Source organism: Boleophthalmus pectinirostris, unplaced genomic scaffold (genome assembly GCF_026225935.1).
Source record: "Boleophthalmus pectinirostris isolate CB_2022bp ecotype Guang Dong unplaced genomic scaffold, ASM2622593v1 HiC_scaffold_5, whole genome shotgun sequence".
NCBI classification, from domain to species: Eukaryota; Metazoa; Chordata; class Actinopteri; order Gobiiformes; family Gobiidae; genus Boleophthalmus; species Boleophthalmus pectinirostris.
This window is the reverse complement of record NW_026571404.1, coordinates 21,227,193-21,368,000: the sequence shown is the minus strand read 5'-3', so window position 1 is coordinate 21,368,000 and position 140,808 is coordinate 21,227,193. Positions and strand designations below refer to the sequence as shown.

The window sequence follows — 140,808 nt, the reverse complement described above, 5'->3', positions numbered from 1 at the left end:
TGCCTATAACCTTCTGGTTGAGATAGGAAATGCATTTGTGCGTTTCTGTGGCAACCCAAAAGGTAATGAAATAAATATTCTGTAAAAGCAGTCATTTTGTGATAGAAGATTTAGTAGTAACAGTTCTTGTGCTTTTACTTCAGATGCCATGGACCAGTACTTGGTGTTAGTCTATGCTGGCCTCACTGGCTCAGTCACTATGATCACTTGTACAGTTTTAGCATTGACCCGACTGGTCTTTGAGTACAAAGGTAATAAGAAAATCTACAATAACTACATTTCAATAGGTTTGATTTTGTAACTGAATTGACTTGATTTTTAAAATCTTAAATATATTTGTATATTTGTTTATATGTTCAGATGCCATTGAAGTTTGTACTATGGAGGGGCTCCTGCACAACATCTGTCTGCTGCTGACTTCTCGAACAAGAGAGATTGTTAAAGCTGCTCTTGGTTTCATAAAAGTTATTCTCTTCGTCATGGATCCCAAAACATTAGCTTCCCACGTCACTGTCATGGTACGCACCATTCTGTTTTTTGCAAAGTTTACTTTTCTGTGATATAGCTAAACATGTGTGCATTACATGGTTAGATGGAGGGCATTGGGAACATTAAAGATGATGTAAGGAGGCACTTTAGGACCAAACTAAAGAACATTTTTACCAGATTCATTAGAAAGTTTGGGTGAGTGATTGTGTCTTTTTTGTATTATCTTTTTGAAGAGTACTCTTGACAGTGGCGTTCAAGATTTGTTTTTTTCTGCTGTTTTTAGGTTTGATTTAGTAAAGAGCATGCTGCCTACAGAGCACCACAAAGTTCTTGCTAATATCCGAAAAGCCGAAGCTCGCAATAAACGTAAAAAGCAGGCTGCAGAACAGCAGGACGACTCTGATGAAGAAGAAGAAACGACTAAAAACAAGGGTGAAAGGTACAGGGCTGCATTTTTTTCAGTAATCAGAATGTTGTTTAATGGAAAACAAGGCAGAGATTACAATAATACTTTTTTTTTATTAGTATTGAAGACATCCTGGCAGAGTCTGACAGTGACATGTCCGAGGATGAAGCAAAACCTAAAAAAGCACAGAAAAAAACAGGCAAACCTAAAGCTAAAGCCTGGCTCAAAGAAGGGGAGGAAGATGATCCACTTAACTTCCTGGATCCAAAGGTTTCCCAGAGAGTCCTAGGTGAGTAAACCAACCAATGTCTCTTTAAAATCATTGTTGCACTGCTACTGTATTTGTCTCATACTTGTTTCCATTGTTGTAGCCACGAATCCAGAGCTGAAAAAGAGCACCAAGAAAGAACATGGCTTCAAGGTGACTTCAGATGGGCGCCTTATCATTAGAGAGGAAGAGGAGGACAATGTTAAAGAGAAAGGTGTGTTTATTTTTTTAGAGTGCATGTGATGATTTTATACTATTTTCATCAAGTCTCCTTCATACATGTTTCAGATGGAGAAATGGATGATATTCTTGAAGAGGCGGGAGTTAAAAGTGTAAGAAGCTCAAGCTGCTTGTTTGTGGGTTTGACCATTTTATCTTGTCATAATTGCTGTGTCTTGGTTTCAGAAAAAGGCACAGCAAAAAAGGTTTAAAGATGATGACTTTGACGAGGAAATGGACATTGAGCCAGATTTAAAATATAAAGGTAAATTAAAAATAACAAAACCAAGGCTCAAGTTTTTGCCTTTGAAAAGATTGATTTAAAACAAAGTTTTTATTTCCCAGCTGGAGGTTCTGGTATTCACAGACCATTATCTAAAGACACTGGTGCCGAGTACAAGTCAAAGGTAGAGTATAAAATTTTATAGTATCTATAAATTACAAAAAAAATTAATAAATAAAATACAAATTTACTTGCATCTTGCTTTTTACAGAAAGGTAAAGGAGACATAAAACAGAAAGGAAAGCTTGATCCCTATGCTTATATCCCACTCAAAAAGGCTCAGCTCAATCGCAGGTATTACAGCTAATTTGGTATATCAAAACAATATTTTTTAAATTTAAGTCAATTATGTGGACAAATACATGTTATATTTTTATTTTAGGAAACGTGCTAAACTTCAAGGCCAATTTAAGGGTATGGTGCGAGGAGCCCAGAAGGGGGCACTATCCGGAAAGAAAATGCAGAAGAAAAAGCGGAAAGCCTGAGGAGTATGACGTGAACAGAATCTGGGTTTGCCCTGTTCTGAAAAGACTATTATTTCATTGTATTTGGTGTGAAACCAAATAACTGAAGATGTGCCTGGGATATTCAGTGACAGAAGAAACACCGTATTTCGTGGTGAAAACTTATCCAAGAAATGTCCTAATATTATTAACTGAAAATAATTGATGGTAACTATTTTACCTAAGATTATGCTAGTTCTGGCCGAAAAAAGTGTATTGATTAATAGTTACATGAACACATTAAATTAAATTTCCTTATTGATACCTCAGCCCTCTGGATCTTTATTAAGTGTTGGGATGTTATGAAGTAATGCAATGTACATATATATTACACAAGATTTATATATTTCAAAATGTACAAAATGAGTCGATCTTTATTTAGACCATTATACTGAAATTTAGAGGCTCCAAAAAAAAAGCATGTTCACTGTAAAGCATTAGAGACCTTTTATTAAAAAAAAAAGCTGTTAGTACAGAAACGATGCAAAGGACCATTTCAGTCTAAAAATGAAAACAGGAAACACAACATTAATACCACAGAGATACAATCATGGTGCAGTCTTTCACTTTACTGTGTTAGTAAGTTATACATTTGATGCAGTGTTGCCTTACATGCCAGACTATCACAATTCACAAGTAATGAAAATGAAAATCCACTGATGGTAGAGGACTTGTTTTCAAACTTGGAAATAAATAAATTGTGGAGATAACTGCCCTGCAGTTGCAATTAGAGGAAAGATGCAGTTGTATAAAACATTAATTTGATACAAAAAGTTGATTATTGGTTGAAAATATGCCATTAGATCCAAGCAACAAAACCCTTGGTGGCTTAGCCACCACAGACTCAGGTAAAGATGAGTGCCTTAAATTTTCAATTAAAACTTAACAAAAACTGAGCATTCACATCCCATAACGGCTTAACCACAAAAACATGCCAAGTTACAAAAAAAGCGCATGACATTTGCCAGGAAATAAGTCCTCAAGTGACTAAAGTGAATTCATTATGCCTCCAAAGAAGATACTACTCCACCTAAAAACTGCCAAGGGATAGATATTTGCTGTCCAGCAACAAAGCAAGGAGCACATTCAAACGTTTGAGGCTCCACGTCTGATCAGAGTCGAGGTGGGGGCCGGGATGGTGGTGGTCCTGGGGGTCCCGGAGGAACTCGTGCTGGAGGTGGGCCTGGAGGGGCTCTGGATACAGGAGGGGGCACACGGGATGGGGGGGTGGAGCGAGCTGGGACTGTGGTGTGAGAGGGGGGAGTGGTGCGAGGACCTCTGGATGGAGGCTTTGTACGAGGCACTGAGTTGGAGACCAAAGGCCGCTCTTCTGTGGAAGGAGCTGGCGAAGTGAGAGAGTGAGGAGAAGGACTGGAGGGCATCCGGTGGTTCAAACTGGGGTCTGGGTGTTTCACACGCTGAAAACTTATGCAGCGACCCTGTCAAAAACATTAAGAATGAAGATATTAACCAGGGATGCCTCAGCAGAGATCAGCAGTTTGGAATTATACAAACCAAAATCATAGTCTATTCAATGTTTAAAGGTCCATTACACAAAATTGATTAGAATGTTATTCCCATCTACCTTGTGATGTCCTTAAGTGGTAGTTTCCAAGTTAACAGCTACCTTTTACCTTCAGTTCAGTAGATTGGCAATTCCAAGACTAAAATCACCCAAATGATTCTGTTGAAGGTATATAAAATTTTAAAACACAGTGGAGCACTCCATGTATTACCACATGATATCACATGGTGTAACAGAGTGAAATTTATAGGGTATGTGTGTTAAACATGTATAAATGAAAGTAAAATGCAACTCCAGGTATGTTTGTGATGAAGAAGCAACATTTCAAAAATAGTGTAATATGGGCCCTTTAAAACAGAAAAAAACAGCCCTAGCATGTTTGTAATGAGTAAAGGCTATTTGCACTGATCCTCGTACAGTTGTATTCGTATCCAAATGCTCTGTGCAGCACCAATGAGTGCCTCAGATCCCTCAGCAAAAGTGTGTTGTGTGAAACATTGCCCACTGTGTCTGACAGAGGCAGTATGTGTTTCATCCTCTTTATACAAACAGAGCAGGCTCTATCTGCCTCCACACCTGCACTACAATCACTGTGATCGGAGCAAAGGCCTCCTCTGACTTCAAGAGGGTGTTTCTGTAGTCCTAACACATGTATGGCCTTTTTCCATCTCAGAACAGAAAGTGGTTTATGTCTTGTGTGGCTTCTAGGAATGTTTTGCATGGGGACTTTTCAATGGGATTACAATGGTTAACACAGGGCCCCTTGACGTTTAGCATAATTTACAAGTGGGGAAGAATAGGAATCTTCTCTTATTGTTCTCATTGATGGCTATCCTCACCACAACATCACTGGCACAACACACTGGCTCTGAGAGAATGTGGGATGGAAGCTGGTATAGACCCCTGTGCTGGAGCCCTTGGTGGTCTGATTATAACACCTTATTAAACAGAGAGGCCCTAAAGTCACCTCAGGGTCATTAAGGAGGGCCTCCGCAGCAGTTAGCTTTGTGACTGAGGGTCTATTGTTAGCGAGGGTATATGAGAGTGGTGTAATTGATTAGGGGTATGCACAGTTGGAGGGGCCGCCTGTTTCGATCTTGAAGTAAAAGAGCCAGTTTGTGAGCAGCAGAACAACACCAGAGACAGCATATGGACACAATGAGAAGACAAGCTCATGAATACTGGGAGTGTTTGTGTGAGATGACTGTAAGCATGCCTCCACCAGAACATATGGCCTGAATGAAGCTACGTGAATGACAGGAATGAGGAAAAAAGAAGGTATGGGGGAGGCTGCAATGCAAAACACAAATTTAAACCAGAGAAATTTTTAATTGTGATTCACCTGATGAATCAAAACTGTCCTACTGTTAAAGATAGGGTGACCAGATATCCCTATTTACCCGGGACAGTCCCAGTTTTGAGCCTGATGTCTCCTGAACCAGCAGATTTATTCAAAACCACTGAATTGTCCCAGTTTTATACAAGAAATGTCCCAGGTGTCCCAATTTTTGACAAATTTGATGCCTGCCAACAGAACAGTAAAAAGAGGCATAAACTGGCATTTATTTAAGTAAAATGCAGAGAAGGATATCTAAAAATGACCAAATCACAAAGAAAATGTGATTATACTGACTCATATGTTAAAAATGAAATGGCTGAGTGCCTAACAATTTTCCTTAATTACACACTCGTCTCTCAATTTTATTATTGCTAACCTCCAAAAACCGAGAGTGTCCCAGTTTTTTATTTTGATAATCTGGTCACCCTTTTTAAATCTTATGTATGTATATGTAAAACATAACATTTTTACTTTTCTCAAATATTATTCAAGACCAGTTTAAATGTTTCATGTCTAAACATAATGGTTTTATAGTATTTAATTATTATTCTGAAGCACATTAAAAGTGTATCTGATTATTTTAAATATATACAGCCATACATTACTTTTTAGACATCAGTTAGCCCATGTGTCATTTTAATGTAAATCAGATTATTTTTCCCCTGACTTCACTTTTTGGCAGTGGTTTACTACGAGCTCTGGATTCTTTTGAGAGAAAAACAGAACCTTAAAAACCCCCAAGCTACACTCCTTTGACCACACACTCTAATTTGTTGTCTTTGCCTTAAGACTTCACCCTTCTCAAGCAAAAATAAAAACACATCTAAAGTTACAATGTATGCACACCTTTTCAACAGAGTTTCATATAAGAGCAAGACGGTTAAATGGCCACATTGGATATGACAGCACAGCATATTATCTTTCATGACATTACAGTAATCCACATGAGAATAACACAGCCGAGGCAACAGTTAAACTCCCTGGATACAAGACAACAACATGCAGAGACTCAGGCAGAGGTCACCTTGGTCATGCTGTGATTATCTCAGCAGAAAATATACAAACTGACAGACATTATAAAAATAGCCAAAGCGTTTATGTCTTGAGAGGCAAAAATGGACACAAAACACAATTTGAGGAAATAAAAAAATACATTATATACTCTTCTGAGAGAAAATATTTGACATAATGTAAAATCTAGTTAAGCTGTGTAAATGAGAATTATTTACTTATCTATTTTGCTTGAAATGTAAATATAGTGTTATAATAACTAGTATGAAAGCTGCTGTCAATTGTAAGTACGTGGAAATGAAATTATGGTGCATTTTGAGGGTGTTAGTGGTAGTTATGAGATTTGTGCAGACAGACTAATTACACAGATGAGGAGCAGCTCTAGTCTATAGTGGTTTTGAGAAGCGTCTCCCTCTCTGTGCTAGTATCACTGCTGAGAGACAAAAGAAGGGAATCTCTTGTGTCACAGTTTGGCTCGTGGCTTTTACATGGCCCATCTGTTTGTGCAGAGCTGACAGACACAGTCAGAGTGACACATAGTAGCACAGTAAGTGAATGTAATGTAAGACACAGGGACAGAGGGAGTAGCAGTAACTGGCAGCACAATGATGACACGTCGTAGATCCAGAGGAGTGATGATAATAAAGGATGAATCGTCAGCTGATGTTTAACAACTCCATGTGACTTACAGATGTGCTTTTTGAGTCACGATTATTAAATGCTCAAAACATATTTGGGACACTATGTAAAATGCAAACTTAACATGCTATGGTTTGCAAATCCTAATGCATATATATAGTATTGTTTGATTGTTCATGATATGTATAGTATATAGCTTACAGTAGCCTATATTTTACAGAAATGTGCATATTTTATACTAGTGATTGGTCCAGACTTCTGCCACATGCCTGGATTTGAATATAGCCTTCGGGAAAAAATAAGCGCCCATCCCTACTTTACAAACAAACATATTTTAATTTGGAAAAAAAAAATAATAATAAAATATCACCAATATTTAGCTGATTAAAAACAATAGTGTCCCTTGAGTGTAGGTCCTAAGGCTAAATTGAGAATTTTTAGTTGTGTGAGATCCCAGCATTTATCCAAATATGGGGCGTATCCTAAAAGAATATGCTAACATACTACCATAACGGCAACATGCTTGGAAGCAGACTGTCTGCAAGAAAAAGCCAAAAGTTTATGTTTGTTAAATCTGTTTTGAATGTGGGTGTTTGAGATGCTTGATGTTTAAACAATCCAACAATTCAGTAATTGTGTGTAGTTATTACAATTTAGAGGCTTGTATGTCTTTTGTGGTGTATTTGACCTCCTGACATCTCTTTGCAAGTTTTTTTCTCCTTGTATCTTTTCATGTGTGCAATGGCATTTTATTTTTCTCGATTAATGGCGCGTGAAGCTATTTCTGTGGGTCATTGTTGCATAGAGTTAAGGACAGCGGCCATGCAAAAAAGACAGACAAAAGCCCTAGAAACTTCTGTACTAAGAAAGATGAATTGTCCAGTCCAGAAACGATGCCAAGATGGAAATAATGAATGAAACAGTAACTTTTATAGACTCCAAATACAGTAAATGCTCATAGTGTTATGCTCTACAGACGACTTGTGTCTTAAAGTGAACAAATGGGTCGAGATACGGCCTGAGTCATGAAAGGCGACATTGACACTGGGCCAGATGCTTCACTATGGCAACCAAAGCAGTGACAAAAACATGTGTGTGATTTTGGGGACATGACGAACAGGATCAAGGGTAACTACTATGGCTATCTTGTTGTTCTTGTTGTTATTTCATACCAAAATTCAAGAAAGCTGGAATGAAATGACCAAGTAACATATAATACTGTTCAGTGGAGCTCCAAATTCAAATTAAATTGCAATTGCTTTTTTGTATCAAGAGCAACACATATGCCTCTAGAAAAAGTTCTGCACATTAATAACTAGAGCTTCACAAATTTTGAAAAAAATGTAATTGTAATTGTGACTTCGAAGTTCTGTGATAGTGGTTAGATTTGCGATATGAGTTTAAATAGTAGGATTCTGTTCAGAGAGCACATTATAAACAACTCCAGTAAACCCAAGCATTTCATGTTTGTAGGGATGCTACATGTATAAGATTTTTATGTAAATTTTCTTTGCAGAGACCATTTTATTATCTAAGTAACTGCAGCCTTTGCAGCAACTCAAATAGCGATTTTGATTTGATTGTAATATACTGTGCAGCCTTAATAATAACAAATTCTTCTGACATGACAGACCTTTAATTTTATATTTGGGATCAAAACTGTACATTTGTTAATGTTAATGTGCATTATTTACAATTACAGCATGCTATTCATTTTTGGCCTGGTCTAACAAAGTACAGTTCACTATGTATGTGCACAAAGGAGGTCTTGATGCAGTCACAGCTGTCTCTTATTCACTTAATCTGTGTAGTGTGACTGTTTGAGAAATCAGTGTGGAGATACATAGCTCACATTTAATGATCTACCATGAGACATTTTTGGTAACTGGTCTTAATCTAGTTGGCTTTCTTCGGTAGCCATTTGCACAGCAACAACAAAAAGTAATTTTTGTGATTTAAAGTGTAACAGGCTGTAATCTACATCATTTTTCCAGGCTTGGAAATGACAAAAAGTTTTTATGTTGTATATATCAAAACGGATCTATTCAGACCATAGACCATACACAGTATATGAGCGGACATAGTTAGCACGCTACCCATCGCGTGCCAAATAGGAAGCGAGCCAGGAGGCTCTTTCGGCTCCTTTTGACCCTTGCTCCAATTGACTTACATTAGGATTTTGTTGCCTCCTTTCTCTGTAACTGTAGCAGTGAGCCTCGTCATTTTGGTCTTAAAATGTTTGGATTAACCCGCTCTACATTATCCTGATTTTTTTTTTTTTTTTTGCTATTTTGTCCCTCAAAAAAATCCTATTCAAAACACAGAGTCTGGCTCCAGATTCACCCGTTTGCATCATGAGCCTCATTTGAGCGGCGCTGAACGCTGTGAGTGATGTCACACTCGCTTAGTCCACTTCTTTTATACAGTCTATGATTCAGACTGGCTTTTAACACTCAGTAATGCAGTGCACAACTTGTTTCATTTAATTGATTAATGTTTGTGCACATTTTTATATTTGATATTTTTAATGTAAAGCACTTTGGTCACCTTGTTGTAAACTTATGTTTGTAAATTTATGAATAAAGTTTGACTGACGTAGAAATAAACATGTAATGTGTGTATGCAGCCTCACCTCATCTCCAGGCAGGGGTCTCATCAGTGAAACTTGGTCATATCCTCTTCTGAACAGAGCTAAAAGAGCATCCAACTTCCCCTGGAGAGAAAGAGACAGAAATATATATGGTAATTCTTGAGGACACTTCACATTTTCTTTATATTACGTCTTTATTATTTTTAAGAGACACACCTTAATGGGTGTGTACCATCTCCTCTGCTGTGGAGGAGGGCGGGAGGGCTTCCTTGGTTTAGGCTCATATGGTTCAAATTCTTGCTCTGGCATCTTTACTACAGCATTTTTGGGTTTGTCCAGTTTGGCGCCTTCTTCTGTGGACCCCTTCTCACCCCACCGCACCTTGTAAATAATAAAATATAAACAACTTACAAATCACAATGGGTCTAGTACAACTCTTTATGTTTTGTAATTACCTCCATCCGCTTTATCCCTCCTACGCCTCTTCCTCCGTAATAGGATGCATCCACTGTGGGCCACTTCTTCTTAGGCATTCCATCGTCCTCATCTGATTCCTTTTTTAAGAAAACTGGAAGTTACATTTATTGTCTACATAATGCATTGTGTAGAGTTATGTGAAAAGGTTTATACACCCATTGAATTTTATACATAATTATTAGACTAAATTAACTAACCCATGATTTAGCAAAAGGTGTATGTTTACTGAGAGTTTCTGAGAGGATTTTATTAATAAGACATTACTACATTTGAAAAGTCTTTGTTGTGATTGGCAACATTTTTGTGGGACAATTGAACAAAAGTGAAAGAATGAAAGAAATATACAAGGGTGTGCTAAATTGTGCATTATGAAAAGGTAATAACAGAAGAAGAATATCTGACTGGTTCTGGGGGAGGTGGAGGCGGAGGTTCTTTGATGACCTGAGGGTTTAAAAAACAACTTCATGAGCAAAATTATGTTGATAATGATGTAGATAAAACAGTTGCATCTCAGCATTACAACTCACCACAGTGCAACATAGAGGCCAGAACCACCACATCAGCAGCAGTGCCAACAGCAAAAACACCACCAGGAGAGAGATCAGCACAATTGTCCCATCAAACTAAGAATAATACAAATATGTTTAAACATGGAGCAAACCAGCTAGTAGTGGCAATTGATTTTGATAGGGTTAACGCAAAGTGAAAGTACTCACAGCCTCCTCTGATGAGAGACACAACAGAGGAGAGCTACGAGAGGAAGAACAAAGCAGGAAGACAAAAGAAAACAAACAAGATAGAAAGAAAAGTTTATTTTGAAAAGTAGCATGCCATTACACACCGCTCAGAATACTAGTATTTATGGTAGTATAAATGTAGAGATGTCCACTTACACATTCTGTGGTAGTGATATGTACAGAGCTGGTGATGTAGGTGAGGCCTTCATTCATGCTCACCTGTAAGTAAATAACCCTGAAAAACACACATAATTATGTAATAACAACTGGTTATGGACTGGACATGGTCTTGTCCTGGTTTGAACCCAAATAATAGTATACTAGGTTTGGTCTGATGTAGATGAAATTGCCAGCCCTGTACTCTACACTATTATAACATGCAGGGACTTGCACCAGTAATGAAGTAGATATAGCTAACTGCTGTAACCTTTGCATGAACAAAAATATGCTGACTATGAACCAGAGCATTAACAGGTCAAGTCGTTCCACACCCACAAGAGGAATTTCTTCATTTTTGGATCTAATCCCCCCAGACATATGAGACAAAAAACAAAACAAAACAGATAATAAATAAACACAAGTACCTTAATTTATCCAAGAGCAGAAGAAACAGAGATAAAATAAAGTCTTAAATTTAGAGGAGGGCATGGCTATTTTAACCCCTAGTATCTGTTTTCATTAGTTTAGAACACAAAATAAAAAAGACACATACTTCTTACAGTCATTCACTATTTCTTATGTTGTCTGTCTAATTATACATGGACCAGGCATGTACATTTTGACTTGGAAACAACTGCTTTCCTATTTTGGTTTGGGGTGGGAGGGCAAGGACAGGGGGGCTTTCACTTGAGTATTTAGGTCTGAGTTGGGGTGACAAGGGGGGATGGTGAGGAGGTCTTCCTGTTTTACATCTCATCAGAGCATCCCGCCCCTTAAGACCCCCTGAGACCCCCCCAGACCAGCCCTCAATGTTTCCCCTCATTTCCTCAGTGCTGACACTGGCTTGGTTTATAACATGTGTTGACATACACAAAGACATGCAGGTGTTTTTATCCCCTCCGATAATTTATCCCCTCTCCACCACAATATAGACAACCCACATTTCAGGCAGCTTCAGATATCAACCCATATCAATCAACAGTCTGCTCCCTGCATAAGTCTGTGCCCTGTGTGCATGTGAACAGGAAGGAAAATCAGCATCCGGGAGGTTCCCAGTCAAAATACATTTGGCCGATGACAGCATCAATGACTTCATTGTATGAGACAAAGCCTGAGAAAAACATATATGAAGAGAAAGAGTTCTGGTGATGCTGAGAGTCAGGCCAAAAATCACTCTGTGAGGCGTTCAAAGAAAAAGTGATGACAATGTCATGCATATTTAGGTGGTTTTATTTCTGGTAGAAATAAATGTGTGTGTTTTTTTTTCTTAAATACACAAGCTTTATAATTCAAATTAATTCTATTTAATTATGCATGTTTTTCTTATTATGTTTTGCTGCTCTGACATCACATCTTTTTAAATAGCTTGGAAAAACAAGACAGAATATCATCTCAATATCATGTCTATAAATAATATACATTTTGTTATGTTTATTATTAAACCATATCTTCCAATTGTTTATATTAATAATTATTTTTACTTAGTCACCCTGTGTGTATTTCTTGGTTGCTTTGTAAACATTGCTTATAGACATGATATGATCAAATTAGAGCACAAATCTGAGTGACAGCAACAAGACAGACAATGTCTAGGAGGTGTCCTGAGCTCGGGGCTCCCAGTGTATATTTATGCACTGCGCTCTAGGCAGTCTGGGGTCTGAGCAAGAATGAAGAAGGTCATCCAAAGAAGCCCAATGTCTGCTGAAAACGGTCTTTTATTTTTAACAGGAATCACAACAGTCTGTCTATGAGGAGCCACATTCAGTGATGTGCAAAGGTCCTCTCCAGGAGGTTCTCATTAAGTTGTGTTTCTGGGCTCTGCTGCTGTTGTCCCTGTGTGATTGGTGTCTGCCTTCGTTAGCAGTGACAAACTCTGATTGATCACAGACTCAATGACTTTGACACTAATTTGTTGAAGGGCAGCTGACTTTGGAGCCTACCAAACTATGGATGATATGACAATTAGACACAAAGAGAAATAAATCAGGGCTAAACACATGTGTCCAAATGTCTAATGAAAATGCTTCATGTCACAAGGATAGTCAATCTACTTACTTGCCAACCTCCTCTACCACAGGAGCAGGACAAAGAAGGAATGTGTCTTCTATTTCAGCTGGTCTTTCATCTGTGGCAAGACAAATTCTCATAAATAAAGTTTTTTTTCTCAAATGTATATATGCCAGTGATTTCAGGACTTTTAATCAGACATACCCACTGTATGTGTCTCATTAAGTTTAAAACTGCAGAGGACTTGGTTAATGTTTCTGGCATGGAGAAACCCATTTCCTCGCACCACAACCTGGAAATTCACTGAAACAGGTCCAAAGAGCAGGGAATTATTTTCAATTTAAATCTTAATCTTACAAATCTTGTCTGTACATGACAGTGTTTGGAAATGCTGTCTCCACTGAAACGACATAAATTCTTCTGGTCTAAAAGAGGGCAGATATCGGTTTAAAGTCGAAGTCTAAACAGTGAAAACACCGCATGCTTCATTGCTGCTTGTTTATATCAGTGTGCATTGGCTGCGTGTGTGGAAAGGCCATAATATGCTCCAATGGTGCTAGTGCTAAAGTGCTGCTATTCTGTGCTGCAGCCAGGAGGCCTGTGCATGTGTTTGTGTGCAGTGTTGACCTTTAGCTTCCCTGGGGCACTGTTAAAGCTCCTGAAAGAGACTTGCCAGCATATGTCCCTGTGTCTGTGTGGATGCTCAGCAGCATATGCTAGAGAGCAGAAAACACTATTGCTTAAAAACATGGCCGCAGGGCAGACTACAGTAGAACTGCACTCTCAAAGTTGTTCTGATTTATAGGCCGTGTGAACTGTTTGTCTTTTCAGATGTAACTGAAAATAACATTGCAATTTAGTTGCATGTTGCAGAATAAATTGTAATATCCTGAGAGTTTTATTAACCATCAGTAGAGGTTTATTAGCCATCAGTATGTGGCCCAACACCCAGAGGCATGAAACCTCAAGATATTGTTATAAAAAAGACTTGTCAGTGGGTCCCTCTACAACAGCATGTTTTAATACCTCATGTCCTTGTATTTATACACTGAGTGAGAGGCTTCATCTAGCTTGAGACACCTTTAACATTTTGGCTGCAGCGTGAAGATCACTGGATAAAAGCATCAGGGCGGGCATTATTTATATCTAAAGGTCAGAGGAGACAAAAACTTGCTTGTATAGCACTGATTACAACTAGTTGATGCTGCTCAGTTATAATATTTCATTGTTATTTATATGTCACATAAGTGAAGAGTTCTCAGGCTGTCCACTCTCCCTGACACACACACGGTTTGATGGGCTAAAAGGTCAGTACTGTCACATGCTGCTGGTACAGGCCTCTGCCACATGTCCATTTGCATCTACACCTGAACGTTTGACAAGGTCTCTGCCTGTATAAATGTGTGACATTAAACATGTAGAGGGCAGCGTGCTTGTGTGAGAAATTGGAATATGTCCGAACCTTGGCTCTTCAATCATGTTAGTGCAGTGAGACACTGAAGGACAGGGAGGGGCCAGGGAAACAGGGACAGCATGGAGGACAGGGTTAGACGTTAATGAAAGCAGCAATCTTCGCTGTCATGTCACATCTAAAGCGCCGCTGCATGAGTGTGTGTGTGTGTTTGTGTGTGCATGAGTGTATATTTAGAGGGTATTTATCACATTGTGGGGACTAAAATCTGTATACACACACACTCACATCATGGGCGCCTGCCTCAATAAATTCTTTATTATCAACAACATGATTAAAAGTCAAAATGCAAGTTAAAATAAGTAAAGGTTAGGGTTTAGGTTAAGGTTAAGGAAGTAATATTATACTTAGCCAAAGTAATGTCCCCTAAAAGCATGGGAACCTATTGTGTGTGTGTGCTGTCAGCTCCGATAGTGTGGCCTAATGCTCACTGTCCAGTCTGATGGCCTGTTTGCGGCAGCCCGGACCGGTCACTTCACATCAGTGTAAGGGGCTTATATGTGCCCGTCATACACATATGCACAGAAGATATGGTCAAAACAAGGAAATGTAGAGGAGACAGAAACACACTGTCACAATACCTATGTGCAATGTCATTTTGTATGAATACTTCAGTGCACAGATCAGAGGAGATGCTTCCTAATATCTGCATTAAATTCAAGTGCAGCAAAGAAGACTACACTGGACAGGTCTTTCACCCTGCATTTATTTTCAACCAGTTAAAAACCCTTTTTTGTGTTTCTGATTAAACAGGCACTTTTAAAATAACACACAAACTGTTGCCCTTTATTAATTAGGCCAGAAACAAGTCTCCTGCGTCTCTTAGTTCACTGACCATTACACTACTCATCAATCGAATAATAAATTAAGCTGTGGGGGGCAGTGGGCACATGTCGTCAGACTCACTAGCGTTTGGTGTTTCACAACACTAATATTTCTTTTTTATGTGTGCTTCATGGTCTTCTCAGCACACTGTTTTGTTTTTTCCCTGTATTTCATAATGGATGCTGATCTCTAGTGGTTGTCTGGGCAGCACAAATGCACTCTTTTAAGTGAGTCTTAATAAGGTCATGTCAAAGCTCATTCATCCTGGAGTCTGCAGATAAAGACCCTGCTGCAGAGTCTGGTCGCTCGTACCACATTTCCCACTCTAATAAATTGATGTCCAAAAGCACAACAGTACACACTGGCACACTGGAGCAGAGGTTATAGGGTGATACATCCACAAGGCTGTTTAGCATATAGGATGTGGCAAACTAGGCCAGAGGGGCAGTCACGCTTAAAGATTCATTGCAAATTTTTCTGACCACCCCTCCTCCTGTCCCCTTCACCTCCTTTATTTTGTTGCCCACATGCTGAGCTACAGCGGCTATGCTAATTTCCCCCGGCCGTGAATGACAATACGGTCTGTGTCACTGTGCGCTCATAAGCGTCCATGCAATTACTACAGTCCAGAGGCTCTAGATGACTGTCATCTGACACAATCGCACACTGGAGAAGCCCCTTTTTGGATTAGAGGGGGACTCTTACCTCCTGCACACACGCTGGATGGATCTGCAGCTAGAATTTCAATACAGGACTTCTTTATGATCTGGAAAGAAGATAAAAGTCTTAGAAATTGTTTTATTTTGACAGAAGTCATAAAACTTCATACCGAGTCTATGATTCCCCTGAGGGCCTGGAAGCCCCCCCACACAGGAAACACATGTTCCATGGTATCTGCTATAGTTGCAAGCTGCAAACATATAAACATCTTAACTTTCCCCCTCCAAAAAAAACAAACCAAAAAAAACTTTGAAAGTACGTAAGTATCTTACCTGGGTCTGGTTGAAGTCTTTCACACCAACACAGTAAACTATGGCTCCCATTTTTCTGGCCCTCTGAGCCTACAAATACAAAAACATCTCTGTAAAGTCTATTTTTGTTCCTAAAGATAAAAATTTAATACTTTCTTTTTTACCTCTCTCTGTGCAGTATCAAACTGCCACTCGTTCAACTCTCCATCTGTCAGAGCAATTATTACACTGGCCGTTCCTGTGAATACAAAATCATTCTAACAAATGTTTCTGGGTTTCTGATAATTTGCTGTTTTTTAAATTACAGATGACTACAGAACTATGACTACAAACAGACTACAGAAGAGTACCTTGCTTTTCTTGATGAATTTGTGCATTAGCCTGTAAAATTGAATATAATCAATACACAGTACAGTGACACATACATTTAAATGAGTCAGACAAAACATAAATTCCTTCCTATAAAAATAAAAATAAATAAATATGACAGTGAGTATAAAAAGCTTTACCATCTCCAGTCCGAGGTTCATGTATGTGTCTCCACCAGGGACCACTTTCTTCAGAGCCATTAAGCCTCCAGTGATAGCTTCCCTAAAAGCAAAACAAATAACTAGATCAATAACACAGGGCAGCTAATTCAGCATATACAATGTGCATCTGGTTTGTACATTTATAAAGGGTAGGCATAATAAGCTTAAGCTTCAGCCTACACCTTTTCTGTCTGTGTATGTTAAATATGACTGTCTGTGAATTAATGTGAAAATATATCTGTGACTGAAATAAATATATAATCAAATTAAATAAAGCAATGTACATAATAGGTGTTTTAGCACCTGTTCTCTGTGAGCTTCATGATGACCCTTCCTTGAGTGGAGAAGACAATGAAAGACATCCTGAGCATGGGACTGCAAACACAAATAATATTCAGACCAAAGAAATACAGAGATCGACCACCAACTCAGTGCACTCAATTCAAGTCAAGTGCTTACCTGATAAACTTTTCTGCAAGTTGCTCAACAAAAGAATAAATCTCTGTCCAGTGATGTTTCACACTGCCCGATCTGCAATGTAACAAAATCAGTTAGTTGAATGTATTTATATATCTGCTATCTGTAACTAAACTTACTGTAATTCAATATCTTTGTAGCAATATATTGTGCTTCCAAATGTGTTATTGTGACAGGGCTATTATTTACTGTTGATATAGTAATTAAAAATCATAGTGCATGCCTGTATTGTAGCCACAGTACAATTATATAAATGCAGCATCATTCCCACACACCAGCCAGTCACCTGTCAAATTGAGGTCTGACAATTAAGCTGCTGAGTATGAGTGTCCAAATGAAGACCTATCCCTGGGGAAAGCTAATGGTGGCTAATTGGTGGCAGGCCAGGGGGTTAGAGTCAGACAGTGACAGATGTAGGCCTGTGCCTCTAGCAGGGACAGAGTAGCAGGCAGCTGTGCCATGTTTTACCGTGTCCCTTTGCCTTATGTGAGACCATGAGGACCAACAGATGTCCCAAGGAGGGCAGCCAGTCTAACAACAGGTTGGGGGTTCGAGCAGTGAAAAGACGGCAGCACAGACAACAGAGGGGCACAGGAGTGACCCAAAGATGAGGGCATTGTCAGTGTGAGGGTCTATTGAAGGACACATCAAACGGCCCAGTTACCCTTACCCAAACTAAAGCAAAGTCGTAAAAGGAGAAAAGCACTCACATTCATCAGTGCAGTAATGCTCTTTTGACCAGTAGTGAGTGGAAATCTGCTTCCTGCCCCACTGCTCTACTTAAACAGGCAGAATTACAAACTAAAAACCCAATTCAATCCACTCAATTACTGTAAACATTTGCAGCACTTATGTTTATAAATTATTTATTATAGAGTAGTAATTTAGCATCTCTAAAGCATGCATTTAATATAAATAAATCATGTTTTTTTCTTGTGTGCTTTATTAATGTTATATAATTTGTCAGCATCTGTGGAATTACAATAGAAGACATTCTGATTTTCTGTATTTTCATTTTCAATAAGTGCACAAGAAATAAAACAATGGAGCTGTTGCTAGCAATCAGCCCTCAACTGAACAGTATTGTTGTCACAAACATTGCAGACTCCAATCACAGAAAAATCTGCCAAATCACCATGAAACTATGGTAACCAAAGAAATAAAATGCACACAAAAATAAAACATTAGTCATGGCGATTTCCACTGCATACAGGCAGACAAATACAATGTAGAATACAGATCTATGGACATTGTGATGTACCAACACTGTGATGGTCTAATATTGAAACATTCCCAAACACTATGCTAAGAGAAAATACTGTGTCTATTCACTCCTTTAACATTACACCTCTTTTTGTGGGACACCAAATAGAGGAGAAGAATGCAGCCTGGTATTTAGAGTGGTGTCAGACATGGAAGAGGAATGCATGAGACTGAGTTGCTCTAGTTTAATTTGAGGTAGTACATTTTTACATATCTAATATCTGAACACAGACAGGCAAGACATAACTGGGAATCTATAGTGATGAGATAAATCACATTAAAGGGCTCTGTTATAATGTTATTTCCTCATTAAAAATATGCTTTGAGTAGTGTTTTGGTTTGTTCATGCATGCTTAACACACAAACCTGCATATTTTGACTGAGGATTTCTCTCACACAGAAATCACTCTGTCCCACCTTGTGATGTCATATGGTAATATAGTCCACTGCCCACAGTTTTTTTTTTTTTTTTTTTACTTTTTAAACCCCATACACCTTCACTAGAATCATGTAAAGGTAGCCCTTAACTTAAAAAACTACTGCTTCATGACATCACAAGGTGGAACAGAGCAATTTGAAATTTGGAGATGTAGACAGACGAATAATGAAGAGTTACTCAAACATGTATGAAACAAAACACAACCCCGGGTATGTTTTTGAGGAGGTAATAATAACATTATAACATGGCTTAAAGCTCACAAGAGTCAATTTTGTGTAATATAGGACCTTTTAAAGTGCACTTGATTGTGGTCATAGACAGTGCATGGCATTTAGGAGGTGAATAAAACCAGTGATGTGTGCTGACGTGAGGAGAAAGAGCAGAGGCTTCCTGAAGGCCTGTTACGCAGCAGGTCCATTCATACAAACAGGGGCCATGTGCAGCCAGTCTCCAGAAAAACACAAAAATTTTATACTAGAATAACAAAGACCCTTATAGGAATATCAGTAAATTAACACTTACTAGTTTTGAAAAAGTGGTTTGCCTGGAGTAGTCCACAGTATGGCATTTAAGTTATCTAACTCCATTAAAACTAGCAGATCACGCATTAGGTGCGCAAGGTACAGGTCAGAGCAGTGTAGAGACGACCTTGTTCACATAAGAATGTTTTTCACAGTATTTTGATATGTAATTGAATAAAAGTATGAGATGGAAGATGCCATATAATCTCCATGAATTTATTTTTAAAGTTTCCACCCCTTTGCTTACATACTGTTTTTAATCACTTTAAAAGTCAAGTTTGGAGTTGAATGGAAAACTCCCACTCGGCATGTTTTGACAGGTTTAGTGTCCAAATGCAAGTGCCTTTCATGCAGAGTGCTAGATATGACAAAAAATTTCATTATATTGTACAAGTCAGCATGAACACTGTATGGGGCTGCCATGTTCTGTGTTGAATAGCAATACACCTATCTACAAGGACAGCTTAGGAATGTTCAGACAACCAAGAGACAGCCAAGAGTGGCACAAGATTATTATATAAAAAGACTACATGTTTTTAAGTGTGTCTCTGTAATGGAAAGTTTTACTCTATGAAACTCGTCCTTCAGTGCCACCGAGGCAACCTGTGAGTGGGGAGCCACAGTACAGCTCTGGGGACCATCTCCAGATGTTGAGCTAGACTTGGTCAGAGCTACCTTAGTTAATACGGGGTTAGCCAACACAGTATGTATAAGTATGAATATTGATATGTTAACTCAGTAGGCCTGGACTGACTCAGTGTTCTGCAGGATGCGGTGAGCTCACTGTCTGAGGTGCTCTGAGCTGCTGTGGGCAGCTGTGTCCGCAAGCGTCATCAGCCTGAAATCCTATCCATCTGCACGCCCTGCCCACATCCCGAATGCCTGTTTGTCTCACCAGATACAGAATAGCGGACTGAAGGAAAATTCAATATTATTTACAGTTAACATCTCTGCAACAATACATTATGAAAAGATACAAAGGGTTTTCTTTAAGATAATCAGTTCTGAATGCATGAGTGCTTACTTGGATGAACCTAAACCAACCATAACAGTCCTTTATTTTCAAGTGATTTTAAGTATTTAGTAAAACATAAACAGGTGAATGCTTTAGGTCAGATTGCATAACCACGCACAGTTTGGTTATAGTTTCCCAATAGCCGAAGAACTGATATATGACTGATGCGCTTCGTGTCTCCAAACAACTGGGTGGTTGCATGGCAATGCGCAACGGCTAGAAATGAACAACGCCATAAATAAAACGGGACACTCACTTGTCCAGAACAAAGTAGAGGTCGAAAGCGCCTTGACAGGACCTCTCCTCCTCCTGTTGAAGCTCTCCATTCACTGCGCTCTCAACAATGAGAAGTCCGAGCGCAGCTACAGCGAGCAACACGCCACTCTGCCTCCTCGCCATCTTTCCCGGTTTCTGCTTACTTCTCCACCGCCGTGACAGCATTAAAATCCTCACATTTTGCCTTAATTTGCCTTCCAACACAACTTTACGTCAGTGTTGATTAGTTTATAAGTGTTTTGAAAAGAGCAAATGCTTGAAGTTGTCTGTTGTTGTTCCGAGCTATGCCGGCTCCTCAAATCTTCCCTGCGCTTTCAGTGGAGTAAAAAAGAACTGGGGCAGAGGAGGAGAGGAGCGACACCCGAGGAGACAAGCTAAAGTCCACTTTAACAGCCAGGCAACCTCAAATACACACAAATGCACTTGAGGAAAAGATTCATACGTATTGGGTAATTTTTTTTTAAAAGCACTTATTGGCTTGTCCAAAAGCACATAAAATGATTATACTATTTTGGCAGATTTTCACATAGTTGATGTTGTGAAAACCTGCAAATCATTATTTACATTCCTCCTCCAGAGAAAGATTTCATCTGTTCCATCACACAAGTGGCTCAGTGCCCTACTCATTTAGCCTATGAGGAAGTGTCGGATTATTCTCTGTGTTTTTACTGTTTCATTCATGTTAATTTACCATGCAATATAGAAGTCACTGAGTTCTTTAACGTGATGTGTTGTTTGGATTTTAAAATTTCAGTGAGGTTGGGATATGATGTAGTATGGACTTTGGCCTGTATATGGGACAGCAAAGGGGTGGGTGTGGACCTTTAACTTATACCATTCCATGATAATATATATCGCACACGTGTTGGGTCAATGTTTCTGCTGAAAACGCTAAATCAACAAGTTATGCAGTCAGATGGCTAGTATAAAGGCACCTGGTTTCCTGTGTGTTTTCATTGGGGGACGTTGTCTAAGGGGACGTTGTCGAGGGACGACGTGAAGAGATGTCGTGTGGCTGAATCATGTAAATCAACTTGAATTGGAGACCTGTACCTGTTTTGAGCCAATAAAGAGACATGTCTGTGAACTACTTTAACTCCCAGACTCTTCTTTCAAGACTCTCTGTTCAGGTTGCCTCCAGGAGAAAGCTGACAGAAGCTCTGGTGCAGAATAATGTATTAAACGCTCATTAGTTAAGTAATGAATAATGTGTTTGCCCGATGGCACATACACCCTGATTCATGACATAAGGCCAAGACCAGTTCTTTCCACAAAAGTTCAGGTTCATTTGCATTACATATCTATACCTGTATAGCGTAAAATGTGATGAAAGACTGCCCTTGGATAAAAGAACAAGCGTGTAATGTGAAGATAAGAAATATGAAATAAATTATCCAGGTGCGAAGTGCAATAGGCTAATATCAGTAACAGATTAAAAAAAAAAAAAAAAAAAAGAAAGAAAGAAAACTCGCCAGCACCTTGTGCCAGAGATGATCATAAGCTTTATCTCCTTTCCACTGAACAAACTGAAAGAATCATAAGTCAGGGGAAAGGCACCCTGACAAGAAGGTAGATTCATTACGCGCGTGTTGAGCGGGCGTATGCGCGCGCATTCAAGTTAGTGCGCCACGCTTCAGTGCACCGTGTGGAGGCGATAAAAGGGGGTGAGAGAGAAAAAGGACGCCAGTACGCAGTGGTCACTCGGATAAACCTTTGCGGCTTTGCTCAGATTGAAAGCACAACGGCATCTGCACGAAACAACCTTTGCTACAAGCACTTATGTTCACGAGGTAAGGCAACGATAGCTGAAAAGTTTTGAATCGTTATCCATTTAGACTTAAAGATGCAAATTTAAGTGGAAACGTTAGAATGTGGATTTATTAGCTGCTGCAGCCTGTACCGGTAATGTCTGATTTTCATAATGATAAAGTTGTCTGGATCAGACCAGGGAGTTGCAGCAGATGGGAAGACAAAGGGGGACGCCAAATGAAACAGAAGATCATAGGTCTAGAAATGATAAAATACCATCCCCAAATTGAGGTTTCAGTCTGACCACAAGAGGGCAAGAACTTTTAAATTTAGCTGATGTTTTTCTTCGCTGTAACTAAATTAACACGTGTTTGCTTTGTTACAGTTTATCTATGGAGCCCACTTTGATTCCTCGATGCGCGTGGTCTGGTGAAAGTAAATCCATGCAGCTTCCTCCAGACGTGCACACCAGTGTGGTCGTTACGCGCAGCATCCCATCTGGCACCTGCTTCGGTCCTTGCGTGCTTCAGAGTACTTTCGACAGCATCGCTTTCATAGCGCAGAAGTCCAGCGATACCCGGAACAAGGCTTATGTATTCAGGGTATGAATATTTATCAAGTTGGCTATAGTATTTACAACTCACTGTAGTGACTGTAATCCTTCTTACTCGTTACTTGTAACTGTAACTTTTATACAAAACATAGTCTATTTGCCAAAAGCTGTAAACTCTGGGCTAACGCATACTTAATTAAAGGTATAATTAATTTTTTTCCTCGGTTAACAGGTGGACCCCGAGGCTTTAAGTAACTCTGCACTACTCCTCTCTTGGTTGCGTCTCATCCAAGCTGCGCGTAATGCTGAGGAGCAAAACACAGAGGCCTTTCTAAAAGCAGGTCAGCTGCACGTTCGTACCAAGCGAGAGGTCCGGTCCGAAGAAGAGCTTCTGATGTGGTATGACGAGGAACTGTGTCACCTACTGGGATTCACAGACTTGAGGAGAGAGCTTTCTCAAGGTAAATGCTTTGTGTGCAGCGTTGTTCGCGTGAACCGTTGTCTCATTCGTTTTTTCTTACAGATTTCAAGTGTACCAGATGCAGCCAGGTGTTCAAACACGAATATCCCTTCCTGGCCCACTGCCGTTTCCTGTGCACCCAAATGAAGGCTGATACTTGGAGCCCAGAATACACTAAACACAAAGAAGTGTACAGCATCAGTAAAAGGCAACACAAAGTGACCGACTTTCACAACATCGCCAGAGATTTGGAGCAGAAAAACAAATCGGAGGCCGTCGTGAACGTTTCATCAATTAAAAGAAAGTATGAGGATACACTTTACCATAAAAGCAGAAAAGCAGTTTTGTTGGAGAAAACAAATATTTCTAATGATGTTCACATCACAACGTATGAGCATCTGGAAATGGGAGGTTCAAGCACAGACTTGAAAGAGGTTGATAAAAGTGGATGTAAAAAAGACAACGGACTCAATACAAAGATGAGTGCACCGTTGGAAACAGGAGAGAGCTCCAACAGCAGCGCATTTTCATTGATTTCGTCCAATACCCAAGGAGAACTGAAAAGTGCTTTTTGCAAACCTCATAAAAGGACTACACCTCTCAATATTGCACCAACGGCGCCCTCTAGTTGTGTCGAGGAGATAGCGGATGCCGTGGCATCCTCGAGAGCCCTGATGGGATACAACTTGATGGCATCCAGTGTCTTAAACACAGAAATGCACTCCTCTTTATCCTCTGCGGCCACACTAAACAGTGCGTTTCATTACGCACCTGAGCATTGGTCCCGAAACATAGGCGCACATCTCCACCCCAAGTCATCCCCATCGTCTTCTCTCACCACCCTTCCCCCCACTTTCACCTCTTTCGGCGTTTCGGTGCAAAATTGGTGTGCCAAATGCAACTTATCCTTCCGCATGACCTCTGACCTCGTGTTTCACATGCGCTCACACCATAAGAAGGAATTTGCCGCCGAATCTCAAGTGAGAAGGAGGCGAGAGGAGAAACTTACCTGCCCCATCTGCCACGAGTACTTTCGGGAACGACATCACCTTTCTAGACATATGACCTCCCATAACTGACCACGTACCATGGACATGGACATTATTTATTCATTATTTAATCAAATTAAAGTAGAAAGTGAATGTAGTCTCTCCACTAGGGGGCGATAAAGGTACGTGTACTGTTCCTTTGCTTGCGTGAATGTGCCTTATGGAAATGTGCAGATGGACCGTGACTGCGGTAAATATCTTATCACTTCATATCGCATTTACTTTTAAACTTATTTGTGAAAGAGTTTGTTTTTGCACACCCAAACTTAAACAAAATACAAAATGAAAAGCCTTTTGTAAGTTATTGGGCTAACTAGCATCAGTATATTCACTTATTGAACTGTCTTTGCTTGGCTACTCTGGTGCTGAGTAGCTCTTTGTCCCCACTTTTTAGTCATAGCTTTATTTTGTACAAAACAATAAATAAATTTAATGGAAATGCTACTGTTATTTATTTAATAGGTTAATGTAATCATTATAGGCCTATATCTATTATTTTTATTATGCCTTTTATTATTATTAGTACCTAGACCTAGTAGGCTGGTAGCAGGTTGAGGTACTAGTAGTACTGGTCTAAAATATGAAACAAATAGGATATGGCTGTTGAAGATGCACTCTGTAACTTTTCTGGTGGAGGGTCAACCAACTGCTGTATCCATGGAGATATTATGTTTCATAGTATAGCATTAAACTCATGTCTCCATGGAGAAAAGCAGGAGATGCCACCTGGTTAAGTTACAGAGCACATGTGTGGAGAAGTGAGCTCGCGCACAGTAAGAATGTATGTTTTTGAAGGTATTTTAAGCAATGAAACACTTGTACATGCTAAATCTGTCTTAAATGTCATACTGTTTAACATTCAAGGCAAAGCAATAACATCTCCATAGAGAAACACATTGACCTTCACCAGAAAAGTGAGTAATAACTGAAAAGTCTTCATATATTTTGAATATTTAGTTTTGTAATGTTTTGTCAAAGACGTTTATAGAGCTCAGTTAGGCTACTTCTTACTTCATTTGAGTCCTACTAAAGCGTCGAGCTTGTGGCTTCATCAGTTCAGTCTTGGGGTGAATAAATAGCTTTTTCTGTTGCAGGTAATGAGGCAGGAGAAGGAAAGGTTCACGAGAAAGTCAAGTCTCTGCATCTTGAGATCTACAAAAGTAAGGACTTGTGATAGATAAAATTATGATTTATTCTATGTTGAGGGTAGTTTATGTTTTTATTTTTACTGTATTCTTGTTTGTTGCTTAGTTTGGTCTGCAGCAGCTATAGGTTAGCAATAGGCCTCTAGTCTTCACAACACCTGAAACACAAACTCCTGCTTTGACAATATTGTTATGCTCTACCATATTGTTGCGGAGGGAATAGATATATGTTGCATTTAGTTACATTTACTTTGTGTTCATATAATTATATTTTCATAACTAACAATAATGATCCCTTTAGTACACTGAATGCCTACAACAAGCAGTTCGTGTATTATGTTGTAGCCACATTAGATGATGGATGGCTAATTTTGTAGCATGCTGCTGCTGCTACTGCATTGTAACTCTGCAATAATGGTAGTATTATTTTGTCAGGCTGACTAACTTTGAGGAAAAGAGCTATTCTAGCCTGCACACTAAGAATCCTCTGTTGCCCAGTAATGGCTCTATTGCTGCCCATTAATTGAGCAGTCATTTTGTGGAAAAACAAATGTTATTCTTGGTTCCTTCCTTGACTCTTCTGGTTTTGACTTTCGGCATGGTCCTTTTGAAAATGAGCCGAGACTGCTGTGGTTTTGCTGCCTGGAATAGACCATTGTGAACAGTCTTTAGTAAAGTGTGCTTGAGGTGACAAGCATGGTTATGTGGGTGCAGCAGACTGTTACTTCATTGTGTAGTCATTGTGCAATATTTGTAAATGATAAAAAATGTAAGGGATATAATGCTCGGTTATCCTTAAATAAAATGCATGTCACAAATTACTCAGCACATTTAGGTCACAGTTTATTGCAATTCACATATCCTCCATAGTTTTATATTGTCTTTACTTTGGTCTGCACAACATCACAATCTAGATAACAGAATTTCCTCTGCAAAGAACAAAATATCCCATGTTTTTTTTTTACAGAAAACCCTTATTGTACCTGTAATTGACTATAGACCTCTACAAATGTATTCTTGTATTTGTTTGAGTCTTAAATGTTAATGATCCTGATTTCCATTGTTGTCTGGACATCCAATTTTGTTAACATAAATTGTAAATTTTATCACAGTGCTTATTTTTCCAAAGTTGTGCGGCTCTAATAAGAGGCAGTAATGCTCTTTTTGAGACTTAACAAATCATTGTGATAGGTTAAATCAATTTGTCATTCAGAGCATAACTTACTGGTGACCAATAGATGGAGTGAGTGAGCAAAAATATACGTGGCGTGTGTATTAATAAATAAGAAGCAATGAATCCAAATTGGCAGAATGTCATGGGGGCAGATCACATTTGGATTTCATCTTGCATTCTTGTTCCATTGGAGTACTAATTTACAAAAACTATTGCTTCACAGTTTAATGATCATCTTGATTAACACCAGTAGACTATACATTAACCCATTACTGACCTTTTCTAAAATATCAAACAGCATTTTTATTTAAACCTAAATCTTGCAGTGTTGTTAAATATATAGTCAGGAAGGAATGTCTGTGAATTTTTTTATTCCAACCATTTTAATGTTATCGGAGTGTTAACATTTGTCTTTTTATGACTTTTTTTTTTTTATTAAACATCTGCATTGGTGTATTAAATGTAATCCCTTCTGGGTCATAAGTCTAGTCCAGATCACCATGTTTTAGAGCCTGTCTAATAGCTACACAGTCAACTGCACACAGCCCAGTATCATACATGTCTATACATTACTGCATTTTTTTAGAAGTGGTTTCCAGAAATCCTATCGTCATTGAGACAAATTTACTGTCCAGTGTTTTGTACAGACATCAAAGCATGCGTTGTTACAAACAGATGTGGTGCTATGGGGGCCGACTGCGACTCCAGGCTAAGAACTCCAAACTAACTAAGGTTAATGATACAAAGGTACACTGTCATTTTGTTTTCATCCTCCACTTGACTGAAACCATGAATTAGATCTTTCCCTAAACATCCGTGTTAAAAGGCCATTGAAGGAGCATCCTGCACTTGAGATGTTTAACTGTGGGTCGTAGGCACCGATAAAGAGGAAGTGCATTGTGTTTTGAAGTTGGAGTGGCTCTCGTCTAATTGGCGCATAAGTCTGCTTCCTTGTGCCGCCATTAATCCGGGGCGGCCACATCGTTCGCTGGACAAGAGGCTTTGGTGTGGGGTGGTAATGGCTTCAAGGAGCTTCAGAGGAATGCTGGGTATCTTTGAGTGGGACTTTCCTGCCTTTGTACTTTTAGTGTTTTAAAAGGTTCAAAGGATTAACATAGCAAATATTGACTCAACAACAATCTTAAAATATATGGAATTAAATTATTTTATTCTAACGCAAAGACACACATTCTTTTATAATTTAAGAAACACATTTATAAAATAGAGTCTAATATAACACAGAGTAACACAGAACCTGTAACAGAACCTACAAACCGTGACACAGCTATGTCAAGTTTCACATTTAAAATAGAAAAATATTTCTGTTTGGCTTTCAACGCATTATAAGGACACATAAATGAAAGCCAGATGAATACTTCCTTTTTACACAGCACAAGACTCTTAAATAACCCCAGTCTTGCAAGCACATTACAATGGCATGTAGGTACAATCCAGCCTATCATTATCTTTAGATTAACTACAGCTGTACACAGTATGTAACAATGTAATATATGCAGTCATCTGTGAATGACTGCTGAGCTGCCCGATGACACACTGATAAAGTCTTTCATTTATAGTTTTTGTGTCCTAAGACAACATGAGTTTGAACCCGCTGTGAGCTGTTTCTGAACACTAGATCAAAGGGAAAAGCCCCTTAAATGTTGCTGTCCATGCAATTTCCAATATCGCCATAATCAAAACAACTGCTCTGAGCCATGTGTAGTCCTGAGCCTGGCCCTGTTGCTGAGACAGACCCCAGACAATGAGTCTCTCCAGGTTTGCTGCCGCGAGACCAACAAGATGGAAGTAATTTCTCTAGAGACTATAGTATGTTCCTCAAGGAAAAACATGCCCAGTTACTTCACAAAACCGCTGTAAACCACAGGTTGAGATCTGTCTCTTTTTCCTCTTCACTTGTTCTTGTCCAGCTTTTATCTGCAGGAGCAGGACTGGACTGACATATTGGGGTAGACTTTAAGCACTGGGTTGTTGGCTTCGTCCTGGTACAGCACAGGCAGCGGGCTCATCTTCTCTGGGACACAGCAGGGTTCAGGGATGCCAGGAATGATACCAACAGCTCGCACTATGCTTTGTATGGTGGCATGGTTAGACGGCCTGGTAACCTGCAAAAAGTAAATTAGTTTAGCAATAGATATTCACCTCAAATAGTAAAAAATAGTCCAGCCTATGATCTTACCTTAGATATTGGAAATCCACAGGTGCCAGCACAGTAGTAGGCTTCAAATGCCTTAGGTGCAATAACCCATTCACTCCAGCCAATATCTGCAAAATCCACTCTTAGGTTTCTTCTAGAACACGTCCTTTCATGGCTCTCGCTGGACTGCCTCCGCCGGGCTTTACGCATCGTCTTTTCATCAAAACTCAAAAGTGGAGATTCTTCAGTTGAACTTCCTTTGTGCTTCTTGTCACTGTTCCTCCTCTCATCCTTTTGTCCAGGGCTCTGTTTTGTGGACTCCTCATTATGAATTCTTACTGAGATCTTTTCTGCCTCGCTTAACAACTCTCCATCTTTACTCTGCTCCATCACCTTGTCCTTGTGATTTATCTTTTTCTTCTGTTTCTCTCCTGGTTTTAGCTTAAGTCCAAGATACCAAGAACTTTCCAGCATGTCCTCCTTCCTGTACCCATCAGGTTTGTAGCTGATGCCTGGTAGCTCATTATCCTGGATGAGGGCTCTCCGCACTCGTCCTGGAGCAGTGTTTGGTTTGTGTTGTGAGGAAAGAGAAGGGTCCCTGGCCTCCACAGAGGGGTCATATCTCTGAAGACTTGCAGCAACACTGTTAGGCTCCCCAAGCGCCTGATCATCAGCATAGACCAAAAAGTAAGGCAGATTTCCTGTGGAGAGCACCTCCGCAGGACTCCTGTGGTACTGCAACCCCATGTCAATCTCCAGTGATAGCAGGAGATGACCTCTGTCCCGTGCCTCCTTTATGACCTGAGTTAGATCTTTCATCTGCCACACCCCTCTCCTGTGGGGGTGGAAGGTTACATTGCCTAGGAGTGACCCTGTTGACCCCGAGTCGACCTCTGACCCGGAGGAGACAGAGCGAATGAGCAGGCTGACGGACATGGCTGAGGGGACGGCTGGAGAATGACATAAAGAGCTCTTGAAGCGTTTACAGAACCAGGGCTTATGAGGCTGACGCCGTTCCAGCAGGAAGTGAAATGTAACCGAAAGGATGACCTCGGAGTCCTGCAGGGTCGTGAGGTTGAGCCTGTACACCATCCTTTGATCAGAGGGCTCTGTAATGACAATAAATCAGTCAGTGTCAGGTGAACAACACACAAAGTGAGTGCATTTATCAGTGTTTTGTATTTCTACAAACTTCGTGGCAAAACTTATTTCTAACCAGGATGAAGAAACAAAAATTATCTATACCCCATGCACTGAGTATAGATTCCAACAGTACTCATGCATTGAGGTCCCTAAGGGATTTAGCCGTCAGGGGCATAGAAGGAAGCTGTGTAATCACGATATTAATTTCTACAGCAGAGTTACTGTCCATTGTGCAAAAGTGGAGTGGAAGACGACGGTATTAACCCTTTATTCCGACTGCATATGGAAAAGCTTAGTTTAGTTTAAGCTTTCTCTTAAATCTAATACAACCATCACTTTCTTCCCAGACACTAAGACATTATCAACTGTTTGAACAGATCTTACATTGTTGTGAAAGTGCTTTACATCTCGACTTGGATTACACCTCGCCTCTCCAGTAAAAATACACGCGTGTTATGATATGACATTTGAGAACTTTGTGGGATATATAAATGCCTATGGGTTGTGTTTTTAAAAAATAGCATCAGACAGAGAAAGGCGGCTGCGACATAAGCCCTCTGACTCCAGGACGCAGAGTCGCACATGTCCCGTAGCCACAACAGGAAAGTGGATGCTGTGACAGACAGTGGTCCTTTGGATCTTAGGTCCTAAACACCACTGCGGTTTTATAAAGGCAGATTGGCATCACTCACGGCCAGTCACGTGCATTCTTACCCCTTCTTACCCCCTGTCTGTCTGGTGTATTGGCTCGGATACAATGCAGATGGACCACAGCTGCAGCAACAAACAGGGTGCCACAGGCGTCCTAAAATCATTTGCTCTCTCAGACAATTCAGAACAGTTTATCTTATTTAGACCTCAACAGTGAGTGATGAACATTTATAGGTTCGTATGATGGCGGAGAGATACAGCTCTATATTAGTATTGCAAACATTATTTAAAGTTCCTTAAATAGTTCACCTGGTGTGACTCTGAAACTCCTCACAGTGTTCCCCTCCCTGAGCCGGCTCTCCTTGCTGCTCTTCTCGTACAGTTTGAACATGTGTTGAGAGAGCGTATCCTCCTGCCTCGCGTTGCCTGAAAAGTAATCCAACGGGGAACGTGCGCCCCGTGTTTCCTGTGCGCCCCCAGAACTCACTTTACCCGCGCGGTGCGCCACAGCACCCAGGAAGCTGCCCCACACCAGGAACAGGTGCGCAAAAATCATCGTCAAAAACGGTAAAATCCAAGTCTGTCAGTGTGCAGAAAACTATCCGAGAGAAGATTTCTAGGTTGCGCGCAAACTTAAAGTAGGCTGTTTTTCTCACGTTCCAGTTTGTGGCACTCCAGCCACTCGGTGTGACTGAAGTCGTTCTGTCGAGGCAACAGTTGGAGCAGTTACTTTTACATGTGCGATTGTGAGCGCCAGGAGCTTAGTGAAGCTGTGGAGAGTCGCTGACGTATGTTCCTGCTCACAGCCAACGAGGTCTCAGTGGAGCGCAGCCACGAGCACAGGTCAGCGCGCACGAGCCTCCTCCCTCCTCTCGCTCCCGGCCATGATACAGTTAATGATGATGTGAGCAAGAAAAAGGCGGAAAATTAAGTGAGAATTACATTGATATAGGTCAGAGGGGTTTTTATAGAACGCAACGCATTTTAATACATAGTACAGAAACACCTCAATCTTTCCAATTCATTACATAACTTCCAGTAAGTGTTTTTGACATGGCCTCAATCACACATAATTAGCCAAGAAACACCATATGTAATAGTTTGCACAACCACCCAGGGGTTATTGTTAGTGCCATTTTTAGTGCATTTGAAACATTTTGTAGCCTATAGGTTTAAGAGAATAGTGTTACATGCAAAAATGTATAATGCAAGGTAAAAGGTATAGCATCAGATGGAGCCACTGTTTTTATGTCTATGGCTGTGAGTGCTTATGTCCCCACAAGGCGTTGTTTCAAGTGTCTCTGATGTCTACAGCCCTGTACCAACAATGCTTGTTTTGTGGAAGTGGTGGTCTCCAGCAGAGAAGTTGTAACTAGCTGGGCCTCTCGGGTCACTTTTGGCTCCTCTGCACACACACAGTCCTCTCTCTTTCTCTTTCACACGAACATGCCACATACGTGCACGAGCAGCCCAACATACAGAGGCAGCTCGTTTTCTATCCCTCCAGGGCCCCACAAGATACTCTTTCTCATGTGTACCTTTGCAGTGACAGGTCTTAAATCTGTGCTGTTCTCTGTATGTTTGTCACAGGAGACATGGTTTCTAGTGAATGGGAAAGTTAAGTTAACTTATGGACCAAACAGACTAATAATTACTGAGCAGGTATTGTAAGCTTAAGCATCAGTCCTATCCTCTTCCACATACAAAAACCCTTACAAATAGTTAGGATGCTTAAAAACAAAATGTATAAAACAACACTACAAAGAACATAAATGTAAAGATAAATTATTTACAATAAATGTTGTCAATAATTAGCCTGTTTGAAGGCTCTGTCTTTTGTTACTCTCATACATCTTTGTCAGCAGGGCAGTGCAGAAGTGTCCCCCTGCTGTTCTTTTTATGGCTATTGGAATTAGACACAGATTGTATTTTATGCAGTGGTTTTAATTGTGGTCTTTTTTACCAGGCTACTAGATATTTGCATACTGAGGACAAATAAGAGAGATTTCTGTTGCTTTCTGGAGAACGGTCACATAAAATGACCCCCATCTGTTTTTTTAGGTCAGTGTGAGATTATACCACAGTAATGACATCTGTAATACAGCCTCAGCTGTTGGGGAAAGCCTTTTCAGAAGAAAAACATTACACTTTGTTTGTTTTTGCATGCCACTTTGAATTATTTTCTTTAGTCACTTATATTATTGTATGTAACATTTTATTTTTTCTGTTTATCAGAAGCCTACATTTTTAGATTTTCACATAACTTTTACAAGAAATGGACAAAAAAGAAAGATAGCCTACTTGACACTGAACCTGGCTTGTCTAGAGATGATGACTGCATTCAACTGGTCAGCCACAAAAGACATCAATATGCAGCGATGTCAGCAACAGCTTTTACTCTAAGGAAATCCTAAAACTGTTATCGACAACTTTAATACTTGCAATGTATGACTTCATTTTATGGATATTGCAATGTGAAAAGTAAGGCAAGTTTCATAATTCTCAAATTAAATGTACCTTTTCATTCAGCTATCCAGGCTGTTGACTTTATGAAAATTATTCGAGAAAAACACATTCTTCTGTGCACCAGTGGAAAGATAAAGCCGTCATAAGTTGGTAGTTAAATGTGTGGGATGGAGTACTATTTGATTGCGCTCTTTTCAATAAAACCTCTTGTAAGTTGCTACTGCCCATTATCACAGTGGGGAGCAGTGAACCACAGCACCCGTATCAGGATACTGTGTTACAGGGGCTGTCGAGTGTAGTCTGTTCACCATGGAGGTCCCCTTTACCACAGCGTCCAAGCCAAACAAGAACCAACAGAACTGTGTGTGTGGCTCAAACTTCTGGAAATGCTCAGAGTTTAACACCTCTTACTTAGTACTTATTGCAGGGGGCCTTATATAGTCAGTCATGCAGTGTAGTTGGGCTGTGGTACGAATCCAACGTTGGCAGTTTACTGTGGCCAATCTAGTCCAAAATGAACAATGGTGCTTTAGGGGGGAACGACTAACTGGAAATGTTTTCAGCCCATAAAAAATAAAGACTGGGTCGTTGTGGCTAAATGTTGGTGTGTTGTGTAGTCTCCATGATGTTTACTGCTACTCTGAGTAACTTTCCTCGGGTCCTCTGAAATACTTTATGGGCAGCAAAAACAACAGGTCACATTCTAACACACAGAAGGTTAGCCGAGGTCACAAGAACATAGGTAAGGAAGATCTTGACCTCAAAATCTAAGCAGAGGATCTAGTTAAGTCATCAAAACATAGGTAAAAGCTGAGATGAATCACTGTTTTAAGGGCTTCCTATTTCAGGGGTACCTTCCTCTTTGAGTTATATTCTTATATTCTGTGAAGTATTTTGGTTTAATGAGGAAAAATAACAGGATAATGTAACTCTTTAAATTTTAAACATAAATAGACTTGAAAGCAATCTGTTATCTATAAAGGAAAGGAAAACATTCATTTTACCAGTTGGATCTGACCATAGTGTTAAAGGCACACTATGTGACTTCTCTGGAAGAGGGTCTGTTTTTCTCCATGGATTTTTTTTTTTCCTGAAATGTTCCACAGTATGGCAGTAAACATATCTTACATTTATTGATTTGGTTAAAAATACTTTGAAAATCATGCTTGCTTGTGTTGCCTCCACAGATCTGACCTGTATACAGACGTGGTGGCATCACCATAAAGATATATAAGTTTAATGTCATATTGTGGAACATTCCAGCCATATCTTCGCAAGCATGTAGCGTAAGCTCCTTTACCACCTTAAGAGGCCATTTTTACTGCCAGCACTTTAACTAGTACTTCCTACTCTTTCAAATACTCCTAAAATACTACCATTACTATATATATACATTTTCTTGCCACAAGTGTCATTAGTTGAGTATCATTTTGCTTCCAAATTAAGCTAATGTAGAGATCAGCTAAATTTACCTTGAGACAATCTGACCAACATGTTGTAAAAAAATAAATAAATAAAGACACGTCATCTTTTAGGTGAGTATTTGAGACGGTGTCAGTGTCTATGGAGACTGTAGTTATGCTGGGGGTGTGACTCTGTGACCTGTTCACATGGTTAATAAAACAGTCATGAAGCAGAGGAATGTTATGGTTTTTGTGTGAATGAACATGTGTGTGTGTGTGTGTGTGTGTGTGTGTATGTGTGTGATGTTGGGCCTCCTGCAATGACCCCACGGAGTGCACCATTCTGTTGGTAGACAAAGGGCCGGCTGTTCCCCCCATAATTCCAAAACTCATGCTCTGCTCTGACACTGCCAACCGCTTGCCGCCAAACTAACCAAATATTTCTCTTCCTCTGCTGAATTTGTCTCAATAAATAGTTTTGTGTTTTGGGATTTTCTTTCTCCTCTGGTTCTGTTCTGTAGATACGCACAGGTGGTCATGTAATCTGACTGCTCCAATCGGGAGAATGGGATGTTTTGTTTCAGGAGCGAGGCTGGAGAGCACCTCGTGTGACATCTTGACTTTTGTGTAGAAAAACATCCCACTCTATACCATATCTCAGAGGGAGTATTATTACACGTTGAGTTCACATTTGAGTGATTGGGATTATTTTAGCGTCACCTCTGTCTTTAGCCTGTGGCCACATACAGAAAACAGGGATTCTACCTATAACATATGTCCAATTCATTGCGAGCAGCTCTGAGCCGATCAGTGATTAAAGAAAAATAAATGGTTTCTGAGAATGGACTTTTGTCCACATCATTCAATGGTTCCATTATTCAGACACTGGTCACTTATAGTTCTGATTTTGCAGATTTCAAGTTATTCAAAATATAATTCAGTCATTTCTCTGTCGGAGAGAAGATATCAGCCAGTTCATTCATTAATCCATAAGGCACAGCATTCAAAGGTTAAAGTACTAAGGAAACTTAAGAAAACATAGTAGCATCAACTGTTAATGTGCATGTGTTAATGTTTTTTCATGTATGTACCCTCGTTGGATGTAGAGCCTATGTCAGTAATAACAGTATATTTTATGAAAATGGAAAGAGACACTCATAAGTTCTACTTCTTTTGAGCATTGTATAGCATTGCCTACATGTATGTAATTAATGTTTGTTTCACTTTCTTACATCAAACAGCTCAACAGCTGAAAGCACAAATGCACTTTTTTGTATTAAACGGCACTGATTAAATTGACTAAGTGGAGGGAACTCATATTGAAAGCCAATTTTTAATAAAAGAAAATAAAGTTGCAAGTTTGCGAAGTCTTAATTATTGTTTGAGCAGTTGAAGTTTTTTGTACAGATTCTGTACTGTCTGTCACATTGATGTCTTTTGCATGGTGTGAAGAGAGTGGTTGGGTGCAGGTATCTGAAGTGTCCAGTGTTGGCTGTGTGACTTGTTCACTGACTGCTGCTGTTGTGTTTACTCTGACGCCCCTGATATTCATTACAGACCGAGCTGTGTGCGGCTGCTTCCTGAACATGTCCCGTTAGACCACTGACCCTCACCTCTGTAACCCTCCTGCCACCCCCATATACTCCCCTCCAAAACCCCATTGGGCCAGAGCCAGGATACAGGAAATTACACTGGGAGATTGATTGGCCAAATCCTTTAATTATTCGGATTTCACAATGGAGGCTAGGGCAACTCTTTACCCAAGAGTCAAGAAAAGGTATAAATGTTTGGCTTGTCTGACTTCAAGTTCATGAGAAAATTGAGCTTTTATTAGGCTGATGGGAGTAGAAGCTGGTTTCAAAATATTGACAGAAGGTTGAACTGGGGAATGACTGTGTGTGTTTTTACCATTGGGCAAATCAGAGGGTCATTATTTGTTACTTCCCCTGAACCTATCATATGTTTTTAGTCCTAACTAAACTGATCTAGTGTGTTTTATCAATGGGGTGTGATAATACTATGGTTTTGAGCAAGAGGTGATGTACCCACACATTCACTGCATCCTGCTGAGATTTCCATGTCGTTTATTTCTACTGGGGTTGAATTCTACCCACTGGCCTCAAGGCTTCCTCAAAAGGCAGTTACCCCTGGACCCTGGATCTGTAAAGTAAGCACATACATAACATACATTGGGGATATGACTAACAGACCTTTTTATAACTTGATGGTTTTGTCATATTGACCCATGCTCCAATTTGCCTCTGTCTTTCTCATTTAGGCAAAAAGCGTGTGATGTATCCCCATAAATTCACCCTTCACCAAAGTAATAACTGCTATATCTATTTCCCATTAACAGGGGGATTTGGGCTCCTGCTGTTCTTAATGGATGTGACTGCAGCCTATGATGTCATGTATATTGGTTTCTAAAACTATAAAACGTGTAGTAACCTTATCACAAGTGACAAAAAATACATTGTGCATATACCTACAAATGCACCATTTGTGAGACTGACTTTACAAAGATATGAGTATGGTTACCGGTTCAGGTGGGTGTGACCGACAGGTGGGGTTAGCCATTAGGAACACGCAAGTTCCCATGGTACCAAAAGAAATATGACTATATCTGAGGGAAAAATAAAGGAAATAAGTAACACAAGGGACTGCAAAAAATTGCAGATTTTTGTAGAATCAGTGAGCAAAGCCCAAAATGCTATTCATTTGAGCTGAGAGAAGTTTAGTGGTGCAATGGAGGGAGTGGTGGTCCCTCTATATAAAAAAGTACAAAAAGATATTCTGGAATCTGGATTTGTGCAACGAATAAAAAACTGAAACGAATATTCAGCCATAGAAAAAATGAAGATGAAAGGATGAAACTAGAGAAAACCAATACATAACAATGAGGAAACACATTTATTTTTAGGTGGAATGATGTGTAATAACGTTTTCTCGCAATGTGTCCAGCATCGTGCTTTAAAATTACTCAAAGTTGCTCAGGCCAAGTAATAGAAAATATTAGATTTTTGTTGCCACTGAAATACCCCTACTGATGGCAGATGAATGACAGGAGTCAATACAGTGAGTTAATGACTTGCACTGAATTACCCTTTGGGATAAATAAAGCGTTGCTCATGTCTGATTTGACGTCAGATGTGAATTTGTTTGGCGGGGTTCAAGTTCCCATGTCATCCATGCAAAAGGCCACCATTTTGTGCAATCTTTCAATATATTCACCTGCCTAGAATATATGGTAGCAGATTAGTAGCCTCTCTTAAGGAAAGGGATTGGCATTAGAGGGAAATTATAAAATGGTATATTGTAGTTTTGCTCAACTGTTTGCATTCTTGCAATTAATTCTGTGAGTCTGTATCGTTTATCTCCATTCAACATAATGAGCTACAGTAAAGAATTTTCTTTTGATTTAGTCCATAATGGCTTTTAATCAATTAATCAAGAACACCCCTAATGTGTCGTAACCATTTTATAAGAGGAAATGATCAAATCTTTATGATAACCATTAGTTCTGCTGAGCATAACGTGGGAAAGCTCTACTACAATGAGTCATTGGCCACAACAGTACCTAGAATTTTATCCCTCTGGTTTTATTTTATGTTATCTGTTTTATGCATCTATTTAGACTACAATTGTACATGATTTATATGGTTGGTCAAGTTTACCTCTGTATTTTCATCTAAAATGCACAATTATTTATGAATGGTATCAAATTTGGGCTGCAGCAAGAGTTCAAGTTCAGCCTCTGTGTAAAATGAAACCACCGTCTTTCTGATTCACAAGGCATATTTTGTGAAATGAATAGCTTCCCCGTCTGACACAGTGGGAACTGCAGGAAAGTGGTGAAAGTGGATATTCTGCTCTATAGACTCCTGTGTGTTTATGAAGTGTGCTGCCATATCCATAAAAGGATCTGTCGCTGTTTTATGCAGCTTCAAGCACAAACCTGTCACTCATCCACAAATGACTTATTTGTGTATAATATTTTTATTACTCTTAAGAAAGTATTGCTGCTGCAACTGCAGTGTCCTTGGTTAATTGTTTAACACTACGCCCAGTTCTGCAAATCACAGAATTGGAAAAGATAAAACCATTTAATATGAGTTCTATTAGCATAAGTCTGAATCCTATCTGTAGAACTTATTATTTTTAAGTTAAAATTATTATTACAAACATTCTGTCTTGTACTCAGCAATACCCCACAGTTCAGCTGCAGAGGTCTGTATAATAGAGTTGTATGGGACTGTGTGCAGATGAAGCTGTAAGTGAGTGTGAATGGGTGGTGACAGTGTCAGCCTGAGACATGTGGCACACCCACAGTCTGTCTGCACACAGCAGACGCCTGCCGCTCCGCTCAGCGCTCAGACCAGACTCAGCCAATTGTCCCGTGGCTCTGGGCTCATCCAATGAGACCGCTGTGGTTTCCTGGTCCATCCTGGTTCCACTGAGCTCTCCCCTAATGCTGAATGACAGGCAGGCCCTGATCAAAGCTGCTCCCAAGGCCCGCTGTCACCGTCCAGAGGGGGCAGCGCAGGCAGCAGTGTGCTCGTGCTGGACCGCAGCCAAGGATCAGGGATCAGACATTGTGGCTGGACTTTATTAGCTTCATCACTGACAATACACTCTCCACAGTGGACCTCCACCACTGCCAGATTATCTGCTCTCTTTTTGTAGCTCAGTGGCCCTGAGCCACACCACTGAGGAGTCCTGGAGTCCAGAGGTAGACCGAAGGTCCCCACAGTGCTCTCATCTGATTGTGGGGTTATGCATCATATAATCTAACTTATGTGTGCAACTTACTGGATGTACTTTTAGTTCAATAGACTGTAAATGTTGGGAGAACAATGATATTCCTATGATGATCATATGATGATCTCCAAATCCTCTGGCTGTCTCCCCTCCTCCAAACAAATGTACAAGTTATGTGACTTGGTCTCACTCATATTAGTAATAATTATACTACAACTATTGTTCCTTTGATGTTATTGCCTTATGAAGCAGCAAACAAGTAGAACATTTGTTGAAAGTTTGTTTCTCTCACACAGCTTTGATCAGCTGGCTGCTGTTTCCTCTGCACAGCTCAGGTTAAAATAGGAAGTGGTGTTGACCTCTGTGCTCTGCGCCCCAGGCCCCGTGGCACGGTGCACAGCGGAGAGGCCTGTACAAACTCTATGATCAGAACAGTGCTTGTGATGGATGAGTAAAGGGCACAGAGCGGCACTCTGGATCTGATTTTGTTTCTTTTCAGTCACAGTGTTGCCAGTTCAAACCTGGACAAGCAAAGACAAACAAGAGAGAGGCCAGTAACTCCCTCTGCACTTTCAAAATGGACTTCAGTAGCTAATAGTTTAATGGAGTTCAGTGAAGCTTTGTATAATGAATGTCAAATGTACTTTTGAAACACATGAAACGCCCACATATTGACACAACATGAAGTTTGATGTAAGCTAAACCAGCAAGCAGCAGATTGTCATTTCCAGCTTGATATATTTATTTGACATTTTGACACTCTTATGACATGGAGTCTATTTTTATTTAAATATTTATTTTTCTTACATGTAAGTAAGTACAAGAATGTGGGTAGGAATGGGATAGAGGGTGAAAACAGACTCTGAGCATCCAAATGCAGGACAATAGCGCATTACTCAAACATACAATACATAGCAGCACCAGCGTTATCATATGGTTAAAAGCTCTTAAAAACTTTATTTAACTTTTATGTTACCTTTAATTCCATCAGTGCTTGGAGCATATGTCATTAACATCTGAATTGTCTGTTTATTCTCACTTGAAGCTGAGGTTGAACTTCTAATACCCCGTCTGATCTCGATATCTTCAAACGTGTTCGCTTAAATCCTGAAGTGCAAATCATAGACCCGGAGGATTTGAGTGGTGCCTTGTGGTCTGTGTGCAGTTTTGATGGGGTGAGATTCAAAAGAATAATCATGGTTTTGAGGGAATGAAAAATGAGACCATAGCCGCGCGGGGTCTCCTCAGAAATGCTTCCGTATGGTTCCTGAGTCCGAAGCCTATCATTTCATTGTTCGCTATGCACTGTGAATTCATATCGTTACACCCAAATCCACACGATTAAAGTCAGACTCCCCCAAATCGTTTCAGTTAAGCTCAAAAGTGGTTTGTTCAATTCAGCGCCCCATCCACACCGCACTAAAACAGTTATTGTGGTTTGAGGCGTGCTCCTGAAGTAAAGCTGTATGTGTCTGCTTTAATAGCACAGATCAGCTTTAGGATAATGAACAAACAGCTCAGAATGTGTGGCCTTATCCATATGAGATGCAACTGATACTTTTCATCTACTTTTAACACTCAAAATCTGCTCATGATTCTTCTTATGAAACACCTGTTAACTAGCCAGGCTGGCTCCACCTAGTGCATCTGCTCAATTTCATTTCTCTCCAGCGACTAAGTCAGGAATTGGAATACACTAGGCCAGGGATCTCCAACTATTTTCCTACGGTGAGCTACTTTTACAAAACGAAAATGCCCAAGCTGCTACTAGTTTTAGCGGCCACAAGAAATTTAGTATATATAAGAGCCATGGCGAGCCTTCGATGAAGTACAGATAAATGCCTATAAAACATAAACCATTATCCACTTTGTACACAAAGTTAGGTGTCAAAATGATACATGTACATTGGTAATAGACATTTAATTAATAAAATTTTACTTATTCAGCACAATACGAGTAATTCAGAAATCCCTCGGCAAGCTACTTGGAATAGGGTGGAGCGCTACTGGTAGCTCTCGAGCTACAGGTTAGAGACCTCTGCACTAGACAGTTTGCAAGAACCCCGAAGTGCGAGTCTGGGCACCAGCCAATCAGAGCCATACATTCTGTGTCGGCAACGATTCCCAAGATCGAGGATTTAGAGGTGGAACAAAGAGAATTTTTGGTAAATTTTATCAAGGGGAAAGACGTTATTGCCCCTCTTCTTATGGGATTTGGGAAACGTTTAATATACCAGTTAGCCCCGTTAGTGGCACATTACATAGGTCACAACCAAATAGCAGCGATTGGTTAAATATAAAAAGTACCTGCCTACCGTCAAGCGAACGAATCCTAATGCTGCGAAGTCAGACGGTTTCTGTATGGAAAACTGGCTGATGAGTCAGGCTACCTGTTAACTCCTTCAGCAATGTAACAATATAATTATTTTTAGTAGCTTGCAGATTCACCTTGTGGACAAAATGCTCACAATCTTCTATTTAAAAGTCAACAACAAAGGTGAGATGAGGGATTTAGAAGGACAGGCACAGGTTCATTTTATGCTGTTTAATTAAAGCCACACTGTGTAATGTTTCTGGAGATGGACTGTCACCTGATTCCATGGAAATAGAAAGTTAAAATTATACAACATAGAGTAAGTAAGTAAGAGGAAGTTTAAGTGCAATAAAAACATTAAAGTGAATTTCCTTCGGGATCAATAAAGTATCTATTTATCTACCTAGCTTGCCTATCTATCTATCTATATTTCCTATATATTTTTTGCCTGAATCGTACACAGAGAAGCTTTTGTGTTTTCATGTTTTTTGTTTGCACTGATTCCACACTGATTATTGATTTTGTGAGAGTCAGTTGGGTGTAGTTGGGTGAACTCCCAGCCAACAGAGCTCATATGGCTGTCTCACAATCGGTAACATCATCTTTGAGCCGTATTTGACGTTGCTACGGGCGACTGTGGTGTTCCATTGTGATTGATTACCAGTGTGTGAGATCAGGCTTTCTTTAGAACCTGGCGGGAAGGGGATGGAGTGCTGCGTACCATTAAGAGACTGGACAGCTGAAAAATACACAATATTTTTTAGGCTGAAGGAAGCTTGTTTATTAGATGTTTTTGAATGCAGCTGAGTGAAATGTGGTGAAAAGTGAAAATTTGGCTTTTCATATAAATGCAAAAAATACTAATTTGTTACACTCTGCTACTTTCTTTGTGCTTTGGCTTGTACTGTCTGTCACATTTTTCCAAAGTCTTTGAGTGGAGGCGACTATGTGAGTTCATGGGAATTTCTTCTCCATCCTTTGCTGCAGAAACACCATGTGGATACTTCTTTATTTGTCTTTAGATGCTGTACTCAAACCAGTTTCAGACATAGCATGACCCACAGTTAATTTGGACTCCTTTAGCCTCTGTGCTTATGTTTTATGTCCCTGTTTCTTTAATGGACTCTGCTTTTCAGTGCATTGCTTTATCAGTGTGGCCAGCCTGCTGTGGAGAGAAAATAGCCTGCAGTGTTGGGTCTAATGAGTCCAGCTTGTTGACTATTCCACATTAACATCTAGGTCTCTTTGATTCCTTTACTTTCCGCTAAGGTCACTAGGAAGGAGGAGATAAAATTGTTATTTATTTTAAGGTACAGGCATTTTTCTGTTTGGTTTAAACCCCTCAAACAGTGGACCACTCTCACCAGCTGGCAGTCTATGGCGCTGGAAGAAGAGGGCTTTGTGATGAAGGTGGCCTGCTGGGCTGCCTCTAAACACACCCACAGTGCTCCAGGGGAGAGGAGCTGGGAAAGGAGAGGCCTGAGGGGACACACAGGCACCAAAACAGCAACCACTGACCCGGGACGATGCTAACATTCAACATGGTTGTCCCCGTATCGTTACAAAGCACAGTGAATACAGGGACCCCACTGACAGATCTAAAAGTGTTATAGAAAAAAGTAATCTGTTAGTTATAAGTTTTACTCAGTATAATTTTGAGGTAATAGCTACTCAAATTAAAATCACTTCCAAATACTCAGCCAAACATACAGACAATCATTATATGCTTGTCATGATAATTACTGTATTGACTAATTAAAAAAAATATATGGATGGAACTTTTTTTTTGTGGTCCTGAATATTTATTGTGTACATTTTCCTTGTAAAGAAATTCCTTTTTTTTTTTTTAATTAAAAATGTACCAAGGGCACTCACTGCCAGCTCAGTCCATGTTATCTTAGCCTACATCATCTGAGGTATAATACTCCCTACAATAGAAGCATAGCTAGACTGGAATGGACAATACTATCACAATCTCTCAAAGATTCATGCCTCCAGGTTCTGTACTGCTTTTTCTGTGAGTGGCAATAAAGTAGTGTTATTTTTATCATTTATTATGGTATTTTCTGTAGGAATATATCCCACTTCAGAATGTGTTATTGCGACAGGTTTAACATTATATGAATATGCCAGAAAAAAGAAGAGGCCCCACTCTGTCCAAAAATCTGTCAGAAGTTTGTGACAGTGGATGATTGATGAAGCTGGCGTCTCTAGAGGTGTCACAGCGTCATGGTAACGTGTCATAACAGAGCACCAGGGACTTAGGAGGTAATAGTTGTCAGATGTGAACAGAACACAAGTGTACCCAACAAGTGCCAGCACTACAATGATAAGCAGCTACTATTGTTTTAGGTCGATCAATATGAGATATTAATTTCTAAAATACAGACAAAACTTAATAATTGCCATTTAACTCAAAAACAGGCAGTTTTCTTATTCCAGAGCTGAACTATGCTCCAAGACACATACTTTTACTGACAAAGAATTGCCTGTGGAACTCAAGGTTAAATAGCCCCAACCATATTTAACAATTAGAGAAGACTGAATCTCAAATTGATGATTGATTAAAATGTGATTATTTGAACAGCTCTAACTGTTATTTGTGTTAATTAGTGCGTTTTTTTTTTTTTGACTATCAAAACTAGGATGATTTATTGAGCTTTTGGGTTAGTTTCAAAATTGAGTTTGAAAGTTTAGTTTTGTGAAACGTGAAAATGGAAATGTCTCAGGCTCTTCTTTGTCCCTGTTAGTTCTGTTCACTGTTTTGTTCCACTGCTCCTGGTGTTTCCATCCAGTCATACTCGACTTGGTGGTGCCATGATGTGAAATCAAATTGCAAGGCCCTTTCACCCCACCCTTCACTCATTAAAGCAGTTCATCGTGAAGTTTCCAGCCTGGGTTCTCTCCAGGGTCTACCTGATAAACACCAACATCTAACACTGTGGAAAGTGTGCTTCGGGGAACTCTGGACCTCTTTGCAAATTATTTGTAAACTTTGAAGGAGGGCAGTGTAGGCATCCTGTTCAAATTATTGAGAAATCTGGAAGGTAACTTTGATGTTAAAGGTGTAGAGGTAGAACTCCTAAAAGCCAGTTTCTTGCATGTAATTTTTGTGATGCAGCGTCTGACCACCTGCTTTTCACCATGGAGATTGCTTTGCCTGGAATATTCCACAGTATAGCTCTAAATTTATCTATATCCATGGAGACAAGCAGGGGATAATGCCAATTCCAATTTCAGGTTGGCTCTGTGGAGAGGCAAGACAGCCACAGTATGAATGTTTTCCTTGATATCTTTTTTATCAGTAAATCTAATTGAACTGAATAAATGCAGGATACACACAGTTTAATGCCATACTGTGGAACATTATGACAAAGTACTGACATTTCCATTGAGACAAACAGGTGGTTGAACCTCCTCTATGCAATGATAATTTTTACAAGAAATAAGAGAAGTGCATGTAGCTTTCTACATGCACTTTTATCATTTCTTGCAAAAATGATCATTGCATATATTTATTAATTATATAGCTTATTAGTATGCTTGGGTGAGATAAAACAATTTAAACAGGATGATCACTTTGACATTTTTTACATTTATTTAAATATTGCAATGGCTGATATAGTGTTCATACATACAGGTAATATTTTGCAGGTAATTTGCTCTGCTTGTGACTCACTGGGCACGTGTCTCAGTATATTTGTGTTGAGAGGAACGGGCACGAGGAGAGGGCTGCCGAGGTGTTTCCTCATGGAGTTTCCCTGTAAACGTTGCTACCTCATTACAGTTTCCATCCCCTGTTATTTCACTCACACATACAGGCACATAGTTGTTAGTGCACACAAGCCAAACTATACACAAATGAGCACTGTGTTATGATATTCTTAATTTTGTGCTTTGATTTTTTTTTTTACTTCTTCTGAAAGAGAGTTCACATTGTTAGCCATGTTAAAGAGTTGGGGAGTAGCAGCAGACTCAAAGGTCCTCTCTGTGTTTTACAGCCTCTGTTATAAGGTCACAGGCTGCGCTGGTCACGGCTCAGTAACAGTCACATGGTCACGCTCGGTTTAAATGCTCTGATTGATGCTCTACTATAATGATGTCCATGTCCCTCGAGTGAGCGCCACTGACTCTTAAAAACAGACTTATGGAAGTGCGCCCCAGTGATGCAATCAATGGTGTTTGTCTCTTTTAAGTTAAGAGCGCAGCAATGGACTGCACATCATAACTGGTTTTGGCAAGTTTTTATTTTTACAAATATGCTAAAACGCAGCCAAACAAATCAAACTACTTTATGTCATATATATATATATATATATATATATATATATATATATATATATATATATATATATATATATATATATATATATATATATATATATATATATATACACACACATACACACATACATACATACATACATACATACATACATACATACATACATACAATTATTATATATATATATACAATTATTGTATATAAGTACAATTTAGTGGCAACTGTGGGCAGATGAAATTAAACTTTAACAATAATTTTGCCTGTTTGCATTGCAAATGTCGAATTATGAAGAGGGTTGAGGGCTGAACACATATGGTGAGTTCTGTGAACCAGTGGCTTAAAATTACATTGAAAACAGCCTTTAGCAATAGGTTTTTCCTTCAAATATCAATTTTGTTCAGGCATTACCAGTTTTGAATGAGATTTGATTGATCATGCACGTGGGTGTAAAAAGGAAGATGACAAATTCATCAATGTGTTTTTGCCTGTCAGTTTGTTTTTCAGATGTGTGTGGGAAAATGTCAAAAACCCAGCTAAGGTCACCCTCATTCGCCCACACAGAAACATAAGCTGGCACACACCACACAACAAATATACATGCAGTACTGAGGATGTTTACTTATATAGTGATTAATGGCTGTTCTGTGATAAATGATGCCTTAAATAAGTGTTAATGATCCCCACAGCTTCATGCACACACACACACACATCATTGCTTTAATTTACATCAATAATGCCTAATGTGAGGATGAAGATGTAAGCTGTCAAGAAATCCCTAGATATGGTTGGTATGTTTTTCACCACTGGCCTTAATCTAAAATCACAATAAAAATATTTCATTAGAACAACCAGAACTTTTCATGCTGCCTGAAAGTAAATATTGTTGGACATTTTAATTCAGTTGTCAGCACTCTGTATATAACTGAACTCCACACTCTTCTCCAGTGCTCTGTGGCATGGTCCTGCTGTCTTCTCTTTGTGCACTAAAAATGTCATCGGGGCTTTAAAAGAATGCCTCTGATAGGCCTCTTTTGACATGCATTGTTGGTGCTGCAGAATTTAGCCCTTCAGCCCCTGGCCTTGGCCCTCGTCTTTGGTCTTAACGTAGGCAGGGCTGTACTGTGACGAATGCCTCATAGAGCGTCTCCTTTGGGTGTGTGTGCTTTTGCAGTACAGAGAAAGAAAGTGTGACTAATGCCCTCAGAATGGCATTTATACATTAGAGAGCCATTAGTATTTAGGCTCCTGGGTGGAACAGCGGGGCACGAGACAGACATCGAGGTACCCCCAGTCACCCCTAAGCGCAGACGTCGCCACTGCAGCACGTTAAAGAAACACACAACAGCTGCCTCTATAGGTGCACTGGAAAATGTACGTCTCAACGTTTAACATGCAGGATGCTAAGAACAAGAAACACTGGGCTAATGTCTGGAGTCTTTCTTCACTAAATCCTGTGACATTTTAGCATCCTTAATCTTGCTCTTAAAAATTACCGTGACAACATGAGTCCCAGGCATTCGAGTGTAATCTGCTTATAGTCCAGACCTGGCCAGACAGAAAACAGCACCTATCTCAAAGGAAAAGGCAGCTTATTAGAAAACATACACACTGGGCAGGTGTGCGTCTTGATAAAGTGTTTGTGTAAGACACAGGAAAGCTGCCCTAGGCAGAGCAGACTCATGCGCAGGGAAACAGATAAAGATAATAAACATCCTCACGGTATAACTGAGATATGATGTCTCAGATGCTCCAGACTCTCTGTAGCATTTTTCCTGGTCTTACAATTCATTTTAGACGTAATATTTGTATTATTTGTTAAGAGTACATAAAACCATTTTTAAAAATATATTTTGACATTTGTTTCATATCAAGGCATACCCTGAAGACTATAGCTTCCTGTTTAGTGGTCTCACGTATGAGCTCTCAGAAGGTGTAAAAATACCAGGCGGCTCCAAGATAAACCCGGTCTCCTTTGGCCTGACATTTGCAGGGCAGGAGCGTGGGAGTGCGAGGGGGTTGCCCTGTGCGTGTGTACCTGAACATGAGGGAGGGTTCCCTCACCTCAGAGAAAAGCCCCATTCATGTCCTCTGGCACTGTTGTCCCTGTGTCAAGTGCGGACCAGGGTCAGAAGGAAACTCTGGGATTTTCCACTTTTGGGGATGTATGTACGCCGAGATGTTTTCCATGTTTGCTCAGTAGGCTAATATGTGACGTTTCAAAGTGTGGGTGATTCATGTAATTGAGAAGGGAAATCTGTTTTCAGAGCACTGCTTTAAGCAAGGGACTTGTTTGCAAGAGAGGAGGTTAAGTCATATATGTATGATTGTATGTACAGCAATACTTTGTTTGTTATACCTGGAATAGAATCTTGTACCTGGGAAAGTAGAGATAGAGTAAGATACAGATGTATCTTGGGAGACATTTGTCATTTATCCCATGGAAACTAAACAGAGCAATCACTCCTGACATTTGTCAGAGTGTGTGTGATAGTCTCTCACACTGACTGCATCAGAGTGGTTTCAGTAAGAGAGCACTAGGCTGCCCGTCCACTGGGCTGTGACAGGAGGAGACAGTCAGACATGCCAGACCTGATGTTCATCACACTGACACTGACCTACTTAACTGCCAGCTCCCGTTTTAAATACATCACTGTGTGACATTTGAAGAAACTGTTTGGTCTATTTTCTCCAAGAAAATTGAATCAGGGACAAATGAGTGTTTAGTGTCTTTCTGAAGATGGCTTCTAACAGTTGTGTGCATAGGGCATAGACAATGAGGGCCTAACTAGAGTCCATCAGCGTTAATGTGTTAACCTGAATTAGACACAGATTGATGGCAGCGAGGTGGAGAATGCCGCTCTTCCTTGTGTTTGGAGTGAGGCGAACGCAGGAGGCAGTGACCCGGAGCAGGGGTCCCATCAGCGCCTGTCCTGTCTGAGGCCCCTCTGCCTGTCAAAGTCACATTTTAATCACAAACATAATTTGAATTTACACTAATGAATACAAATGACTCCCAGGACTCCACAAGCTGAGAGCAATAAATTATTACAATCGCATTTCTGTAGGCCTTTTTCAATTAGCCGCCCCCGTGGAGATGGCGATGGAGGGCCCACTCAAATGAAGACAAACGATGCTCAAGCCACATTGTGCGTCTCCTCCCAATGGTTTAATGACTTTCTAATTCGGGAACATCTTCGGCGTGATGGGGCGTAAACTCTTTTTTATTATTGCAGGACGCGGTGTGATGTGGGAGAGCGCCCTAATTGAAAGCAGGTGTTAATCAACCTTGCTCTGGAGTGGCGTATGATTTAGAAGGCAGAATGACAAAGAGAAGACCATCCTTGCCACTCACTTTGCAGTTCGTAAAGTAAGCTTTCTGCTGCTCTACACATTTTTGCCTGTTTAATTGAATAACCTTTTGACACCTAAGGACATTTTTTATTTCAAATGCTTCACTCCAGATGTCAAACAAGTATCCACTGGCAGTTGCTCATTTAGTGTTGAGGTCACCTTTTAATCATTAGTGATTAATGGATGTGGAAATGGAGCCTTTCCTCTAACTGCATTGACTGATTTGTCCTCACAAAGTTCAAGAAACCAAAACATCTTGTATTTAACCTGTAGGTTTATGCTAACTTATAGAATGATTGAGCTTTTCAAGGCCTAAAGCAATGTATTTAAACGATGTATTGATAATTCAAAGTCAGATTTCACAGTAATATATTAACATTAGAATTTGCTTTTTATGTATTCCTTTTTAATCCTATATAAATGTCTTGCCTATGGACCAGGTAACAGCATATTTATTTGATGATTTAACAATCCCAAAGTACTGGGTGTAATTCTATACTTCATTCACAGCACCCCACAGAAAGGCTGATGGGGAACAGAACTAACCCTTTAAATAACCAGCTACAGATAATTACTAGTGAATGCACAAGAGTCCCTAATCAACTCGCTCTGACAACATGGTGGTTTTGAACATTTTGGACGTTCCCAGAAGTGACATTCAGCTCCAAAGACGATGAATGGGTCTCTGTGTCTGTGTCAGTGTGCTGTCATCAGAGTGCGGCCAGTGGGGTCGACTTACAAGGGCCAAAGTCAACAGCAAACCACAAAACACATTATAGCTCATTTTGTCATTACTTTAAAGCTCCTATATTATGTTTTAATCATTTGAACTCCTTAGATTTGATAAGTGTTATATGTCTTATAATTCAAATAATGTGTATGAGTTGGAAATTTTAACTCCATTACTAGCTTCAAAGTGGGTTGGCAGCTGCAGTAATGTCACCTAATGATGTAGACCCTTGCAACTAACTATATTCAGCTCTGGTGAGAGTTATGCAGGATTACACAAGCATTTATGAAGGAAACAAAACACAGTTGGGTCCTAAAATTTCTACACCGAGTGTATGTAAATGTTCAGATCTTTTATGCAGAAGTTGAGGTTTGACGTGAAAAACATTTATAATTATGAGACAATGAGATATTCAGTCAGGAGCCCAGATTGTGTAGAAATAAATTCATTTTTTGACTTCCCCTCTGTGTCAGGTTTATGTTCTTGAGTGTGTGTGTGTGAAGTGTGTTCACGTTTTTGTGCTGTCACAAAGACCCCACTGAGACCTGCGTATTTACCCTGCTATAAAACCCGAGAGGGAGTATACCCTGCAGTAAAAGTAAAGAGGCGTTCAGTGGAGTTAGATTTAGGGCCGCCTCCGGATTTCTGTTCTCTATGTGCCATCAGGGAAAACCCACTCTACAGGTCCTGTTCCGCTGTTTAAGTTGAATTATGTTGTGTCCATACATGAGAACTGAGAGTCTGACAAAGAAAAGCTTCAAAACAACCTTTATTTAAGAAGGAGGTATTACATTGTGTCAACAAACAAGCTGGTACAGTGACAATAATAATTTAGCTTTTATAAGCAGTTGTGCAAATAAGAGTTATTACGTTTCACATTGCCTTTGCATAAGCACTTTCTTGATGTTGACATGATGAATCTTCACAGATGAGCCCTATATGTGCTTGTCAATATGACACTGATGGAAACAGTCCTGAAAAACATGAATAATGTTTCATACACAGAATGAATTCTGGCTCAGACATCCACATGGCTAAAGGTTCAGCACCAGCATGCTCTGTGGTCCAAAGGATGCTCCAACCACTTCAGAGTGATCAGCTTTGTACATTCCACAGTAGTTCAGACAAACCCTGGACTCAGACTCAGATTCAGGCTCAGACTCGCGCTCAAACTCGGGCTCATGCATTACAGAAGCTGGTGTGTGTGTGTGTGTGATAGCAGCGAGGATCAAAGCTTATAAGCACTTACATCCAAAATATGTGGTTTGAACCAACAACAGGTCATTGATCAGTGACTCAGAAATGCAGTCTGTTGCTTACATCATATACACATACTGAAGTGGCAAAATTGATGTTTGTAAACCCTTCCAATTTTTTTTTTTTTTTTTGCATTTTGACTTTATACTAAAATAGCTATGGAATACAGATCTAGGATGATGTCCCCAACAAATATTTTTTCTATAAAACCCAAATAAATGTATCCACATCCAAATGTTTATTAAAATACATGTTTGTATTTGTTACGAACATCACTCTTCATCTGTATTGGGATGTGCAGGCTATGTGCTATTAGACTTTCATTATGATAACAACTTTGTATAAAATGAACATAAAGACAAAGAAATGTACAAGCATTAGATTGCTAATAGTTTGCTATGTTACATTAAATACCTGTCAAAAGCTGACATGTAATCCTCAAATCAACCAAGTCTCTTTTGCTATAAACAGTGTATCCACTGATGCACTCAAAGCTCCTGCTCTCTGTCCCCAAACACAGCACTGCTTTGGGTAAATATGAAGTGAACAGAAGTCTTTCCAAGGCACTTGAGTCTCTTCTTGTCCTTAGCTCATGAACATAGGTCTACTGAACTTTTGCTAATGCCCTTCTGTTTAGGGGAAATGCACTTGATAAAAAGGTAAATCAGTCAAATACACATTTTACTCAAGCAAGTCATCCAAATGTCAATGTTGAGAGTGCAAAAGAATTAGCAATGTACATTAAACCTAATATTAGATAGTAGCAAAATGCTTAATACAAACACCTAAAATATACTACATGAGACACACAGAGAGCATCCCTGTGCCCGTAAAGGCAGAAAACAACACCAAGAGCACATTGCAATCAAACAACTGGCCTCAACTCAGACAACAAAGTAATACATGAACTATGACCTCAGAAATTGGGAAAGACTGTGCACAGTGAGTGCTCTGCAGGCAGCAGGAGAAGAGGGGACACATTCAAACCACTTTGTGGTCTCTGGGACTGTCTGGTAGCCACTGATTGCCATGAAGCTCCAAAATGCCTTTGAACCTCCAAGACTTTCCAGCCAGCTTGTCTGAAATACTGACTTGTACCTTTGGTCCTGAAATGAGAGGTCAATTCCATGTCAGCTTGGGACTTGTGAACTCTGAGCTTTCTACTGTCACTGACCTTTGTCTGAATCATGCCATGCTGCTGGCGCCTCATTTCTTTTACAATGTCACTAACGTTAATCTAAGTATAGACAGACATGATAAAAGGATTAAGATACAATGCATTTGTCACAGGCAAAATAAAGACTTCACTTTTACTTACAGGCATATCATTGACGATGAGGCTGAGGATGATGTCGGTACAGATGAGGACTCCTGCTCGGCCAATGCCCGCACTGCAGTGCACTGTGATGGGGCCCTTATGGTGCACAGCCCTCAGATACCGAATGAACCGAACCAGCTGCTCTGAGCTGTGAGGCACCCCATGGTCTGGCCAGTGTGTGAATTTTAGGTGACGCACAATGTGAGTCTCACCAGTCTGTAAAGCACAAGTATTTTTACTATGAAGGGTTTTTAAGGTATCAATGCACAGTCTACTTTAGACACACCTGTTTTTCAACCATGCGAATGATCTTTATCTGAAAGTACTCCAAAAGTTGTTGGTTCTCCAGATGAAGCTGGTACTTATGTAAATCCAGCGGCACATCTAACCTCTCAGGCCAGTACTTATGGCATTTGACCCTTCCTCTTTCTACTTCCTGGGTCATCATGGCAATAACATCTGACTTGTTTTCCCAGATCATTTGCCAGAAAGTCTGTACTGTGGAAGGCAGAGGGCCTTGACAGGAGATGTAGAAGAAGTCTTCCTCTCCAACACGCATGCGGATGTAACTGGCATTGATGTAGTCGTGGTTCTCACCAATGCAAACACGGGTTTGGTCATCTACAGGTGAGAGAAAAATGTGGATGAAATACATGCTAGGTATCATTTCAGATAAAAGGGCCGTTATTGCTTGATTTATTTACACATTCTTGATAAATCCATCAGTCAGAAAGATCAAACAGGGCCACCTAATTTTGCCAGGAGAAAGTAAACAGCTCAGAGCTCTGGAGTCAGCCTGGACAAACCAGTGCTGTGAAGATGTTTGCTCAGGATGATGAGGCCGATAGGCCAGACGCAGTAAGGAATGTATGGCTTACTTTTGGCTTGTGAGGTCAAACAAGCCAATGGCCTGAAATCTGGCTTCAGAAATTGTTTGAGGTGTTAAGGCATTAATAAAACTTCTGATATTTTTTCAGATTTGCTTAAAGTATTTCAGAGTAAACATACAACAGTACATTGTCTATGACTTACATAATGTTTTTTTTATTGAAACTTACAAGGGAGAATATCTCTGTAGCGATTTTTGTCTCTGTTTTCAGGAGCTTTTGCCACCAGGCAGTTGTCTGAGGGCGTCAGGTGTTCTAGAGCCTGCATGTAATGTTAAAAGTGTCTCAGTTACATTGTAATAAAATGTAATGCTTCAGTTGTATTTAATATGACTATAATGTGCATTACGCACCATGAATTCTTTAACCAGCTCCTGCTGGTCCAGCTGGTGCTGCAGAATCTGGATGAGGGCCTTGACTCTGGAGCCTGAATACTGGCTGGTTTTAGAGGGACTGATGGCAGCAAGTGCAGACAGTTCCTCCTCAGATACTATTGGTGTGTCTGAAAAAGTAGGAATGCTTTGAGTAATTATCACTTATCATATTTCTAAGAATATAGTATTACACCTTCACCTGTTTGAGTTGGTATTTCTTTGTTGTTGTCAAAGACATCATCATCTTCTTCACTGCTCCAGCCATCTGTCTGTGGTTTCCAGGGATCTTTGCAGGACTGATCCAAAAGTTTGGTCACAATTTGTTTCCTGGGGGAGTCAGGGGGCAGGGGTTACTCTTCAGTAGGAATGGCTGAAATCATGCAAGGCTGACTTCCTTTCCCTGCGACTTTTCCACCTAAAATAATAAACAAGATACTAGAATGTTCATGCATTCTGAGATGTCTCTACTCTGTCTGTAAACACCTAGTTCTCTGACCTAAGGGGCAGTCACTACAATATTGTATTTCTTGCTCTCTGCTGCCTCCTTGTGGTTAGACATGCAACAGACAGGAAAATGACAGAAAAGTATACTACACAGTGAGTATTATAGTAGGTCACAACCTGTCAGTAGCTCCATGCAACATGTCAGTGACATTGAGGGGTGGACAGCAAGCTTGGTGAGAAGGGGTGCTGTTACAGCTGTCCTGCTCCGGACAAAGGGGGCAACAACAGAAGGGCCACACATGATAAGTAGATGTTAGTATAGACAGAGGATACAAGTTTGAACGAATGAGACACAATTACATTCAGTATCATGTATGTGGACATGCAGTAGATTTTCAAAGTTCTTTACCTGATGGATGGATATTTCCTCTGTAGCAACTGTAAGCCGGTGTTTTGTTGGAGGTGGTGAAGTAAGACACACTTGTGCTTCAAGGACCACAGGCTCCGCTGCTGCTGTAAATGTGTAAATAGGCATTATTTGTAATGCACTTTTAAACATCTAAGTTGTATATTTGAGGCTTTTAATAATGCACTAAATGTATTATGTAAATTTGTATAGCGTTTTATAGTTATACAGGAAGTGTATAACTATAAAACCCATAAATAAGAAACTGCTATGTATGAACATAAATGGAAAATATTCTTTAGTTGCCTAATAAATAATATCAATACCAGAAAACCTTTAATTTTAAGTACAAAAGACTTTTTGAATAAATGAAGACATTGTCAAATACAGTATAAAATATATAAAATGACACTTGCCTGGAGGGTGCTCCACAGGTTTGTTTTGAATGATTTCTGGTGCAGCTCCAGTGTCTGGCACAGGCAGAGAGGCTGGCTGCTCTGCCTGAATGGCCTCAGTGGGACCGGACAGGTTTGGGGGCGGGGGCGATTCGGTGTAGGTCAGTATGTCCCTGCAGATCGTGAGCTGCACTGAGCCCTCAGCTTTACGCAGGATGTCCACAACTTTACTGTGGCTCAGTCCAGACACAATCACCCCATTTACCTGAGACACACAGATACAAAAACCTCTGTAGATAAAATGGAAAAACATACTGAAAAGTATATATGGAAAAGATTATAAATTATTTCAGTACTTCCTAAATGCCTATACTGATATACATATTGTAAAGTCCTGCCTATGTGGGAGATTTAAAGGCTAATAGCTGATATATTAAAAAGTGCAATTATTGTCTCAATATACATTTTTCAAGTATGTTTTAGTATGTTATAGTCAACTACATACAGATCTAATTTAATATATTACTCGTGTGTTTACCTCTAATAGAATATCTCCCACTTTCAGACGTCCATCCTGCTCTGCCACTCCCCCAGAACAGATCTCCCTGACTCGAAGCATGCTGCCGTTGGTTCCTCCGACCAGAGCAAAGCCAAGCCCTCCTCCTTCAGGCTTTGTGAACTCCACTTGCATTATACAGCTCTAAGACACATCAGGAGCAAGACAGTTTTGAGGTAAGTTCAACCAGTAGAGTTACTCCTGGAGCCAAGTGAAAAGAAGCCTGACAGCCACACACTGATGCGGCTAGTCAGCCCCCAGCAGAGAATGTGTTTGCAGATTGACACATAGTGGACTCAAGTTACAGAGGGTGTTTCAAAAGACCAGTAGTGACCATTTTAAAAGCTACAGCAACAGTAAAACACCACAATGGACAATTAGCAGCAGATATTTTTTTTAAATGCACTATGTAACTTTTCTGATAGAGAGCTTGCCATTTGAGATGTTACTGCTTTGCCTACAATGTTCTGCAGCATTAAACATAGAACTAAAATACAGTTACTTACATCCTGTTCTTGGTTCATTGAGAGACATCTAAATCGATCAGCTGTCTGAGATACAGCCTCTGCAGAATAGACGAAAGTGTTAGTTTAAAAGTGTAATTTAATCCACAAATCCTATCCATAAAAATGGAAATAACATTAATAAAATAAAACTATTTACAGACATAATCAGGTTATCGTACAAACTAACATTAAACACTAACCTCCCTCCTTATGTACCAGACAAAAGTAGAAGGGAGCACCTCTTTCTATCACAGGTAAAGTGGTCTTTATATTGTCACTGCGTTGCCTACTGGTACAAGCACCGCCACAGAAAGTGAACTCCCTGCCCTCACACTCACTGTCTGTGGTGCCTCCACCCTTGCAGTCTAATACACCAGTGGAGGTCGGGCCTCGCTAATTATTAATTCTGCAGCAAGAGCCCAGGATTTGTCCATCAGCGCACCTGACAACTACTCCAATCTTTGTATCAATACAACCATTTTAACATGACCCCATACAAGAAACAACACTAACACAAGTGAATGACAAAGTTCTTACCTTCTTCAGGAGGAGCCTCTTTCTCAGGAGAGACAGAGTCTTCAAAACGGGCAAAGAACTTTTTGTCCTTTTTCCAATCAAATAGTCCTAGAAAATATCATATATTCATTGTTTATTATTGTTTATTGTTTCATTAAGATCCCCATTAGCTGCCTGTATGATGGCTGCTAGTCTTCCGGGTGTTCTAAATTCATATGTATGAATAATCAATAACCACAGAATGTACAGTTCAGATACTTTAGATAATGACTGAACAAGGATTGGATCTGGTCTCCTTGGAATAGTCATCAGAGCACATCATACCAAACTAAATGTACCATAAGACGTACCATTCCATTTAGCCTTAGGAGTCACGGGTTGTTCATCTCTAAATAACAAAATCAAAAGAAGTTTTAATTGTAATTCCTAGTATATGGTACAGATTCTTAAAGCAGTTGCCACATACCTAATAATTTTCAATTTTACTTTACGGGGAGCATTCTCACAAGTTTTCACTGCATCTTCCAGTGTCATTCCCAGAGTGCATTTTCCGCAGATATAGAGGATCTTGTCTTTGGGTTGGACACTGCCCTCTTCACTCGCTGGTGAGCCTGGCACTACCTCAAGACAGTATATTCCCTGCCATTTACTACCAATACCACCAGTCAGCTTTATTCCTGCAATAGATGCATAAACATGAAACTGATATAAAATAATATGTAATGTTTGTTATTATGTAAGTGGACCTACCTAGCTGTCCTGAAGGAGTTTTATACAGAACAATGTCTGGCAGGCTGTCACATGGAGGTGGAGCTACTAAGTTTGTCACTGCTCTGCCAATGGTCATACTGAGACGTCTTGATGAAGATCTGAGTATCGACATCGCAAATTCATCTGCTACACTGGTCACATCATGCCCATTTACCTAAAGATACCAAATATAAATTATATATTTTTAAAAGTTGCTACTGAAATAGAAAAGTACACTTAATTTCATACCATGACTAGACGGTCTCCAGCTCTGAGGCGTCCGTCGGCCTTGGCAGGGTTGTCCAGTATTTCTTGTATGTAATAGCAGTTGTCCAGTTTGCTTCGTGTGATTGTGAATCCAAAGCTGCCACTCCTTGATTTTGTCAGGAGCACTGAGAGTTCAAACTCTTTAATCATTCCCTGAAAAAGTACAAATTGTATGTTATGCTGAGCTTGTTGGTTTTATTACATATTACTTTTTACTATTACTATTTATTTGGGTTATTTATAAATTGGCACTTTATTGTGTATACAAATCTGCTTGGTTAATTTTTCTACTGTAATCAATACAATTCTCTCATATCAGTGTTATTATAAATACACAAATTAGTTATCTATTTGCCTATGCATCCACAGTCCATAATAGTTGTAATGCTTGTAATTGCTGAAGTATATAATTAAGCTATACCTTTCTTCGACTCTCTTCTTCCTCCTCATCATATTCATCGTCGTCATCATCATTGAACTCCTTTTCTTTTTTCTCCGGCTCCTCTCTATGGATTTGCACTGGGGGGAGGGGGGACACTGGGGGTAAGGGGGGACTGGTGCTGGGTGGGACTATTGGTATGACCTGAGCTGTGATGGGGGTTACAGTTGGAGCAGGAGGCTGAGGTGGAGGTACAACTGGTCTGCTGGTTTTGCATGTGCCTTTATGGTGACTTTGAAGTAGCCCTTGTTGAACTGGATGGTGTTTTGCTTTGGGAGGTTGGGTTGTGAGTGGCTGTGCTGGATGCGACAGAGGGCACGTGGTAGGAGTGTCAGATGAAAGGCTCAGTGGTGAGATGGTTACCCCAGATGTATGAGAAACTATGCTTGGGTTGTGCACGCTTTGATGAGAGGTAGAGTCTGTATTTTGAGAGCTTTGTGCAGAAGTGTTTGGGGCCGGGTGATGGGGCAAACTGGAGCCAAGTCTGTGGTGAGGCTCCAGGGTAGAGCTGATGGTCAAATACTCTTCATCTGCCATTATTGTAAGGCCATTTCCCACTAGACAGTATGTCACACTCCCATCTGCCTCCTCTCTGATTCCACTGCAAAAACAGACAACAGAATAAAAGTTATGATTAAAGTTTTTATAGTTGAATTTTGATGGTTTCCAATAGCTAATAAAACCCACTATGACAGCATTATAGCCCCAAGCCTATTATTGGTTGTTAATGGCCTCAGTTTATATAGTACTTTTACATCTTTATTTGGCCTTGAAAGTTCTTCCCATAAAGGAACCATCACCCATTTGCACAAACATATGCATTCATAAAGCAGTGTGCTCAGACATTGCAGGCAGGCAGGGTTAAGTATTTTGTCCAAAGACTCAACAACAGAAAGCACTAGTGGTTGCTGGGATTGATCCGCAGACCTTTCGTTTGGGCCTGTGGGCTACAGTTTTATCAACTAAGCCACTGTCGTGCCACACTATAAAATTTGTTACTGCTGTCAAACCAGACATGCTGCAAAGCTAGCACAACAATTGTGCCTGCTTTTAACTTTGAGGATAAACTGTTATTAGATGGCAAATATATTCTAAACACTAACAGGTGCTACATTTCTTCTTTATTAATTTCGGTTTGTCCACCTTCTGATAATGGGAAATTTGTAACCCATTTATTTTCAGTCAAATCAGTTTTTATGAATAGAATCTGGACTAATTTGTACTACGTACCCACAAATAAATAACCCCAAAATTCATAATAGGACTTTTATATTATTTCGGCCTGGACTTTTTTGCCTCAGCTTCTCAAAGTGTTCAGCCAATTTTTTGTACTCCAAAGGGTTCGGAAACAGATTCACTTTGAATTCAGTCATAGGCTGGAATGATAAGGGGGTTTTAAGAGATTAACTGTGGCCATAATGGTTATAATTTAGCTACAGTGACCACCAGATTACCATCCAGATTCCAGATTACCCAGTTCAATAGAAGGCGCATGAGCTCACCATAAGACTTTTCGTGAATTACCTGGTGTATACTGAGTCGGAGGTGCTCTTAGGACAAACATCCATGATAGTAACATGAGATCCTGTCTTTCTCACATCTCTCTTTATCACTGCCACATTGCGCTCTTTCATCGGCTCTTCTGGGTGTTGATCTGTTGTGGCTGGTGTGGCCTCAGTATCCACAGGTGAGGGAGGAGAGGGGGGTGAGGGAGGTGAGGGAGGAGTGACTGGTGAAGGGGGTGAGGTCGGACACTTTGGAGGCGATCGAGGAGGTGAGGGTAGAGCAATGTTGTCTTGGTCCCCTGATGCTGGACTTGTTGATTTCTTATTTTGGTTGTTTGTGTTTTCTTCCTGGTTAGAGCTACAGGGCTGTATGAGTGTTGGAATGTTGGCATCAAACTGAAATTTCAATAGCTGGCTGTAGTCGTCTCCCAGGTGAATATCCAAAGAGCGCGATCGACTCTCACGTGTGGGGGCCGGACTCTGAAAGGACGCAGAAGGCTATAAAACCATACAATATATAGGAAATTGTGTTTAGTATTTCTATAGTCTTACCAGTGTATTATCATCTATATCGCCCAGTGCCCCAGGACCAGGTCTACAAATGAGCAGGTGGACTTCCAATGGTGCACCACGGAGCAGAAATAGCACTCTCTACAACAAAACAATAATCCATTGAAGAGTTCAGTTGCTGTAACAAGACATATTACTGCCAAAGTTGTATTGAAAAAGTATGACTGAACCAGAGACATGTCCAAGATCTTGCATAGGTCAGTAAGCTAAAGGAGGTCTTACAACAACAGAAAAAGCAATCAAATTAAACACCTAATGCTTACCTGGTAGGAAAGGTCCTTGACCGGCTCATTGTTGACAGACAGGATGATGTCTCCCTCACGCAGCATGCCGCTTTCAAGAGCTGGTTGCCCGGGAAACAGGCGCTTTATGCGGACGAGACTCCCCCTGTCCAACCCAGAGCTCAACTGTGTGATGTAGAAACTGAAGCCCAGGCCAGTCAGACTTTTCTTCAGAACAACTTCATGAATGTTTTCTACAAACCCAAAGATTAAAGAAGGTTTGAGAAGCATAATTCACTGTGGTCAAATCACAACTATGCTACTACCACAATTAATGAAGGAACATAATATTAATTCAAAACAAAAAAATGAGGCTTAGAACAGGCTTTCCTGTTGTGTTCACCTGGTTTCCTCTGGACACTGCTGTGATGCTGCAGGACCCAAAGGAGGAACACTTTTTTACTGTGGGCTCTTCCTCTCCTCAAACTGCCCTGCTGATCCTACCTGATCAGTTCTCCTTATAAACTGCACTGAGGCCTTTGACTGAGACACAAAAGCGACTGAGAAGCACAGTATAAATTGCTGCAGCAAAACTTGAATTTCCGTCTGGATCAATAAAGAATCTGTCTGTCTGTCTATTTATCTACCTAAAATCTTCCTCCTCAACTAGATTCACCATCCATCCATCCATCCATTTTCATCCGCTTATCCGGGGCCGGGTCCTGGGGGCAGCAGCCTAAGCAGGGACTCCCAAACTTCCCTCACCCCAGACACGTCCTTCAGCTCCTCCGGGGAAATCCCGAGACGTTCCCAGGCCATCCGAGAGACATAGTCCCTCCAGCGTGTCCTGGGTCTTCCCCGGGGCCTCCTCCCGGTGGGACATACCCGGAACACCTCCCGAGGGAGGCGCCCAGGAGGCATCCGGAACAGATGCCCGAGCCACCTCAGCTGGCTCCTCTCGACGTGGAGGAGCAGTGGCTCTAATCCAAGCTCCTCCCGTGTGACTGAGCTCCTCACCCTATCTCTAAGGGAGCGCCAGCCACCCTGCGGAGGAAACTCATTTCGAGCGCTTGTATCCGCGATCTCGTCCTTTCAGTCACTACCCAGAGCTCATGACCATAGATTCACCATTTATTTAAAAAACTACCATAATACTAGTCATCATTTTGTCATCTCAGTACAAAACTGTGACTTTTATAGTACAAAAAGCCTTGTATTTGAGGTAGCAGAGTGTCTCTTTCGGCAGAGGTGATAAATAGCAGCCTGGAGGTTTTTAGCATGTGGTTTCAGGGGACAGAGGCAGCATCAGCTCTGGATGTGTCTGACAGCAAGCACAATGTAGCTGTCAGATGACTCAGGATCCTCTGGGCTTCTCTGCTTGTGTGTGCGGCTAACACTGTCTGATGTTATTGCTAGCATATGTGTCCCTTGCTGTTTCCTCTCACCATCAGTCACAAAGCTGTAGTCCTTAGCTCGTCCGCTCAAGGTCGTTTCCATGGAGACTTCGGTCCTGGGGGGCTGTGTCTGTACCAAGGGGGGGCAGGGGGGCTCTGGTTTAGGCTCCAGGACTATTGTGGGCTCTCGTTCTAATAAAAGGCTCACCACCTATAATGAATGAAGAAATATCACTCATTAGTCTGGTATTTTAACTATTTCACTCACTGCAACACATCTGGCCAGGAGTAACAAACCAGTGCAAAATCCATGTTATTTTAAAATGAGCTTGAATCAATATGCAAATGACTGCATACTAAGAACCTAATGATTTGCAGCTCCTAAAAAGAACGACTAACTTCTAATTCATATGTGTAGAAACTAAGGTTTAATCTATACTGTAAAACATTCTAGACAAAGCAATAACAGACTTATAATAAGAATAACGTGGCAGACCCTCCACTAGAAAAGTTACACAATGCACCTTTAAAGCGATAACCTCACTGTTAAAAAGATGACATTGAAATTGACCAAGATAGAGTCCCATATAATGAGTGAGAGTTTAATTGTGTATTCACCTCCCCAGTTCTCTTCAGGCATTCGACGGCCTGTTGGTGAGTCACGCCCCTCAGGTTCGATCCGTCAACCTCCAGCAGTCTGTCACCTGTCACATTCACAAATACAGATCACATCTTCATTAACAACATCAATACAGAAACCACTTTGTGTCTGTCAGCGTTGATGTGAATGTCAACAAAAATAAAAATCACGTTTGCTCACTGACGCATGAACCAAGGAGACAAAGCATTAAAAGATATGACTTCAGTGATTTTTAGACTTAAGTAACAAGTTCTAGATAAATTAGACACAAGAACAGATGAGTATATAGTGCACTAACATACAGATATACATATGAGATAGAATTACCAATTTGAATGCGTCCATCTTTTTCTGCAGCTCCTCCAGGGACCAAAGTCTTGATGTAGATTCCTCCGTAGCGGACGTTGGTGTTTACCCCTCCCTTTGGCAGAGAGACAGTTAATGTAAGTTTTAAATAGGCTGCATATTGCTTTCTGTAGGACACAGTACACCATGTAATATACTCACAGCTACACTTATACCGAGGCTTCCATTGACTTTCTTCAGCTCAACTACAAACTTCTCACCACCTTTCAGACTAATTATTGATGGAGAGCGTGAACACACATCCTAAAAAAACAACAACAACAACAACAGTTCATAAAGATCAAAGAAACATTTGGTCTATTTTGTCAGTATTTTGTTTTTTACTGTTATTGAAAATCACTTCTTATCTCTTATTATTATTATCTCATTATTACACAATTTGTACTGCCAGCGGTGGTAACTGATTCACTCTTTGGTAAGTTCCACAAAAACATATTTAGCTTAACATACATAGGGCTTTTTCTAGTATTCTTTTTCTTCAGAGATGGGACATATTGACAACAGATGCATGCTGTCTATCTTGACCTTTGCCCCCTGAGCGGATGTGCACTTGACTTCTATGGAAACACACTGACCTGGGCGTCATGGATCCGCACAACAGGAATGTGCAGCCTTTTACTGTGCTTTGGTGTTGCCATGTTGGAAAGGGTCATGGCCTCCTCTAGCTCCTCCACGGCAGGTCGGAACTCTGTGCCACTCAGCGTGGTCTGGGAGCCGAAACCCTTCTCCAAAGCCAGACCCAGGCTGCTCTGACTCAGGGAGCTCGCCCTGTCCTTGAGAGTTTCTGATGAAGCACCGGGAAAGGCATACAGGACACAACATCATTACTATACATAGCAATAGCTTGACAAGGATTTATTAACACTTATATGACTCTGTGAACTTTCTCAAAGGGAAACCAAAGCACTCACGTTTAGGCTGAGAGACAATAAGCTCAACCTCATCAGGGCTGTTTTGTAAGATGGCCGCCGCATCACTGAACGTTACCCCCTCAAGACTGATTTTGTTCAAGGAGATTAGACGGCCGCCTGTGATTAGAAACAGAGATATGTTCAATATTGTTCAAATAATTTATAATAATTATCAGAAAACATCAGTACTAGATGACTCTTCTATTTTGAGAAGTAGATCCTGGTCTACTTGTTCACAGAGCCAACTAATATATGTGTTTTGTCATTTTTTTATAAGATTTCTTACTATGAGAAGTTGTTGTTCAGTTTCCTTTGCTGATTTAGACACATTTTATTGATCCACAAAGGAAATTACTTGAACACAGTAGCTCACACCTCACAATATATTATTATGACAAAGAGAAAAAATATAAATTGTAATAATAAATTCTGAATAAGTAGCAAAAATACCAAGAGACTGATGTTCATGTTGTTGTTGTTACCTGGTTTTATCCGCCCATCTTTGTCTGCAGGTCCATCAGGCACAATAGAAGCGATGAAGATCCCGAGGTCAAGTTTACCTGTATTATCCTCTCCCACAATCACAAAGCCTGAAACAGGACCACAGAGGTGAGACAATGTGAAACAATTTGACAAGTCTCCACTCTACTCATTAATATTGCACCACACTCATTGCAATTACCGCTAAAAACTCACCAAAGCCAAGTTTAGGATCCTTTTTCAGGGCTACACACACTATCTCCCGTTCTGGTGTGCTTCTGGTGGGTGTGTCAACTGTACACAGGAAATATGGAAAATTTTATTTAAAATAAAATTATGCTATCTAAGACAAGGAGAGCTGTCTGCACATAAACTGTAATAATTCACCTCGTATTGAAGAGGCATCTGAGTCTTGCTTCTGCAGAGAAACATTTGACATCCGTCTGGGTTCAGTAATGCTACAACAAAAATGATTTACCTCTGCATCATATTGTTTATTGATAGATTCATTTGAATATATTTAAACCATTAAAACTACCTCCAAGTCCTCTCTTTAACATCACGAGCGTCTCCTAGCTCAGCCTGTTCTTTGTTGAGCTCACGGCTCATCTCTCGCCTCATTTCTCTCTGTTGTCGGAGTCTGGCCTCCAGTTTGGCAGTAATGTCGTCGCAGGACTTGGATATAGAGTCTGCTTGGCCAGGAGGCAATCCGACATGGTTCAACATGCCCTCCGAACATGATAGCTGCTTCAGTCGTAAGTTGCGAGCTTGGTATATTGACATATACTTATCCATATTTTCATCTAAAGAAATAGAGAATAATTAGATATTAGTTTGTATTTATTTACATTAATGCCTATGTAGTGTTGTAAACAGTACCTGGAATTAGACTGTGGTTAAGCTGCCTTGATGTCATCTCACTGTGAAACTTATGCTGAGCAGAGCAGAGGTTAAGAAGGTACTGTGCTATTTTAGAGCTCTCTGTCACAAAGCCATGTTTTTTACCACTTGGTCCTCCACACTCGATAATGAGTTTACGCCGCTATCAAACACACACAAAATGTCACATAATTGCTTTCAAATGTGAATGTTAATTTTTATTATGAATGTGTACTTCTTTACCCCAGTAGATATTGAGTCTGTCTCCCTCCAAAGAAAACGTCTGGTGACAATGCGAAGGTGGTTTTTCATCTCATACACAATAATACCCTTTGCACAGACCCCTAAAACCAACTCGCCCACCACAGGCCGCTTTTCTCTGCCCACTCGGTGAAACATGACACCGTACTCTGGGAGCTGCTGGCAAATCTTAAAACAAAGGAATATTTTAATTATATATTAATAAATGTATTAATACAAATATAAATAACATGCCAATTAAAAGGGAAAAAAATATTAAATATTTTAATAATATACGTAAATATTTGATTTGTATTCACAATACTTTTCTGTCTACCTTTAGATATTCAGTTTCGGCCTCCTCTGGCAGCATCTGGGCATGACTTGCATGAAGTCTTGGCAGCTCTTCCCTGACACTGGGCAGAGCCAGCTTCTCCAGCATTCTCTTGGACACATAATGCTCTGGTTGGTAATAATTCTTTCCATAAAGCTGGAAGGAGAAGCACACTCATCAGGCACTGATATTTAACTCAATCTAATTTAGGCAAGGACTTTATACACTTCTCTGTATTTTGTACCTCTGGCATGTAATCCCCAAACTCTGCTTGCAAAGCCAGAGCTGCCAGGAACAGGCCTGTTTCCTCATTACAGTAAAGTCTCTCCTCCAAAATATCTTTACGCAGCTGCAAGTAGTATTGGTGACGGGTCAGTTTGTGTCTGAAAGAAGAGAGAACATTTGAGAAATACAAAATTAAATAATTAAGTTAGAAATACATGTAGGCAAACCATATATTTACATGGTACTTACAAAATAAAGCTGATGTCATCTACAAAAAACTTGACTCTTAAAAAGACCAAAAAAGAAGAAATCTGCCCTTTTTTCCAACTGTCAGGAGCAACTTTGGAAATTTTTGTTTCATGGTCCAAAAAGAAGTATTCATCATCTGCAAATATATATGCAGATATACTTATAACTGTAGTTAGCATGAATACATTAAAATACAACTATACTTACCATCTATAAATGCAAGACCAAAGTAGAAATGCTCCACTAAATTTGCATGGGCCACGACCATATCAAACACATCTCTGGCTTTGGACTTAATGTCACAGCGAACCACCACATACTGTCCACTGGGCAGCACTACACTCACCTCTCTCTGAGAGGAGCAGGAGCGACCTTTTTTCGACTGTCACAAACAAACATATGCACACATACACTGTAAATAAATAAAGAAATACATTTAAATACCAAAAAAATGTTAAATAAAATTACCACAATAGATCCTGGAAGCTCTAGAACAACTTGTTGTTCATCTGACATTCTAATAAACTCAGGACCCAAAGGCTAGTGAGAAAAACAAAACCAAAATCATACATGAAATAAAAACAACTGGCTATAAAAAAAAAACAAGTGGCATAGATCATATAGATGTTATATTATATTATGTTATATTTTATCTCTTATATACCTTATTTTTCCTCTGGCTGAGACTTAACGAGGATTCACTAAAGGTGATGGAGGGACTGTGGGACCGCCCTGAAGTCTTGGGAGAGATGTCGTGGTGTGGACTTCTGCCGATCCAGCTGCTGTTACTCTCTCTGTGCCGAACTCCACGGTGCAGTCTGCAACACGTGAAAGACAGTTGTTTCAGATTCATAATCATTTTTATTATGCTACAGTATTGAGTAAAAATGTGATGTGCACATACCTGTCTAATGAAGAGTGGTATAAAGGTGCTGGAGAACTTCTTGGTCTTTTTCTCCAAGGTCTGTGTGGTAAACTACCTAAAAAAGACAATATTTTGTCACACTATTTCTGTAACAAAATGGTGATTATTATGTATTATGTTAGACAATGCAAAGGTATTTATTTTTATATCTGTCATTCTTACTTGACTTTGAGTCTGAGTCTGTTGAGTATCTTCTCCCTTCTGCGGAGCTGTCGTTAAAGTCTGGAAAAGCCCCTCTCTTTCCTGTGAAATAATGCAGCTTCATCAGCTCCTTCACATGTGCTGCATAAGAACACTGAGATGTGCACATGACAACCACTCGGACTATATCTAAGAGTCTCCAGGCTCAGTATATTGGCTCTTGCAGCACCTTAATCCTCAACTTGCTTTAGGCTAAGATCTTAATCCTGTTGACTTGCACATTGTCTTGAATCAAAAGAACAGAAACTGCATATTCTTTAGCTCTTACTGTTTGGGCAGCATTTTAATTTAATTACACAAAGTCAGTCAAATGTAAACATAATATACTGCTAATGATTAGAATATACCACTAATATTTGCATTATTTAGCTAAAAAAAACCACACATTTAAAAATTATTAGAACACTCTTTAAAGGTGCATTGTGCAACTTTTCTGGAGGAGGGTATGTCACTTGCTTACATCCATGGAGATATTATTGCTATGACATTAAATACATCTATCTAGCATTTATTCATTAGAGGGTTTTCTATTGTTCAAAAATACAAAAATACCAAAACTCTCTGTGAATAGGGCTGCCTCTCCACAGACCTGACCTGTAATGTAGACTATAGTTGTCTCCCTTGATATAGATAGGTTTAATGTCTACTGTGGAACATTCTAGGCAAAGCAATAACATCTCAATAACATCTCCATGAAGACAAGCCGGTGACAAAATCCTCCAGAAAAGTTGTGCAATATACGTTTAAGTCTTTAAGTAAAACCATAAAAGGCCTACTTACCATGAAGTCTCTCTCTGATCATTTGGCTGCGGCCGCTCAGAGGGACATTACTGTCTGTCAAAGAACCATTGTCCTGCAGGGAGCACACTTGTATCATTATTTTATACAGATTAGTGCAGACACCTGTGGAGGGGCTTATACTGCTCTCATGAAGGAGCACAGTGCAGTTTTTAAACTCACCGAATCATGAAAGACCTCCTCCACCAGCTGTCTGATCACTCGGGTGGGAGACGGCAGGATGGAGGCTTTATGCTGAGATTCACATGCCTCCAGGATAGAGTTTAGATTAGTCCTTCGATGGGACAGGTCCTCACACATGCTGAGGAGCAGGCTGTTTAGGTGGTCACTCAACTGGACCGGCTAAACAAGACAATTACAATTACAGTTTGGAAATATGTAGCTGTATGTGAATTACAAAAATGGTATTTGCTGAAGTCCTACCTGATTTTGAGGTAGGTGAAAATCAACCGACCAATAGAGAGTCATGCCAAGTGAGTAAACCAGCATCTGTTGAAGATGCAGAGGTTGAGATAAGGACAAGATAAATTGGATTAACACTTTACTGCCATAACTTTAACCCAGGGCAGGTTGTTCCTTATTCCACAAATAAAACACAAACCTTTTGACCTTTCTGTATTGTTTTCATACCATTCCAGCTCATCACACTAGTATTCATATTTAAAACCAAGAATTTGAATACATGTCTTCACCCAGCCACTAGATGGCATGTGTGCACAGTTCCTTCAACTTAAATTCTGTGGCAATTAAATCTTCAATATACTTTGTCGTCATCTTTTTCTTAACCAGGAAATGACTGATTGACATTTATATACTTAAATAAATAGTAGTAAATAGTAATTTCACTATACATTTAAACCACCATGCAAATGTGTGCACTGACCCTCTCTGTAGCAGGTTTGGTGGCACCCACTCGGCTCTGGAGCATCTCTGGAGCAGTGAAGGTGGACACTTCATCAGAGAGGCCACAGTTCTTAAAGGCCAAGGTACCAGAGGCCGAAAGCAACAAAGAGGTGGGGCTGATAATACTACACATGTTGTTGTGGCCTGCAACATAACAAACAGCAACATTACACTAAATGAAGATCAATGTAAATGCCACGCAAGCTTTGACTATAGTGGTTTATACCAAAATAGTCATAAAATACTACATACCTTTATATGCGACATCTACTAAAGACTCTGCAGTAGCCAGCAGAAGAGACCAGACCTCCTCCTCCAGCAGAGGGCCCCCTCGAGCCTCTAATACTTCAGCTAATGTCACAAATGTGCTGCTCATCCTGTACACATTTCCAATCTGTGCCAAATATATTCTAAAATGAGAAAAAAAAAAGGTTGAGACAAGGATTCAAATCAACCATTTAACTATATGTTTAACAAATATGTATGTTTAAACTTGAAATTAATTTGTCATAATTTCCATTAAATTAAAATATTTTAAAAACAACAAGGCAATGTCTTTAGAGTTAAATCTGAGAAACTTTCCAGGAAAATGATGTTCTTTGCCCCAGACTCTGAGCAGATTACCTTAATTCATTAGGGTCACTGCATCTTGGTTTCTCAGACCCTCCCACTCTGTAATAGGCTTTCATCTCACCTGTGTCACCAATCTTAGTTTGTTATCATGTGCTGTGCTCTGCTGTTTAACAAATTACTTTATAATACATACAGTGAGATGTATTTACCAACTCAGAATATTTTTTTGTTGTAGACTTTTATTAAACTTTTTGTTTAATGTGGACATCTGTCTCATAGTCAGTTTTATTTGAACCATTAATAAGCATTTTTTAAATACTAAAACTGAACCCAGTTGTCTTGTTAATAAGCTACTCCATCTTTTATAAAATGGAGTAATGGTTTAAATTAATTTATATTGGTACATACTGATATTGACCAATGGTTATAACAACAATGCATATGAAGTCAAAGTCTATTTATAATTTACATCATTTTTGCTTGCCTTTATCTGAGTTTATGTTTTAGTACTATCATTCATTGTTTTATGTTGCACCATATCACCAAAGCAAATTCCAAGTTAATGAATTTTCTTCACTGATAATGCCAGTAAAACTTTTTCTTATTCTCTGAATATCATGTACATTCATTAAGTAAAAGGGCAACTTACATGATGTACTTTTAAATTCTAGTACTCTTTTTAGGCAAGGCTAGCCATGTTTATTTGTATAGCACCATTAATACACAAATTAATTCAACGTGCTTTACAGAATAAGAAAGTTGTTAAAACCACAACACAAACAAATGAAAACATAAATAATCATCATAAAATTCACATCAAAGGAGAAGAAAAAACCTTTCAGTCATATCCACAGCTAAACATGTATGTAACTGAGATTCATCTTTCTCCAACAGCATCAAATTGCTTTCTATCCCTGTTCTGCATTTAAATTAATCTGACCCTTACCATTACTTCGCTTGATGTTCCATGACTGTATTCTTTTCTTATACTGTCTGGAATTCCTCTATACTTGTAGTTGCCCTTGCAGTAATATTCATATTTGCTGTAGCCTACAAATTTTTAGTAAGAAGCTATTAAAGATTGGCACATGTTTTACCCGGGTCTCACTCTGTGCCACACTGTCACACTATAAATTTCACATTTCACCTGTCAGTGAATAATTCCACTTATACAACAAAAATATAGTCTAGACTATTAAGCATTCAACAGCCCTCTTTGTATTCGCAGGCCTTTATTATAATGGTACTACTCAGATCTGGTTAATTTGCTGCTAAATTGCCTTTTAGATGTGTGCCATGTGGGTCCGCATTTCAGTTTTCATCAGATCACTTACATAGCAGGTGTGAATAACATAAATAGCACTGTCCTATAGGCTAAGAGAAAATGGAGAATAGCTTAAAGAGAAAGGACTTACCTGGTACATATGTAATCAATGGCTGCGGTCTGATCCTTTGTGCTATCTTCAGTGTTCACTCACGGTTCCATAGTAATCCTGAGCATTGGGACGCTGTTTTGATGTCCTCTGGAAAAAGGCTGCTGGTCTCTGGCAATCAATCCATCGATGACATTACCAGACCATGGTGCCCTTTCCTCTGCTCCATCACCACAGCCACGTTGAACAGTTGAAACTTTTTTTTCTTTCTGTGATAGGGTCTATTCTTGGGTTGGCGACTTCTGTTTTAAAGACTTAATAGGATTTGGTTTGCGGTTTGACAGCGACAGGTCAACGCCACCAATAGCAAGTGGCGTGAGATCAGCAACACTGATTTTAACTAATCCGTCTGACGCCCAAAGGTGTGGTGGATCCCCTGTGCGCTACACAGAACCCTGAAAAGGACGAACGACTTGGGCTGTGCAGGACTGTGGCTGGCTGCTGCAAGGCTGCTCCCCCATAATGATCATAACACTGCGGGCTCTCCTCGAACAAGGGGTAAGACTAGTAGTAGCTGTCTCGCTGCGGGAGTCTGTGCTGGGACGTCTATCCACGCCGCTCTCCGCTCTATCGCGCTTACCTTTTGCAGGCCCCGGGTTCTCTGCGGTGGGACAAGGATAAATAACAGTCATCCAGGGCTGTCAGGAGGCTGCGGTGAAATTTTAAACAACTCAGCTCTAACTTAATGTAATTCTACCTTATGTCCTTCCACTGTCACATGTCTTCGCAGTACGTGGGTCCGCATACAGCGCTACTGCTGTAGCGTAACTGCTGGATGAACTCTGAATGGCGAGATAGTATACAACCACTGCACAGGATGCGTGCAGCGTCCAGTGCATGTCATGGTCTACTGTAGCCTATACAGTTACACGTGGGCCCTGGACAATGACAAAACAACCTTGCAATAAGTGTTTATAAAAGGTTTATGTGACTTTTTCTTCTGGAAACTGAGACAAAAGATTACAAAAGGGTTTACTGATAATATTAAATTATATTAATATATATTAATGTTTTCTGCGCCTTTTCTGGGTAATTAATAGATTGTAACGTCGATGTTGGCTTGACACAATATTTCATTAATGCCACTTTCAAAAGAAAAATATTAAAATGAGATTATTTACCTTAATAACAACAACAATCAATATGGATACAGTGTAACCAATTATGAGCCTTGGTTGTTGTGTGGTTAGGTGTCAGGGTTTCAGTCTATATGAGTTTCCAATTAACCCAGCAGTGATTTAGTGCAGGGAAAGCAGAGTACCAGCCTCAGTCTGCACAGATAAGTGGCCAAGCGGAAGGAGGATATATGGATGTGGTGGGTGTGTTTCTTTTGCTGAGTGACGTGGTACTGGGACGCATGCCCCGTGCGCACAAGCGTCCCCGGCCTGTCAGTAGCAGCCAGATGGAAACGTAGGCAAGTAAATTTGGTGAGGTCATGTATTTTTAAGCTGCACAACGGAATAAATCATCACTCAGGATCGGTTTTAACACATAGTGCGGGGCTCTGTGACATTTTGGAGCTCTTACACCGGCGGAGAGATCGATAGTTTGATTTGGTGACTGAGGTAAGATGAGGATTCGCACCTCTGCTCCTTAGACGTGCTTATTGTTTGGCCGTGGGGGAGGGTCGTGTCTTTTAGCCTTCGTGCATGTTGCACGTTAGCAACGAGGTTATTTTTGTGTCTGGTTAATGTAATTTGTTTTAATAATCTATTCACCTTGGTTATACGTTATAAAGCGTCAGTAAGCGTCTTGTCTATTTGAGGCACATGCCGATTGCGCACCACTGCTGATGTTGCGGTAGGCCATCCCATGTACGACTACCTCCATTTATTGTAGCTGTAGCCTAGAATCTAGAGCCTTTCGGGGTTCTACATATAAATCTACAAAGATTATCACAGCTGACAGCCTGCCTTACCATCTAACATTGCACATAATTTGCCCAGTGACTAACCACGTTTATATTGATAGTGGTTCAGTGGTATACATGGTAGACTGTATTCTTATGATGTCACTGAGTTTGTGATTTGTGATGTGCACGTAGAGCCTGGAGCAGCTTGGAGAGTTTCTACTTGGTAAATCTGTACATTAGTCTGAAACAGTGCAGGCATGTTGACATGGATTGTGTCTCTGTGCTGTACTGTGTTATTACGTGGCTAATGGGTTGCTACCCAGATTCATTGTAGTTGGTGATTATAGGGAGTACTCCAAGGACGTGTTTGCAAAACAGTAATTAAATAATTAAGGAGAAACATATTTTCAAGTAGATCCCATGCTTGTATTTGGAGTATGGTGTCTTGGAGAGTGAAGTTTTTCTAGTATTACACACATTACATTATTTCAGGGGTGAAAATTACATTCTCTACAATGTCATATTTTACCTCATCTAAAAGCCATAAAGTGTCTTACACTTACAACAGTATATTGGCACTTAAGCAAATCTATTTAAACATTAGATAATGTAATGTCTATTAAATACCATCAACGAGATTCCCCATTCATTGAAAAGTGTGAAATCTATTTTGATAATGTGAGAGAAGATGCTATGTACGTATTTGTGACGCTCAAGCAACAGACGCGACTCTGACTCATTTAGTTCTGCCATCATATTATCCCTCATATGGACTGAGAGCCTGGAAAACGAAAATCAGGGGAGTGTCATTACAATGTGTAGTTTTATGCAGCCAGTAAACAAATGTTAATATGCACATGTTCTACCACAAAACTCATCATTTGTCCTTTGTCCTATTATATTGTATATGTATTTGTTTTTGTGGCTTTGTGAATTTATTCTTTGTTCTATATAATATAGTAGCACTTCCTATGGCCTGCTGTGTGCACCATTGCTGATAGTATGAAATCTCTCATCGAGTTGCTGAGTTTTGGAATTGTGCTGTTTTAGCCGAGTGTGAAATTTAGCTGTGTCTTCACTCTCTCTCATCTCAAGTTCTCACTTGATTTTTTCATTCACCTGCTTTTACTCAGCTGTTGTTGTATTTATTATCTTTTTGGTCTTTTCATCTTTGTGTTCACAGAGGACCTTTTTTGATGCTCAGAAAGCTGCTTTTGAAGAATTCACAATGAACAAAAATAAGAGAGAAAGGGAGTTTTACAGTGTTGATGTTGGAGATTCAACATTCATAGTGCTGAAGAGATATCAGAATTTAAGGCCTATTGGCTCAGGTGCACAAGGGATTGTCTGGTATGTTTATTTTCCATTTCTCTCTTACATATCAGTATTCTCTGTATTTTACACATTAGCTGAAATGTCTTTCTTTGTAGCTCTGCCTATGACCAGGTACTTGAAAGAAATGTTGCCATCAAAAAGCTAAGTCGACCATTTCAAAATCAGACTCATGCCAAACGTGCATACAGAGAGTTAGTTCTTATGAAATATGTCAATCACAAAAATGTAAGTGCTGTTTTACTGAATGTTTATTCTTGGTCAACAAGTAAAAAGATGTTTAATTGGAAATGTTTTGGTTACAGATTATTGGCCTATTAAATGTATTTACACCACAAAAATCTTTAGAAGAATTCCAGGATGTGTAAGTAACTGTTCCTTATTATATATATTATCATCACTTACTTGTGTGGAGGCGTTGGTTCACATGACAATATTGTGTGTTTGGCCAGATATTTAGTGATGGAGCTGATGGATGCAAACCTCTGCCAGGTCATTCAGATGGAGTTGGATCATGAGCGACTCTCGTATCTGCTCTATCAGATGTTGTGTGGCATCAAACATCTTCACGCCGCTGGCATCATTCACAGGGTAAGAGGAGATGGTGTTGAGTGGCTTCATGAGGGTCTGGTTGTTCATACAACAACAACTTATACAAAAACTACTACTACTACTACTACTACTACTCATTTGAAGTATAAAAACATAAAATTTAACATTTTATTGCAGAATTTGTTGGCCTCATAGACATAGCTAACCTGCTCTACATGATCCTTTTATTTTGCTGTTTTGTCCAAAGATAAATTCCTATTCCTAATATGGAACTTGGCTCCAAAATCGCTTGTGTAACTGCTAGCTTCGTAAGCTTCATTTGACTGTAGTTGAATGCCCGTAGTTCACATCTTTGTACAGTCTATGATAGGTCTTCTTGATCTCAGAACTAATGTAAGATCATGTGGTACTACTGCATAAGCTACGTTTGTTGTGAAAATTACAATTATACTGTATAAAATTGTGTTATACAATATAATTATTTTTCCATGTTTTTTTTTTTTTTTTTTTAATTTTTTTATTTATTACCTTGCTAAGAAAAACTATTATTTGTTGCAAGTGTGTGATGTCAAACTAAGGGTTGATGTGATGGCATAAACTATGTAGCATTTAAATGATCTTCATTTTGTGCCTTTAGGATCTGAAGCCCAGTAACATAGTGGTGAAATCTGACTGCACACTGAAAATTCTGGATTTCGGTCTGGCTCGGACAGCAGCGACGGGCCTTTTGATGACTCCATATGTAGTTACACGTTACTACAGAGCACCAGAAGTGATCCTGGGCATGGGATATCAGGCTAATGGTTAGTGAACATTTGCATCTTTTAACAGTTTCTTCTCTTTAAACGTAGGAAATGCTCACTAACATTCAAACTAACCTGGTGTGCGTTTTTCTTGCGTCTTTTGGCTTTATTTACCATTATCCACAATACTTAGTGGACATATGGTCTGTGGGCTGCATACTGGCTGAAATGGTTCGCCATAAAATCCTATTCCCAGGAAGGGACTGTATCCTTGTGTATTTTAAGACATTGTGGCATTTAAGTATTTTTTTCTTAATGCTGTGCCGTGCATGTATCATTTTTATTTGACCTTCACCACCACTACCTTGCTTTTGCACATTCACTCCATCTTAATCTTTATTATTTCTAGGGATGTGATGATATCCAAATCTCTCAGTATGATATTTTCATGATATACATCTCACTGTACGATATTTATTGCGATATTTTGTGGAGGCTAACAAAACTGTGAATATGCTACGTTTTCTTCTTTAAAATACCTTGATAAGACTTAACCAAAAGAACTAAGCTTTAAAAGTGCTTATAACAGTTATTTCTCCATGTAGTCTGCACTGAATTGGCACAAAGGATCATTGTCTATGTAGTTCCCTCTTGGTTTTTAGCTATTGCTGCACCATAACTATTAATTTAAGTGAAGACACTTGTAATTCGATATACTGTGATGGTCCACAATATTATTGTGAGACCTTTGACGATAGAATATCACGACATTTCGGTTATTGTTACATCCCTAATTATTTCCACATTTGTTTCATTATTTTATGTTTTATTGTGTTTTTGTTTATCCTTTTGTTTGCATGGCGTTCACCTTCAATCATGTGAACACCCTCCCCAGTGGATGTGTGGTCGGTTGGCTGTATAGTGGCCGAGATGATCAGGGGAAGTGTGTTGTTCCCTGGCACCGATCGTATCCTTCCCATCATTGATTGATCATTGTATCATCATTTCATTCCCTTAAATGTAATCCATCGTTGATATTGTTTGCCTCCTCTCATTTTGCCATCTCCTCAAAATGTCCTTGATCACTGTAATATCACAATGTTATTGTTATGAGTGCAGATGAAACAACACTGCTTGGTTTCAGGTAATTAATAACACTGCGGTTATTTAAAGTAAATTACTGTATCAGCTGCTTAGCACAAAGTGTATGCCCTTTACAATGTCAGTCATGTGACATGGGTGTGGTATTGTGTGTTTGTGTACTGCAGTCTGAGCAGGTTCAATGTTGAAAAGTCAGGCTTAAATGTTACATCACAGGAGTTGTTTTTTATGGTGCTGCTGCTGCAACTACCTTAACAATTATACATAGATATTGACCAGTGGAACAAGGTAATCGAGCAGCTAGGCACCCCGACCCAGGAGTTCATGATGAAGCTAAATCAATCAGTGAGGACATATGTGGAAAACAGACCTCGCTATGCAGGGTACAGCTTTGAGAAGCTCTTCCCAGATGTGCTCTTCCCAGCTGATTCAGATCACAACAAGCTCAAAGGTAAACAATATTGTTGCAGTTGTATTAAATAATCCATATACTGGCAATGTATAGTATGATCAATGCGACATTATGTTTTGTCTTTAGCAAGCCAAGCAAGAGATCTTCTGTCCAAGATGTTAGTGATCGATGCCTCCAAACGCATTTCTGTAGATGAGGCCCTAAAGCATCCTTATATCAATGTTTGGTACGATCCCGCTGAAGTAGAAGCGGTAAGTAAAAAGAGATAATGTTATCAAGCACGTTATCTGTATTGTTTAGAGTATTTAACAACCTCAGTGTTACTTTTTCCTCATTTTCACTTCATTAGCCACCTCCAAAAATTCCAGACAAACAGCTGGATGAGCGAGAGCACACAGTGGAAGAATGGAAAGGTTAGTCACTACTTTTGAGTCTTGAAACTGCTGCGATGCAAGCTGACCCACAAACAGCATTAAGTCTTCTTTAGGAAACAAATGCTTATAAAATGCTTGCTGATTAAAATGTTTTCTACCTTTGTCTTTTTGTTTAATGTATGTAATAATAGGTCTTGTTGTGCCTTTTTGTTAAATGCTTTTTCTTATTTTACAGAGCTGATTTATAAAGAAGTATATGATTGGGAAGAATGGCATAGAAATGGAGTTATAAGAGGCCAGCCATCTCCTTTAGGTATGTCAACAGCAGAACATCATTGTACTGTCTTTGTATGTAGTTATAACTTTATTTTCATTGGCAGGTTTAAGTGTAATTAATGTAACTTTAAATTTCAGTGAGTCACCTCCCTTTACGTTTTAATAAAAGCGTATGTGTTGACATGTATTTTTCGCAGCACAGGTGCAGCAGTAGTGGACAGCCCCCCTCAGCCCGCCTCCTCCTCCTCGTCAGTCAATGATGTGTCATCCATGTCCACGGAGCCGTCTGACCCCAGCAGTGACCCCACCATGACCTCCGAGACAGAGAGTAGTTTGGACAGTCACACTTCACTGGGTGCTCTGGCCTGTTGCAGATAATACTCACGTATAGTATCCCCCACACACATGAACACAGAAACAAACCCTGTCTAAACATATGCATGTATTACACATGTATGATGGGGCACGGTTTACGCCAAAAATGTGTTTTTTAGTCTGTAGAGGTGCGCTGTTTATGTACAGTTTGTCTTGAACTTTTCTCCTGCTGTATGATGTGGTTTTAAAATGTATAATTATGATTGTATTTTTGCTGCAAAGAAGAATCACAATAGGTTTTAATGTGAACTTGTGACGTATGTTTTGAAAGAGAAAAAATGTGTATAAATTACATGCTGTTTTTAAGGTACAACTGTACAGTGGCTACATCACAGCCTGCTGTTACTGCAATATTCATTTTTGAGTATTGATCCAAATTACTAGGTTTGCTTTTTGTATTATTTTTATGACAGTTGAATGAATCTATTTTTTATTTTTGTCAGTAAATTAAACAAAGCACATTTCATGTTAAAGCCAGATGCAAATAGATCGGGGCTTCTTTTTGTAGAAAGCAAGCCTCGAAATGATTGAATTTGGATTGTGTGTATGGACAATGGCACACACGTTTGCTACATGCATGTTTTAATAGCTTGTTAAGGAGTCTTATTGTCAGGAAGAACAGGGTGAATGTATGTTAAATTGTGATGCGCTGTGACACTAATATAGACCACTCCTTGAATGACTGAACTGAAGATTGTTATAAAATCTTAATCTGAACCAGACACTTTATGTTTTGGCAGATTTCATTTTTTCAACACTTGTTTTTTTTTTATTAATTTAAGTGTCCTTAATCCCTTCAGTCATTTTGTTTTGGTGCACCTTTGTTAGTTCTACCTCTCACACACACACACAAATGAAGTTACAGTCATTACTGTAAATCAAGACACAACATTGGTATTTATTTATGTATTTATTTATTTCAGGCTACGAGATGTCCGTTTGTATGTAATGTACTATTTATATGCATTTTTGTTCTATAGTATCCTGTGCAATATAATTTTTTTAGAATAGTGAATATGTACAAATTTACAATAGGCTTAGATCTACTTATGTTTTCTGAGAACCAGGAAACAGACATTTGCCATAATATCCTTTGGCTCAGACAGTCAGCATGCTCGTTTAGGAGCGACCCTGATCCAAACGATTAATACCCAGTGGAATTCTGGGAGTTAGAAACTTCCTTTTTGTCTCTTTCATATTTTAAACACAGTTCAAAATCTGTGTTACATGAGGAGGAAACAAGGAAGTTCCATTAGTGTAAATTATGAATGAGCCCAACACTGACAACAAAGCTAACCTGTATTTTACCGAGGCCACCTGTGTCCCACTTACAGATCAATGATGTCCCGTGCATTAGAGATGCAGTCTGTCACCTTTTAACTCCAACAAATAAATAACTACAATTACAATGTTTCTAATGTTTTCTCTTTCAGCAATTGGACAGACACACACATTGTACCTCATGTCAAGGCTTTCTGTGATTTTTTGTTTGTTTGTTTGAATAAGTTAAAAACAGCAACAAAATATTAAAACAAATGCTTGGTCCAGTTTAAGTTTGGCACCAGCATTGGTCAGTGTAGGCACAAGATGGCCGCTTAGAGGACACAATGGCAAGTAGTAGTACAGCAGTAGAGGGTTATCTTTCCTCTAAAAGACCTCCTGAAGACATATGGACCTGGTCTAGTTTGTCCGCCCTGTTCCAGTCGTCAGGTCCCCCAGTGTTTTAAAAAAGTCCTCCATCTCTTTTTGAAGGAGGATGTTGCGTTTTTCTGCATCTTGATGAGCCCTTTCGGAGTTCCTGAGTCGAATCTCTAACATGTGGAGCTTCTTCTTCTCTTGATCCAGTTCCTCCTCGAGCTGGCTCACCTGCGACTGGTATTTAGAGCAGGACTCCTCCAACCTCAGTTAGAAAGGGACAAAGGTATAATTTTACAAACCAATAAGAAAATGCATGCATCCCAATTTCATAAACAGTCAAATGTATTATTTTTTTTCCATTTTGACATCTTTGTCCCCTGAATTTTTTAGGGGTTTTATATCTTTGCCTTCTTCCTCTAAAAAGTACTGAAAATTACCTTGGCCAGAATACTGAAAATGAATAGTTGCTTTCTCAATTTTAATAGCTGTTGGGTTCCCCTTCATTTCATATTTTGAAGCACCAAAGAATAAGGCTATATATTGTTTTATTTATCTAAATAGCTTTTTTGTTTTATATTTCAATGAGATTCTATTTGTCTATTTATGAAACACTGTGTTCTAACATAAAATTGCAAAAACAGGCTGCATAAAAAGTAACAAGGTCATACTTGCGGATGCGTGTTTCATAGTTCTTCCTCTGATTCTTCAGCTCCTGCTTGAGTTCGCTCACTGCCTCATTACAGCCCTCCTGTTTCTCTGTGTCAGTCTCTTCAGGCTCATTCACTGTAATGCTCACAATGGTCTCTCCAACATTTTCAGTGTCCTTCACCTCTGTGCACTTGTCTTTAGCCTGCCCTACTTTCACATCTTTTTCACTGCCCTTGGGTTCGTCTAGTGAGATCTCATAGGATGTCCACAGAGTAGAGGTGTCTGCCGGCAAACTTAGACTGGACGGTGCTACATTGTCATAGGCGGAGAGTCTGTGGGTTTGTAGGGCTCTTTGGCTCAAGGAGGATGAATTAGTCCTAGAATCCTCATCTGAATCCTTAAGTGAAAGAGTTGAGTCCTTTAGTCTCTCCCCAGACGATGTAGTTCTCCTGTGAGATCGCAGGGATGACAAACCGTTCATCAACCAGTTACTGCCTCCTGCTGCAGACACATCTCCAGCTGACCCACCTATTTTACCCCTCGGACCTCCAGATGCTGCTCCGCCCTTCAGTGAGGATTTCCATGTGGGTAATGGTTTGGACTGTTTACTTGGACTCACAGTCAAGTCACTCCCACCTCGCCCTTCAGCTTTGCTTTCTGACACTTCCTCTAGTTTGTCCTCCTTTTTACATCTGACCCCACTTTGAGAGTCCATGCCTGTTGCACAATGGGGTATTTCGTTAGTAGTGGAGTCTGGTTTTGAAGTAGAGGGTGTGTCTTTGTCTTCTTGGGGCAGCCACTCAACCCTCCCACGTTGGACAGGAGGAGTATTTTGAGGATGGGAGGGTGTTTTAGCGTCTGGTTCTGGCTGGTCTCTTTGGTAAAGCCGAGAATGTTCGCTGATCAGAACAGTCATTAGGTGCTGGACCTGAGAGCTACCTGTAGTACACACATAATTTAAATTAAAATACAATAACTCACAGTTGTATGTCAAGGAATCAACAGAACACTTTATAGCAAAATAGAGTGGGTGACAATATACAGATATTAAGAAATCAATCAAAAATAATACTGAAACTAGATTCTTAATCAAACAAGTATAGACATTTACAAGCACATTTTAGACAAATTCTGGTAGATTATGGATCCAAATATTGTCACCAAGCTCATCCAAAAATATTGAGATATAACATAATTGCATATTGTCTGTCCAAAATATTCATCACGTTGTATTTGATATTACTAACCCTCCATCATTGTGACAGGATCCTCCATTCTAGGTCGAAGGACATTGGGTCCAAACACAGTGGCCAGGTTCTGAACACTCATTTTATTCTCATTAGAGTGACTCTGAACCTCATCCAAGAACCTGGAATAATAATAATAATAATAATGTTTAGTGCTGACTGCACTGCTTTAATTCATCAAAACACTCTCTTTGTATTTATTTATTAAAATTCAAATGACTGATAGGGTAGTCTGAGTCATGTTTTTTTTTTTTTGCAAGTGCGTGGTCAGCAGATGATATTTTTAAAAAACAGGAAGGAAGAGGAGAGAGGCAATTATAATGTCCATCATTGTGAGAGCGCATATTTGGTGATGGAAACAACTTCTCCATTCAGAGACTTGACAGAATGACAAATCTTTTGTCAATTCAAACAATCCATTCAAAGTGTCTATCAAAGTCTGCCATAGTGACATCAGTCTTTCTGTGGTTGTTCATTTATTTATACAAGCCATATATATATATATATATATATATGTATATCATACAAGCAAAATATGATCATCAAGATTGTTACTTACTTGCAGATGTAGCGAAGGAGGTTGTAGTTGACCTGAGGAAGGGACTTAACCTGTTTGCAAAGCTCTACCACGGCCTGAAAGAAGCACGTGGATTATTACAGAGGCTAAAATGTATTTTATATGTCTATTGCACTTAAAAGTTAGCTACCATTTCTCTATCCTTCGTAAGAAGTTGAGCACAAGAGAGGAACTGTGTATATTTGGCAAATGGGATCACAGGCTCAGGCAACTCTCTGATGTACAGCTTCAGCAGCGATGCCACTGTGTGGACATCAGTGGTACTGGTGAACAAGGCACAGCACAGTGTTAAAAAAGAACAATGGCATATCACTTAAGAATTTCTGTTTGTGTTACCTATCAAATACTGGCTTTTCTCCTCTGTCAAAAGCATCCTGCAGCTCTCGGACAAGATTCGTCTGTCCTGGAGCCCTGAAAAGACCTTCTTCTTTTAGTCCATGTTCACGAATAAAACTCACACACTGCTCCACCAGCACTGGCACCTCTCGCTGTGCTGACTGAGCCTCATACAGCATCGTCTCCTCTAAGTGCTGTCCAAAGATACCTGAAAACCAATAAATAACCATCATTGCAATATTTTGTATGTTTCAGATGTGTAATGAATGTAATTATTATGTATGTGTATGTAATGTAATTATAATTTTACATTTACTCTTATCTAATATATTATTTTTACTAATTAATTATAAATTTGAAAAATAAACATCAGTGAACTAGTTTAAGATTAAATATGCAGTTCGATGAAAGCGCCCCACCTCCTCCGAGCGGAGCCCATATAGCTCTGCGTATGGCTCTGACCCATTCCTCCATGTCACTCTGAGAGTTTGCCATAAGTAGATAAGACTCATGGCTTATTCCAGGCCTCTCCTTTTCCCCACTGGCCCCTTGAAAAAATATAACATTTTTAAAATGTATTGCTTTGTAATAAATATTAAAGTATACATTTCACGTTTAAGACATAAAGTACAATATGACAACTTAGAGCAAAACGGACTACAAGTGTACAATTTCACTATACAGTTTATTTTCTAATAATTAAGGATTTAAGTATGTTGCAGCTCCTGAACATCTCTATAAGCAACTGGCCTTGGTATTTGTGACTGTGTCCTTCACTGTGGTGTGCACTGCTGTATGTGGATTAAATGACCCAGAAAGGATACAATTCCCAGTGGACACAAGCAACTGTACCATGGCTCTTACTCTGCATAGTTTCTGATGCCTTTCAAGGGTTTGTGTGTATTTAGCATCCACAGTTTAACCTGTTATTTTAACTCATACAATGCCCCTATACCCTTCAAATTTCCAAAAATAATAATTTATATAATACTTGAGTAAATCACTGAAGTAGTAAGAAATACAGTACAACTATTTTTATGTGGATGTAGATATATTCAAACAGTGACGAAATGATTAAGGCATCAAATTGAACTACCATATTCCAGTGTAAACTCACCTGGCACTATTTCAAAAAGGTGGCGGCCAGGTTCATCTTGAGTGGCAGGCAGCTCATTGACCTGACTGCCCTGAAGAGGGATACAGCCCTGCAAGAGAAACACACATGAGAAAGAGACTGACAGAGAGGCAAAAACAGGGAGAAAACATTGCACCAATGCTTTTCAGCCTCCTGAAATCAATTGGTGGTTGTGGACTTGAACGTGTAGTGTATGTTAAACATTATTAAGCTCCGAGAGCAGTGGGCTCTGGGCGGCCATCCAAGAAAGTAAGGTAATGATGATGGAGGCCGAGATGACTCAGGGAAACATCTCTTCATCTATTTATCCATATTTACTTCCTGGTTTACACTCTGAACAACCTCACCACACACAAGGTCATAGGTCACCAGTTAAGTGCCTGTACAAGCACCACAGGGCAGCCAGTTACCACATTATCAGTGTACCAGCAAATATCTCAAGACATTGCTAACACGCTTAGAGTTTAATGGCAAGTAAGTGATAATGGATGCCCAAATGGACAGAAGCAAATGGCCTGTCTTTAAAAATCAACACTGTATACATTTGCATTATGACCATTATAATGCACATCATTCTAACCTTATACCTTTTTGATGTTTTGTATTTTTCAGTGGGTGAATTTCTTGACACAGCTGTTTTCATTTGGCTTGAGAAAGGTATGGAAGGAGAAAGGTGTGTATGCCGAGAATGATGTAATGAAGTAGTAATTACAATTGGATAGTTACAATCAACTGTTTGGACACACCTAGTTTCATTATTGACTTGATACCTCTACCTACTGCAGCACATTATAATGACTGAAGTAGGTAAAGGAGTTTCAGATTGTCTTACCCCTGGATCCTGTGCCCTGGTTCACTGGCAAATGCTTGAGCCACTACATCACTGCTAATCCCAAAATACAGACTGGTATTCTATAACCTGCTTGCCAAAATCTGATATTAATTTTAATAAGTTACCTGCGCTTTCGTCTCCTCTTGGTCCTTGTAAAAGTACAGAGCTTCAGTCCTCAGAACAAACCAGCGCAGCTGCCAATTCTTCATGATGCTGCGCTGCCTCTTGAGCCATCCAGCCTTTAGAGCCTTTCTCCTGGTCCAGAGGAGAGCAGGGCCGTGACACCCGCGACAGCTCCCCAAGCACCATGCTTTTTGAGCGGGCTGCATGGATACACAACACACGGCACCACTATCAGGAACACGCTCTATCTGTTCTGATATTAAACTGAGATAGACAAACATTCATGAAGAGAGAAAGAGTGTGTGTTCAAACCAGTTCAAAGCACTTTCAACACTGCAGGTAAAACAAGGATGACAGGTTGAGTCAGTCTTCTATTATGCTTTCGGTAATGAAGGACACTTTGAACTGAGGTAAATGTATAGCCTACAGGGATGTAGAGCACTATCACTTAAATTAGCTTGCTTGTACGGAGAAGAGTTTTGCTTCAGATCACCAATGCTTAAATGTCTACAGGCCGATTATTAGGATAGATTATAAATTAGCATCTGCATGTCAATAGTATGGAGCAAAGGCAGTGACAGTGTGGGGAGGTCCCTTGGGAGACAGGGAAAGAGAAATTATCAGAAGGCAGAGAGAGAAGAGAGGAGAGGAAAGGAGAGAGGAGAGAGGAATCAATGGCGTTTCTTTCCTTGTTAATTGCATCTGGCTTTTTGCTGAGGACAGCAGCGAAGGTACAGTATCTGCACAGGCCTGAAATCTCTGTTTATGTATCCCATTTGCACTGCGTTTTGGACATTATGAACCATCTATTACATTTTATGTTTTGTATTCATTTTTTGTGTGTGAAATGAGTCAAAGTGACCAACAAAAAAAGAACATACATTTTGTAAAGCAACATCCGGGATCCTATTACAATTATAGTTATATTACCAATTATATGAAATTGCAACATTTATTTACTTACATCAAGTAGCCTTCTTTTGTGTCTTTTGCATGCATAAATTAGCTCCTTAGGTTATGACATAACCTCGGATCTGGCCTTACTCCTTCTCCCCACTATGACATACACTATTTTGTTTCTATACATCCCCCATAATCTCCTTCTGTACAATTCCAAAAGCATCTAACCTGAGCTGTCTCTCACATGTAGCTACTAATTGTTGTAACTCTTATCATTCTCAGTTCACCAGCTCCAACTCTGCCCCCTGATCTGGTCCTTATGTACAATACAAAAACTGATGGGATGATTACTATAGAGGAGGTACATAATGCTGTTCAGGCTATATCAGTGACATTTTATTAAGTCACTGATATAGACTGTATACCGTAGCCTGGCTCCCAAACTTTTTTCTCTCAGAGACCTCTATTTTGTGTTAGAGACCACACTTCTTCCTCTAAAAATAATTTGTCTTTGATTAATAATGAGTCATTCATTGTCTTAAAAACCTTATGGAAACAGTAAATATTCTATTGCTTCATTATAATTTAAAAAGTCTAAATCCCTTAAACAAGGCACAGATGTAACAATGTAATGATATATATTATCCTATAGAAGAATCAACCCAGAGTTTGGATGACATTTTATGTTTATTCTGCAATAAGTGTAACTGTGCAGTGCTCTGGTGTGTTTAAACTGTTTGTAATCCACAGTGTGTACTTAGATGATGCAATTTTTGTATTATCTAAGACAACTCATGAGTAGTTTAGATTTCTTGCTTGAAATACAGTAGCCAACACACCATCTTCACTGATGCTCCATTTGGTATGAATGATAGAGAGTCAGGAAGAGCGAAGCTGGAAATCTAATCAAAGAAGAATACCATGCAGCAAATGAGAGATGACGTGCAGGGGAGCAAACTGAAAATCACTGCACTCTCCAACTGTGCTCATAAAGGAGAAAGATGAGGCATATCTCCTGACCAACGTCTTGTACACTCTTATGACAGGACCACAATGCATGCATTAGTAAACCACCTTCACATTAAAAGTATCTGCATGTCAGATATCTATAATGATCAACTGCTTTGAATATTTTCAAAGGGAAGTATTAGCCTCATCTGTCAATAAGATCACCAATCCATATGGACCAGTGTGTGATGGTTGTCTATAGCAACCATCTGCTCTGTTGAATACACAAGTATTTATATCAGCATCATGTTGACTTCAGAGCTGATGGGTTTTTATGTTCCAGTTTCCTTGTCACGTGAGAATCATGCCTGTATATGTGGTGTCTTGTCCTTAGTCAGGTGAATTTTACCCAAGTTAGAGGAACTACATTTGGACAGCTGTTGTTATTTACATGAGGTGTAAGAAACTCACAATATTCAAACCATATCACATCAAGCGACCAGCACATAACCGCACCAAGTTAAACCTAAGCAAGTCTTCACCAGGAGGACTGCAGGTGTGAGCAAACCATAGGAGACAGCAGCCATGTTTTACTACAGCCCAGTGTCTCCCTATTAGGGTCCAAGCCTTCTAGGAATAAGGAGGGATTATGAAAGTGGATGACATCACCCTGTAGTAACCAGTGGTTTAACACTTGAACAAAGCAGATCAACTACTATGGAAAAAGTAGGATGCAAACATTCATGATCAGATTGTACAATTAGAATACTGCCATTATCAATAAACCTAAACCACACACACTGTTGTAAGAAGCTTTGCAGACATAATAAAAGTATGACATTCACTCAGATGGATAACAGAGAGAAAAGCCAATGAAGCAATGGGAGGTGCTTACCCCTTCGTGCCTGTTTTATCTTGGGGCTCAGCATGGTTACGGTTGCTGTGCTGCTCCCCTCCTACAGAGACATGACTGCATCCCACTGTTCACACACACAGACAGCACCAGTGCCTCGCCCTGCTACTCATCCCTGCGCATCTTCCACTCGCCGGCTCTTACACACTCGCATACACACATTTGCATGCACTTACAACCACCACCGTCGCCGGTTCCCCCTCCTTCCCTCCCGTTTACGCCTCTCTCTGCCTCTCCCTCCTTTTCTGCCTCACTGGCCCCGGCAGCGTGCTGTTGTTCTCACATACCCAGAGCCCTGCCCACTATCTCCCTCCTCTCCTCAGCTGAGTGTCTCTCTACCCACTGCTGCTGCACTCAGTATCAATTTCTCACTGTCTATAAATATGTCTGGCTGTGTGTCCTCTGCCTCTGTTTTCCCTTTTCACACAGGCGCTACCATTAGTCAGGTCTTTAAATTCCTCCCAGCTGTTTGCAGAGAACAAGTGATATTAACAGTAATATCATTACTGAAATTAAACATTTTATTGCCCATATATCAATACATTATGATAAGAATATTGCATCTAGCAGTGAATATCTATGGTTTATTTTTTTTGAAAAATACAGCCAATTATTTTTATTATTTATTTATTTATTTTTACTTTTAAGCACTTTCTCCAACCACTCTAAGAAAGCCACACTGCCACAGCCACTTTAATATTTTAATTTCTGCTTACAAGTTGTACCAAAAAACAAGGACTAGATACATTCTTTTGAAAATAAAGAAACTATTTATAACCATGTAACTCATCTTAACATAACCACTAACAGAAGTGACACAAATTGTCACTAGTGTCTTAGACGCAAATAGAAAGTTGTACTTTACCTGCCAATTCTTCCAGCCTTTCTCTTGTTGAATAGCTCTGGGTTGGTGAACACATAAACTGGCCTCCACAATATATTTTCTTCTCCAGTGGACCCATTTCTGGAGCTAGAACATCCAGGGAAACACACCAGCACACTGAGAGGCCAAACAATAGTGATACTGATGTCTTAGACCTACCCTTAATTGGTAGAAGTACTGAGAAATGAGAGCGCATTCCAGACTTCCTATACTTACCCACATCAACACTCAAGTGACGTGGGCCTTAAAAATGCTGACTTGGACAGTCCCTGAAAGATAGTCATTAGTATTACTTCCCCTTGGAAAATAATCTGAGGTTTTCTTTGTTATAAAAAAGGGAAAATGTAATATGGTATTTTAATAACCAGACAAGCCATTATCTATGTTTCTCACTCAGGAAGTGTGATGAAGAAGTGAAAACTGCTGACGGGTAATGTATAAAAAATTATCATTGTATGCCATAGCCACTTTGAACTTGTAAATTATTTATGCATTAACTACTGAGAAGTGTGTGAAAGTCCAGTGGAATATAGCAAGACTCTTTAATAGCAATATTTTTACATTATTTATTTTTAACCATGTATGATTCACAAATATATATGGTGTCAGTCACAGTAAAACCATCAGTACAAGTGCAAAGTGCATAATCTTTACCACAGTAGACAACACATAGGACAAATAAAAATGCATATCAAAGGTAAAAGGGTTATATCATAGAGACAGACAGTGCAGTGGCTGTGGGGTGTGATCTATAATCAAGAAATATGGTTTTGAGCGACACATAGGAAATGGGGATGTGTAATTAGAAAGACCATGTCCCATAATGAGAGGAGGGAATTTGTCTTGGCACATAACTGTGAGCAGGTCAGTGAAGTAATGACATATTAGTCTTCTGTGCTAGTAAAGATGATCAGACATTATAGCTGAACAAAAATGTCCACCATTTTTCACCAATATACATAATATATGACCCTACTCTGACCATTATGTTAAGATATATTAAAAGGTATTACAGTACAAAAGATATGCGACTCACAGTTTGTAAATTATCCATAACATGATCGTAAACTATTCATAGAGACATGATTATTTAGTCACCATCAGTGGGGTCCATAGACTGTATATATGGTGGGGTCACTAAAACAATGTCAGAATGTATGCGAGTATGATCTTCCTTGAAGTCATCTGCATTTAAAAGCACAGTAAGCTATTAAAACTAAACTATGGTAAAGTTTGAGTTCAAGTACATACTATAAATGGCATTAGAGGATATTTTGTCAAGGAACAGTATTACATCACAATAGCACACTTCATACACTGTAAACACATAGTTAAGCATCATTAAATAACCAATATCACACAAAAGGTTTTAACAGTGTTAGATATCTATGGCAGATTTGCTCTCACGTGTTGGTCCACTGCCTACCCGCTTTCGCCCCTCCAAAATAAAAGTTAAAACAGTAGTCCAGCGTTGTACAGGTGACTTGTGTCTGGACCCTGTCTCACACTGCCTGAAGTAGGTGGTAGTGCCATTGGCTATAGCTTCAAATTGCTCTGTCAGTAGCCATACCTCCCAAAGGAGAGTCAGTACATTCATTACCAACAGAACCACTACCCAGAACTCCTCTCCAACCAGTGTTAGCCACACTGAAAGTGTGTGGCTACCCATTGGCTTCTTGCTGTATAAGTAACTTGTAGCTGTTGCTCCAAAGAGAACGTGAGCTGCCACCATGGACAGAATAAAAAGGAGAAAGAGACGATGGTTGCGCTGACCGATGCATCGGTTCAGGAAAAGGCAATGATGGTCATAGTCCTTAATGCAGACATCACAAAGCTTACAGTGTTTTGTGTTGTCAGGCAGAAACAACTAAAAAAGAGATAAGAGTTTCAGTGAACGTAAACACTTACCGTTACAATTTTTTAAATTAAATCTAAAAACAAACAAGCAAATGTAAACGTAAATTTTTTTAAAAAGGTGTATCTAATAATATATTTCAACTCAACATCAGATGCAACTCCATTACTTACTTCACAATATGGACAGAATCTATGATGACTTTGGTTATTCTCGACTAAATCAGCTATACAGGAAAACCTAGGATCGGCTTCTTCTCTTTTCAGTCTCCCAGGATCCTGGATTAAAATCTTACAAAACAAGCACAAAACTATAGAGAAGTGGATCATTGACACTTGGACCAATGGAGAGGCTGGCCAGACACATTCAAAAAGTTAAGGAAACTATTTTTAGATTATTTTTTAATGAAATACTATGCCTTTTATGTGTAATTAATATTCAGCAACAAAATATATCTAAAATAGCTTGATAATTGAAACTGTTCTATTGACTTCGTGTTCAAAAAGCAAACCTGAGAGGCCGTGCAATTTCATAGTGGTATTAAATTGCACAAAGCACTGCAGAAAAATGTTCATTTACTTGTTTTCATTGTTAAAGATAGTTATAGCTGTTTTTAAATGCAGAAAACTGGAATGAACAAAACAGGATTACTCAAACATGCAAGACTCAATCAATCAATCAAAATATAACTTCGAGTTAATTAATTATGTTATAACATGGTTAAAAGCCCATTAAGATGAATTTTGCATGATATGTTCCCTTTAAAATTAATACTAATATTGTAGCTGAACACATGTTTACAAGGATATTAGGCATAATTTTCTCATAGAAACAGAGGAGGGAATGGAACAAACCAGCGATGAGTGTTCCCAAGTAGACTGGATTAGGCAGCCTAAAAGGAAGACATGTTTGGTTAACTGTATGGGTTACACTTTCAAAATGTCATACTACATTTTCTATCAAACCTTTGATATGTTGTCATGCGATGATATTGAGTAAATATACTTCTGGCAAGCCAGGGGAACAGCAGACCACATATAAGGCCACCATACACCCCCAACATGGCAGCTATGAGCAGAATGGCAGCACCGCTCAGCAAGGGGAAAAACAGTGTCCAGTAGTACAATACTGAAAACAACACAGACAGAGAAAAATAAACCTTTGTGAAACAGTTATAATAATTTAAGTATTTTAAATGCATGCTACTACCATGGGACTCTCTGGGCTTGTGGTATAAGGGCTCATTAATGTACCGACTCAGTAGTTTGGTGAGTTGCTGATGTCTGGAAAAAAATACAGAGCATAGCAATGTATTAATCAGCACAAGAATCCCAAGAGAAAAATGTCACTGGAAAGTGCCAACATGCTGGATATTGTATTTGACCAGAGGTAGTATTTCTTGTGAAGGTTTACCAAATAATTTAGAAAGACAGATTTACCTAAATGTCTTCCCCTGTTTGCAGAGATTCAATGGTGTGAGCCCACTATGGTTCTTCTGATGGAGCATTCTGCACCCTGCTTTCTGCAGCAGAGTCCAACACACCTCCACTCCCCCTCGCTCTGCTGCAACATGAAGTGCTGTCGCTCCCTGCTGGTCAACAGCTTCTACTGCACATCTCTGAAACAAACGTACGTTTTAATGCAAGCGTTAGACACAGTCTCAATAAAACATGCTCACTAACAAACTAAACTATACACTTCCACACACACACACACACACACACACACACACACACACACACACACACACACACACACACACACACACACACATATATATAAAGTAATTAAACTCAACTGACACTCAACTGACCTGGTCTCGAAGCAAGTATCTGACCACCTCTGTGTTGCCTGTAGATGCAGCCAGGTGAAGAGGTGTCACTTTGTACATGTCTGTATCAGAAAATCTGAACATCCCAGTCTCCCATAGATAGTGCACTGCAACACTGGAAAATACAAGGTGTAAAATTAAATAAAAATAAAATTAAAAGAAAAAAAAAAAATCATATATAATGTTTTTCTTTTTTGTACATGTTGCCACCAGTGACAGCATGATGTAGAGATGTCTTCCCCTGTAGGTCTATGATACGCAAATCAGCACCATACTGCATCATTTGATGTATAATATATATGTTTCCCTGCCTAAAAGAAATAAGATAGTCAAGTGACACACCATTAAACAAGATTGCATTTCATAATATATAAACTTACTTTTGCAAAATGCAAATTAGGTAATTTACCTGCAGGCAAACTGAAAGGCTGTCTGTCCAGCATCACATGTTAGGTTAGGGTCAGCTCCATTACTTAAGAATAATTCCACCATTGAACGACTCCCATGTAGGGCAGCATAATGAAGAGGGGTGAAACCACCCCAACCTGGAAAAATTACTGAATTTACTTGCATTCTCATTTTCATTCTCAAAAGGTCATTGCAATCACCACATAGTCTGAACAGCTGAACACCCAAACGCGTAACTACAAAGTAATAACAATAAAGTTATCAATCATAATAAAAAAAAATCATGTATCATTCTCAGTGGCACAATAACTTGAATACAAAGATTAGAGATAGTTCTAAATACAAAAACGCAAATAGAACAAGTCAAACAATGAAATAGCATAATCAATGTTCTAGCAATCATCCATATTACACAAAATTAAAAACATTTACAACTAAATTTACAATAAATTAAGGTTACATTAAAGCACATGCATCTTACCTTTCTGCTTTAAGACTGATCGGTCATTTTGGATGAAGTGAATGCACTGTTCTAAATTCCCCCTCTGTATACAGTCAAATATGTCTCCACCACTAACACTACAAATCGGCATCGGGTGCATTATCATAAATGTCCTACAAAAATATCCACGACCAGGAAGTGTAATAGAAATCAAACTAGCGACATCATATTGTAAATAGAGACAGGAAATTGCCTTTCGCGGCCAGATAACGGTGATCCTACATTGTGCAGCTAAACTAAACTGATTGAGCCAGAACACGCCCTAAGCACCTCACTGGATCCAACAAGTCACGTGACCGGAAATTTAGAAAATGTTTGTTTACGTACATACGCCGACGCTGATTGGCCATGGCACGCTCTGTTTCTCTGCTTACACATATTTTAGACTTAAGGTAACTACATATGTTTTGCTATAGGTTTTGTTTCTAAAATTTGTACATGGTTCGTTTTATAGTTGTAGGATGTATTCTCTTTGCCACTTTTTGCACGTCCGTAGTTCTTTGACTGAATCTTTATGCTAAGGCAGGTGACACACATCCATTTCATGAAGAGGTTGGTTTAGGGTTAGGGAAAACATAGCTGAGATTTGTGCCTCCTTATCTTGAAAACATATAGCAGATTTGTGTCCAAGTTATGAATTTCCATTAAATTACACAAGAGGGCACTGTTAAGCTAAGAATGACTGGTGTAGTGATCGTCTAATTACATTACCTTCTTCAAACTTCCAAATTTAGCTTTAGCTACTTCAAATATTGTCTTTTGTTAATGTCTGTAATATTTAAAAGTAAGAGTTTATTCTACCCACAAAGAATTGAACTCCATTAATGAACAATATGCGTAAATTGTAATTAGTATTAAACATATTAAAATGAATTGTTTAGTGTTTTTTTTTTGTTTTTTTTTTTGTTTTTTGTGAAGCATGTGATGTTGTCAGTCTGATTCTTATGGTGATAGAGGCGTCTATTTAAAGCAATGATTTGATGTGTAGGAGGGCCCCATCCAACCAGCTTGACAACAGTTTTTCACTTCTCCTTCTCTAAGGAAGTCGGAAAGCACATGACTTGAACCAGCTGATGTGAGTTACTCAGTTGTTCAAAGTTCAGTCAGCTTGTGTCAGATTAGTAAGAGGAGGGTAGAGCAACTGTAAGGACCAGCCATGCCTTAGCAAGTACTGACTTGTCTCCCACTGTTGATGTAGGAACATGGACAGACTCTTTACTCAGACGGGATAACTTCACAGTACAAGTCAACGGATGTCATCCACTTCTACCTAGGGAATTTCCAGAATGGCTCTCACGCAGTTACAGGTATGTGTTCATTTTTTGTGTTATATAGGTTGTAGAGGACTATATAATATAAAATAATGTAATCTACATTACCTTGCTCAAAAACAGTTTTAGAGTATACAGTTACAGTTTACAACTACAGTGTATAGTCTGACAAGGTCAAAAATGTTGGGTTTCAATTTTTTTAAATTCATTTTTTAAAACATAGACCACTACACATACTTATGAAACACTTGACTCTTCATTGTGTTGTTATGCTTTAATTCTTTTTTAAAATTTTTATTAATTTAAACATAATATTGTTTGATATTTTAATTGCAAAGATTATTATATGTTAATTAAGTAATTTTCAATCTCACATCCTTGTATCATTCACTGTCTATGACTCTGTACGGCATTTTCATAGGACCAGCCTGGTAAAGGGGTGAGGATCAATAAGGAGACAGGGGAGCTGAGCGCATCAGGAGAGTTATCAGCCTCTGTGGAGTTAAAGACTAAAACACTAGTGGTATCAGAAGACCCTCAGCCTCAAGACGAGCTCATAAAACAGTTATGTGAACTGAGGATTCATTCATATTCTGGCCAGAAGACTGACAAATCCTCTCTAGTGCCAAAAGAGGAAGCCCTTGCCAAAGTCCTGTCTCTTTATATACAGGTACAGTGAAAAGCGTAATGCTATTATAGTAGAGTAAACTCCACACAACAACAATAAATGTCAGATGTTTGTTTCTTAAGCTGATCTTGTCATTGTCTTTGTTCTTATTTATATGGGACTTGCGCCAACATAAAACTCCAGGCATCAATAAAAACTGAATGAACTCACTGAGATTGTTACAGGAGTGAAAACCTCCATCCTTCATTGACCAGGCTTAGAAATGTAGTGTATGTAAGCCTCATGACTAGAGATTTGACCAGAACATAAAGCCTTACTTGTGAGAACAGCCAACTCAGGGAAATGTGGTATCCTCTTAAGGAACAGAAAAAGCACTTCTATTATTGATGGTGACCTGTATTATACAAAGCAGTTGAGATCCTTTTATTACTGTTAATGGTTCATTTGGTTTTACTCTGCTGATTGATATAATATGAACATGAATCTTCTCTTATGCTAGATTTGTGTGGATGGAGGAACAGTTGAAGTTGTGAATTTAAAGGGACTTTCTGCTTTTGTGGCTGACACGCTCGTCCAAAGCATCCACAGGAGACTAGCAGAAAAGCCTGCAGGTATTTCCAGCACTTTAATCATGAGGAGTGTCCCATTAAAGTGGTGGTTACTTTATGTTTTTGTTGTTACTTCTGCTTTTTCTTAGATTTTCTTTTACCCTAATACAAGGTTCCTCTTTATGTGTGTGCTTGGCAGATCAACTTTCAGTTAAATGCAAATATTAACATAGTGAGCAAGTGACATATTTAATGAACTGAAACCTGGGGGGGCTACTGGGCACTCAAAAGTATCTTCATATACATCCACCAATGTTGAATTTGCACTTTAGATTGCAGCTATCCATGTTCAGACATACTGATTGATAAAATGTGTCTTTTTCAGACGAAGCCCGCAGTGAAGTCGTGTTGTTTTTCCGGAGGCAAGATGCGAGTACAAACTTTGAAAACGGATGTTGTTCTGGGTGGCTGCTGTTGAAAGCTCTGGTTCTGCTCACAGCTGATGGCTCTGTAAGTGATGTCTTAGTATTCTGTGTAAAATGCATGTTTGCAGTTTGTTGTGTTAGTATTTACCAACTCTAATTCTGTTTGTACGAAGGATCTACTCTCCAGTTTAAACCTTGAGCTCCCTGCTGCTTTGGTGAAATGTCTCTACTTACTGGTGTGCTTGCCTCCCAGCCAGGAAAACATAGCTCTTGAGTACTCGTTTCAGGAGCCACTTACACAGGTAATTTATGTCTTCTTGTATTTTATATGGCATACGTTATATTTACATAATATTTCTGTAAAAGCGTAGTTTTTTCATATTAGTTTTAAACTGTGGTTTGAAACAAAAATTTAAAATAACTGTTACATTTACTAAAACATGGGTGTTTATTGTTTTCATGCAGGTTTTTCTCCACCTGTGCAGGCTGCCAGTGAATGTGGAGAGGTTAGTAGAGACTGAAGAGTTTCAATGTTTAATTATTGGCTTCACATCACTCTGGGACCAGACTAGTGCTTTATGGAGACACCAGGCATCCCAAATTCTCAAGGCTGTTTCTGCATCTGCAACCAGAAACATGGTCCCAAGTTTGTTAGGTATGATGATGGTATTTATTTATTTATTTATTCATTTATTTATTCTACAGTTTTTTTTCTGTCTCATCAGGCAAGCATTGTATACGTATTTGCATCCAAAACTTGCTGCAGATTCGGACAGATGTCTCTGGACCAATATTAGCTGAAGTGGCAGTTGCTGTATTCAGTTTTATTAAAGACACTTATGACCTCAACCCTGCTCTTTTTGAAGTATTTGACACCAACAATGGGTATAAAGCCCTAGAGAACATCTTAAAATGGTAAGAGAAAACTATAGATTCAGAGAATGGTTGTAATTTAACAGTTTGTAACTTGACTTAATATTGCCACATTTGAAGTTGTGAACAAGGTGTGCCTGCTGATCAGCTTTCTCCTGTGGAGGAATTAATTGAACTCATTGCAGCATTTGTCATGTTTGGAAAAACAGAGCTGAAAGTAGCTCTATGCATCAGTAACCCACAACCTCCAGGATTTAAATTTGATGCTCCTCAGGCCACAGGTAGGTCAGATCTTCACCCTATCTATTCATTGTTCTTGGTCATATCTAATATTGTAGGCATTGTCCACAAAAATTCTATCCATGAATGATTTTGTAAACCATGCTTTAATTATTTCTGGAAAGGAAGGCTTGATGCCAACACAGTTCATAGTTTATCTGCATATGCGCCCTCTTATGACCCCCCTAAGATAGCTTATTTCCCATGCTGCGTGACTCTTCTCCCTGCTCTGCCCCATGGCAGTGGACTACACCCCTCAGGTTAACAGGAAGCTGAGATGATTATGTCTGGGATGATGAAGTGGAGCCTTCTGCACTAACTCTGTTAACATGCCTCACATCCATTCACTACTGGCCTACAACAACCAGCCATCTATCACAGACACACACTTCTCCATCCCACACTCATGATCGGGGTGTCCATAATAAACTCACATCACCAAGCATCTATCAAACATAGGGAAAAGTTTTTTGTTTTTTAAATATATTTAAATTGTTAAAATCTGTATCACCTTACTCCAACAAAAATAATATTGGTTTGATCATTGGACATCAGTTTTCTTTGTTGTATTAAACAAAAAATGTTGTTACAGTGAGTGTGTTAATGAAAACTTTGTTTGTAGGTTCAGTTGTTAAGAATCTCCCAGCCTTTCGCCTGCTGCAAGGATCACTACTGCGATCTCAGGACTCTTGGTTGTGTTGCCACATCCTCCAAACCATCCAGAAGATTTGGGAAAAAGAGACTGCAAACTTTTTTCTTTTGGAGTGGTCAGCCCAGACAGTGACTCAGTTGGCCTCTTGTGTGTTGTCTAAACCAGCTCCTGTACATAAACTATTTTTCTCTCTCTTAGAAATGGTAATCACTGTCACATGCATTGTTTGTGCAGTAATCACATGTACACCGTATAGAGTTAATTATTGTATGGTTTTTTGTAGATAATATTCAAATTAAACTTTATCCCACATGAGACCTTGCGGGCAGTGCTCACTGTACTGAAGCAGATGTGGACAGGAGCAACATTACAACAAATTAATGGGTTGGAGTTTGGAGTCGCTGCTGTTGTATGTTTCCATAGGTATGTAAACTAAATTAATTGTGAGCATACTAAATGAACATAAAGAAAAAACCCTCAATCATTTTAATTTTATCAGGATTACCGTGCATAGTGGTCTTTTAACAGAAGTACTGAGTGACTGGGGCCTGTTGAAGTTGCTACTTGGAGAACTGCGCAGAAGAGCTAGAATCCTAATAAAAGCTGCAGCCGTCACCACAGGTAAGGCTTCTCCCAGAACATTAATATTGTCTTTCTGTATGAGTTTGGAAAATTATAAAATTTATTTTCATTTTAGATGCTTCACAACTTCCACACACTGATGACAATGAAAGACTCCTCACCAACTACATGCTTCAAATTGTTTCCACATTTACGTTACGCTCAGTTAAAAACACAGGTATATTGCTAAATATGTTGATAGATGTCCAATGTTCTAGTCAAGCTCTAATCCAAATCCTCTTATAGTTTCAGTTCGGGAGCTTGGTATGGTTCCCTATATCAAGATTTTCTTGAATGAGGATCAGTATCGAGACTCAACTTTGAGCATTTTGGAGCAATTAGCTGAGATCAACCCTGATGAGTTCATGAGCATAGCTATTGGGGCTCTCTGTTCCTCAACCCAACAGGAAATAAAACTGAAGAAGGATCTCTTACAGGTACTGTCACACACATTTAGCTGCAAGGGATTCAAGCTGACCTGTAACTATGGCCTCTACATCAAATAGTAACAATTTCTAATGCACTTATATCATTATGGGTCAATGAATTTATTTTCTTAGCATGTGGGACTGTGATTGTGTTATAGATAACGCAGATTGATTTGCTAAAATAGGTTTAGCTGTTAACTCTGGACTGATGCGATTATGCTGGCAGATTGTGCTGTGGCGCTCTGAAGATTACCACCTCTGTGAGATCAGTGAATAGGACAGATCTGATTAAAGTTAAATAAGTTACACCTACTGTGTAGTGTCCATTTTATAGATGGCAGTGGATAGAGCACTTACTATCACATATTTTGTATTCATGTGCAGGTGTGCAGGTGTTTGTTTGTGCCTGTATAGATGTGTCTTCTTTGTACTGGTGCTAACACAGTTAAAGCAGGTGGCAATCAGATTGGGTTGGACCTGGGCTGGCAAGTGTTGAGAGCCATTGTGATTACTCCACTTTCAGTTAATTACATTCCCCTTTGCGTTCTGCCTCACATATTACCTATCTGATGGATTAGCTGTCCAAATTGAATAAAGCTAATGCAATTTGTTCACCCCCAAAAACTAGTTACACTCAGTGATTTATGATATATCTATATGTTTCATCCATTTTTTATTGTAATGCCTTAATTGACTGGAGGAGCTCTTTCACAAACCTTAGCAAAAGCTCAAACATTTGTAGGGTTAACACTTAAGTACATTTAACTTAATTTAATAACTACAAAATTGACAATATTGTTTTATAGATGTTTGACGTTCTTTCTTTTTATTTCAGTCTGTATTGAAAGTCTTGGAGAGTCCTAACAGCTGGGATGCCTTCAGGAAGGCTGGGGGCTTCACTGGTTTACTGTCACTTGTGACTGACATGGAAGGAGCTTTTGCTAACCCACCTCAAGCAGAAGTATTGACATCCATGCGAGATGAACCTCTTTTGGAGATTCTTTTGCTTACTTTGCACACTATAGCCCTGGCTGTCCACTTGCACATAATAAACGCACACTATTTTGAGACTGGAGGCTATTATGAAAGACTGACTGAGGCACTACTTCAATTGGGCTGCTTCCATTGTGTAACAACTGAGGAAGGTTACACAGATAAGGACACTGTAAAGGATTGCTGTCCTTTGATTGCTGAGGACAGCCACACACCAGGGAGAACATTTGAACAGTTTGTCTGTTTAGCAGAGTCCTCAATTTCCTCCCAGTCTTCTTTATCTAAATCTGAATCACAGCTCATCCTTCCAGTCACACTCCGGACTTGTATAATACTCTTGTCCTACCTAAATCAGTTTTCCACAGGGACCTTCTCTTGTCCCGATTTGAACTTGGAAATAAAATGTGACAATCGGAAACCAAATCCTCCAGCTGTGCATGATGGTGTCGAGGACAGACAATGGCAAAGCAGAAAACACCCAGCACCCAGTATCTCTATTGTCAGTACTGAGTCACACTATAGGTATGATTTATAATTCAACTCATGTTTTTTCTGCCAAATTTAGTGATCTTGAAATCCCATTTGAATCTGTACTGAAATGTTAATGTTTTACTGCAGGCTGACCTGTGACAGTGTTATTCTTCACCCTGGAGCAATTAGAGTTATTATGACTCTCTTTCCATTGGTCTTTACTTTTGAGGATCCACAGGTAATTGTTCAAAATGTGAAACCTTTTGTAGACATATGTTGGGCCAAATTAAAAGTATTAAACAATCTTCTTTTTCAGCTTTCCATGGATGTCCAATATGCTTTGGTACACCACATCCAAGTGATGGTTAAATCTGAGAGAAACAGACAAATCATGTGTGAGGGCGGTCTGATTACAATCCTATTGACTCATTGCCATAAAATGTTGATTGAACCAAAACACCCTTTACATCTCCCAGTCACTCGCATTTTAGAAAAGCTCTCCTCTCAGTCAATAACACTGAAAGAATTCAGGTAATGTTTGATCTGTAGTCTTCCAATTATTGTACACTTATTTTGCTTGAGAAATTATAATACTTTTTTCACAGGAATTTCCTTTGTCTTGGGAACCCCCTCATGTGCTTATCAGGCAAAATGTCTGAACCTGATTTATCAAAGAATGAGACAAGACCTGACTCTAGTGGTAAAATTTAATATTGTTATTTTAACTTCCTTTGGGATTTTGGTTTAATTGTCTGTGTTTTCTGTGCACCAATTCAGATGGAGACAAGTCATCAGAATCTACAGGAAAGACCACGAAGAGAAGCTTTAGCTTACTAACCTCAAAGTGCTCTGTTGGATCTGCGATTCCCGCTCATCAAATTGTCAGTCTTGTATCCATGACATCACCTCGAACCTACAGGCCACATAGAATCTCAGCCACACCTGCTTTTGTGGAGTTTGATATGAGTGAAAGTGGATATGGGTAAGACAGTGTAAATTTAGCACAAATAGGTTTTATTACTACTACTACTACTACTACATTTTTAATCACAATTTGGACAACCTTGTGCGTTTCAGATGTCTTTTCCTTCCTTCTCTGACCACAGTGAAGGGGGTCTCTGCAGACTCAATTCCCATTGGTGGAACTGGAGGAGGCAAGAAAATATTTATTAATTTAAACTATAATTAAACATGAAATGTTAAACGAAGTTTATCGTATAATATTTCAGATGGCAGAGGGTTTCCTCCTACGGCTGGTCTAACCTTCTCATGCTGGTTCCAGATCAACAAGTTCAGTTCTGCTTGTGAATCTCATCCCATTCGTTTTCTCTCAGTGGTGCGTCACATGTCGCGCACTGAGCAGCAGTTCATCTGTCTGTCCATTTCTCTATCTGCCTGTGATGGCTGTTTGGTTATTTCAACAGAGGAAGAGGCACTGACATACCTGGGTTAGTGAAATTATGGCTCATTTCTAATTCAGATGACAAAATTATTACATTAAAGTTTTTTTATTGCCAGATATGATGGAGCCAGAATTGTCCAGCCCTACTTCTTTGGCAACATCAGTGAGGTTTCGCTGCTCCAGTTTTTTGATCCCAGGACAGTGGCATCATTTAGTTGTTGTTTTGGCCAAGGACATAAAGAAGAGCTGTCTGACCTCTGCTTATCTAAATGGCAAACCTGTAGGAACTGGAAAGGTGTGTTAAAGGTGCTCTATGTAACTTTTCTGTTGGAGGGTGGGCCACAGACTCCATGGAGGAATTATAGTTTTGCCTGGAATGTTTTGCCATTAAACTTACCAACCTCCTAGGTGATGCCAGGACAAGTTACTGGTCAGATTTAAGAGATGATAAGAATTCATGCTTTTCATAGTGTTGAGCAAGACAGCACATGTAAATTAATCAGTGAAATATACAGTTTACTATGCTATAATTTGGAATATTTCAAGGTAAACAATATTTCCATCAAGACCAGCAGGTAGTGGACCACCCACCAGAAAAGTTACTTATTGTACCTTTAAAATAACTATTATTAACCTGCACTGTCATTGTTTGTTTTTATATTGTCATTTTTCCCAGATGAGATACATACAGCCATTTCCAGGCACGTATGTCTCCATGGAGCCAACAGCAGTCATAGATGTGTATGCCGTGATTGGGACGCCTGCTCTCTGGAAGGACTATGCTGCTTTAATTTGGAAAGTGGGTTCTTCTTACCTTTTTGAGGAACCTCTGACCCCTGAAACCATCAGTGTTTTGTACACACAAGGCACTGGTTACCTCGGCAACTTCCTGTCTGTCTGCAAGTCAGGTGATGTAATTTTCCTACATTAAGATACAACTCTTCTTTTGGTAGTTTGTTAAACCTTTTTTATTAATAAGTTAATATTTATTAATTATTTTTGCTTAATAGCTTTATAAAACACAGAAAATACAGAAGCAAAAAAGTCAATTTTTAGAAGTACATTGCCCATTTTGTGAGTGGAGAAAGCTGTTTTGTGTGCTTGCTTATTTGGAAATTGAAAACATTTTATCTAATCCTCATTACAATTTAGGTGTTGAGTCTAACCCTGTGCGGCTGGTTCCTGAAGAGAGGATCTCATTTGGCATCAATCCAGCAATTTCAACAGTGACGACAGTTGCTCAAATCAGGGAGGATTACAACGAGGTGGACTGTCGACTTATTGCTAAAGAGGTGTGTTTTTTGTTTTTTTTATTTATGAGTTGGAGTAGTTTTTAGTGTTAATTTTTGTCATTATAGATGGGAATAACTTCACGGGATAATTCTACCCCTGTGTTTCTTGCCCATAACATCAGTCAACACTTAAGTGGTACAGCACGAACCATTGGAGCAGCCCTTGTTGGTCATTTTGGTACATATGGCCCATTTGATATACTATTCTTTACAGAAATTGTTGACCCAAGGTTTTATTTTCCTAGGTGTTCGTACCTTTACACCAAGAAATGCGGCCAATGGATTTTTGTGTGTTGGTGGGCCTGCAGTTGTTCTGAGTCTAGTTGCAATGGCACCTGACGATAGCTCCCTTTACGCAGCAGTCAAAGTTCTTCTTTCTGTGCTGGAGACTGACCCAACTATGCAGCAAGAAATGGCACGCATTGATGGCTATAAGGTTTGTTGCATCAGATTGTCTTTATGGAATGTGCTGTTTATGGTGGATTATTAAAACTTTTTATTGACATTTTCAGCTTTTGGTTTTCCTTCTGAAGAGTAAGAGCAGTATAGTCAGTAACAGAACCTTGCAGCTGGTTTTGTGTCTCTCTGATTCAACAGAGGCAAACTCCAGCTCCATTCAACAACAGAACATCCCAGCGTTTAGAGCACTGATTTCTGACCTGGATGTGAGTACATACTGTTCAGACAGGAATAGAAATGGCTCATGAGTAATTCATTTTGCACTGTCCTCTGGAAGCTTATAATAACTGCTTTGGTTTCAGGTGTGGCAGAGCACTTCTGATAATCTGGACCTTACAGTTCTCAACCATTTTGCTGAAGTCTTGAAATCCTTCAGGTATTTGTGCCTGACTGAACCGTAGCATTTCTGCTGCAGTAGTAATTTAATGTTCTATTGACTCACATGGCCTGCTCATTACATAACATCCCATCTCTCAATGAAAGAGCTACTTGTTTAGACATTATGACAGAGCTTAGTTGGCCCATCATCTACAGTGTCTGGTCCCAAGCCTCACAGATAACTAGACTTGGGAAATGTTAATCTGAATTGGACACAGTCTGTCAGAATGTGCATGACTGAGAGAGTGCTTGAATTACTAATTTAAATTTAATTAAATTAGATATTTTTTTGTGAGAACTGATTGGGATATATGTATCTTATCATGTCAGTGACAACAACAGAAATGCAGGAATAATGCAAAAAATTGGTATTTTACCAAAGATGTTGTTTGAGCTCACCAATCCATCAGTGACCCCTCGGAGAGTAGAAGGTATTTCTTCTGTCATCACTTTACTTTTGAAAGAATTCTTCAACACTTTGGACATAAGCAGGTATTGCAAGAAAACCAGGCTTTACAGTTTCTTTATTGTTTTCTATATGCTTATAAAAACCTTTTGTGGTTGTCAAGGCTTGGACTCTTCCTAGTTTATACACTTCCACCTCTAAGCAACACAGCTGAGAGCAATGATCTTTTAGACAGCCACCACACAGCAAATGGTGTGTATCTCATAGACCATATTTACTATATCTGTGTTGCTGTGATCTGGGTTGTTTTAGATCTTTTTTTTTTTTTTCAGCTGAGAATTCAGGTCAGGTTAGTCACATAGATGTTCGAAACCAGATCCTTTGTGTCTTTGATAAAATCCTCAAGTCAGACAAGCTGCAAGAAAAGGAGTGAGTACTTAAAATGACTTCTATATATTGCAGTGATTTTAGCTAATTATGTTTGCATTTCTCAACAGCGGGCAGGTTTTACTTGAGACACTGGGCTGTGGTTGGTTCCTGCTCTTCCTTCAGTCGCACCTTCACCCTTCAACCATAAAACTGGGTCTCATTTTGTTGAATCACCTTCTGTTAAACCCCAGTCTCTTGAGCATCTTCAGGGAGAAGATTTCACCATACTCTTTGATGGAAGAGCCTTCAACTGCTTTTGGTAAAATTTGGTTGAGAATCACTTTCTTTTTTGGCTCAGTTAACTTATTTAACTCATTTTATGTCTGTATTTTTAATTGCTAGATAACCTTCGGGCCCAGTCATCTTCACCAGATTTTGTTAGAACTGCTTGTTCAGGCTTTGATGTTCTAAAGGAGCTTCTAATTACACACTTTAACCTACCTGAGGTTTATGAGTTTCTTGTGGCACTGATATTTGGAAAGAAATTAAAGCACAAAACAAAAGAAAATGTGAGTTAAATATATGGTAACTCTTTTTAAGTACTACCAGCATTAACTTTTACAACCTCTGCAGTTGCCTTTGAATGACATTCTGCAGTCCTATATTGACGATGAAGAAAACACTGCAACAGAACAGCTTTGTGTTGAAGCTGCAACAATTCTTCTTGAACTGGTCAAAGTCACCATAAATCCAGTAATTATTACTAAATTTAAATTTTCTCATATATTTAGAATTGATAGGTTTTACATTTTCTCATCTTTGACAGACGATTGTTGCAGTGCATCGGACACTAAACCCTTCATTATCAACATCTGGTTATGTATCAAGTGTGATGCAGTTCTTCTGTCTTCTTCACAACCTTCGGCCCAGGGATCCACTTTGGACTTTGCCAGAGTTTCTCCACACACTTGGTAGTGCTGTTCATCCTTCACAGGTTTGTCGTAATATGTAGTTTAACATCTACTAAAAACTGCAATTCATATTTATTGTGTATTTGTAATTACTTTCAGACCTTGGGTGATAAGGGTGAAATAGCCCTACAGAAAGCTCCATCCATACAGCCAGTGCGGGATTTTTTTCGCATCCTTCTAATGGACAGCCTGCTCAGTATTTCAGCCAGCAGCAGCCACCCTGTTGTGATCCTAATGGAGGTGATTGTAACCACTACATCTTAAAATTTTACCTGAACTAGAGGAGATTTGAGAATCTGAGATGCACATTGTTTTGAGACACTTAAGCACTGTATTACAGCAGTACCAGCTTTTCTCCAAAAGATGTCACTCTTTGCTCAGCTACAGCAATGCAGTTTAGCTACTGTTGAGTTTTAATAATACTTTTAGTGTGAATAATAACAAATAAAAGCAGAAAATTTGTGACAGTGACTCAAAAAGGTTGGTATTTAGACTTGAGCTTTCACATCACCATGTTGCCTCAATATGAATACGATTTATTGAGGCTACAGAAGTTACCAAAATTTGCCTCCACTAAAATGACTGAAAATACAATGTAAAGCAACTTTTAGTGTCCAAATGAGCAATATAAGACTGATGGTTTTATTTTTTATCATAGTTATCACATAGCAAGTACCTCTTTGTCTACTGTGGTACCTCTCTGGGATTTTATTACAATTTGTTTTGCTTTATTTTTAAAGATCTGGAACAAGTGGAAGTTAACAATTATATTAAAGTCTTTTTATTTAGTTTTAACATGAAGATTCTTTTTTCTTATTTTAAGCATATAAATACTCTCTATACAAACTGTTTATTTTGTATGTTGATTGTTTTACAGCTTTCCCCAAATGGAGCTTTACTGGAACAGTCTCTCCTTTACCAAACAGAGTTGGTTGAATTCATCATTGACATTATTTACGTACTCAGTGGTGAGGAAGAAAGTCACACGCATCTAACATCAAAAGGTACAGTTTAAACATTTTTTAACCATCTTGTAGCTTGTTTTCTTCATGATATCAAAGTGCTCTTTTTTCAAGACCCTAATACCCAGATACCTGAAGGACATCTCCTCACCTTGATGGAGAATGTGGTGCTTTTTACCAAGACAGTTGTGCAGAGACTTTATAGTGGGGCAATTATGGGAGACTGCAAGAGTTTGCTACACTTCCTTGCAGATCAAATCGTTATGGTGAGATAATGTCACAGATATTATCCTCATTATGTATAATTTTATTTGTACAATAAATATGTGTATTTTAGGTGTTGGAGAATGGACTGGCCCAAAAAGACAAGATCTTATCAGAGTTGTATTCCAGCATCAACAGAGTGATGCTTTTCTTCATGTCTCAACCTTATTTTGAAAAAAACAAAAATGTGATGATCAGAACACTGGAGACTGTGCTGGACCGCTGGGATGTTGTTATGGCTACTTACAATGCCAATGTGAACTTTATGACATGTTTCCTCTATTGTCTGCTAACAACTCGCTCTGGAAGGTATTAGAAATATATTGCATAAATTTCTGCATCTATTTGCAACCAGGGACATAGATTTAGCTTTTTTGTTTTAGATATCCTGAAGGATTTGTGTTTACATCTGGAAAAGTACACAACAGAAATGTGCCATGCCAAATATTTCCTGCCAAAATCAGACACAATGACAACAAATCTGATAGCAGCCTTTCAATTTCAGGTATAAACATCGTGTGAGATCATGGGTTCTAGAGAACACAGTATAAATAATTATTTATGTCATACAGGTGATCAAAGACTAGAGTCTTTAGTAGAGGCCTGCTGGTCTCGGCTCATGAAGGAGAGGCAGTGTATGCTTGAGGAAAGTTTTAAGACTGAGATTTCAGCCGGCAGCAGTCCAAAGACACAGCCCGTCCTCATGACTGAAATCAGCCCTCTGTGGGAGGAGATTATCCATAAAGGCTGGCAACTGTACACGGGTGAATATCAAATATTATACATATATTCATTATGTGCAATGATCAAAACAAACTTTTCTTTACAGATTCTTTGAAGAAGACATTGTTTAGTAGTTCCCAAAAGACCTTTCACCGCATCAGTAGTGCTGTTTCGTCTGTTTTGAGCAAATTGAGCAAAGAGCCATCAACTGTCGAGGTAAGCCCGGCATGGCTATTGGACAGTCAGAGATCTTTACTGAGTTTGAAATCTCATGACTCCAGGCCTCTTGTCCCAAAGTCACTGCTATTTTTGGGTGGTGGACCTTCCAGCCCTGTGGGGATGTTTGATTATTTCTTTAAATGGATTTGGATTATCACAGCTGATCGCCCCTGAGTGGGCATAGTAATTGATATCTGTTAGGCCTATCCATGGGAACGCTTGCTACAACACACAGTTTGCTGCTGAAGGTTAAGGACACAGTTATTGTTGTTTTTCCCCCTGAAACACGTGGCCCACATCATTAGTTCCCCCACAACGCTTAAGACGCTGAGCCATCTGGAGCAGGGAGCGGGGACATATTACTCAGGCACACAGGCATGAAATTACCGCGTCTGTGTGTCTGTCTCACCTCCACAAAGTCTATGTGCGTTCTTGTTTGTGCACATCTTTTGCCCATAGAAATCACGTCTGCAATTATAGCAGTTGCAATCTGATGAAAACATTATTCATTTGATGTTATTTTTTATCATATCAGTATTTGACAGGCTATCAGAGAGGGTGATGAATTGTTTTTCCATCTCAGAGGAAGGCAAGATGAGGGAGCTACTCTTCTTCTTCTACAGTGTTGCACTATTCTAGTCCATTCTACTCCATAAACATGCAATACATTCTGTTCAAAACGTCATTAGAGGTCATTTCTATGATCTGTCTTTTTCAGTACGAACCAAGCACGTCATTAATTAGTTTCTGTATCATCAACTTATTTGGACAAGACTCTTTTCTGCTGAATTAGCGTCACAATAATGCATTAAGAGTGCAGAAAGACTACATTATTATTGTTTACTGTAGTGAACAAGATTGGACTTCTTATTCTTTATAGGTAGTAAATCTCAATACATCATCTGATAGCCTTGTCTCTGTCCTAAGTCAAGCTTCATTGCAATGCTTGCAAGATTTATTTCATCAGCGAATGCAGTTTTCCATAATCATATCTGTGTCCTCATATTAGAAAGATAATTAACAGCACTAATGATCACGTTAAGTTCATTACACATTCTCTGCCAGCCCACAGTGAAGTTGACATTATGTTGCCTTATCATCAAAGGTTGCGTATTGTTGGGAAGCCATTAAAATGGAAATGAGTGTGATGTTCTGATGTTAATTGCAGAAGGAAGAGATGAGTTATGTATTTAATGCAGCATTTTAAAAGCCAACAAGGTTCCTATCTGCTAAATGGGTAATTAATGCTATATATTACTTATGTTTGTCCAATGAAGGAATGAAATTAGAAAATGATGATGCCAGCTCTCAGTTTATCTGTCAAGAAACAACTGCAACTAGCAAACTTCATTATTACACTCTTTTCGGTCTGTAATGTTTTCCTAATCTCTTCTCAAATTACTGCTTTATTTAATTCGCCTTTTAACATTTGGATTGCGATAGACAGTCACTCATTCTGACAAATCAGTATGATTGTTTTCAGTTTACAAGTTTGTAACTTTTTGGATGGCATTTGCTGTTGCTGTTATTAAATACTATTATATGTTAGAGGTGGATATATAAATAAATAAATAAATATATATATATATATATATATATATATATATATATATATATATATATATATATATATATATATATATATAAATGTTGTCTTTAATTAAAACTATTAAAAATTACTTCAAAAGAAACGTTTGATAGTGTAATCTCCCTAACAAGTGTATAAAGGGATATTTCTGGACTTTATTTCTGGACTTTTGTGGTTAATTGTATGGTTCATTCATATTTTGCAAAACATTTCTGATGCACTGTTAAATAATCATCTGAAAAAAAGAAATAATTTTCGTCACTATCGTCCATCGGTATGTGTGTTGTTCCCCTGCCTTTTATTGGAAAAATGTTTACAACTATTTTGGTAGCGAACCCAAATGAGCTAGTTAACATGTGTAACTAAGACTTGATATAGTAAATGGTTAGTGCATGTTGATTTAGTCAATTAAACAGCTTTTCTGGGTCAGCTGTGAGGATGGACGCATGTTGTTTCACTAGTCTCTGAGCGAGCGCTGCTGTGATGATGGGTTTAATGAAGCCGTTAACACTCAAATACGATCCCAGAGTGTTTGCCCAACATGAGTACCCTGCAGTGTCAGTATGCCTCTGTTTTCTCTTTTTATTTCTATTTCTGTGGCTTACGCAGTCTCTTTTAACCACATTGCACACCCATACACACTGGCTTTTCCTTGACTATTGCCTGGCCCTGTAATATTAATGTTTATGTTAATTAGATCACACAAACAAATGATTACATATGTTGACAGGGTTATTGTAAGACTGTAGCCACTAGCTTATTTTGCCCACTGAATGCAATTTACTACAAACATAATTATTTGAATGTTTTGTAATTGCATGAGGAAACAACAATACCATTATGAAAATAGGATCTCTGTGAACACGTGTGTTGGTGTGGCACATGTGTTGGTGATATTACTCTTTTAATTCATGGTTATCACTCCAAAGTTTGTTTTTGTTCCAGGAGTTTCTATTTTCAATGGAACTAATTCGACAGAAAGGTCAAAAGATGTTTGAACGCATGAGGATGAACCACACACAGGTTTGACACAAAAACACTAAATATACATACTGTACATTAGCAATAAAGATAATGAAACTATTTATTTTGTGAATCTATGAGTCTTTTTACTATTTTAATCTATGATAAACACTAAATATTTACTGCCAAATTATTATATTTAGTCTTAATTAATCTGTATATTGTGTTTCCATGGTATAATGAAGTGTATGTTTGAGTAATCCTGTATTGTCATGCAGTCAAGGCTTTAGCACTCAGAAATGTTCTGTTTACGCTACTCTCTCCATCCATTTATCTGTACTTATTTGCCATGATTAAAAAATTAGGATGTAGATGAAAGGTTCAGAAATATCAGTATTTTTTCAACAATAAAGTTCTCAGTGTTTTTTAAACAGGAAGTCAGTGGTACAATTTCAGTCATTAAGATGTTATAGAGCAATACGACAAAATGTAAAATACTAATCTATATATGTTAATATGTCTTAAATCCTGTTTTTGATCCTACAGCAAAAAACCAGTGAGTGGGAACGCTTGTCTTCCAAGTGGCTGGATGTGGAGGCTGAACTGTTGAGGGAGAGGGCTATTTTTGGACCTGGGCCTGGAGTGCTCCTGAGCAGAGATTGGGTACAAGATGCTGTAGAAGGACCTAACAGAACAAAACCTCACATTCGCAGAAAAACTCTAAGAAAATCAAACAAGGTATAGCTTTAAAATGTTTTGGTGTTTAGAAAGATAACATAGATTATGTATGAAAACTATATTTTTTGTCAGCAGGTGATGGGGCCATTGTGTTTGAGATCAGGAAGTGCAGAAGCTGAAACAGGTCATTATGTGTAATTGTACCAAATTAAAAGCATAAATATGTCAAGACTATGTGATCATATTGACTTATTTGATTCTTATTGTAATCAGAGGCCAAGATCTTATGTGAAGTTGGGTCTGAATTGAAAGAAAACATTGCACAGGAGGAGCAGGACAGTGTTCAGTTGACCTTCTTCCCTGTTCTGAATGAAACTCCAGTGAGCACTGAGGCTGCCTCTGACCCCAGCTCCCCCACACACTGCTCCTCAACAGACTGCTCTGCCGTCCGTGTCATTCTACAAGAGCTGCAAGAGGGAGATGAGGTACTTCGTCACAAACTAAAACACAAAATCATTCAACTCAGTGGTCTTATTAGTGTACTAATTACATGTTTGACCATCTATGTTTTATTTTAATGTGGAGAGGGCCAGTCAAGTTCTTCTCTTTCTTCCAGTCAGTTAGAAACTAAGATACATGTTGACAGGGACTCTCCTCACTGCGGCAACCAGCAGCGGCTTTTAATGTTTCTGACAGAAGTATTAATAAAAACAGTGGGAGGTGTTACAAGCTGTCTAACATTCACTTAGTATGTGTGTGATCTGAGCGAGTGCGTCCTGGAGTCTTACTGTGGTTCAGTGTGTGGGTCCTGCTGAGCTTCCTGTCAAATGAACACAGTCATTAGCTGTAAAAAATGCACACACTCACTCAGCTAACATGAAGACTGTGTAACACACAAAGGGAACGCTGCTCATAATTAGCTCGCCAGCGCCAATAGTGTGATTATGACAGTAATGTGTGCGGGGAGAAATCAATGGTCTGACATTAGGCGCTCAGTCAATAAAAGTCCTTCTTTCCTCCTTCTTCCCATCATGGGCTAAATCACTCGGAGAGTGATAACAGATATCTGTGCTGCGCAGTTATGAGATAAAGTTTATTGTTTTGTACTCAATCTTCGCAAGAATCAATTTAACTAATTTTAGCTGGTATGATTTGGACACATTGAGATATTCTGACATTAAATCAGTCAGTTAAACAGTTCTAAGTAACTGTACAGTGAATGCTCCCATCTCTTGTCTCTTAAATTAAGTTTTATGTCGACTACTATTATCACTGGTGGCATCTCGTTAAGTGTGAAAACAGAGGTTCTGATCACTTAGCAGGTCTACCATTGTGCATGTGGCAGTGATTAATTTGTCTAATAATGGCCAGCCCTTCTACTCTACCAACTGTGTCTGGAGTGGAGGTCTGATTTGATTAGTATAAATTGTGAGGGGCCTGGGGCTTTGTTAGGGCCCCATATGGTTTTTGGGTGCTCTGTCCCAGGGGGCCCGCAGGGGGGCCAGCACAGGACCACAGCCAGGTGCATGCACTCTGTGTGAAATGAAGGGAGACAATAGAATTAGCTGCACATTATCACAATGCAGTTAGCATTAGCTACAACGAGTGCTGAAAGCAGCATGAGAGGCACCTTTGGGACCATAGTTACACAGCTGAAAAGGAGTCTACCACTGTCCATCAATCAGTCCATATAATGAAGTGTTCAACTGTGTCTTTTTAATAATGATTAAAATATCTGATTAAAATGATCAATCATGTAAAGCCTGAAGTGGCTGTAGTCGTGTCTCTAGAGAGAAGTCTAAGGTGCCTCTCAAAGAAGCCCTCATCTGTGTTCACCCCTGTTTCAAATGGGAGAGCAAATTCACTTTCATTCACTGTATGATGTCCATCTAATGTATAACATAAACTCTATATTTCTGATGGCCTTTAAAATGTATGAGACAAATTCCCATTGTTATCATACAATGGATCTTTTATGTATCTATCTATCTATCTATCTATCTATCTATATATCTATATATATATATATATATATATATATATATATATATATATATATATATTTTTTTTTTTTTTTTTTTTCAGGTGAAAGCTAAAATGTGCATAGTGACTGTATGTGGCCTTCGAGTGGCAGAGGGTGTGCTGCTGTTTGGAAAGGACAGTATATACTTGTGTGAAGGCTTCACTTTAAGTTTTACTGGAGAAGTCTGCTGTAGAAATCATCACCCCAGCAGGTAAAACTACAAACTGCATTCAGCAAATATCCACCCATTTTATTAATATGCTCTCTGATAGTGTGAGAAATTCCTACATCGCTTCAGTGTTGAGCAGAGATCTACCAGTGCCTAGTTGCAGGCGCTGGCTCTATCAAGATATAAAAGATGCACGTTTTATGCGATACCATTTGGAGGTGAGAGTGAATCTTAGATTGTAATTTCTTTCTCAATTTAAGTTAAAACTGTGGGAAAAAGCTGGATAATTATACCCTGTTTGTGTTTATAAGGACAATGCTTTGGAAATCTTCATGAAAAATGGACACTGTGCCTTCTTGGTATTCCTCAACAGGGACCATGTCAATGCTTATAAGAAGTAACTTTTTACATTTATAGTATACTTTCATACACTGTGACTTTTGCATGTCTTAATCTACCTCTCTCTGTGAAGGTTGTGCTTGGCAGTGCCATCATTAAAAGGAAAAGGCATGACTGAGGTTATTGCTAATGCTCGGTAAGATATTTGTTAGAATCAAAGCACAAAACAAAAGCAAAAACTGTCATCATATTCATTGTTATTGTCATATGTTACAGAACATTTGTATGTCTAAATGTTCAGTTGCATTAATACATAGTAATGCATAGCTTTTAAAAAAGATAGGCACTTAGAAAACTTTTCTGATCCTCCATGCTTGCTGGTTGACTTTAGCCACAGAGTTAGGTGTGAGCAGTTCGATTAACATTCCTGACCGTTTACTTTTAAATACTTCTTCATCAACTGCAGCTTCATTTCTACTTCCTTGTGTGAAAGTTCTCTGCTTTTGTTGTTGGCACTTCTTGAGGCAAGCCTTGCATAGGCTGTTTTCATGGACTAGATACACATTGCCTCTCTCGGTTGTACCACCTCCCTGAGAGTACCACATAGGATTCCTTCTTAAGTTCAACTTAATCAGGCTGGGGAGATCATTTACAAAACTGGGCAGTGTTTTCAATTGATTGTCAAATAGCCCTAGCTCCTGCAGGTTTTCTAATTTCTCCATAGATGTAGGGAGAGAATCCAAATGGTTCATTCCTACGTTAAAAACCTTTAGGTGGGTGAGAGATCCCACAGTTGATGGTAGAGTACTTATAAAGTTGTTTGAGAGGTTGAGGTACTCCAATTTTTTCAGATTCCCAATTGCCTCTGGGACTGACTTCAGCCTGTTGCTGTGTAGGTCCAACACCATGAGTGATAGGAAATCTCCAATATCATTTGGAATCTTCTCCAATTGGTTTCTGCTCAAGTCCAGTTCATCGATGTTATCCAGATTGAGGATACATTTTGGGAAAGTCACAATTCCCATGTTGGCCAGTGTGAGCCTATGCCGGCCCTCCATGGTGGTTCTTACGGCTTTTTTGGCCATTTTCAGTGTCACCTTAGTCCCTTTAGCTCCTTTTGTTTTGGGCATTATTCTGAAATACAGAAGAAGTGCAGGCTCAGTTAAACATTAAGATTGGTCTCTCTTTGCCATAGCTGCCCCAAGATCCTTATTTGCCATGATTTATACATTTTTACATTTTATCTCTAGACCAAATAAAAATGTGTAGTGTGTATTTTTGCGTGTATGTGTGTGTAAGGCTGATGTGATTTATTCAGATATAAGGGCCATGTATGGCCTGGGGCAGCGGGAGAGGAATGAGAGTGTGAGTGCTGTGTCCCTGTAAGTCTGCGCGTGTTTGCCCTGTGTAGCCCATGGGGGTATTTAAGAGCATGACTCTCTAATTAAGGCTAATACAGGGGAACGATAGTAGAGAGGCGACACCGGGTAATACAGCAAAAATAAATGAAAGATGAAGCTTTCTCTCCATTCACTGGATTGAGCCTGCTCTGTTCAAGCATGTCATGAACAGGATAGCCTCTGTGCTGACGTAGATACACTGATGCAGAAGTGTGTTTATAAAGTCAAAGCAGGACTTTGATAAATTGGGGAGTGTTGGAGTGTGATGGGGACTCTCCGCTGTCTAAAAGAGCAAGGTGTTTGTCTGTTTGTGTCGGTGTTACACCCCAAGGCCCTCTCTCGCCTCATTCATCATCCTCACGATGAGAGAGTTTATTCAGCACGGCTTGTTCCCATTATAACCTCCTATAGAAAACTATTGCATGAAATTATTGCCTGCAATTAGATCACACATACTGGGCCAAATTTGATGATTGATTTAGTGTAGATTTACCAAATAAATTGGTCAGAGGTGTTCGGACATGGAGCTATTTGTAAATTGAGGAAATCTTTTGTGCCCAGTTTTTAAGTGTAAATGCATGAATATGTAGAGGTTTTACTTACCTGATTTTCTGTGGTTACTTATGGTTAGAGATGGCAATGTTTTTTTCTTCTTTTCGCAAAAGTCCAAAGATGTAGGTATCTCATACTCCTAAACATACAGGGGCAGAGGAACACAGAAAGTAAATTCAAAAGAGCATGAAGGATTTTTAGCAGCTTAATTTGTAATCATACAATTGAGCGACTGACACTTAATAAATAAAGGGAATAAAGATGAAAATTACAAAAACGGTGTCTGAGAAGGACCCCCAGACCATACTAACAGTAGCAGTTACACCATCTAAGAAAGTCAAGTTGTTTTACAATGTTACTTAGCAACTGAGGTGCTTGACGCCAGCACTTTACTGGCATGCTGAATGCTCACAAAGGGAATATACATTTCTCAGACTGATGAATGTCTTCTTAATTGAAATTAAAAGATTTTCACTAAAAGTTAAAAGTCTAGCTAAATATTTGACTAAAAGTCAATGATTTTTGTGTTGTTGGCCCTCGCCCCGAGGGGTATTGTTCTTCGTCGGTTTCTTTTTTTTTTTTTTTTTTTTTTTTTTTTTTAATTCCCTTTTCCGACCAAACGATCGCATTTTTGACCCCCTGAACATGGACGAAAAGTCCCCAAACCGGGGTCCAGATCGATCGGCCCGGCGAAAAATTCGATAAAATGGGCATCGTGACAATGACCCGAGTGACCCGACTCAACAGCGCCACCTAGAATTCGACCCCTATGGGACTAGGGACAAACAAAGTTTGTCGCAGGGAAACGAAATTCGGGACAGTGATAGAGAACAATGAGACAAGCCAAAAGATGAATTGGAGCATGACCCTATGACGAACAGGAAGTCGGCCATATTGGATCAAACATTCGGCGCCGTTTTGACTTGGGTGTCTACAAAAAGATTCAAGTCCCCGAGGTTTGGTCCAAATTAGCTCAGATTTGACATGTCACATCTACAGACATAAACTCACAGAAATTTTCAACTTTTTTTGAAATACTCCTTACGGTTCGCCCGTAGCACGCCGCCGAAAAACGCCTTCATTTCCTGTTCTTTCGGTGACCTGTCACGGCCACAGGCATTGTCCTAGAGAGCTCAAATTCAAATCACAATTGCGTGATCCAGGCCTGAATGTGATGAAATATGAAATTTAATAAAAGTGAACTCTATAGCGTCCCCTAGCACAGACATGAAACGTCAACATTATCGGATTTGGACCAAAGTCGGGGATTAAATTCTATGCATGATTACAAGCAAAAAAGTTTATTACGGATATGATGCATTTTCCACCATTGGTCAGCAGGGGCGCAAAGACTCCCCCAAAAAATTGTTAAAAAATTATTACACCCACAGACTTAGTCCCATCATGCTGAAATTTGAATCACTAATGCCTGATTTCGACCTGATTATAATACACTATAAAACATATGAACTGTGAACTCTATAGCGCCCCCTAGCATAGACATGAAACGTCAACATTATCGGATTTGGACCAAATTCGGAAATTAAATTCTATGCATGATGACAAGCAAAAAAGTCTATTACGGACATGATGCATTTTCCACCACTGGCCAGCAGGGGCGCAAAGACTCCCCCAAAAAATAGTTAAAAAATGATTCCACCCACAGGCTTAGTCCGATTGTGCTGAAATTTGAATCACTAATGCGTCATTGTCGACCTGGGCGAATGTCGGGAAGAGAGGGTGGCGTGCCGGGGCGGTCGCGAGTCCCCGGATGTCATACTCCCAGACGGGGCAAGAGCCACATTTCCCTGTTGACTGAGGCCGAGTGTTAAGAAGTCACTGATATGAGACAAACCTCGATACAGTGCGCTTTCGATTCGATACGGTTCAGTAAAAAATAAAGGCTAAATCATGGAAAATCTTTGTTAAACCACTTCTTGTGCAAAGTTCATATGAAACACAAACATTTTAATCCTCAAAACAGCGAAAATGTCAAACGAGTTTCCTTCCACTAAACAAACAACGAAACTGTAGCTGTAACAAAATCATTTAGTAAAATAAACCAAAAATACTCTTGGTGAGTGTAAGTGTTGCTGTACTTACTGTTACGCAGATAAAAAGTGCGACCTACTCTGTGAAATCTACTCTGTAAAGTCTCCTCTGTGAAGTCTACTGTTTTGAAGCTTTGAAGTTTAGCTTTGAGTTCCGGAGTTGCCATGGTAACAAGGCTTTATGGAACTTTACATGTATGATGTCATCGGCGCCGTGAACCTGATGGAACTGGGAGGTTTTCAGGTTCTAGAATGTGATGATGTCATACTCCCAGACGGGGCAAGAGCCACATTTCCCTGTTGACTGAGGCCGAGTGTTGTTAAGAAGTCACTGATATGAGACAAACCTCGATACAGTGCGCTTTCGATTCGATACGGTTGAGTAAAAAATAAAGGCTAAATCATGGAAAATCTTTGTTAAACCACTTCTTGTGCAAAGTTCATATGAAACACAAACATTTTAATCCTCAAAACAGCGAAAATGTCAAACGAGTTTCCTTCTACTAAACAAACAACGAAACTGTAGCTGTAACAAAATCATTTAGTAAAATAAACCAAAAATACTCTTGGTGATATATCGATAGAGCAGCCCACAATATCGATACTGTGTCATCACATTAAACGATACGATATATCGATATTTCAATATTTTTGCACACCCCTCTACTCTTTATCACACTGTACTTTGCCACGAAATATCCAAAAGGTAAACGCACAAATGTTAAACCAGGTATTGAAATGATTAAAAAACTCACTGTTAGAACACAATGGCCACGTTCACGTGATGTTTTTTAATTGTTCTGGATTAAATTGTTTGGACTTAAAATATTTTCCTTGGAGTTTACATGGAAATAATAATTCTGAATATCTGGGTTTCACGTGACATTACAGGGCGACGTTTGTCAGCGCGCAAAATCAGATGGAGGGCAAGAAGTGAACCGACTGGAGGGAAATGCCGATGTGTTGTGCAGTTTACGGCTGTGCCAATTGTTCTAACCGAGAGAAGGAAAAGCGATTTTTTTAGAGTACCGAAGATAGTCGTCCACAAAGGTCAGAAATGGGAAAAGCTGACAGAACAACGCCATAAAAAGTGGATTACAAACTAGAGCCCGACTGATATGGATTTTGCTGTGGCCGATATGAAACCGATATAATGGGAGTTGGCTCTGCCGATAGCCGATATAATCACCTATATATTTAGTGATGTAAAAATTCACTGTAAATGTTGAATTGTTTAAAAAACTTAGGTTTGGCTCTGGTGGATTTTAAATTGGGTTTATTTAGGCAACATTTATTGTTATTCTGCCTCTTTACATCATATTTACAGACAGTAGGTTGTCTTAAAGGCATTTTTGCATCACATTCTAGACACTAGTGATGGGTATTCCAGTTCTTTTTAGAGAACCGGCTCTTTTGGCTCGGCTCACTAAAAGCTGCTGGTTCTTTTGGCTCCCAAGTGGCTCTTCAGATTGTTTTGTTGCAAGCAGGATGAATCAGGACTGAACCAGGTCTAAACCAGGACTGAAAAAGGAGTAAACCGGGACTTATTTATTTTATGCTAAACTACAGTCAAATATGCTCGTTTTTTTAATTTTATTTTTTTTAATGCTACGTACACGCAAATTTCTCAAAGTTTCGTTTTTAGCCGCTGCCGCTGTCAAACCACGAATCACGCGGCGTGAAGAGAAAAAAAGTGAGAGAAAGAGAAAACACGGCTCCCAATAAGGATCAGGCTCCCGTCGTTCCCTTTAGAGAGCCGGTTCTAAGAGTCATTTCGTTCGCGACGGACCCATAACTAGTAAAGAAAGTAGCGCTATTAGCCTTTAGCCGTAAATACGTGCGCGCCGCGGTAATTAATTATATGCGCAAATGTCATAATTCACACGTCTATTCACAGCTCATTTACATATCAGTGCAGGTCCAGTAGCAAATATACGGCCAATATAGTCACTTTAGAACAGACCAATAGAAAACAGTCTGTTTATGTGCGGGAGCTACAGCAGCTAACCCATAACAAATGACAAAAACTAGCTTCAGAGTCGACATATTTCCAACACTCACCGCTCATACAGGCTCCTCCTCACATCACAAATCTGCACTAATAAATGTCCTTTTAATCCAGACTCAAACCGATTGTCCGTAAAAAGAATATAATCTCAGTGTTTGGATCTGTGTCTGCAGGTCTAAACAAACACATGTGAGTGACGCGACTCTGTGGTGTGTTCAGGGACAGTACGGACACACAGACAAATGACTCCGTAGATAAATACTGATGTGGAGCCACATATTAGGACATTTATCTGTCTGTAAATTGGATTAAATGAACAGAATGTAGAGAGTCTAAGCTTTATAACGAGGTATAACATGCCCATGTGAAATATCGGCCCCTATCAGCAAGCATATCGGCAGATAGCCGATATGCCTAAAGTTGCCCATATCAGCCGATAATATCGGCCAACCGATATATCGGTCGGGCTCTATTACAAACCTACGTTTGCGGTCGGGAGGAGCAGAATCCGCAAATGCTCGTGTCTGCAGTGAACACTTCGTCAAAGGTTTGTTACAAAGCTAAATTGTTGTTTGTGGTTTACCTAAACATAAATGAATCATTAACGACTAACGATGTTTGTTGACATTAAATAGTTCGGATAGATCGGTTACTGCCGATACACTGGGGTCCGGTCAAGCGGTAACGGAGGGAAACGGGTAGATTTTTGACATTCAAATAGTTCTCATTCAGAAACTAGAGGGACTATTGAAATAAGTAAAGTATCAGAATGTAGGAAAGAGTTAACACTCCAACAGGGTAAAGTTAAACCTGTGATATTCTTTCAAGTTGTTGACAAAAAATTTAAAAACTCATGTCGGTAACGGAGGGAATGGTCCAAATGAGCTCAGATTTGACATGTCACATCTACAGACATAGCTTCACTCAAATCTTCCATGTTTTTGGGATACTCCTTACGGTTCGCCCTTAGCACGCCGGCGAATAACGCCTTCATTTCCTGTTTTTTCGGTGACCTGTCACGGCCACAGGCATTGTCCTAGAGAACTCAAATTCAAATCACAATTGTGTGATCCAGGCCTGAATGTAATGAAATATGAAATCTAATAAAAGTGAACTCTATAGCGCCCCCTAGCATAAACATGAAACGTCAACATTATCGGATTTGGACCAAATTCGGAAATTAAATTCTATGCATGATGACAAGCAAAAAAGTCTCTTACGGACAAATTGCATTTTCCACTACTGGCCAGCAGGGGCGCAAAGACTCCCCCAAAAAATAGTTAAAAAATGATTGCACCCACAGGGTTAGTCCGATCGTGCTGAAATTTGAATCACTAATGCATGATCACGGCCTGAATATAATACAATATAAAACATATGAAAAGTCAACTCTATAGCGCCCCCTACCATAGACATGAAACGTAAACATTATCGGATTAGCACCAAATTTGGAAATACAATTCTACACATGAATACATGCAAAAAAGTCCACTATGGATATGATGCATTTTCCACCATTGGCCAGCAGGGGCGCAAAGACTCCCCCAAGAAATAGTTAAAAAATTGTTATATGCCCATGTTTAATCGGATCGTGCTGAAATTTGAATCAATAATGCGTGATCTGAGCCTGAATATAATACACTATAAAACATATGACAAGTGAACTCCATAGCGCCCCCTACCATAGACATAACATGTCAACATTATTGGATTTGTACCAAATTCAGGGAATAAGTTCTATGCATGATTATGAGCAAAAAATAACGGACATGGTGCATTTTCCGCTGTTGGCCAGCAGGGGCGCAATGACTCCTAAAAATATTTAAAGGTGCATTATGGAATGTGTCTAATCGACGAGCTGTCGGCCTGGGCGGATGTCGGGAAGAGAGGGTGGCGTGCCGGGACGGTCGCGAGTCCCCGGAGGTCGCGTGGGGGGGCGGTGCGCGCCCGGGGCTAGGGCCACCATCGCCGCACGCGGCTTTAATTTAATTTATTGCCTTATGCATAATTTTCAGACAGCGTTTTGCCAGTTTTGTAGGAATTCCTTCAGTATCATCTTACAACAGACCCATTTAAACACAAACAGCTGTAAAGTCAATTATGGCTGGTGTTAGTTGATGAATCAGGAAAACTTGTACCTTTCCCATGCCCTTCGACACATTTTGACTCAGACAGTTTGAACAGTAATAAGTGTTAGCTACTTTAAACCATTCCTTTACCTTATTCTATTATTATTATTATTATTATTATTATTATTATTTTATGACTTAAAATCATAAAATGCACTCACAGTCTACAGATGGCATCAGACATTGCATCTTCTGCTTCCTTTACCCTACATGTCCCTCTTGCTCTTAACTGTTCCTACAGCTGTGTACACAGGATTTGAGATTCGTCCGTGCTCTGTCTTCTTCACTGGTCTAGTGCTCTGTGTGTGTGTTAAGTTTAAACAGTAGTTTCCAGGCAACAGCCAGGAAGAATCAGGGGGAAGTTTGGTTGGTTTCTGGGTGCAGAGATTTTAAAATTAGTGTGATCTGTTTTTAATTTGGCAATGAAATTACCTTACAAAACAAGGAATATCAATCCATCGTCTATAATTATTTGTTAATTTTATGTATTTATAAGTTAGCTTTGGGATAAGCCCTCTTGTTTTGTTTTTGCCTCTCCCTTCAGCTATTGCATCTGTTACAACCTTTTTTGTTACATAGTAGCATATCTACATACAAAATAAATAATGAATAAATAAATAAAGCTACATTAAATACAGGTAACCATGACTGAATCTATACATTATCACAAATACTATTTTTGTTGTTTCTTTGTTTTATTGTATTTTTTCATTTATTCATCTAGTCTACTTGCTTTCAGGAAAGCACCTGTGGTCGAAAAGGCTTCTCTTCTTAAGTGGCAGGTACTCTTAATTTTAATCAGTTGTTCTTTTTATAGTTTTCTAAATTTGATTTTTACTATAAATGCTTCATACTGACTTTTTTATAACAACACTTTTTTACAGCGAGGAGAGATAAGTAATTTTGAATATCTGATGCATCTGAACACCCTGGCTGGCAGAACTTACAATGACCTGATGCAGTATCCAGTTTTCCCATGGATTTTAGCAGACTATGACTCTGAGGTATATTTAAACCTTTTGGACAGAAGTTGTTATTTAAATTAAATTAAATTTTCTGTTTCATACAAGTTCATATGTGTGTCCTATATAGACACTTGATCTGGCCAATCCTTCTTCATTCCGTGATCTTTCTAAACCAATGGGAGCTCAGACAGAGAAAAGGAAGCAGATGTTTATCCAGAGGTACAAGGAAGTTGATGGCAGTGAGGGCGAAGGTTGGCATAGGCTCTTAATGTCTTCTTTTAAGAATATTACTGTATGTTACTTTTATTGTATATATTTTTTATTATTATAGGAGAATTATCTGCACAGTGCCACTATTGCACCCACTACTCCTCTGCCATCATTGTAGCCTCCTTCCTTGTCCGAATGGAGCCTTTTTCTCAAACCTACCACACACTGCAGGTGAGGCCATTGGTGGTTTACTCTACAGTAGCGATTCACAAAGATAATAGTTGGAGTACCACCAGATCTACATCCTGACCACATCAGTTCTAAGTTAGGGTCTAAAATGAGACTAAATCTGGTCTGTAACCATGGATAAGGTACTTCAAAATTATTAGATTAACTTCAAGGAATATAAAACTGATTTTTCTCTCAATTAAACAAATACTCAAAATGCAGGAATCTCCTGCCACATTTTGAGAAACACTGCTCAATTAAATTCATTTCAGATACATATGTAAGTGAATTATTTTTATTTTTGATCATGTGGATGCTAATTCTTATCTATTCCTGTGTTTCTGCTTTTGTTCATATTTTAGGTTTGCAAACTCATTATGTCTTGATCTCAATATATATGCAAATAATTACAGAAAGTGACAAAAAGAACTCAGCAAAAAGCCACAGATGTTGCCCATTTACAATTCAGCATGCAATTGATTATAATAAAAAACATGCATATTTGATAGTCTGAATAAAGCAATAAACAGGTTAGCCTGGTGAATTACAGTGCCTTTTTGTCTTCTAAAGCACATTATGAGTGTGAAGTAATATCCATAACTGAATTTTCGTCTCTAACTCATTTTGCCAGTATATATGCTATTTCTGTTCATTTGGGTAATTGTTTTAGTCTAAATTGCATTCTCTCTCATGAGAGCTCTATCACACATTATGAATTTTTACAGAAATAAAATAAAATGCTGGCCTCTTCCATGTAAACAGAAACATAATGCTTTACCTGACACTGTTTTGTCTATGGACAGGGTGACATCCCAGAGCGCATGTTTCACAGCGTGAAAAAGGAGTGGGACTCGGCCTCTCGGGACAATATGGCCGATGTCCGAGAGCTGATCCCGGAGTTCTTCTATCTGCCTGATTTTCTGATTAATTCTAACCATATCAATCTAGGTTAGTGCAAAAACTTGTCAATCATTTGTGTTATGATATTATTTTTTGAAATAATGAAAGACTATATTTGTCTCTGCTCTTGTCCATAGGCTGCATGGAGGATGGGACTCCTTTGGGAGATGTGGAGCTCCCTCCTTGGGCAAAGAGTGACCCCAAGGAGTTCATTAGAGTCCATCGAGAGGTCAGTGACCTATAACCCCTCCAGTCTTTTACAAATGTTCAATCAGAGTGATCATACAGTTCATACTATTATTCTCAAAGGAGCAAACTGACATATATAAATATAAGTGTATGATGGAGTGAGTGCACTGTGAAATTGGAATAGGCATGTCTGTGCTTAAATGAGTTAATGTTGGTAGAAGTACAATTCACAGTACAGTACTGCAGTATTAGCAGACCAAACAGATGATTCATTCAAATATGTCTCTATGTTTAGTATAATAGCAGCCATGTATCTAAATATAAAAGGGCAAATGTATTGTAGCTCTCCTTTTTACCAGTGTCCAATGTCAGCACAGTGCTCTCTTGTCTGTATTCGTCTCCTGTTCTTTCTATGCTCTTTTCTCCCATTTAAAGTCAATTCTTCTCTCTATGCTTCTCTCTTTTGCATTTATGTTGGCCTGATTCTTTTACAGCCTGACCCTACTTTTTCTATTCCTGGGGCCATACCAATCATTATCTCTGTAATCTACTGAGCTACTCATATTGCCTACCGCTGTCATAAAATTAGTGACTTTGGAAGATTGTTTTTCTTCTATGGACAAATTAACTCAGGGCAATATATCCTAGTTATGATTTTTCACTGCTATTCTTGGATGGAGTTATTAAGATTTGGGCACAGTATGGATGGTCATAATGCCCACTTTTCTCTTATTAACTGTTCAAAAACAATCTTTGCTTAATGCTACCAAAATCATTCTTTAATTGTAACATGAAGATAAGCTCATAATACAGCTGTGTTTCTGCTGTTTTAGACTTTCAAATTTAATTGTAGAGGATACCTTACAACATCTGAATGAGATTCTTTGTGCTTTTATGTAGAAGTTTCTTTTCTTTCCAAAGTCAAATATTAACAATTTGACCGATGCCTTCCTCTTGCTGTAATAACAATTCTCCCTCCTGTATTGTGTCACCTTATTGCCTATGTAGTAGTTTTACATTATTACTAAGTTTAAGAGTCTCCTGCTCTGTCCTCAGGCTTTGGAGAGTGACTATGTGAGTTCGCACCTTCACTTATGGATCGATCTGATTTTTGGATACAAGCAGCAAGGACCAGCTGCTGAGGAGAGTCTGAACCTGTTTCACCCATACTTCTACGCCCAGCGGGAAAGGGCAGACTCCAAAGACCCACTTATCAAAAATTTAAAGTTGGGATATGTGAGCAACTTTGGCCAAGTACCAAAACAGGTACACAAATATTGATTGTTTAGTAAAGTAAATGTACGAATGTATACAAGTAGAAAGCAAATATATAATCAAGTAGAACATACTTTATGTATAAGAGAATTTTGACTGAGGCAAAACTATACTTAGCATTTTGAAATGGGAAACCTTTTAAAACGTATCTGTCATCACATAAACATAATGTCTTTTGTACATTACTTTTCCTCAAACAACCAAGGTAAAAAAATAAAAGAAAAAGAAAAAGAAAACTCTGAAAACATTTTGGGGATTTTTAAACCTCACTTCAAGTCTGCTGAGTATCATTATTGTGACTCATTATTTTCATATTTGTGATCCACAGTTGTTTACCAGACCACACACAGCACGTATTGGCTCAAAGAAAGAAGCAGCAGCACTTTACTTACCAACTCCATTTTTCTTCAAGTTGGACAAACTGAAGACCACTGCACAGCCTTTCAGAGGTATTACATATCATATTATCTTAACTTTTATAGAAATCATTATAATAGTTCTAATTCCAAGATGCTTTAACAGCATTGCTAGCATCTGTTGCAAACTGGATTGCATTCAATTACATCCCTTTTCATGTGGTACAATTTGTATAGCATCTTACTTATTTTATTTCTCACCATTTGATGCCAATTATTATATATAAAGATGTAGCAGAGTCTAGTGGGAATTGTTGAAAGCGGGTACATCCATAGATTAATTTACACTGGAAGGAGCGATCCGTTTGAGCCACAATATGGAGATGACTCTTCGGCTGAGCCCTACTTAATAATCTGAATATCCCTAAAGGCCCACTGAGGCAGAGGAGATGAATCCATGAATGCTCAGGGAGAGATTCCTGCATATTACGTTTCATATTAAATCTCACTGTGTCTGATCTGATCAATAAGCAGATAGAGATGAATAGGAGCGAGGAAAGCCCAGACTAATGCAACTCGTTTCTGGGGTTTTAAACACAGATCTGGTGATAGGAGGTAATGATTTCTGCCTGTAGCCACATGAATAGGTCAATTACTGGTACAATTATGGGCCCAAACACATACAACTTGTCCTGTCCAGAAAGCAGGTGTTCCCGTTGGACTGAGCCTCGCTTGGAGTAATCTGGGAATAGTTTTTAATTGCCCAGTTTTCTGCGGTCAATTTAATGAAAATCCTCTATAAGTTTACTAAAGTACCAAACTCTTTAATGTGATGCTTTTGAAAAGCCATTACTTTTTATTTGGTCAGGCAATTTTATACCTTGCCTCAAAAGGCAGAATAAGGTCACACTTTTTTACTTTTTTCAGTAGTTGCATACATTTTAACAAACGAATCAAGTGTGTTCTCTTCTTCATTTTTACATTAAAATCCAGAACTCCCCCAAGGACCAGTTGGGCAGATAATATGTGTTGACAAAGAGGTTCTGGTCCTGGAGAGAAACAAGCTTTTATTGTCATCAGCGCTGAATTGCTACTTCAGTTGGGGCTACCCTGACAACAGCTGTACCTTTGGAAACTGCTCCTCTGGAAAGGTATTGTACATACTATATGGACAATTTAATTAATTCATTTTTAACTACAACTTTAAATTTGAATATATTTGTGTAGACTTTTGCAGTGTTTGAAGAGTTGTGCGTCTGGGGTGAGACACTGTGTGCAGTTTGTCCAAATCCAACCACAGTCATCACAGCAGGGAGCAGCACAGTGGTGTGTGTGTGGGACGTGACTCTCACTAAAGACAAGCTCAGTCATATGAAACTCAGACAGGTGAATAATATCTTAATATTATATGTCTGCATTTATGTTCTATTCATTAATTAATAATTGACTTATCATGCAATAAACAAATTATATATATATTTATGCAATAGTGGGGTACTTTTTCTTGTAAGTAACATTTAAGCCTAGTGAATGATATAACTATGACTGTTGATTGATGTTAATTATAATATATATTATTAAGTGTTTCATTGTCTTATTTTATTATTGCAGATAATACTTTTTCTTTACACTATAATACAAAAAGGACTGACTATCCTGTTAAAATGGTTATTGTTTATCGCAATATTTTCTGTTACAAAACATCTCAAAATCAGTGACAGGTTTTGCGCTACATCAATTATTTTTGGATGTTATTGTTGTAATAATAAAGTAATTGTTTCTACAGCCATTATACGGGCACATAGATGCAGTGACTTGCCTGGCTGTGTCTGAGGTCCACAACATGCTACTGAGTGGGTCCCGTGACTACACCTGTATCCTGTGGGATTTGGAAGAGCTCAGCTACATCACGCAGCTCACAGGACACACACGCAGTGTGTCTGCAATAGCCATCAATGAGCTCACTGTAAGTCAAACAACATGTTTATCCTCTGCATATCTCTCTTTTGCTTTTTGTATGTTTTTGTTTTGTTGTTAATTTAAAACAGTGGTTCTCAAACTGTGGTCCCAATACCACTGGTAGTATGCAAGCTCCTTCTTGTTTATGCTTAATTTAGTGTCAGTTTAATTCACCTTTTTGTCCTTCTCTTGGTTATTCTTTTAGTTATATTCCCTATTTAGGAATAGTCCTGCTTTAGATCTTGTGGTTCTTGGAAGGTTTAATATTTTCTTAGGTGGAACTAGGTGTGAAAATTTTGAGAACCACTGATCTAAAGTAAAGGAAGATTCTTTTCATTGTTACCAAATGAACCCAGTGTGTATTTTTTGACAGGGGGACATTGCCTCCTGCGCAGGCTCGCAGTTGTACCTGTGGACCATGAGGGGGCAGCTGTTGGCCTGCACAGACACTTCCTGTGGGCCTCAGGCAGACATCGTGTGTGTCAGCTTCTCACAGAGACTTGAATGGGATGCCAGGAACATCATTGTGACTGGCTGCACCGATGGTAGTGTCAGAGTGAGTAGCATTGTATTATGTGTTCCTTGATTGATATACTACATGTATTCATCGTCTAGCCTTCAAACATACAGAGTGCAGAATGTTTTTTTCTATTAGTGAACTGTAATTTTGCCTGTTATGTGTCTTCCGTAGATTTGGAGGACAGAACTCACGCAAACACAAGTTCCTATCACTTCAGAGGAAGTTGTGTCCCAGGGGCAGGGAGGAACAGTGCCAGCAGACACCAGTGTAACGCTTGGTAAGAAATTACATGCAATAATATTCTGAAGTAATAAAGTCAGTAGGGAGAGTGGTTGACAAGAACAACAATGTGAGATCATCCAGTGTTTCCCTTTAATGGTGTCTAGATCAAGCTAAACAATAGTTGGTGGAAACTATACTAAAAAGCTGTTTGAAGATGTTGTATAAAATATAAATACTCAAATAACTAATAAATAATAAATCGATTGTCTGCCATAGTTTTAGCAGAACCCTGTAAAAAACACAGAACTGGGTGTAATCATCTATCTTTGAAGAGAATGTAAGAATCCCCTCACAGGGTAATTAGACAAAATGTGAAATTACTATTTTTAACTGCTCATCTTAGAGATTTAATGTGTTTCCAGGTAACTGTATCGCTTAGCCCATCCCTCACTAGTGTTAGGGCTAGCAGGAATTATGTTGTTATAAAGTTATTAAACATAGAGGCAGTAAACACTGATGAGTAATTCTGCTGACGTGTGTGAGCGGGTATAATTTAGAAAGCAATAATACCCAGATCCAATTTGGCATACGTTGGTTACAGCCTCCGTCACCTCATAGGAGTATTGTGCTTTGAAAATTACATAGAGACAGGTCTTTATGTATCATGGAAGCCTTTGTTTTCTATGTGACTGTGGGTTAGAATACATATTGCTAATAAACTATATTCTTGTGTTATATCTTCAGTCGGCAGCTCACAGGTTAAAAAATGGGAGAGACATCTGGTGTTGTGTCATGAGCTGAACAGAGGACATCCCGTGTCCCAAAGACGCTACAAAAATAACCCAGCCATCACTGCGCTGGCCATGTCCAGGTATGTGCAGAATACAGGCTGAATATATGAAACATCTCACCTTAAAGTGCAAATATGTGACACTTTGATTATTGTGCAGGAGCCATGCCACTCTGCTGGTGGGTGATGCCTGGGGCAGAGTTTTTACATGGACGTGCGAGTGAGCCAACCCCTACCTCCTCACAATTATTTATCACTTTTTAAGTGTTGCATAAACTGGATATTAAGACTATTGTTACATATTCATTCAGGGTAAATGCTTTCTGTGCCATCTAGCTAAATGTTTTTTCTTATTAAAATGAATATGAATCCATTTTAGACATGTTTTCACTCATTAAGATATATTATATTTAGATTTATACTATAATTGAAATACAGTGTTTATTGTTATATCTGTGCAATTCCTAAAGAAAAGAAAAGGACATTTAAAGTATTACATTAATGAATATGCCAATAATAAACGTATTACTTTTTCAACAACAATTGCTGTTTTTACATTAAAGTTAAACAATACAAGATGAATCTGTTATTCCTTAAAGCATGAAACTTTTGATGCCTCCATGTGCTACTGGAAAAATCAGTTTCAGTAAAAAGTCAGACATTCCCTTCAGTCAGCAGTTCAAGCATTGTAATGTATTTCTTTGGTGCATTTTTGTGGTATCAACAGTTCAGAGTGCTCACTGGTTGGGAACACTGAACACATTTTCTTTGTTGTTTTCTCCACTGAATTTTCCATCAGAGTTGGAATGTGAATTTATGAGCATTTGAAGAGTTGTTCGCTTGTTCATTTACTATACCCTATGTTAGAGGTTACATGGGGTGTTCTTAAACCTTTATTTTGTCATTTCTTACTGTATAAATCAAGGTTACTTGTAACTATGGACATTACGTAGCACTTATTATTCCTGCGTGTACTTCCTGTCTGAAATTCAATCGGGGGTCTGTAGTACATGCTGGTGCCAGGACTCAGAAAAAAATATTATAAATTTGTATTTATTAGTTTAAAAAAAATTGTAAAGTCTACCACCATATCTACGTATTTTATTCTGGAGATATAGTGCAAATGACCCCGGAGTTCATTTTAACATCTAACTATATTGGACATTAGGTAGCACTTATTCTTCTTGGGCGTACTTCCTGTGTGAAATTGCATGTACCATAGAAAAGGGGTCCCCAACTACCGGGCTGCCTTATAAAAATATTATCTTTATAATGACTTTTCATTTATTTAATTATCTACCACCATATATAGGTGTTTATGGTGCAAATACAGTGCAAATTAACCTGGTAAACAGCAAACATGTGTAAAGACCAAACTATGCTTAAGGGTTTTGTACTTTTTGTGCTGCTACCACTGGCCTATCATGCTTTACTGATCCTTGAAAAAAAAATTATGTTTTTGTCATTCCTCTTAAAAAAGGTTGCCATAGACATTCCCAGTGACTATGGGTCATAGGTGGAGCATTTCCTGAACAATGGCTAATTTGTAGGAACTAGCTTTACATACGACACACACTACTCAAAACATTTATCCACAATAGTTAAGTGATCAATGCTCCAAATATTGATTGTTGTTTGCTCCTTTTAAAAGTTGCTTGTACATTGTCAGTGCTGTGAAGGCTTGTTTTCATTCTCATAAGCACTCGCGCCACTCCCCTCTGTCATAACTAAAGAGGTCTCTCTCTTTAACCTTTATGTGTGTGGCTAATTGTGCTAAGTGGAGTAGCTTAATAGAGTGGAAAATAGTGCTCATAATTTTCCCAGAGAGCGAGCAATGACCTTCTCTAAAGACAACGGCCATCTCCATTCTCTCTACCCCGCTGGTTTTATGATATGAAATGTCAAAGCACTGGGTTCCTCAGAATAATTAAATCAAATAAATTATTGCACCTCGGCAGAACCATCTTGTAGCCTAACCCAATTATAATGCACTGTAAAGCTAATTATTAACCATGATTACAATTAGTCTAATTTGAATAAATGTAGTCATTAGTGGGTTCAACCTCGTCAGGGGCTGTGGACTGTGGGGGATGATGGCTTCTCTCTCTCTGTGTCTCCCACTTGATGGTGCATTATTTTCCTTCAGACGCCATCTCCGTCTTCATTGCCTTTTTCACACAATGACCTTCACAAAATGGCCTGAACCCTTCACCTTTTCTGGGGGCTTGAGTATGTCGTCTGGAGTTCAATTTGTTTTGTCCTTGGATTCTGTCTCCTAATATACAATCTTTACTATATCTATTGGGCTTGTATCATTGTTGACTAAAAATTAAAAACAAATATTTGCCAGCTTATGTTTTCTCATGAAGGTATGGTGCCTCAATAGAATAAAATACTAACTAAAAACAAATAAAGCAGATGAACTTCTTACCAATCCTAACTTTTTCCCATAAAACCCCAAAATGTACTCTCTGTACCCACAAACATATTTATTGACCATATACATTAATTATGATGTTTATAAATGAAAATGAAAAGCAGAATTTACAGATCCCTCAAAGGCGACAATAAAACAGCCTGGCCAAGGTTTTTTTCTACATCATCTCCTGAGTTTAAACAAGAATAATATGGCATTCATACATACCAACACATCTGGTGAACAGACCAGCCAAGCCAAAGCACAATGTTAGAGTTCAGGCACAAAACCCATCCACTAATGCCATACAAGATGACTGTTTAATGTCAAGATAATTGTCTATAAATATTTTCGAAGATTAGTTTGGCTTGACAAATTGTATCCTTTAGCTGCAGAGTTTACAGCTGTTTTTCCTGGAAGAGGATCTGAGCATAAACAGTGTCCGAATCAGAGGGTGCAGGGTCTGGACTTGACAGGGCCGAAGGGTGGGGTCTTGGCCGGACCAGCTCTAGCTCTGCATAAGTCAAACTGTCTTCCTGCAAGCCCCGCGTCTGAAAAGGAGAACAAGCAAATTTAGGCCAAAAGGATGTTTGCTTATGTTTTCCCTATAAACAGTAGTGGTCACATTGTTATAGCAAACATCTGGTCTGGATTGTACATAAAACATTTGTTGACAAGATCTCAAAGCTTTGTCAGGACATTTTATTTATTTCATGTAATTTTTTTCACTAATCAAATCAGCATGTTCTTGTGACAAACAGAAAACACGACAGATACACGAGAATAGCACCCTTAAAATCACTTCAGGATATATTCGGCATGTCTTTTACACTTTTATTGTAGATATAAAACTAATGAAGCGCTCTAAATAAATAATAGTGTATGAGAAGCAATAAAGCTAAATAGAATTATCAAGCTCATAACTGAATGAAGAGAGTGTAATAAACTCCAGTCGACAATCATGTAGTCGTGAAATAAATTCCCCTTTGCATATACCTCAATGAGAGTCAGCCAGAACAACAGACATTTTATATATGCAGAAATAATATGGAAACTGTGGACGTCCCCAGATGGGTCATTTAGTACAAGGGAAGTGAGTGAATATGACTTACATTAGCTGCTCTTTGTTGTAGCAGCTTGGATCTTTTGGGCTTTTGGGGTCTCTTTGCAGCAACAGGGACTAAAACACAAGACGTAAGTAAATAATAGAAACAATAATAGAACAAATACTCAAAACATATCACATTAAACCTATCCTGTTTTATATATATATATATATATATATATATATATATTATATATATTATATATATATATATATATATATATATATATATATATATATATGTGTGTGTGTGTGTGTGTGTGTGTGTGTGTATAGATATAGATATATAGATATATACCTACTTGTTGTCAGTCATGAACATACGTGCATTTAATGTCATACTGTGGAACATTATAAGCAAAATAATATAATTTTTATGGGCAGAAGAAGGTGGTTGACCAATGACCAGAAAATATATATGGTGGTGATATATTGCACCACTGTACCTTTTAAATACATAACTAACTTCAAAATGATCTGCTTTGAATGAACTGCTTTGAATTTGATCTTAGACAATGCAAGACTTTCTCATAATATTTACAGTGAGACTTGATATTCCGGTATGGGGAATGTTTCTTTTTTTTTTCTATTTAGCCGCAGTTGGATAGTGTATCTTTTGCCACTATTGTTTTCCTAACCCACTTAGTCCCCCTGTCAGGATCACGGGGTGCTGGAGCCTTTCTCAGACTTCTGTAACTGTCTGGATGAAACTCCATCCAAAAAAACATCAACTGACACTGAAATGACTCCTCTACCCTCTGATGCAAGCAAAAGACTGAAAAATCCCTATCACTGGAAGCCAACATCTGCACTACATAATGTACAATGGGATAAGTGCTGTGACAAAGTAAGTTACATAGTCTTACCCTTGGTTGGTGTCTGCGGTGGGGGCTCCCGGGGTAGTGTGGGTGGTGTTATTGTTCTGGCAGGTATTGTGGGTCTTGTGTCTTTTCTCAGAGCTTTTGGAGAAGAGCTCGAGGAGCTACTGGAGCTGGTCACAGTTTCGCCTGAGCTGTTAGGAAAAATACACAAGGTTAACATGTGGTTTGGGCCAAATGTGGATGAAGTATAAATCTTATAGCAGTACCTCAACACATTTGTTTAATAGATGATAGGATCTTTTCTCAGATACTCGTTCTGTACTGCAAATTGCAACACTTGTACTATTACTACTAGTGATAGTACTTCTAAAATATTACTCCAACTATCACTTTTACACTAACATTTTCAAAGCTTATAACATTTACTCACATAGTTGCTATTCTACTTACCATTGGCAATTGATTGCAAATGTAAGAATTCTGACATACCTGCTTTCTGGACACTTGACTAGAAGATAACTGGCTGTAAAAAAGGAAAATGTATTAATCTAATGTAGACATGAATTGACTAACTATATGTGAGTTTTCACTTTACTTTTGAGTCTATGTCTTCTATAAAAATACTGGCAGGAGAGGACCAAAGTGAAGAGGAAGATGGACAGCAGGCCCAGACAGCAGATCAGCACCGCACTCAGGTACACATCTGAAAATGCACACATAAATCTCACATAAAAAAGGTGATAACATAGACTAATAATAGCTTTTAGCTTGAATACCTGCAGACCACTGTCCCAGTCCTTCCCCTCTGCTGTCCTCGTGAGTAACGTGCACTGGAAAAAGAGATTTAAAAGTCAGCAAAAGCCAAACGTTGAGGACAGAGGAGTGTGCCTATTATAAAAATGCTGTTGTCTGGAGGCATGGGTCCAACAGAGCAGACTGCTTTAGTGGTTTCCAGAAATATCAAACCGCTGTCATGAGCGGAGAGACTACAACCTCATCCGCCAAACACACCACACAAACAGTGTACACACACAAGAGGGGCCCAACGGACTGCTGCTCTTGGATTGTGTTTGGGAGTTCCCCGTTTCTCTGGATAACCACTTCCTCTTAGGGTTTTCACATTCAATTTTTTACGTATTAATAGGAGAAGTATAATATGTTCTGATGACATTGTTGAAAGAATTATTTACAGATTATGATGATGATTTTATAATGGAAGAGTAATAAATAGAGCAACACTATTTTTTACCTGACAACTAAGTGACAAAAAAAAGGTGAATATGCAATTTCAGATGGAGGACTGGAGCCAATTTAACTCTATGCGAAATTCACCATTTTTGAAGAAATAGTCAGACTTATGATCCACAAATGTTGAACATTTGGTTCTATAAACTTGCCATATTAATCTTTCTTAAAGTTCTTTCAACAGACAACAATCATGTCTCTGGGGTGGGGTGGAATAATGCACCACTTTCGTGTTTATTTATATTCATACAGAAGTGAGTTTTTGTGTCAGTTTTTGCTTCGTGTGGATAGGTCCAGTAATTACTCAAAATAAAACCTATGGAAACATGAAGGGTGCAGCAGTGCCCTCACTTTCATCAGGGGATCACTTACCACTTACAATATTTAATCTGACAGTTAAACAGCATGTATTGAGTGGTATTGTAATCCAACAGCATTTCATTTAAATATAACTGCTATTACACAGCATGATGGGTTCAGTTGACATGCAGTTAAGGGCACTGTACAGTTGATAATGAGAGTTGTAAATGGCACATAGCCTCACACTGTGGTTAACCAGCAGCTGGCACCAATAATCCAGTGTTCACACATGGCTCCCCTCTCTCTCTCCTGGACACCTCCTGAACAAAAAGTGACCTGCACAGATTTCCTTTCAAAAAATCATCAGGTACGAATTAGACGCATGTGCTTTGGCTCTGCTCCACTGTGAGAAGAAAAGTTCAACCAGATTCTCAACTTGGAGCAGTGAAATTTGAAGTCTGCACTAATAAAACTAGATTTTATCAGCACAAAACCCTTTCATTTAGAGAGAAGAAACAACAAGAGCATATGGTCTGAAGATGGTATTTCAAAATAAGTGAGGGCTGTCTCCCCAGAGCTTTTGTGGTCTAGGAGGCAGATACCAGCTTTTGTTAAAATGCTCAGACAGGGGGGGATTCCTGGTTCAAAGCTATAACTTAGTTTCGTTTACCCTCAAAATGTCAGCACTTGTGTTTTGTCTCTGTGGCAAAGCATGGCGCAGATGCCTGAGGTTGTGTGGCTTCCTTAGCGGACATTGACCCAAATATAGGTCAGGGCGTTGTCACATGAATTTGACTTAAGAATTAAGCAAGGTAAGTTAATACAGTATTGTTTTCACCACACACAACAATTTTTCAGTATCGTAAACTATGGCAAAACAGGATGACATATGCCTTTTTGGTAATGTTTGATTTTGCTGAATAGGTGAATTTAATTTAAGTAACAAGCAATTATGATCCTCAAATGTCCCTTAAACGTTTCACCACATTTGGAATCTGCAGTAACCATTTTTCCCGAGGTTTGCAGAGGCCTTAAACTCAACATGCTGATGTAATGTATTTCGGTTCAAGCAGAGCCAGCTCAGCACTCTCTCTACCTTTCCCTCTGCTGGTACAGACAGAGCTGGCTGTGTGAGGCTGTGAGCTCATTGTTTTGAGATGGAAATGCCAGAGAACTGGGGTCACACTCAAACACACGCGCGCAAGGATTTTTAACTTCAATAAATAGACACATAAAAATAAATAAATCCTGTCTTCAGTGTTCCCTCTGTGTTCCACTATCAGCTGCTGATTTTCCTTTATCCAGTTGTTTCCATTAGAGGATCACACTGACAGGGTGTGAGTGCAAAGGGGATTCCTTGGCCAGAAATGGATCAACTTTGCATAAGATTGGAACACAGAATTCCCCTGTTTCTTTTTGCACATGGTGTGCTTTTTCTTATATTGTCAAATGAAAGATACAATATGAAATGTTTGTTGAAGAGCAAGTGAAGACATCATCAACAACTAAGGATATGAGTGGACAATATTCACAATATTATTATTCCACTAACAATAGATGATATTTTTGCAAATGCCAGACCGAACTTCTCTCCCATCTTCCTCACTGCTTCTCCAGAATTTTCCTGATCCTCAGTCTTCATCACCTCACGTCAAACACTCCTGCCCAATGTAAAACCCCACTGCATGTGTACAGTTGCTCTTAATTTGTGCTACGCCCCACCTCCTCCCCTGCACCGCCTCATCATTTCATCGTCCCCTTCTCTTTCCTCAATCTCTTATCATCCTCTTCTCTCTCCTCATCATCTCATCGTCCCCCCTTCACGCTCTCCCCTTCGTCTCATTGTTCACTCTCCTTGGCCTCACCTCTACCAGTGCTCAGGCCGTGGGGCGAAAACATCTCATCTACTCGGCCACGCCCTTTATGGCAATGTCTTTTGCTGCAAAGCAAACTCATTCAATAAAACTACTAATACTTTCTCTTTGTGTCTGTCTGAGTCTCTCCAGGTTAAAATCTATCCAGTGAGGTTCAAGTATCACACAAGTGTTAAAGCTCAATAACATAAGCATAAGTTCAGAAATATATTTTGAAGTATTATGTTCAAGTTTCTTTTACTTTCCACACTATAGTGAACAGTCTAATATTACACAGCATCAGCACTACAATTTCTGTGTAAATGATATTTGGAATTGTTGCCCACCTCTATAGCATCACTTACCCATTAGCTGCGTGCTGCCTGTACCATTTGAAGAGGACCTCCATGTGTTCCTGAGTTTACGTATCTCCTGAACCTTGCAGCTGTACATTCCCTGGTCCATCCCAGACACATTCAAAATCCACAACCGGAATAACTCTCCCTCCTGCTCCTCAAACAGGCGAAACTTGGGCCGAGGGAAACGTCGTGTGTAGTTCCCATAGAGCTTAATTTTCTTGATTCCCAGTTTAGCGATGAGAAACTGATTTGGTTCTTGTGTAGAAGGATGAAGAGATGAGTCCTGGGGGATTGTTGTGGGGGACACAGGAGGGGAGTAGAACCAGCGCAGGATAAGGACACTGTTGCTCCTCTTGCGTTGGGAAACCAGGCAGGACAGGGTCAAATTGTCCCTCTCCGTTACCATGATGACAGGGCCCGGTGTCACTGTCACGTTTAAAGCATGGCAAACCTCTGCTGCAAAAAAACAGAAAAACATCACAGCATTCATTTGTAATCTGTCAAATAGAGTTGTCCAGATAATTCTATTGATAATTGTGTTTATTCCCAAAATAATCACAATAGCTACTAATAAAAACTAAAAATTTAACTATAAATGTACTGTGTTTTATTTAAATGGCTGTTTATGTTTGTGCCTCTTAATCAGAGTTGGGGCCCAAAATAGGGCAACTTCTTGAAGGTCCCACAATCAGTAGAATATAATGAATTTAATATGAGATTTGGCCACAAGTTAGTTTGAACAGAAAAAGTCAGGACCTGAGATTTAAAAGTTTAAGAATCCCTGGTTTATATTATTATGCAGAAAGTCACTTTGATCTGTTAGTCATCACTGTTCTTTGACTATAATGTCATGAATAATCATAAAATTGTGTCTTCTCACAATACACATTAAAATTTTATATCCTTTAATTTGATTCCTATGATCTTTTTTTGTTTAATACGCAAAATACTGAATGCATATGCTGTCAACAAAACAAAAAAAGGTGTATAAATGCACAGAACATAAGCTATTTGTAATGAACAAGTGCTTATGAACAAGTGGTGAAACAGTGACCTTGAACAATGTTGATCATTTTGGCCCTTTACTGACCTTTCCTGAAATGTTCATAACAACAATGCGTGTAAAACATAAAATGTAACTGGCCCTCTCCAATACCCCACGTAGAACAAGGCCTGCAATCATTTTGCAATGTTTGATTTCCTGCCAATTAAACATAATTATGCATTTTAGACTCAATGTTTTATAAGCACACCCACAGTGGCAGCTCAGATTTACTGCCTTGGAGAGACTCAATCTTTTTACAACTTCACAGTTTAACATGCAATGGGAATTTATTCTGTCAATGCTAGAAAACATGAGGGGTTTTGGAATAACAAGAGTAGATTTCAGCTGCCTTTTTCATTTTTCTGTATATTTGTGTTTTATCTTTGTCCAGATGGGTCGAGACTTTTTGGAGCAGACACAGAGTCTGGGCACAAGATGTGATCAGATAGGCGTGGAGCATCTACAGGTGGAAAACATCCATCTTGGGTACAGTACACTCAAAACAGGCCGGTACCAACACGACAAGCTAACTGGGACCATCTGGGCTCCCATGCTGCTTTCTTGGTTTTATGTTAGCTGGGGAATCTGCCTTAGGGTCTGTCCTCCTCTGTTTGAAGTGACAAACCACAGGAGCAGCATCATTAGCAGCAAGACATCTTTATGCCATTTATGACTATAAGTAGGCCTACCACTCATCGTGTATTTCCTATTTAAGAATTCCATAGGTTCACTACAAAAAAATGCCTACTGTACTTGGATTTGTATATTGATTTAGAGATTGCTGATTCTGCCCTCTCCATTCACCCAAGATTGGGATTGGCACAAATAAACTGGTGCCTTGTGAATTTTTGTGACTTGTTTTGTTTTGTTAATGAAAATAACTTTTCCCAAATGAGACAAAAGATATTTTTTTAATTACAAAGGATGAAAAGGGAAAGCAAATAGTTTCTTATGTAGTTCTCCAACAAACGATAAACCAAATAAGTTGACTTGTTAGGGTGGTGCAATCTTTTCCTGAATATTTTACTTTATTTCATTGACTGGAGAATTAGAGCCAAAGTATTGGCCGAAATGCAGTTTCTTATAGTTGCTGTAAACAAACTGAACTTACCTGAGAGCAGAGCTTTAGTTAGGACAAAGGCCACTATAGAGAGGTACATTTTCCACAGTCAGTGAATCCATAAACAGCTGTTACTCCGGGAGCTACATTGAAAAGTGCGGCTGGCTGCAGGACCTGCCAGAGCCGTACCCAGCATTAACTCCTCTCCTCTTTCTCCTCTCTTCTCTCTGTAATGTGAAACAGTATATGCTCTGTTCCTTCTTAGAAACTCCCACTTTTCTCTCTCCCTCTCTCCATCTGTCTCTGCCTCCTTCGTTGTGTCCTGCAGAACCTAGGAAATGTCATTTCCTGTGTTCTTGTGAGAAGTCTTGGACTGAGGCCCAAACCCCCCAAAACTTGGGCGAAGTCTATTGTTAGTTTGTTTATGTGTCATTTTTGGAGCACTTAAAAATAACCCCTTAATTGTCAAAACGTCATATACCTAATTTTAAAGATTAGTGCCCTAAAATGATAAACACGCTTCATTACACTAATCTTGTGAAAGCCCTGCAATTTTTATGTAAAACAAGCACATAACCTGCTTTTATTTCAGGTTGTGTGAATGTTGTGCGTGCAGATGTTAAACTGTTCTTTCCCTGTCTGGCTGCGGGACAGTGGCATGGGCCTGTCTCTGTGGTTGTCAGACGTCCCAGTGGAGAGAGGCCTGCTGCTTTATTGGGCAGGGTAAAGTGCTGAGACAGGACTTCTGCTGCAGCTCCCCAGTCCTGCCAAAGCCAAATGGAATTACACAACACAATTAACCCTTCAGGTATTTAAAGACATCTCACAAAACTGTAGAGTGCACAAGCAGTCTGTGTTTATTTCATTATTCAAAGGATTAAATAAAAAAAATACATGTAATAGAACCATTTTATCATAACATAGAAAGAGCAAATTACACATGTTGATTTATGACTTTTACGGGTAATTGTAACTTAGTGTGTCTGCCCCATGGTGTGCCCACTGAACTAGTTATTGTGCTCATGTCTGCCTCATAGTGGCCAAAAACGATACTACTTTCTAGAGTTCGTGTGGCAGGGGCAGGAGTGGGGTAGACAGGTAAGCACATTGGTAAGTCGCCAATTTGCAGTCAGCTACATAATGATTATTAGAGAAAACATTTTAACAGCGTTTTAAACACACATGCTTACGCTCACAGTGGGGTTGCAATAAGGGCATGAATTAGCCCTATGTGTAGCTAGTCTATCAACACTGGATTATAAGAAGCTATTGTTATGCAAACATTTGGTCAAAATTAAATATCCAAATCAAACTTCATTATGCATCAAGATACACTTACAAAATTAGCCCAGTTCTGCTGATGCTTCAGTCTATGGGAATCCGAGTCCAGCTCAGTGCGACTGTCGTGACAAAATTGCTAGTAGGATTTTCAGAACTTAAAAACTGGGCCATATCAAGGTTGGGATGGTTAGGATGAATAAAAGAGCGCGTAACACTGTCCATTCTTGCCTCACGTGTGGGTCAGTCATAATCTGAGCTACCAGTGTCTGTGCATTTTTTGCTTTGTGGTCATTTTCAAGCACATTTTTCTGTATTTTAGCTAAATAAATTTCAGTATGTTTCCCGCTTTGCTAGTGGTGGGTATCAAATTTGTCAAAAATAGGGAGACCTGCCTCGGACTTACTTAACCCAACCCAAAACATGCTACATCTCTAGGAAGAATAGCTGGTAGTTAATGGAGGTCAATTATAAATTCAATTAAATACAATCAATGAAATTATTACATAAATAATAGGGTCTACTAAGAAAGTGAAACATTGACATCGCACACATTGATAGCCTACTTGTTTTTATTAATAACTCTCAAAGCATAAT

The 140,808-nt window shown here is 39.2% G+C and overlaps 10 protein-coding genes across 12 annotated transcripts; 4 read left to right on the top strand and 6 right to left on the bottom strand.

Annotated features, from left to right (window-relative positions):
• The first annotated feature begins 6 nt into the window (after positions 1-6).
• On the top strand, positions 7-2,437 carry LOC129411637 (RRP12-like protein). The gene is made up of 12 exons (XM_055163063.1): positions 7-62; positions 144-251; positions 361-518; positions 593-684; positions 773-928; positions 1,015-1,184; positions 1,267-1,377; positions 1,452-1,495; positions 1,569-1,647; positions 1,728-1,789; positions 1,877-1,959; positions 2,048-2,437. Exons 2-12 carry the CDS (start codon positions 149-151, stop codon positions 2,148-2,150), a joined length of 1,161 nt encoding a protein of 386 aa, XP_055019038.1. The 5' UTR covers positions 7-62; positions 144-148; the 3' UTR covers positions 2,151-2,437.
• Positions 2,438-2,583: 146 nt separating this feature from the next.
• On the bottom strand, positions 2,584-20,765 carry antxr1d (ANTXR cell adhesion molecule 1d). Its single transcript, XM_020921058.2, has 18 exons — positions 20,421-20,765; positions 16,909-16,980; positions 16,753-16,824; positions 16,429-16,510; positions 16,270-16,300; positions 16,084-16,157; positions 15,941-16,009; positions 15,778-15,858; positions 15,654-15,714; positions 12,857-12,955; positions 12,701-12,770; positions 10,643-10,721; positions 10,277-10,372; positions 10,152-10,190; positions 9,728-9,826; positions 9,489-9,653; positions 9,315-9,395; positions 2,584-3,607 (listed from the first exon to the last, which is right to left on the bottom strand). Exons 1-18 carry the CDS (start codon positions 20,603-20,605, stop codon positions 3,281-3,283), a joined length of 1,782 nt encoding a protein of 593 aa, XP_020776717.1. The 5' UTR covers positions 20,606-20,765; the 3' UTR covers positions 2,584-3,280.
• A 1,375-nt stretch (positions 20,766-22,140) lies between these two features.
• prdm8 (PR domain containing 8) lies at positions 22,141-24,502 on the top strand. The gene is made up of 4 exons (XM_020921126.2): positions 22,141-22,230; positions 22,575-22,791; positions 22,975-23,203; positions 23,266-24,502. Exons 1-4 carry the CDS (start codon positions 22,220-22,222, stop codon positions 24,279-24,281), a joined length of 1,473 nt encoding a protein of 490 aa, XP_020776785.1. The 5' UTR covers positions 22,141-22,219; the 3' UTR covers positions 24,282-24,502.
• Positions 24,503-28,501: 3,999 nt separating this feature from the next.
• On the bottom strand, positions 28,502-31,075 carry gdf10a (growth differentiation factor 10a). Its single transcript, XM_020921125.2, has 3 exons — positions 30,829-31,075; positions 28,768-29,834; positions 28,502-28,693 (listed from the first exon to the last, which is right to left on the bottom strand). The coding sequence occupies exons 1-3, from the start codon at positions 31,073-31,075 to the stop codon at positions 28,502-28,504; spliced, it is 1,506 nt and encodes a 501-aa protein (XP_020776784.1).
• Positions 31,076-38,881: 7,806 nt separating this feature from the next.
• On the bottom strand, positions 38,882-71,409 carry ptpn20 (protein tyrosine phosphatase non-receptor type 20). Its single transcript, XM_055162972.1, has 50 exons — positions 70,771-71,409; positions 69,035-69,192; positions 68,763-68,926; positions 68,303-68,368; positions 68,042-68,221; positions 67,862-67,934; positions 67,043-67,123; positions 66,860-66,935; positions 66,620-66,773; positions 66,424-66,495; positions 66,163-66,337; positions 65,956-66,091; positions 65,726-65,864; positions 65,485-65,637; positions 65,151-65,336; positions 64,908-65,070; positions 64,567-64,831; positions 64,416-64,486; positions 64,245-64,322; positions 64,031-64,138; positions 63,549-63,665; positions 63,213-63,421; positions 62,779-62,880; positions 62,599-62,692; positions 62,250-62,335; positions 61,683-61,842; positions 60,280-60,491; positions 59,999-60,097; positions 59,466-59,926; positions 57,924-58,542; positions 57,485-57,655; positions 57,236-57,410; positions 56,952-57,162; positions 56,836-56,873; positions 56,507-56,593; positions 55,970-56,028; positions 55,446-55,607; positions 54,923-55,172; positions 54,516-54,613; positions 54,284-54,369; positions 53,862-53,989; positions 53,642-53,790; positions 53,460-53,550; positions 52,688-53,022; positions 52,402-52,617; positions 52,258-52,320; positions 48,560-48,694; positions 42,809-42,923; positions 42,122-42,199; positions 38,882-39,147 (listed from the first exon to the last, which is right to left on the bottom strand). Exons 2-50 carry the CDS (start codon positions 69,156-69,158, stop codon positions 38,882-38,884), a joined length of 7,536 nt encoding a protein of 2,511 aa, XP_055018947.1. The 5' UTR covers positions 69,159-69,192; positions 70,771-71,409.
• Positions 71,410-72,159: 750 nt separating this feature from the next.
• On the top strand, positions 72,160-79,214 carry mapk8a (mitogen-activated protein kinase 8a). 3 transcript variants are annotated; one of them, XM_055163057.1, is made up of 12 exons: positions 72,160-72,202; positions 73,824-73,990; positions 74,071-74,200; positions 74,278-74,336; positions 74,425-74,563; positions 75,162-75,327; positions 76,163-76,234; positions 76,637-76,819; positions 76,907-77,031; positions 77,130-77,193; positions 77,390-77,467; positions 77,633-79,214. In XM_055163057.1, the coding sequence occupies exons 2-12, from the start codon at positions 73,869-73,871 to the stop codon at positions 77,806-77,808; spliced, it is 1,314 nt and encodes a 437-aa protein (XP_055019032.1). In that variant the 5' UTR covers positions 72,160-72,202; positions 73,824-73,868; the 3' UTR covers positions 77,809-79,214. The 3 variants fall into 3 exon arrangements, with proteins under 3 accessions (XP_055019032.1, XP_020777041.1, XP_055019033.1); XM_020921382.2 differs by having other exon boundaries at positions 72,176-72,353; XM_055163058.1 differs by having other exon boundaries at positions 72,176-72,353; positions 77,628-77,776.
• Positions 79,215-79,358: 144 nt separating this feature from the next.
• On the bottom strand, positions 79,359-88,254 carry arhgap22 (Rho GTPase activating protein 22). The gene is given in 13 exon segments (XM_020921396.2): positions 79,359-79,705; positions 80,112-81,030; positions 81,339-81,460; positions 81,898-81,971; positions 82,046-82,178; positions 82,252-82,459; positions 82,671-82,799; positions 83,369-83,456; positions 84,344-84,469; positions 84,471-84,541; positions 87,085-87,145; positions 87,968-88,072; positions 88,202-88,254. Coding segments are annotated over 13 exon segments (2,262 nt in total). The 5' UTR covers positions 88,208-88,254; the 3' UTR covers positions 79,359-79,485.
• A 272-nt stretch (positions 88,255-88,526) lies between these two features.
• si:ch211-223a10.1 (putative ZDHHC-type palmitoyltransferase 6) lies at positions 88,527-92,838 on the bottom strand. Its single transcript, XM_020921550.2, has 10 exons — positions 92,561-92,838; positions 92,081-92,216; positions 91,872-91,982; positions 91,654-91,786; positions 91,280-91,458; positions 91,050-91,123; positions 90,806-90,968; positions 90,650-90,732; positions 90,014-90,204; positions 88,527-89,852 (listed from the first exon to the last, which is right to left on the bottom strand). Exons 1-10 carry the CDS (start codon positions 92,685-92,687, stop codon positions 89,364-89,366), a joined length of 1,686 nt encoding a protein of 561 aa, XP_020777209.1. The 5' UTR covers positions 92,688-92,838; the 3' UTR covers positions 88,527-89,363.
• Positions 92,839-93,660: 822 nt separating this feature from the next.
• On the top strand, positions 93,661-129,272 carry wdfy4 (WDFY family member 4). The gene is made up of 64 exons (XM_055163096.1): positions 93,661-93,888; positions 94,274-94,522; positions 94,980-95,091; positions 95,414-95,538; positions 95,627-95,755; positions 95,919-96,108; positions 96,179-96,368; positions 96,447-96,607; positions 97,228-97,460; positions 97,541-97,680; positions 97,757-97,878; positions 97,955-98,056; positions 98,125-98,315; positions 99,142-99,821; positions 99,918-100,008; positions 100,087-100,301; positions 100,376-100,470; positions 100,548-100,752; positions 100,848-100,924; positions 101,000-101,218; positions 101,289-101,467; positions 101,849-102,080; positions 102,325-102,464; positions 102,531-102,642; positions 102,710-102,900; positions 102,977-103,129; positions 103,226-103,299; positions 103,632-103,793; positions 103,871-103,959; positions 104,040-104,136; positions 104,205-104,395; positions 104,479-104,645; positions 104,710-104,829; positions 104,903-105,070; positions 105,147-105,287; positions 105,925-106,051; positions 106,124-106,275; positions 106,347-106,582; positions 106,657-106,778; positions 106,846-107,037; positions 107,103-107,212; positions 109,749-109,826; positions 110,313-110,504; positions 110,577-110,628; positions 110,718-110,929; positions 112,530-112,678; positions 112,740-112,854; positions 112,948-113,033; positions 113,109-113,171; positions 121,855-121,897; positions 122,000-122,119; positions 122,208-122,331; positions 122,412-122,521; positions 123,322-123,466; positions 123,556-123,647; positions 124,664-124,873; positions 125,211-125,331; positions 126,232-126,389; positions 126,466-126,624; positions 127,025-127,204; positions 127,571-127,753; positions 127,889-127,994; positions 128,684-128,810; positions 128,890-129,272. Exons 1-64 carry the CDS (start codon positions 93,868-93,870, stop codon positions 128,951-128,953), a joined length of 9,591 nt encoding a protein of 3,196 aa, XP_055019071.1. The 5' UTR covers positions 93,661-93,867; the 3' UTR covers positions 128,954-129,272.
• A 1,940-nt stretch (positions 129,273-131,212) lies between these two features.
• On the bottom strand, positions 131,213-139,141 carry vstm4a (V-set and transmembrane domain containing 4a). Its single transcript, XM_020921466.2, has 8 exons — positions 138,985-139,141; positions 136,835-137,284; positions 133,848-133,901; positions 133,667-133,774; positions 133,561-133,594; positions 133,117-133,262; positions 132,258-132,325; positions 131,213-131,696 (listed from the first exon to the last, which is right to left on the bottom strand). The coding sequence occupies exons 1-8, from the start codon at positions 139,031-139,033 to the stop codon at positions 131,544-131,546; spliced, it is 1,062 nt and encodes a 353-aa protein (XP_020777125.1). The 5' UTR covers positions 139,034-139,141; the 3' UTR covers positions 131,213-131,543.
• Between the last annotated feature and the right edge of the window lie 1,667 nt (positions 139,142-140,808).

Bases quoted from the DNA above. Each gene is read 5' to 3' on its own strand.
- ptpn20 (XM_055162972.1), bottom strand. From the start codon at position 69,158: ATGAGCAGCACATTTGTGACATTAGCTGAAGTATTAGAGGCTCGAGGG. The intron at 66,338-66,423 runs GTAATTTTATTT...TGTTTGTGACAG, and splicing joins AGCTTCCAGGATCTATTGTG to TCGAAAAAAGGTCGCTCCTG. The intron at 53,990-54,283 runs GTTGTGACCTAC...TGACTCCCCCAG, and splicing joins TTGCATGGAGCTACTGACAG to GAAACAAATTGTGACCAAAC.
- si:ch211-223a10.1 (XM_020921550.2), bottom strand. From the start codon at position 92,687: ATGATAATGCACCCGATGCCGATTTGTAGTGTTAGTGGTGGAGACATA. The intron at 90,969-91,049 runs GTAGTAGCATGC...TGTTGTTTTCAG, and splicing joins CAAGCCCAGAGAGTCCCATG to TATTGTACTACTGGACACTG. The intron at 90,733-90,805 runs GTTTGATAGAAA...TCTTCCTTTTAG, and splicing joins CGCATGACAACATATCAAAG to GCTGCCTAATCCAGTCTACT.
- mapk8a (XM_055163057.1), top strand. From the start codon at position 73,869: ATGAACAAAAATAAGAGAGAAAGGGAGTTTTACAGTGTTGATGTTGGA. The intron at 74,201-74,277 runs GTAAGTGCTGTT...TTTTGGTTACAG, and splicing joins AATATGTCAATCACAAAAAT to ATTATTGGCCTATTAAATGT. The intron at 76,820-76,906 runs GTAAACAATATT...TTTTGTCTTTAG, and splicing joins AGATCACAACAAGCTCAAAG to CAAGCCAAGCAAGAGATCTT.
- LOC129411637 (XM_055163063.1), top strand. From the start codon at position 149: ATGGACCAGTACTTGGTGTTAGTCTATGCTGGCCTCACTGGCTCAGTC. The intron at 519-592 runs GTACGCACCATT...TTACATGGTTAG, and splicing joins CTTCCCACGTCACTGTCATG to ATGGAGGGCATTGGGAACAT. The intron at 1,790-1,876 runs GTAGAGTATAAA...TGCTTTTTACAG, and splicing joins GTGCCGAGTACAAGTCAAAG to AAAGGTAAAGGAGACATAAA.
- gdf10a (XM_020921125.2), bottom strand. From the start codon at position 31,075: ATGATTTTTGCGCACCTGTTCCTGGTGTGGGGCAGCTTCCTGGGTGCT. The intron at 29,835-30,828 runs GTGAACTATTTA...TTGTCATTACAG, and splicing joins GAGTTTCAGAGTCACACCAG to AGCCCTCTGATCAAAGGATG. The intron at 28,694-28,767 runs GTAAGATCATAG...TACTTTTTGCAG, and splicing joins GTGGATTTCCAATATCTAAG to GTTACCAGGCCGTCTAACCA.
- wdfy4 (XM_055163096.1), top strand. From the start codon at position 93,868: ATGGCTCTCACGCAGTTACAG. The intron at 93,889-94,273 runs GTATGTGTTCAT...GCATTTTCATAG, and splicing joins TGGCTCTCACGCAGTTACAG to GACCAGCCTGGTAAAGGGGT. The intron at 104,830-104,902 runs GTAATTATTACT...CATCTTTGACAG, and splicing joins TCAAAGTCACCATAAATCCA to ACGATTGTTGCAGTGCATCG.
- vstm4a (XM_020921466.2), bottom strand. From the start codon at position 139,033: ATGTACCTCTCTATAGTGGCCTTTGTCCTAACTAAAGCTCTGCTCTCA. The intron at 133,595-133,666 runs GTAAAGTGAAAA...CCTTTTTTACAG, and splicing joins TAGAAGACATAGACTCAAAA to CCAGTTATCTTCTAGTCAAG. The intron at 131,697-132,257 runs GTAAGTCATATT...TCTCCTTTTCAG, and splicing joins TACAACAAAGAGCAGCTAAT to ACGCGGGGCTTGCAGGAAGA.
- antxr1d (XM_020921058.2), bottom strand. From the start codon at position 20,605: ATGCTGTCACGGCGGTGGAGAAGTAAGCAGAAACCGGGAAAGATGGCG. The intron at 15,715-15,777 runs GTATGAAGTTTT...TCTTCTTTCCAG, and splicing joins TCAGGGGAATCATAGACTCG to ATCATAAAGAAGTCCTGTAT. The intron at 3,608-9,314 runs GTGAGGCTGCAT...TGTTTTTGACAG, and splicing joins GACCCCTGCCTGGAGATGAG to GGTCGCTGCATAAGTTTTCA.
- prdm8 (XM_020921126.2), top strand. The intron at 22,792-22,974 runs GTATGAATATTT...CTCGGTTAACAG, and splicing joins ACAAGGCTTATGTATTCAGG to GTGGACCCCGAGGCTTTAAG. The intron at 23,204-23,265 runs GTAAATGCTTTG...TTTTTCTTACAG, and splicing joins GAGGAGAGAGCTTTCTCAAG to ATTTCAAGTGTACCAGATGC.